The 144,179-nt window shown below is 46.5% G+C and overlaps 1 protein-coding gene across 3 annotated transcripts; it reads left to right on the top strand.

Annotated features, from left to right (window-relative positions):
* The first annotated feature begins 38,509 nt into the window (after positions 1-38,509).
* CCDC190 (coiled-coil domain containing 190) lies at positions 38,510-96,311 on the top strand. 3 transcript variants are annotated; one of them, XM_073642569.1, is made up of 4 exons: positions 38,510-38,817; positions 49,199-49,401; positions 50,186-50,267; positions 95,550-96,309. In XM_073642569.1, exons 2-4 carry the CDS (start codon positions 49,212-49,214, stop codon positions 96,112-96,114), a joined length of 837 nt encoding a protein of 278 aa, XP_073498670.1. In that variant the 5' UTR covers positions 38,510-38,817; positions 49,199-49,211; the 3' UTR covers positions 96,115-96,309. The 3 variants fall into 3 exon arrangements, with proteins under 3 accessions (XP_073498670.1, XP_073498668.1, XP_073498669.1); XM_073642567.1 differs by having other exon boundaries at positions 95,547-96,308; XM_073642568.1 differs by lacking the exon at positions 38,510-38,817 and adding an exon at positions 42,131-42,236 and having other exon boundaries at positions 95,547-96,311.
* Positions 96,312-144,179: the final 47,868 nt, after the last annotated feature.

The raw sequence follows: 144,179 nt of genomic DNA, 5'->3' as shown, positions 1-144,179 counted from the left end.
CAGAAATGCTGCAGAAATTTTCTGCTTCATTTCTGCATCGTGGGCACATAGCCTGAGTGAGGACTTCACCTATCGAAAGGCGGGGCCATGACGGGCCTCAGGAGATGGAAGAGCCAATTGTGGGCTGTAAGTCAAACAAGAAAAAGCTAAAGAATATTGCGGACAGAAGATCTTGAATGGAGTGCACCGGGCTCTCGTTATGGTGTACACAATTGAGGAATAACAGAATGCAGAGACGCAGTGAGTGGTGGAAGCTTATGGCCTTTTTGTAGCAAGAGGTGAGGCCAGGCGGCTTGCTGGAGAAAGTTGCCTGATCCTTAGACTCTGAATCGGAGGCTGAACCCTACATCTTGATTCAGCCTTTGGCTTGACAATGGGCTAAACATCTTAAATCCTTGTTAGCCCAGTGTCCGTGGGTTCCCCACCAATGCCCAGAAGACATTCATCCCTGACCCCCGACATTCATCCCCGACTGGGAACTTGTATCCCTCCAAGTTCTCTGGCACCAACGCCGCCCCTATGTCTGGAAGGAATTCTCTTGCCACAGAGACGGAATGTCATCCGAGACAAAAAGGAGCGAGAAGCTTGGGTACTGGCCCAGCTGGACCAGTTTGCATGGTAAATGACCTGGGTTACCATAATACATTACAATCGTGGATGGGCTTTCGGCTTCGGAATGGAGGAGAATACTTGGCACAAGGTCTATGTTAATGCAGGATACCTCTCTCCAGTTCATAAAAGAGAATTGAGCCCCGGGGCTGGTTCACCATTCTGGTCTCCAGAATCTGGTCAGGGGCCGAAGAAGCACCTTCAACCATTCAGCCTTTCCTGGACATGGCAGCCCCTAAGAGCATTACACCCGGACTGGAAGGGGGACCCCCAAAAAAAATGACGTGGGGCCCCCCCCATTTTAATAGCTAGCAAAGGCTAGGCAGACAGCTGGGGGCTGATATTAATAGCCCAGGAAGGGTGCCATGAATATTGGCCCCCTCCCAGGCTAGAAACACCAGCCGTCAGCCGCCACAGAAATGGCGCATCCATAGGATGCGCCAATTCTGGCACTTAGCCTCGCTCTTCCCACTGCCCTGTAGCGGTGGCAGTGGGGTAATAGGGCTGGGGTTGATGTCAGCTTATAATGCCAGCTGACATCAAGCCCAGGTTAGTAATGGAGAGGCGTCTATAAGACACCCCCATTACTAACCCCATAGTCAAAGTTAAAAAAAAACACAAACACCCAGAATAAAGTCCTTTAATTGAAATAAAGACACATTCCTTTAATGTTCTAAATTAAACCCTACTTACCGTATCGCCCATTCCAGCTGAAGCCAATGTCTTCTGCAATAAAAGTAAAATAATAAACCAACCTCATCCTTACCTTTCCATGGTTCCCAGGACAGCTTTAGCTCTGCTACATTGACATGACAGGCTGGATCGTAGCAGAACGCTGTCATCCAGCTTGCCATGCCACAGACACTGAGAAGCTCCTCAGTGAAGCTCCTCAGTGTCTCGCTGTGATGGCATCCAGACAGATGAGCCGAGTTCATGTCCAATGAACTCAGCTCACCTCATGCACGTCACTGACAGCGTGGGAGAATTCTCCTGCGCTCAGCGCTTGAGCAGGAGAATTCTCCCAAGCTGGGATGGCATTCTCATGACAGGCTGGATCGCAGCTGAACACTTGTTTTTTTTAAATACTTTACTAGAAATTCATGGCGGTCATGTCTAATATTGGCGTGACCCCATGAATTTCGGGCTTAGGGCTAGCTGATAATACCAAGCTGGCCCTGGCCCCTTTATTACCCAGTGAGCCACCGCACCAGGGCCCTGGATGAGTTGGGTTCAGCGCCAGAAGATGGCGCTTCTAAGAACGCGCCATTTTCTGTGGTGGCTGCAGACTGCAATTCGCAGCAGGGGGGCCCAGAAAGCTTGGGCCACCCTGCACTGCAGATTCCAGCCCCCAGCTTCTTAGTTGTACCTGGCTGGACACAAAAATAGGACGAAGCCCCACGTCAATTTTTTTTTAATTATTTTATGAAATTCATGAAATAATTTAAAAAACGGCTTCCCTGTAATTTTGTTTCCAGCCAGGCACAAATAGGCATCTGGGGGTTGGGGGCAGCCCGTTCCTGCCTGCTGTACCTGGCTGGACACAAAAATATGGCGAATGCCACGTCAAATTTTTGGTGAAAAGTTCATTAACTGACCCGAGCTCCCGCCCGAGCATCTTGAAAGTTCACGGCGAGCTCCATGCATCTTGAGTACTGAGATGCTCGGGCGAGTACCGAGCAGTGGCGAGCATGCTTGCTCATCACTAATTGTGATATAAAGTGTGATAAGCATTGTTAGTATAGTATGTAGTAATGTAAGACATTGTGTAATGTATGGTGGTATGAGATGATATATATAGTTGACTAGAGGGTAAGATAGAGTTAATGTTTAAGACAAGGGTTAGGGAGAGTGACTGCTTCCTGTTAGGAAGTCAGATAGGGTCTACAGTGCATAGTGAGAAGAGCTGCATCAGAGGGTGACCCTGAGTGATATGAGACTAAAGAAGGAGGGATAGCGAGATCCTGAGGAAAAGGGACAGAGCGAGACAGAGTGTCATTCCAGAGTCGGGTCCTGGGAGAGACCTTGATCTTGTAACTAGTGATGAGCGAATATGTTCAAAATCTGGTAACATTCAGCGAACAAGTGCGGGAAAATTATTGCAGTGCAACTAAAGTGTTTTTAACAGTTTGGCTAGCACACTGCCTATGTATTATGAGCGGAGGGATGTGTTTGTTGAGGGGAAGAGCTGGGGGGAGAGAAGACACAAGCTGAGATCAGCTTCTAATTTTTAATTTTTTCTCTAACTTTGTGTGCAAATTGCTGCTAGCCAATCAGAGCACAGGAAGCATCCACACTGTCCTAACACAAGGGCTTGTGCCATTGGCTGCTGAAATCATATGTCCTCTGTGAAATCGACCTTTCAGCAGATTTTTTTTCTTGTGCTATTACTGAGGTCCAACAACAGGGCCCATGTCATAGAACTCTGTTGTGCACTGCTTCTATTGTGCTCCATCCACGAGTATCCCTTCAATCTATTTTTTCACTTGCTAATGTGATACAGAAAGCCAGCCCTACTAGCCCACCTTTTCATTTTGTGGGGTTGAAATTCTGCTGTATGCAGAGCACCTGAGTGCAGAGTACAAAAATCAATTTTTTTCATTTGCTAATGCTATATTGCAAGCTATGGTTGCCCACCTTGTCATTTTGGGGGGCGAAATTCAGCTGTATGCACAGTAAAAAATATATATATTTTCTGTTGCGAGCCAGAGTCCAAAAATATTTTTTTTATCACAAATGTGATACAGTCTGCTATAAGCCACATAGTCCTTTTGTGGCGTTGAACTTCAGCTGTTTTCAGAGTAAAAAAATATATTTTTTCTGTTGCTAGCCAGGCGACAAAAAATATATATTTCTGTCACAAACGTGATACAGTGCTATAAGCCACTTAGTCCTTTTGTGGCAATGAAATTAAGCTGTTTTCAGAGTAAAAAATATATTTTTCTGCTGCTAAGAAGAGTAAAAAAATATTTTTTTGTGACAAATGTGATACAGTATGTAATATATCACCTATTCATTTTGTGCATGTGAAATTGAGCTGTATGCAGAGCTTATGCAGAGTAAAAAAAACTATTTTTCTGTTACTAATGTGATACAGCAGGGGACATCTTAGTTTGAAATAGTTTGGAGCATATCTCCTATGTTATCCAGGCCTCATCCACAGTAAAAAAAACTCTCCTGTTACTAACGTGATATAGCAGGGGACATCTCAGTTTTAAGTAGTTTGGAGCATATCTTCTATGTTATACAGGCGTCATCCACAGTTAAAAAATACTTTCTTCTGTTACCAACGTGATACAGCAAGCCATATCTCACCTTGTCATTTAGTGCCACTGAAATTTAGGTGTGTGAAGAATTAGTGCAAAATAAAAAATATAATTTTTTTTGCTAATAGCGAGCTCCTTCCACACTATCTGAGCAACATGAGTGGGAAAAAGAGAGGTCGTAGTGGAAGGGGAAATAGGTTTGGTGTTCAAAGTGTAGGTGGTAATGTTAGTGAAAGCACTAGTGAACCAACACCATCACATTATATCCAAAGACAACTGAGAACTTCTGTTGCTGGACGGGCTACTCCACTCCCTTGCTTTGAAAGCCGCACCGCGATACGCCTTGTTGATAAGGACCAAAAAGAGCAGATGCTCCAGTGGAGGGAAAGCGCTACTTCAAGTTACCTCTCCCCTTACTCCACCACCTCAAAATCACACACAGTGCAGTCCATAGATTTGGCACTCCAATTACCCTGGCTTCCCCCCCGCGTCACAACTGTCCAACTGCCAAACTGACTGTAGGGAACCACAGATGGCTGAGTCTGTAGAACTGTTAACCCATTGTATACCATGGGCATCAGAAGTGTACTCCAAACATTCACAGAGTCAAGAGGAGGAAAGCATCTGCACCGATGTGCAATTTTTTTTTCAGTTGGATTCGGGGCGGGACGAAGTAGGGTCCGAGCAGGTTCCTTACCCTCATCACCAGACAATTATCACAGGGAGATGATCCTGATAACATTCAGATACCTTAAGCTCATGCAGACTGTACTGTGCTGCCAGGGTAACAAGTGGAGAAGGGTCACTCAGGGCGAGGAATGGGATAACACACTGGATAATGACAAGGTTGAAGATCCTACTTGGTGTGAACCCAGAGTCACGCAGCCGAGTAGCTCAATTGAGGATCTGGAGGAGGAAGACATGGAGGTTAAGTTTTGCCCTACAGTGCAGACAAGGAGTGATGCAAGCACAAGGAGCACTGCATTCTTAGCCACAATTGTGGCTGTAGCCAGCCACGGTCACGGGTCTGCAGCTCACAGGGGCGGCAAGAGATGCCTAGCCTGGGCCTTTTTTGACACCGCAACTCACATTATCTGCAAACTTTGCAAGAAAAAACTCAGTAGAGGGAAAAAGTGCAATAATTTGACTACTACATGCATGAATGCATGAACTGTCAAATGCTCAATCAACATGCGTTACACTGGCAATTTCACTGCGATAAAACGCGGACCAGCGGACCACAACAACCATCAGCTGCCCCACCACCTGCATCCTCTGCTTCTTCCTCCTCCTCTGTTATCGTGCCAAGTATTGGCACGTAGGTCTCTGACCACAGAATCTCCGGTTCTTTACCCACTCTAATCAGGCTGAGTGAGAGCTCGTCAGCTGTAATGGACATGCCTGCTCTGTTTGTTTCACCAAGAACACAACATGTTTCTCAATCCATCATAACATCTGCGCCTCCACCTCACTCACGGTCAACCAGTTTGTCCGGTTCACCCTACTCCGCCCTCTCTCAGCACTGCAGCCAGCCCTCGGTCCTGCAGTTGTGGTCACATAAAAGATTGTTTCATCCTACACATGAGAAAACAAAGAGGTTGAACTCCACCATCACCAATCTGTTGACCACGGAAATGCTGCCTTTCTGGCTGGTAGATACAGACGGTTTCTGAAAGCTAATGGCTGTTGCAGTCCCCCAGTACCAGTTGCCCAGTCGCCATTACTTCTCTAAGAAAGCTGTGGAACGTGACGCGCCCCCAGAGCCGTGGGGTACTCGGCAGCCGGGCCTCTGGTTGCCGGGGGATATCACGGTGGCTGGCCCGGTCCGTGACCCTGGGCGGTCAGTAAAAAGGGGGAGATATTTCTATATGGGGTTTTTGGGATTTTTCGTGACGCCACCTGTGGATTGCGGCTAGTCCTCTGGAGCTGGTGTTGCGGCAGCAGGGGTGGTGTGGCTCTCCACAGGTAGAGCAAGCTCCAGGGCAGTGTAAGGTGGGTGTGGGTTGCGCTGGGCGTTGTAATGCAGGGAGGGAACGGAACGATGGTGCAGATCAAAGAATGGACGGAGGCAGTGCGATGCAGTCATCCAAGTTTTTACTCACAGTTCTTATGAGGGTTCCACTGGTGCACTGTACAGGTGTCAGCCTCCCACATCGTGCTGCGTTCACCAGGCAGGGGTTCAGTACTTCCTCAGGTAGATCAGGGGTACCTGGCAGAACCCCACTTTCACGTGTTCCTATCTAGACCATCGTCACGCTGGGTCTTTCCCCCTCCTGCCCTGCGCTTCCCACTCTCAATCCCATTCGGGTGCTCTGAAGTCCCTCCTGTGCGTCGGATCCCTGACCTGCTTGACCCTCCTGGGGATTAGAATGCGGTCTACGATCCCTCTGTCTTCTGACAGATTCAGGGCATACGGGTGCCTTCCTGCACTCACCGTACCCCCTAGGATCCCTTCTTAGAACGGAGCCTACTCCCTGCTCCCCTCCTGGGCCTCTGTTGCTAGGCCCCTGGTTGTGGAGCAGAGCTCCTATTGAGACTCTGCTCCCGGAGTGTTCTTCTGAACTGTCCCGAGCTGTTCTTCTGAACTGCTCTCCTCTACTTGACCTATCACATCTTGTCTACCACCCTAAGATGGCTTCCCTATTTTATACTCCTACCAAAGTGCTCCCCCTAACTACTTCCTCCACCCACACCCACTACTGGTTCCCCCTACCTTTGGGTTCCCCCCACTCCAGCCAGGGTCAGGGCTCAGCAGGAACATACATTGCGTCTTGCCCTTCCAACTGGCCTGGAGCAGTGTAGTGTTGGATGCAGGTGTTGGGGTTCCGGGCAGCACTCCCTCTTTACCTGAGAGAAGGAGACACCACACCTCTGGGTGAGGTGCAGTACCTCTGTGGCGACCGAACCATCAGGGGCGCCACAGCTGTGCCTGCAATACACCAGCATGTCGCAGACAACATCACCCAATCATTGAATAAATCTATGTCTGCCAGGGTGCATTTCACCATAGACACCTGGACGGGTAAGCATGGCTAAGGGCGTAACATCTCCTACTGGGCACTGGGTGACTCTGGTGGCTGTGAGGGCAGGTGGGGAAGGGGCTGCTCCACAAATCTTGGAATCCCCAAGGCTTGCAGAACAAACCTCTATATATCACACTTCCTCCACTTCTTCTGCCTCCTCCACCTCCTCTAGGGCCTCCACCTTTGCACTCAACCTCTGCCTTAATGAGACATGCATTCCAACAGTGCAGAGTGAATCCACAACACCTCCGTACTGTGCAGGCAGGGCTCACCGCAATCACGCAGTGTTAAAATTAATATGTCTTGGAGTTCGCAGGCAAACAGCTGGAGAGTTGTGGACCGTTCTCCAGGCTCAGTTTCAGCAATGACGGTCTCCGCTGAACCTGTAGCCAGGGAAGGCTGTGTGCGATAATGGTGTGAACCTGGTGGCGGCCCTATGCTGAGGCGAACTCACACACATGCCTTGCATGGCTCACGTCCTCAACCTTGTGGTACAGCGATTTTTCTGACACTATCTCGGCCTGGATGAGCTGCTTCAGAAAGCACAGAAGCTATGTGCTTACTTCCGCCGTTCTCACCCCTCAGGTCATCGACTTGCATCGATACAGAAGTTTTTGTCCATGCCAGTTAACAGGTTGATATGCGATGTGCTGACATGTTGGATTTCCACTCTGCACAGGTTGCAGCGACTGTGGCAGTAGCAATGAGCCCTGACTCAGTATGCCATGTCGTATAGCCTGGGTCAACACAGTACGGATGTGGGGCATATAACGTTTACTGAGTGGGCACAGATTAAGGACCTCTACATGCTTCTGCAGTTTTGAAATGGCTACTCAAATGGTTAGTGCTGTCGATGCCATGATCAGCATCACTATTCCGGTCTACATGCTGGAGCAGACTTTGAATAGTCTGCGGCAAGAGGAGGGTTGGTGATACCAGACAAACTTAGTGAAGATGCAAGAGCCGAGGAATAAATGGAGGAGAAGGTGATGCGTGAGCAACAGTCAGAAAATGAAGAGGATATTCATCCCTTCTCTGTTGATCGTGGTTTGTGGGAGGGGATAGAGGAAACAAGCATCAGTGTTACTGAGCCATCAATAAAGCTTGGCCTTGGACCTCCTGGAAGAGCCCGACATATGAGTGCTTTCTTGATTCACTAAAACATGATGCCTGTATAGTTGGATTCAAAATAATGATGACTACTGGGTTGCCACTCTGTTAGATCCACCTTATTGGAGTCAATTTTGCCAGGTTCTTCCCTCCCTGGAAAGGGACCTGCTAATGCTGGAGTATCAAAACAAGCTTTTAAGCAACCTTAAGAGAGGTTTTCCCCAAGATATCAGTGAGGCACACAGTGTGCATGGCAGCTGTAGACTTTCAACCTCTGGCACGTCAATTAATCAACGCCAAAATAATAGCAGCAGCAGAGTAAGAGGCAGAAGCAATTTCTGTGAGTCCTTTCACACAATTTTGACACGTGGTGAATGACTGGAGAGGATGGTGCAGGAGTATCTAGAGCTCAATATGAATACCATCAGGGAGGATTTGGACCCTTTTACATTTTAGTCTTCGAAAATGGATGAATGGCCTTCAGCTCGCCTGTCATGCCTTCTCTCAGAATGTGTCTTCAGGGCTGCTGGTGGTGTCCTGACGGATAAGCACAGCTGGCTGTCCCCTGAAAGTGCAGACCGCCTAACTTTCATCAAGATGAAAAAGTCATGGATCTCCAAGGACTTTTGCACCCCAATCGCAAACTGTACAGACTAAGCGATGTTGTAGTTTTTAGTGAACTGTACTGATCTTGTGTAATTGCAGTCTGTGATATCTTTAGTGTGGCTTCTTTGAATTCTCTTGCTGCTGCTGCTGCAGGTGTTAACACAAATTTTTGGAAATGTGAACACTCCTGATTGTGTCTCCATCTGTTAGTTTGGATGTAGTGAAAGAAGTGTCCGTCCCCATTATACTACTTTTACTCTAGTGAAATTAATGCCACTTCGTTGGTGTCTGCCACAAATTTTTGGAAATGTGGAGAATCCTGATTGGGTCTCCATCTGCTGGGTTGGCTGTAGTGGAAGAGGTTTAGGTCTGAATTATACTACTTCTACTCTAGTGAAATTGATGCCACTTCGGAAGTATTAGACTCTTATTTAAGGAAATGTGAACACTCCAGAAAGGGTCCCCATGTCCTGTGTTGGCTGTAGTGGAAGTGGAAGAGGTGTCAGTCTCCATTTTTCTGGTGTCTGCCACTAATTTTTGGAAATGTGGAGAATCCTGATTGGGTCTTTATCTGCTGGGATGGCTGTAGTGGAAGAGGTTTGGGTCTCCTTTACAATAGTTATCCTCTAGCAAAATTAAATTTTTGGTGCAGATATTGTTCTTCACACAGGGATACACAGACACGATAAACTCAAAATTGGTGTGTAAAGCAGACTACATCTCAGCTTATAATTCTTTGGGGCAAATATTGTTCTCCATACAGGGGAAAAAAAAGGTTGGGTCTGAGCAGCTTCCTGACCCTCGACTGTACTGTGCTGTCAGGGCAAGAAGTGGAGGAGGGTGACTTTCAGGTCAAGGAACAGGATAACACATTGGATGATGATGAGGTTCTAGATCCCACTTGGTGTGAGGAAGACAATGAGGTGATGCAACCGCGATGAGCACTGCATCCTTAGCCACAACAGTGGCAGTGACCAGCACCTGTTGCGGGTCTGCAGTTTGCAGGGGCGGCAGGGGTTGTCTAGCCTTGGCCTTTTTTGACACCACAAAGGATGAGCCAACTCACATTATCTGACAATTTTGCAAGAAAAAACTCAGTAGAGGAAAAAAGTGCAATACTTTGACTACTACATGCATGAACCTTCACATGCGCAATGAACATGCATTACTCTGGCATTCTCACTGTGATAAAATGCAGACCTCAACAACCATCAGCCACCCCATCAATCGCATCAGCTACTTCTTCCTCCTCCTCTGTTACTGTGCCAAGTATTGTCACGCAGGTCTCCCATCGCAGAACCTCCAATTCTTTACCTGCTCCAGTCAGGCTGAGTGAGAGCCCATCAGCTGTAACGGAAGCGGACACGCCTGCTGTTTTTGACCGATATCAGAGAACGAGCACACCATAACTTTATCAATCCATCGTAACATCTCCACCTGCATCTCACTCACGGTCCAGCAGTTTGTCCGGTTCACTGTACTCTGCCCTCTCTCAGCACTGCAGCCAGCTCTCAGTCCCATAGTTGTGGTCACATAAAAGATTGATTCCTCCTACACAGAACATAGCTAAGAGATTGAACTCCACCATTGCTCATTGATCACAATTAAAGAGGAGGCATTGCAGGCAGAGAAAGGAACTATACAGGGTGATGCTACACAGCCCAGACTCATCTCATTTAAATGCGTCATGAAATTGAAGGCATAAAGAATGATCTTTGTGTGTGACTAAACACCACCAAGAAGTGTGAGATGATGTTGGACGGGTTGTCATTGCTTATGGAACAAGTTGATTTAGAGGACTTCCTGGGAGAAATGACAGCCGGAGTAGATATGGTTTCCCTTTATGCCAGTCTTTTCACTGACCTAAAAAATATGGCTGAGGTGTAATAGAACTCTCACCGAGAAGCAATGTCAGACTGAAGAACATTGGGTCCATCAGAGGATTTTATTCTGAGGGCCCACCTTTCTCCCCCACGCACGAGCCCCATAGAAGCTGCAAGGTTTGTGCAATGAACTATTCTGAAGGAGAAGCCAGGGCCCACCGGAGGATTCTCCGGTTCTCTGGTGAGCCCATCCAACCCTACCGAGAAGCAGCCCAGGCTAAGAAAAGCCTGTGAAGGTTCCCGGACAGTCTATGCCTGCTTTTTTACTGAGGAAAAAACTGGAAAACCCAGGGGAAACCCCTGAAAATATGGGGAGAACATACAAACTCCTTGCAGATATTGTCCTTGATGGAATTTGAACCCAGCGCTGCAAGGCTGCAGTGCTAACCACAGACCCACTGTGCTGCTCTCTCTGTTCTCCCTCTGATATCTAACATGTTGGATAAATTTGCATCTACTGCCACTCAGTGTCTTCAGCTCCTTTGTGAGAAACTAATGTTTGGGCAGCCACTCAGTCTACCAAATAAAATTCCTGACAAGGATATTGTGAATGGCTTCACTTCTGGTACTGGGTGCTAATACCAAACCACTACAAATATTCCTGGCTGGTTGGAGCTAAGCTCATTCCCACAGAAAAGTACCAGCAGCAAGCTAAGGATATGGTGGCCTTTATCATCAAGAAGGAGTTAGCTCGTTGTCTAGGAGACCGACCACCGCTGCTGTCTACCTTGTGAACATTGTGTTGAAGTTTGCAAGGTTTCACGGGTTTACCGTCACAGAGAGGAGCCAGAAGACCACAGCGTCTAATTCCTCTCACTCCTGCACTCATTAGAAGCCTTTCGCCTTCAGATTAATTGGGGCAGGCTTCTTTTAGCAGTGCAGGGGTTAATCTGCCCAGTTGTGATCTCCTGGAATCTTATGTTACATGCACGCCGCTAGGTTCAGATAGGGGCGAGACACGTTATATGAATTCTTTGGAATCCTGGGGGAACCGTTACTCAGGGCGATCATAGTCCATGTGCTGCAGCTTCTCTCAGGCACACAGGGGTATTTACCCTCAGGCATAGACACGTAGGTTGTTTCACTTTCTTATCAGACACACTTGACAAGAGTCCTCATAAATGGTAGAACAGTAGCATTTAATAAGAAGCCGCACAGCCAGTGCAAGTTAAGTCTTATGAGCAACAGGCTCCAGTGACAAACAGTTCAGTTTCCTTAGCAGCACAGCAGTTCACAGTCTTCCCAGTAGTACAGGACAGCACAGTTCTAAAGCAAAGGCACATTAATGAACACAACATTCCTTACAGCACAGTGAGATGGAGGAGGGTTTGCTGGGGGAGATGATCCCTATGACACCATTTCTTCCAGTCCTTATCTTTCTGCCTGACAATACTCTGCACTGCTAGTTCAGGAACTTTACCTGACCTGTGCTTAGCTTCACTCCTGACTTGAATCCTTTTCACTTGCAGAGGCGCTTCTGTGAGATACAGAACACACACACCACCTTTCTCTTCGGCTCCAGCCAGACAGTAAACAACTTCCCCACAATCCCCCTGGGGCTCTGCTAAAACACTCCCCTTCTCCTGTGACTGTGTTAACCCCTCTTGTTGCTGGATGTTTCTGGAGCACAACACTTCCTGTCTCATGTGCTTGTGTTACTTCTAATAGATGCTGCATGCTTTTAAAGCAACAGCACTACTTCTGCATGTCACACTCTGCAACAGCACTACTTCTACATGTCACACTCTTCCCTCCTTTTTGAATGTCGTACACGACATTCGTCTTAATTGGTCAATCTAACCAATTCTGAGACAGTGGTGAAAGTTGGATAACTTTATATACAAATGGACATTGTAAAATTGGCATAACATTTATAAACATTGATAACAACCTATTCTTACGACCTTTTTCTTGTAGGACAACTGCAAGAAATAAACAAAACAGTTAAAACAATCAACATCTCTTCAGCTGGAGCTTTTCGTATGTCTTCCACCAGCTCTCTCTCTAGGCTTTAACAGTTCTTTGTTTCTACAAAGGAAAATCAAAGCATGAAAACAAGTCTTTCCAGTAGGCAACATCTTCCATACTGCCTCTCAGGGTTGAATACCACTCAAGTGGGCTTACCTGGTCTGCAGGCAGAGATACAGTACAGACCAAAAATTTGGACACACCTCCTCATTTAAAGATTTTTCTGTATTTTCATGACTATGAACATTGTACATTCACACTGAAGGCACCAAAACTATGAATTAACACATGTGGAATTATATGCTTAACAAAAAAGTGTGAAACAACTAAAAATATGTCTTATATTCTAGGTTCTTCAAAGTAGCCACCTTTTGCTTTGATGACTGCTGTACTGCAGCGACTTGCTGGCATTACGGTAATGGTCCAGGATGTGTTGTACCTTCCCCCTCAGGTGACTGGTCACATGACTGTGACATAGCACAGGTCCTGCGTGCACAGAATGTCTGTCTGATCACATGACTGTGACATCAGCAAGGTCCTGTCAGTGTGTGTGTGTGTGTGCACGGGATGCATATATAAACCCTGCTTGATGGGAGACAGGTGTGTTCGGTGTGAGGCCTGTGCTCCGTGTGTGTGGGACACCGTTTGTGAGAGGCCTAGTGAGGCCGAGTGAAGCCTGGCAGCCTAAAAGGCAAAGACTGGATCCTGTGTGGATACTAGTGGCCTTGTAAGGCAGAGGCTTGCGGAAGAGTCCTGAAAGGCGCAGGCTGGATGTGAGTGAAGACATACAAGTAGCCTTCGAGGGACGACGGCTGGAGACCCCCACCTGGGAAGCCGCAAAGCCACAGTGGTGGCGGATTAAATGGACTGCAGCAGTTAAACCCGGCAAAGGTAATACACTGTGTTATATGGACATTGCTATGTTATTACCTTGCTGAAGGCTGTACCTGGAGCAAGTGGGCCGGTCTGCCACTTGGCTCGTGAACATTATATATATATGTGTGTCGGCGTGCCACTGAGTTGGACCCGGTGAACTGTGGTTTATGAAGTGCAATAAACTGCAGCATTGTGAAATACCGGAAGGACATTGCTGGTGTGCTTTCTGCTGTTCAGACTCCAGGATCAACTGGTCTGAGGACACGTTCCCCAGGTTTTCACATAATTGCTGCACGTCACTCTGACCCTGCTGGCCGATAGGCTTCAGCTCTTGGTCATGACTGGCCGCCTCCTCTTTCAGGGCTGTCAGATCCTTCTGACTCGGTACCGTACCGGAGGTTGCTACTGGCAACGTCACCTCCTCTTCTACCTCTAATGGAGGATCCACACTGGAATCAAAGGCACACAGTACTACATTCTCTTTATTTTCATTTTCAGCCAAGTCTACAGGAGCAACCTTTTTGTGGCCCTTGCGCCGTCTACGAGATGGGGACTTTCTCACCTCATCCAGCCCCTCCTGACTGACCTCTCCTTCTACTTTCGTAGTGTCACCGTCAGCTACGGGGTCTGTGTCACTCCCCATGGTGTTGTGGACTAACAGGTCACCTCCCACTTTGACGTCGCCCCCTTCTACTGGAGCTACCCCGTTATCAACGGTCACATTGTCATTTTTAGGAGGTACCAACCCACCACCAGTAATTTTTTTTTATTTTCTATCCTCCACGCTGTTTTGAACAGCCCCCTTTTTAACAACCACACCAGCAGGGGAATTTTTACAAGAAAAATCAACAATAGTCTTAGGACTCAGTTCACAACAGCTCTTACCACCTCCCCGGGCACTCTGGGACAACACTGGCGCCCTCGGAGAGATCATAGAATGGTCCACTGTCACCATTCCATATGGTGCCCACCGCTCCCGTGGTTCCTGCACCATGTCCAGTTTCATGTCCAGTAGACGTTTCTCAAATACCTGCTCCGCTTTTAACAGGCACTTTAATCGCTCTAATCGCTCAGACTCAGTTGCTGCTCCTTTCACAGCCATTTTTATCTGCTCCTGCATTTCCTCAGGACACTATTCACACACCGCTCTCCCCGGAAAAATTCGTGGCCCCGCCGAGCCACAGCAAAACCGGATTTGAGTGCGATGACAACCTTCGCAACCCCGCCGAGTTGCAGCCAGATGCTTTAAACTTCGTGAGCCCCGCCGAGCCACAGCAAACCAGGTTTGAGTGCGACGCCAATCTTCGCAACCCCACCGAGTTGCAGCCAGATGCTTTAATCCACACTCGTCCTGTGCCGTTGCCCCTAGCAACCAGACTGCAGTTGCCCCTAGCAACCAGACTGCAGCTGCCCCTAGCAACCGGACTGCAGCTGCCCCTAGCAACCGGGTTGTCGTTGCCGCTAGCAACCGGTCTGCAGTTGCCTGCATTCTCGAACCATATGTAAGGCAGCACTAGTCATCATAATGGGGGATACTCGCTGCACCGGGTAAATCAAAGCACACCAGCAATGTCCTTCCGGTATTTCACAATGCTGCAGTTTATTGCACTTCATAAACCACAGTTCACCGGGTCCAACTCAGTGGCACGCCGACACACATATATATATAATGTTCACGAGCCAAGTGGCAGACCGGCCCACTTGCTCCAGGTACAGCCTTCAGCAAGGTAATAACATAGCAATGTCCATATAACACAGTGTATTACCTTTGCCGGGTTTAACTGCTGCAGTCCATTTAATCCGCCACCACTGTGGCTTTGCGGCTTCCCAAGTGGGGGTCTCTAGCCGTCGTCCCTCGAAGGCTACTGGTATGTCTTCACTCACATCCAGCCTGCGCCTTTCAGGACTCTTCCGCAAGCCTCTGCCTTCCAAGGCCACTAGTATCCACACAGGATCCAGTCTTTGCCTTTCAGGCTGCCAGGCTTCACTCGGCCTCACTAGGCCTCTCACAAACGGTGTCCCACACACACGGAGCACAGGCCTCACGCCTCACACCGAACACACCTGTCTCCCATCAAGCAGGGTTTATATATGCATCCCGTGCACACACACACACACACTGACAGGACCTTGCTGATGTCACAGTCATGTGATCAGACAGACATTCTGTGCGCGCAGGACCTGTGCTATGTCACAGTCATGTGACCAGTCACCTGAGGGGGAAGATACATGGTCAGGTAAAACACATCCTGGACCATTACCGTAATGCCAGCAAGTCGCTGCATTACACTGCTTTGAAAACTCTTGGCATTTTCTTGATGAGCTTCAAGAGGTAGTCAACGGAAATGGTTTTCACTTCACAGGTGTGCCCTGTCAGGTTTAATAAGTGGGATTTCTTGCCTTATAAATGAGGTTGGGACCATCAGTTGTGTTGTGCAGAAGTCTGGTGGATACACAGCTGATAGTCCTACTGAATAGACTGTTAGAATTTGTATTATGGCAAGAAAAAAGTAGCTAAGTAAAGAAAAATGAGTGGCCATCATTACTTTAAGAAATGAAGGTCAGTCAGTCCGAAAAATTGGGAAAACTTTAAAAGTGTCCCCAAGTGCAGTTGCAAAAACCATCAAGCGCTACAAAGAAACTGGCTCACATGAGGACCGCCCCAGAAAAGGAAGACCAAGAGTCACCTCTGCTTCTGATGATAAGTTTATCCGAGTCACCAGCCTCAGAAATCGCAGGTTAACAGCAGCTCAGATTAGAGACCAAGTCAATGCCACACAGAGTTCTAGCAGCAGACACATCTCTTCAACAACTGTTAAGAGGAGACTTTGTGCAGCAGGCCTTCAAGGTAAAATAGCTGCTAGGAAACCACTAAGGACAGGCAACAAGCAGAAGAGACTTGTTTGGGCTAAAGAACACAAGGAATGGATATTAGACCAGTGGAAATCTGTGCTTTGGTGTGATGAGTCCAAATTTGAGATCTTTGTTCCCAACCCCCGTGTCTTTGTGCAATGCAGAAAAGGTGAACGGATGGACTCTACATGCCTGGTTCCCACCGTGAAGCATGGAGGAGGAGGTGTGATGGTGTGGGGGTGCTTTGCTGGTGACACTGTTGGGGATTTATTCAAAATTGAAGGCATACTGAACCAGCATGGCTACCACAACTTCTTGCAGCGGCGTGCTATTCCATCCGGTTTGCGTTTAGTTGGACCATCATTTATTTTTCAACAGGACAATGACCCCAAACACACCTCCAGGCTCTGTAAGGGCTATTTGACCAAGAAGAAGCGTGATGGGGTGCTACGCCAGATGACCTGGCCTCCACAGTCACCAGACCTTAACCCAATGGAGATGGTTTGGGGTGAGCTGGACCGCAGAGTGAAGGCAAAAGGGCCAACAAGTGCTAAGCATCTCTGGGAACTCCTTCAAGATTGTTGGAAGACCATTTCCGGTGACTACCTCTTGAAGCTCATCAAGAGAATGCCAAGAGTGTGCAAAGCAGTCATCAAAGCAAAAGGTGGCTACTTTGAAGAACCTAGAATATAAGACATATTTTCAGTTGTTTCACCCTTTTTTGTTAAGTATATAATTCCACATGTGTTAATTCATAGTTTTGATGCCTTCAGTGTGAATGTACAATTTTCATAGTCATGAAAGTACAGAAAAATCTTTAAATGAGAAGGTGTGTCAAAACTTTAGGTCTTTACGGTACCTGTTTCCAGTCAACAGTCCTTGGCACTTGACTTGGTTCGCCAAGTATCTCATTCGTCAGCATCACGGACCTCCTCACTTCTCTAGTCGACAACCTCCCAGGGGGGTTGTTCCTCAGAGACCACGGGTTCTTCGGTCACAGAAGTTTCTTCCGCCACACTCATTTCCCGTGCTTCCTCAGATGCTCTTGGAGCTGCCTCTGTAAGTTCCTGTACTTCTCCTGATTCCGCTCCTCCTGAGTGTCGATCGGTCTCTTCAGTGGCCGGTGTTCGATCATCAGATCTGAATTGGACTTCATCTGTTCTCCTTGGTACGAACTCTGGAGTCTCTGGACTTAGTTCACTCTCCTGAGGATGGTACATCCCTCTCCTTGCCTGTCCAAGAAATACAATTGTGTGTTCTTCTCCATCTGAACTTTTACGGTCACTATCCACCTCCGGAGCTTCATTCTGTGGTGGTCCCTTAGTCGATCTTGGATGATGTCGGTCTACTTCTGGGAAGTCTTGTTGTGGTGGGAGATAATCACAGGGTAGTAGTAAATTCCGATGGACTCTTCTGGTTTTCTTGTCTCCCGTTTCCAATTGGATTTCATACACTGAGCGGTCATCAGCTTTCCTCCTTACGACCACATACACCTTGTCTTCACAGTACGAACAAAGTTTTCCTGGACCACCTTTCTCACGTACATTCTTGACTAGCACCCGGCTTCCTGGTGCCAATTCTGCTCCATAACATTTTTGACAATAGTACTCCTTACTCTTGCACTGTCCTTATGTAACCACTTTGGACGTTATGTTGTATGCCTCTGCCATCCGTTCCTTCCATTTCCGATCGTACTCCGGATATGTTCTGTTAGTCTCTGACCCCGTAGTATCGAACATGATGTCAATTGGCAGTCTTGGCAATCGTCCACACAAAAGGAAAAAGGGTGAGTAACCCGTTGCATTACTCTTTGTACAGTTATAGGCATGTACCACTTTTGATAGGGAATTCTTCCAGTCTTTCTTCTCAGCTGTTAAAGTGCACAATATCGACAATAATGTCCGGTTAAAATGTTCCACTTGTCCATTACCCTCTGGGTGATAGGGCGTTGTGTGGGATCTCTGAATTCTACAGTACTTTCCTAGCTTGGCAAAGATCTGGTTCTCAAATTCTCTTCCTTGGTCGTGATGTAACTAAGTAGGGAAGCCAAACCTCAAAAGCAAAATCATTGAAGATCTTCTCTGTCGCTGTTCGACCTGATTTATTGGTTGTGGCATATGCTTTAGCAAATCGAGTGAAATAGTCCATCACCACCAAGATGTATTCGTAACCACCCTTGCACATCTCGAGATGTAGAAAGTCTATTGAGACCATCTCAAATGGATACGTAGTTTGGATGGTGCCCGGGTTGATGTGTTGGGACGTTTATCTTTCAGACACCCATACTCCCTGGTCACGTAACTTTCAATGTCTCTCTGCATGTACGGCCAGAAGAAACGTTCACGGATCAAGTTGGTTGTCCTTTCCACTCCCAGGTGTCCCATGTTTTCATGAAGTTGTTTGAAGATCAACCTACTCTGGGCAGTACCAACGGCCACTTTTGTCCTCCTTTACAATACAGGATACTGTCTTCACTGAGGTAGAGCTTCGTCCATTCTTTAATTAAAACAGAAACTGCTTGTGACTCATTGTCTCTCTCCCGTTTACTTGGAAACCGATTTTGGTCCACATAAAGTAGTATTCTACCAATTATCTGATCTTCCCGTTGTGCTCTACGGATTTTCCCTTTTGGTAGTTGTTGAATAGACCGGGTGGTGATCTTGTTGTATCACTTTTAAGGTGGTTTCCACCGTCAACGGACACCACAATGATGTGTCTTCCTCCTGATAAGCTTGTACTGCTTGGGTAGTGCTTTCAATTGCTTCCAGACTGACTTCCTCCGGGCGTTCTTGCACGAACTCCTCAGGCTCTAGGGGCATTCTTGACAATCCGTCAGCATCCGCATTGCATTTTCCTGGCCTGTACTTGATGCTGAAATTGACCTATCTCTGACCCGTTGCATTCAGTTTGGCTGTAGTAAGGACATAGGTCAAAGGGTTGTTGTCAGTGTGTACCTCAAACTCTTTGCTGTAGTAGAGATAATCTCTAAATCATTCACAGATAGCACATTTCAATGCCAGGTACTCCAATTTTCCAGAATGTAGATGGTAATTCTTCTCTGCGTCTGTCAACGTTCTCGAACCGTAACCCATGACTCTCATTTTTCCATCTTGATGCTGATACAGGGCAGCTCCCAGTCCAACTTGAGAAGTGTCACAATGAAGAACAAATTGTAAATTGAAATCAGGATATCCCAAGATGTGTGGTTTTACCAGGTAGTCTACTAGTTCTTCCAATACCTCATGGTGGTCTGCTGTCCAGAGAATTGGCTGTTGGGATGAAACGGCGTTGTTTCCCGCATTCTTCTTTTTCTCCATGGGTGTTGTTGTCTCTGTCGTCTCCCCCCAGAGGAGGTATAGTGGGGCGGCAATCCTGGAGAAGTTCCGAACATAAGTACGATAGTAGGAGAGGAACATCTGCCTCAACTCCCCGACGGTATAGGGCAGCTTGTCTTTAAAGGCCAGTACTGGAGCGATTTATGCTGGGTCCATGGTATATCCTTCTCCAAACACAATTTTCCCTAGAAATCAGACTTGTCTTTTGAACAGTTCAAACTTCTTTGGGGTCAACTTAACTCTGTGTTGTTGGTACCATTATAATACGGTCCTCACGTGTTCAACATGCTCCTGGAAGGTTTTGCTGTGTACAACATTGTCATCCAAGTATGGCTGGCAGATATCATCCCTCAATCCTTCTAAACATGTCTCCATGCTCCTTTGGAATTCTGCTGTTGCAAGGTCAATTGACTTTTCATTTCTAGCATACTACGGAGGTTCAGTCCTGGCTGATCGCTTTCACCACCCCCTCAACGATCTCATCTGGCTGGTAGCCTTTCTGTAAGCCTGCATCGATCTGGTGCAACAAGTTCCTATAAGGCTGTGTGCCCACAATGCGTTTTTTAAGCGTTTCCACAGCGGATAAAACGCTGCAGAAACGCTTAAAAAAACGCATGGTAGAAGGCCTGCCATGTTCCCCAATGATAATCCGTATGTGCTGTGCACATGCTGCGGAAATTTCCGCTGCGGATTATCATTGCGGAAAAAAACGCAGCACTACCAATTATTTTGTGGAACTGCTGCGTTTTCGCCGCCATTGACTTGCATTAGAACGCGCAAATACCGCAAGACTGCATCTGTACTTGCGTAATTGGCGCATTCTAATGTGCGGATGGTACCCGGGTGTGGAGGACAGGAGACTCTACTCCACACCCAGGTACCATTAAAAGCTGTAAAAAAGAATAAAATAAAAAATAAAGATTATATTCACCTTCCGACAGGCCCCTGGACTCCTTCCCTGTGCTGGCTGCTGACAGATCGCGCAGGACTGAAGGACCTGCGGTGACGTCACAGTCATGTGACGGCAGGTGTTTCAGTACAGCGTACCGCGATCTGCCGGCAGCCAGCACAGGAGCGCAGCAGGACTGCATGGGCCATCGGAAGGTAAGTATAGGTTTATTTTTTTATTTTTTATCATTCTTTAAGGTCACACTGTATAAATCCATGCTGTCTGCATGGATTTATATAGTGTGACCGAGTTGTCAAGCACTTTCCAAGTGATGCTAAAATCGCTTGGAAATCGCTTGACACCCGCATGCGGAAATTCCAGTGAAGAACGGTTCATTTCCGCATGTCCCTGGCAGGAAAACGCATGTACAATCCGCATGTGTTTTTTTCTGCCAGGGAGATGCAGAAACGCTCAGGAAAAATCCAGAGCATTTCTGCATCTTGGACACATAGCCTAAGACAGTCTCTCTTTCTGTTCACACTCTCCAATCTGTCCCAGGATCTTGAATTCTTTCCTTATGGTGATTTGTGGTGCTAAAGTGGACTGACTCCCTGATTTATCTAACCGGAGTAGGTTAAAGGTCCTGTCTGAGTCTATCATCCTTTCAGAGGTTTTGGTCGATTCCTGCAGGACTGTTGTTAGGGCTTTGAATTGTTCTTTCAATTCCTGTAGTTCAGTCTGTGGACGGAGATTTCCGCTTTTCGTAATTGGTGCCGCCCCTTCATCCTCCAACTTCAACCTGGTTAGAAACTGTGTTAGTTCCTGGAGGACTGTCCCCATGACGTCTTCAGCTTCTTTCTCTCCCAGCTCATCCATTTTTGCATTAATGGCAGCTAACAGTTGCCTGCGGTTGTGTGCTTTGGAAATCTGTTCAACTGACAACTTTATATGTTCTGCTAATATTCTCAATTCTTCACAGGTTAACTGAAGAAGCTCACTAATTCGGTCCATTTGTATTTCCACTTCCATTACTGCTAGTGAGTTTTTCTTTAGGGCTGGCCCTCTTTAACTGGTGTAGCAGAGTTGAGTTGAGGTGCTGTGATTAGTGTTGAGCCACCCCCGTAGTGTTCGAGTTCGGTTCAGTTCGTCGAACACCCGTGTGTTCGCCGAACTGTTCGTCGAACTGTTCGTCGAACACCTTCGAACACCGTTAAAACCAATGGCAGGCAAACAAAAACACATAGAAACACAAAGAAAACACCTTCAAAGGTGTCCAAAAGCTGACAAACTGCTCAGAAGACACAACTAACACATGGAAAAGTGACAAGTACATATAGTCATGCGAAAAAAAAAGAGGTGGAGGAGTAAAAGGAGGGGGAGACACAGATATAGGCATGTCATGCCCTTCTAAAATCCAAAAAGTGAGAAGCCGACACGTTCAGTCCGCTCCTTCCCGTGCCACCTCCGCGTCGCCGGGTTTGTGCCAGAGCCGCGGTGAACCCTGACGGCCAGCCCCCCTCTCCCAATACTGGTGCCTGTCCGCTGGTGGGTCGAGCGAGCCCCCCTGTGATGGAGGCAGCTCTAAGCTTTTTAATTTAAATTGTCTCTCTAATTTGAATGAATACACTTTAAATCCATTTACAAGGATCTATTGGAGGGCAAGTCTCATGCCAGCAGCCGCGTAATTCCAGCTCCAGTAGCGTCCACTAAAGCTGCTGCAGTTAAAAAGCTTTTATAAGGATCGAGCTCGGCTGTCCACCGCAAGGCATCCTACTGCCAGTCCCAGCCCCTATGCCTTGGGGTGCCTCCTGATGCTCTTCACTGAGTATCCCGTGGTCCCGAAGCATTTCCTTTGAAAAAATTAAGTGTCCAAACTACAGGTGGTGTAGCTTGCTTAACAACCGGGATAATCCGCTGACTAGCAGACACTGCTACTAGGCACAAAGTATTTCCTGGGCTAGATGCAGTTAAAAATTTGTAATTAGATACTCTCGTTGGATGCTGAGAAAGCATTCCATAGAGTCTCCTGGCACGCCATATATGATTCTCTTAAAAAGCTTGGGGTAGGGGTCTAGGGGACCCTTTTATAGCCAAAATCACGGCCCTGTATCGCAATACGTCACCTAGGCTGAAGATAAATGGAACTGTAGCACCCTGAGGGCTCGGTTGCTACAGAGGTATTGCACCTCACCCAGAGGTGTGATATCTCACTCTCAGGTAAGGATGTAGTGTGGATCAGGACCCGACACCTGCATGCATTACACCACATTGCCGTGGGGCAGGGCGACCAATATGCCCCTGAGATGGGCACGACAGTCCCTGTCCCTGGCTGGAGTGGGGGGAGGGAACACTGAGGAAGGGGAACCCTGTAGTGCAGGAGCAGGGAGGAAGCAGTTCCTGGGTGCATTGAGAAGGGAGTATAAAAGGTGGGCACCATCTTAGTTCAGTGCAGAGAAGTCTGAGCAGAAGTGGCAGGGAGCAGGGGCTCTGCATGAGCTCTGCTCCGGAGGCGGGCCTAGTAACAGAGGCCCAGGCCTGGAAAAGGGAGAAGGAAGGAAGAGGAGCGGAGAAGGCTCCAGGAACGAGGAACGAAGGGATCCCAGGGGTGCGGACGGGCGAGTCGCCACCGCACGCCCGAATCCACCTGCGTGGAGGGGTCAGGCCAAAGGGGGAGACCGGTCCCCGAAACTAGTGGAGGCAGGAAATGACCCTCAGCTAGAAACAGGAGGCTGTGACATTTTATGTGGCGCAGCCCCTCGCTACACCCACTAGGAAGGCACCACATAGGGTCAGGGAAACTGGCGCCAAGTTTACCAAGAGGAGGCCCGAGGCAGCCGGACAGAAGGGTTGGTAAGAAAGGCCAGACAAAGGACACACAAAGGGGGTCCTGTGAAGCGCTCCAAAGTTATCTGGGAGTTGTCTGAGCCCCTCACCTGGTGAGCACAGTACGACGTGGGCAGCCGTTACCTGCAGACGTGGTCTGGATAATAAGAACTGTGAGTAAAGGCCCTGGACTGCATCACTGACTACATGTCGTTACTGCTGCTGCCCTGCACCATCACCCTCATCCTCCGCATACACTGCCCTGAGGCTATACTCCTCCCGTGGGGAGTTATGCTGCGCTCTGCTGCACCCACAACACCAGCCTCAGCGGTCTGCCCTGGAGCGGCGGTTCACTCTGACCACAATCCACGGGTGGCGTAGTCGGACATTTAAACATCAAAACCACATAAATAGTTCCGCCACTGGTTTGACCGCCCTGAGCCACGGAACCGGGTCGCCGCCACGGAGACTACAACCACCAGCATCCACCAAAAAGGGTCCGGCTCCGGGTGTCCCAAGGCCCAGGGGGCGCGTCAGAACATTTTCATCACCTTTCACAATCACCAATGGGACAAGGCAGGGATGTTCTCTGTCCCCTCTCTTATACATCCTAGTGACGGAGCACCTGCTCTCATCAATTCGCCATAACCCCAATATTAGGTGGATTGAGGTGGGAGGCACCGAGTACAAGTGCTCTCTATTTGCTGATGATGTCCTAGTATATATCACTCAATCACATATATCCATCCATGCTGTTATGGCTGAAATAGATCACTTTGTTACATGGTCAAATTTTAAAATCAATGCAGCGAAGTCTGAGGCCCTCGATGTCTTCCTCCCCAAATCCATATAGGATTCCATCCAGTCCAACTTTCCCTTTGCCTGGCCCTCACAGGGTATCAAATACTTAGGAATTCCTATTCATAGAGACCTCTCCCATCTATGTTATCTTAATTTTGGGCCCTTTATTGAACAACTCCATACAGACCACGGTTGGCAAGTTAGAACTGTAAGATTCACTACGTGAACCACTGGTGTTTTGTGGAAAAGCACATGTACACTGTGTTCCAAATTATTATGCAAAAAGTGTTTAGGAGTGATAAGGGAAGAATTTGTTTGTTTGTCAGTTAAACTCATTGATGGTGATGTGTGTCAGGGCTCTTTATATCACTGTAAGCAATTGCAGACACCTGTGCTAATTAGTTTGGCAGGTGTGTCCAATGAAAGGCAAGACTACTTAAGAAGGCTGTCTCACATTATTAAGCAGCCTACATTTTCTGCCAAAATGGGAAAGAAAAAGGATGTGTCGGCTGCTGAGAAGCAACAAATTGTGGAGTGTTTAGGTCAAGGCATGACTACAATCAACATTGTGCGATGATCAGGATGAAGTGTCTTGGCAATCAAGAAGTATGTAGCTGATTCACAGTACACACGTGTGCGTGCTGATAAGGGCAAATTGAGGACTCTTTCCTACAGGCAATTATGTCAGGTTGAAAGAGCAGCGGCAAAAAAGCCTTGTCATAGCAGCAGACAAGTTTTTGAAGCTGCTGGTGCCTCCAACGTCCCCCGAACAACAAGATGCAGGGTCCTTCAGAGGTTTGCAGCTGTGCATACGCCATCCTGTCGACCTCCTCTATCCACTTCACACGAGCAGAAACGGCTCCAGTGGGCCAAACATTACATGAAGACTGATTTCAAAACTGTTTTGTTCACGGATGAGTGCCGTGCAGCGCTCGATGGTCCAGATGGATGGAGTGGAGGATGGCTGGTTGATGGAAACCCCACTCAAACACGGCTACAGCGCCAACAAGGAGGAGGTGGAGTAATGTTTTGGGCTGGAATCATGGGGAGAGAGATTGTCGGCCCCTTTAGGATCCCTGAAGGCGCTAAAGATGAACTCCATAATGTATGTGGATTTTCTCAAACAGCACTTCCTGCCATGGTTCAAGAAGAAGAACCGTGTATTTCACAGCAAGATCATTTTTTTGCATGATAATGCACCATCTCATGCTGCACATAAAACATCTGCATCTCTGGCTGATATGGGCATAAAAGGGGACAAACTTATGGTGTGACCCCCATGCTCCCCTGACCTCTACCCCATTCAGAACCTTTGGAGCATCATTAAAAGGAGTGTCTATGATGGCGGGAGGCAGTTCACATCTAAGCAACAGCTCTGGGAGGGTATTCTGTCCTCATGCAAAACAATTGAAGCAGAAACCATCCAAAACCTGACAAATTCAATGGACGAGAGAGTTCAGAAGCTCCTTTCGAACAAGGGGTCCTATGTGAAAATGTAACATCACCTAGAATAAAGTTTTGAGTTGAAAACTGTTTGATTTCAGTTTCTAACAACCTGCTAATGCTTATAATTTCAAAAATGACCATTTTTTGGTCTTTATTAAAGTGAAAAGGTTGATCGAAAAGTTTGGGGGATCTAAGAGTGTGGCAACCCAGTAGTCATGATTACTTCGAATTCTGACAATATGAGGGTCATGCTGCAGGTAGTGCAGCAAGAAGGCACTTATGTGTCTTGCACATCTCGGAGCCCCAAAATTATTTTCCGGGCTAGATGCAGCTAAAAATTATTATTAATTTTAAATCTGGTGAAGCTTTAGTATAGATGGCCTAATAGGATCAGTGCTGCACACTGCTACAAAGCCCAAATTATTTTCCAGTCAAGATACAGATAAACATGATTAGTAATTTTAAATCTGGTGGAGCTTATTATAGATGGCCTAATAGAATCAGTGCTGCACACTGCTACAAAGCCCAAATTATTTTCCAGTCAAGATACAGATAAACATGATTAGTAATTTTAAATCTGGTGGAGCTTATTATAGATGGCCTAATAGAATCAGTGCTGCACACTGCTACAAAGCCCAAATTATTTTCCAGCCAAGATACAGATAAACATGATTAGTAATTTGAAAGCTTAAAATGGTTGGTAGGGTGATTTTAACCAATCATCAAGCTTTTACTCTCCCCAGGATGACACAGGGGTAGAAAAGTCGTTTCGGATCCATGATTTGTTCATCTTTATGAACGTGAGTCTGTCTACATTATCAGTGGAGAGCCGCGTGCGCTTATCTGTTAGCACACCACCAGCAGCGCTGAACACACGTTCAGACAGAACGCTGGCTGCGGGGCATGACAAGATCTCCAAGGCGTAAGTGGCTGGCTCCGGCCATTTATCCAGATTGGAAGCCCAAAAAGAGCAAGGGTCCATTGACACAGTCATGGCTTCAATGTTTACTTGGAGATACTCCTGTACCATCGTCTCTAGGCGTTGACTATGTGTCAGACTTCTTGTCTCCTGTGGCCTTGCAAAGGATGGGCTAAAAAAGTGGTGAAATGATTCCGCAAAATTGATGTTACCAGCAGATACTGTGGTTCTGTTACGGTTTGAGTGCTGAACACTTGACGGTCCCACGGTTGGCAAGTTGGAACTGTGAGATTCACTACGTGCACCACTGGTATTTTGTGGAAAAGCACATGTAAGATTCTGCAACAGTCTCTGCTGATACTCCTGCATGCGTGCATCCCTTTCTATGGCAGGAATAATTTCTGCAAATTTACTTTTGTACCGGGGATCTAACAGTGTGGCAACCCAGTAGTCAGGATTATTTCTAATTCTCACAATTCGAGGGTCATGTTGCAGGTAGTGCAGCAAGAAGGCACTCATGTGTGTTGCGCATCCAGGAGCACCAAGTCCCTGTTGTGTTGGTGGCGAGGTAACAATCATGCTTCCTTCCTCTGTCCTCTCCCCCCAACCTCGCACAACAGAAATGTGATCAACGTCTCCCTCATCTGATGAGTCTTCCATCAGTTCGTCCTCCACTTCTTCCTGGGCTCCTGCACCTTCCTCACTAGTTTGGCTGCTACCATGCGCCCTGGTAAAACCATCTCCCCCACCCTCACATGCCTGCCGCCTTAGTGCTGCCAACCGTCTGGACCTTGCAGATGTTAGCCCTTCCGCATACAACTCCTCCTCCTCTCCTTCCTCCACCTCCTCTTGTGCCACCACCTGACTCCGAATTCTGTTTAACATGTGCTCCAGCATGTAAATCACCGGAATAGTCATGCTGATAATGGCATCGTCAGCACTAAACATCTTCGTCGCCATTTCAAAACTGTGCAGAAGGGTGCATAGGTCCCTGATCTGAGACCACTCCTCCAGCGTGATTTGCCCCACCTCTGGATCTCGTTGGCCCAGGCTATACGTCAGAACGTATTGCACCAGGGCTTGTCGGTGCTGCCACAGTCGCTGCAACATGTGCAGAGTTGAATTCCACCGGGTAGGCACATCGCATTTTAGCCGGTGAAGTGGCAGGCCCAACGACTTCTGTAGAGATGTAAGTCGCTGAGCTGCGGGATGCGAACTGCGGAAGTGAGCACACAGCGACCGTGCCCTCTGCAGAAGGCCATCTAGTCTGGGATAGTGGGCTAAAAATTGCTGGACAACCAGGTTCAACACGTGAGCCATACAAGGCACGTGTGTGACATTGCCCCGGCGAAGGGCCGCACCCAGGTTTGCAGCATTGTCGCACACGGCCTTCCCTGGTTTCAGGTCCAGTGGAGACAACCATTCATGAAATTGGTTCTCCAGAGCTGACCACAACTCCTCAGCTGTGTGACTCACATTTCCCAGACATTTCAAAGTAAAAACCGCCTGATGACGTTGAGCCCTACTGCCAGCATAGTAAGGAGGTGTGCAGGATCCCTTCTGCGCAGTTAGAAAGCTTGTGGCATGACCAGACAGGCTTTGGGTGCAGGTGGAAGACCGAGAGGAGGTTGAGGAGGCAGAATCAGTGGAGGAACTTTGACATAAAGAGGATTGACGCACAATTCGTGGGGACGGCAAGACTTGGACAGCAGCCCCTTGTCCTGCTGTCAACATAGTTACCCAGTGCCCAGTCTGCGACATGTAACGCCCCTGTCCATGCCTACTCGTCCAAGTGTCTGTGGTGAAATGCACCCTGTCACACACAGAGTTTCTCAAAGAAGCGGTGATGTTGTGTGCGACATGCTGGTGGAGCGCAGGCACACCTTTCTTTGAGAAGTAGTGCCGACTGGGCATCTGGTACTGGGGCACTGCGACGGACATAAGGTCTCGAAAATCCTCTGTGTCCACCAGGCGGAAAGGCAGCATTTCTGTAGCCAAGAGCTTGCAGATGGTGAAATTCAACCTCTTAGCTTTCTCATGGCTAGGAGGAAATGGTCTTTTACTTGTCCACATCTGAGGGACCGAGGGCTGGCTATTGTGCTTAGACGGGGTTGATAAGGGTGTCCCCGGCAAACTGCCGGTCTGTGAGGAAGATGCAGGCGGACATGTTAGGTTGCCTTGATCCAAAGGTGGTGCTATCGATGTCGGACAGCGCTCAAGACCAGCTGGTGTTACCACCTCCAAAGAAAATGATGACCTGCCAATCACGCTGGCTGTTGCGGGTAAAGAGGTGGCAAGTCTGCGCCCCAAAACAGGTGTGACTGCTGTCCCCCCAGTCACAGAGGATGAAGAGGCCGCGGATGCACAAGATATGGCAGACGGTGGTTGGCCCGGCCGGCTAGGCCGCATTGTAGCACACTGAGCTTCCCACTGCAACTTATGCTTCATGTCCATGTGCCGGTTCATGCATGAAGTACTCAAACTATGTATTTTTTGGCCTCTACTTAGCTTTTGCTGACAAATGTTACAGATAACACGAGTTGGGTCATCTTTATCGATCTGAAAAAATGCCCAGGCTATGCAAGGCTTAGCACCCATGCGACCTTAAGAGCCACCACGACTTGTGGTGAGAGGCAGAGTTGTGTTTGAGGATGCAGTTGTTGACGTGCTTCCAGTACTACGTCTCTGTCCAGGAAGGCGCAACCTGACCTCGTCGTCACTAGCATCTTCCTCCACCTCCTCTGCTGACCTCATCTCTTGGCTGACTGTGGGTTGACAGTAAGTGTGATCTCCAACCTCATCATCATCACCCTGTGCGTTATCACACCCGTCGTCCTCAGAGCCAACCTGTTCCTGCCCTGACAAAAAACTAAAGTTGTCGCTCCAATCAGGTATTTGAGTCTTATCATCGTCTTCCTCATTGTCTCCACCAACAGGAGTTACAGTTTGGGAATGAGGGTCTACATTATGGTCAGAACCTTCTGCGTCTGGTCCTGGATCCGACTCATAAAGATTCTGGGCATCAGTGCAGATCATTTCCTCGTCTGGATTCACAGAAGCGCTGGAGTCGACCTCTGATTCCCAGGCTATAGTATGAGTAAACAGCTCTGCAGACTCAACCATCTGTTCTACCTCATACTCAGACGGGCAGCTGGAGATTTGGGAGCTGTGAGGAAGCAAGTGCGATTGGGGTGACACCTTTGAGGACTGGAGTATTTGTGATGTTGAAGTTGATGTGGAGGAGAGCCCACTTAAAGGAGCACTTGATATCCGTTGAAGCACCTGCTGTTTTTGTGCCTCATCTGGAATTTGTAGCGATTGGCGTGGCCGTAAGAAAGGGATCTTATCACATTGTCCGCTAAAAGAAGTAGACATTTTAGTTTGGCTGGAAGATGGTCTTTCTTCTGCAGATGTTACTGTTGCTTTAACACCTACCCAACGGACACAACCTTTTTTCCCCTTCCCAACACGCCTATTCCCCTTTCCACCAGCAGCAGGCCTTTTTCCACTCATTTTGGTGGTTAACTAATTCACAACTCTGGAGTTGTTTGCACAAAAAAACAATGGATGGGAACCGAGCAGAGCTGAGTGGCCAAACTGCGGTATTAGGCCAAAACTATTGGCTGGGTTAGATGCAGAAAAAAATTACATTCAATTTGCAACCTGATGGAGGTCAGTATAGATGGATTAATAGAACAAGTCCCACACACAGCTAGAAGCCCAAATATTTTTTCAGAGGTAGATGCAGAAAAATTTTTTTTTCAGTTTGCAACCTGATGGAGGTCTGTATAGATGGATTAATAGAACAAGTCCCACACACAGCTACAAGCCCAATATTTTTTCAGAGGTAGATGCAGAAAAAAAATATATATTCAGTTTGCAACCTGATGGAGGTCAGTATAGATGGACTAATAGAGAAAGTCCCACACACTGCTAGAAGGCCAAATATTTTTTCAGAGCTAGATGCAGACAAAAAATTATTTTGAATTTGCAACCTGATGGAGGTCAGTATAGGTGGACTAATAGAACAAGTCCCACACACTGCTAGAAGGCCAAATATTTTTTCAGAGCTAGATGCAGAAAAAAATTATATTCAGTTTGCAACCTGATGGAGGTCTGTATAGATGGATTAATAGAACAAGTCCCACACACAGCTAGAAGCCCAAATATTTTTTCAGAGGTAGATGCAGATAAAAATTATTTTTAATTTGCAACCTGATGGAGGTCAGTATAGATGGACTAATAGAGAAAGTCCCACACACTGCTAGAAGGCCAAATATTTTTTCAGAGCTAGATGCAGATACAAATTATTTTTAATTTGCAACCTGATGGAGGTCAGTGTAGATGGACTAATAGAACAAGTCCCACACACAGCTAGAAGCCCAAATATTTTTTCAGAGGTACTGTAGATGCAGATAAAAATTATTTTTAATTTGCAACCTGATGGAGGTCAGTATAGATGGACTAATAGAGAAAGTCCAACACACTGCTAGAGAGCCAAATATTTTTTCAGAGCTAGATGCAGATAAAAATTATATTCAATTTGCAACCTGATGGAGGTCAGTATAGATGGACTAATAGAGAAAGTCCCACACACTGCTAGAAGGCCAAATATTTTTTCAGAGCTAGATGCAGATAAAAATTATATTCAATTTGCAACCTGATGGAGGTCAGTATAGATGGACTAATAGAACAAGTCCCACACACAGCTAGAAGCCCAAATATTTTTTCAGAGGTACTGTAGATGCAGACAAAAATTATTTTAAATTTGCAACCTGATGGAGGTCAGTATAGATGGACTAATAGAGAAAGTCCCACACACTGCTAGAAGGCCAAATATTTTTTCAGAGCTAAATGCAGATAAAAATTATTTTTAATTTGCAACCTGATGGAGGTCAGTATAGATGGACTAATAGAGAAAGTCCCACACACTGCTAGAAGGCCAAATATTTTTTCAGAGCTAGATGCAGATAAAAATTATATTCAATTTGCAACCTGATGGAGGTCAGTATAGATGGACTAATAGAACAAGTCCCACACACAGCTAGAAGCCCAAATATTTTTTCAGAGGTACTGTAGATGCAGATAAAAATTATTTTTAATTTGCAACCTGATGGAGGTCAGTATAGATGGACTAATACAACAAGTCCCACACACAGCTAGAAGCCCAATATTTTTTCAGAGGTAGATGCAGAAAAAAATATATTCAGTTTGCAACCTGATGGAGGTCAGTATAGATGGAGTAATAGAACAAGTCCCACACACAGCTAGAAGCCCAAATATTTTTTCAGAGGTAGATGCAGATAAAAATTATTTTTAATTTGCAACCTGATGCAGGTCAGTATAGATGGACTAATAGAGAAAGTCCCACACACTGCTAGAAGGCCAAATATTTTTTCAGAGCTAGATGCAGATAAAAATTATATTCAATTTGCAACCTGATGGAGGTCAGTATAGATGGACTAATAGAACAAGTCCCACACACAGCTAGAAGCCCAAATATTTTTTCAGAGGTACTGTAGATGCAGATAAAAATTATTTTTAATTTGCAACCTGATGGAGGTCAGTATAGATGGACTAATACAACAAGTCCCACACACAGCTAGTAGCCCAATATTTTTTCAGAGGTAGATGCAGAAAAAAATATATTCAGTTTGCAACCTGATGGAGGTCAGTATAGATGGAGTAATAGAACAAGTCCCACACACAGCTAGAAGCCCAAATATTTTTGCAGAGGTAGATGCAGATAAAAATTATTTTTAATTTGCAACCTGATGGAGGTCAGTATAGATGGACTAATAGAGAAAGTCCCACACACTGCTAGAAGGCCAAAATTTTTTTCAGAGCTAGATGCAGATAAAAATTATATTCAATTTGCAACCTGATGGAGGTCAGTATAGATGGACTAATAGAGAAAGTCCCACACACTGCTAGAAGGCCAAATATTTTTTCAGAGCTAGATGCAGATAAAAATTATATTCAATTTGCAACCTGATGGAGGTCAGTATAGATGGACTAATAGAACAAGTCCCACACACAGCTAGAAGCCCAAATATTTTTTCAGAGGTACTGTAGATGCAGATAAAAATAATTTTTAATTTGCAACCTGATGGAGGTCAGTATAGATGGACTAATAGAGAAAGTCCCACACACTGCTAGAAGGCCAAATATTTTTTCAGAGCTAGATGCAGACAAAAAATTATTTTGAATTTGCAACCTGATGGAGGTCAGTATAGGTGGACTAATAGAACAAGTCCCACACACTGCTAGAAGGCCAAATATTTTTTCAGAGCTAGATGCAGAAAAAAATTATATTCAGTTTGCAACCTGATGGAGGTCTGTATAGATGGATTAATAGAACAAGTCCCACACACAGCTAGAAGCCCAAATATTTTTTCAGAGGTAGATGCAGATAAAAATTATTTTTAATTTGCAACCTGATGGAGGTCAGTATAGATGGACTAATAGAGAAAGTCCCACACACTGCTAGAAGGCCAAATATTTTTTCAGAGCTAGATGCAGATACAAATTATTTTTAATTTGCAACCTGATGGAGGTCAGTGTAGATGGACTATTAGAACAAGTCCCACACACTGCTAGAAGCCCAAATATTTTTTCAGAGGTACTGTAGATGCAGATAAAAATTATTTTTAATTTGCAACCTGATGGAGGTCAGTATAGATGGACTAATAGAGAAAGTCCCACACACTGCTAGAGGGCCAAATATTTTTTCAGAGCTAGATGCAGATAAAAATTATATTCAATTTGCAACCTGATGGAGGTCAGTATAGATGGACTAATAGAGAAAGTCTCACACACTGCTAGAAGGCCAAATATTTTTTCAGAGCTAGATGCAGATAAAAATTATATTCAATTTGCAACCTGATGGAGGTCAGTATAGATGGACTAATAGAACAAGTCCCACACACAGCTAGAAGCCCAAATATTTTTTCAGAGGTACTGTAGATGCAGATAAAAATTATTTTTAATTTGCAACCTGATGGAGGTCAGTATAGATGGACTAATAGAGAAAGTCCCACACACTGCTAGAAGGCCAAATATTTTTTCAGAGCTAAATGCAGATAAAAATTATTTTTAATTTGCAACCTGATGGAGGTCAGTATAGATGGACTAATAGAGAAAGTCCCACACACTGCTAGAAGGCCAAATATTTTTTCAGAGCTAGATGCAGATAAAAATTATATTCAATTTGCAACCTGATGGAGGTCAGTATAGATGGACTAATAGAACAAGTCCCACACACAGCTAGAAGCCCAAATATTTTTTCAGAGGTACTGTAGATGCAGATAAAAATTATTTTTAATTTGCAACCTGATGGAGGTCAGTATAGATGGACTAATACAACAAGTCCCACACACAGCTAGAAGCCCAATATTTTTTCACAGGTAGATGCAGAAAAAAATATATTCAGTTTGCAACCTGATGGAGGTCAGTATAGATGGAGTAATAGAACAAGTCCCACACACAGCTAGAAGCCCAAATATTTTTTCAGAGGTAGATGCAGATAAAAATTATTTTTAATTTGCAACCTGATGGAGGTCAGTATAGATGGACTAATAGAGAAAGTCCCACACACTGCTAGAAGGCCAAATATTTTTTCAGAGCTAGATGCAGATAAAAATTATATTCAATTTGCAACCTGATGGAGGTCAGTATAGATGGACTAATAGAACAAGTCCCACACACAGCTAGAAGCCCAAATATTTTTTCAGAGGTACTGTAGATGCATATAAAAATTATTTTTAATTTGCAACCTGATGGAGGTCAGTATAGATGGACTAATACAACAAGTCCCACACACAGCTAGAAGCCCAATATTTTTTCAGAGGTAGATGCAGAAAAAAATATATTCAGTTTGCAACCTGATGGAGGTCAGTATAGATGGAGTAATAGAACAAGTCCCACACACAGCTAGAAGCCCAAATATTTTTTCAGAGGTAGATGCAGATAAAAATTATTTTTAATTTGCAACCTGATGGAGGTCAGTATAGATGGACTAATAGAGAAAGTCCCACACACTGCTAGAAGGCCAAAATTTTTTTCAGAGCTAGATGCAGATAAAAATTATATTCAATTTGCAACCTGATGGAGGTCAGTATAGATGGACTAATAGAACAAGTCCCACACACTGCTAGAAGGCCAAATATTTTTTCAGAGCTAGATGCAGACAAAAATTATATTCAATTTGCAACCTGATGGAGGTCAGTATAGATGGACTAATAGAACAAGTCCCACACACAGCTAGAAGCCCAAATATTTTTTCAGAGGTACTGTAGATGCAGATAAAAATAATTTTTAATTTGCAACCTGATGGAGGTCAGTATAGATGGACTAATAGAGAAAGTCCCACACACTGCTAGAAGGCCAAATATTTTTTCAGAGCTAGATGCAGAAAAAAATTTATTCAGTTTGCAACCTGATGGAGGTCTGTATAGATGGATTAATAGAACAAGTCCCATACACAGCTAGAAGCTCAATATTTTTTCAGAGGTAGATGCAGAAAAAAATATATTCAGTTTGCAACCTGATGGAGGTCAGTATAGATGGACTAATACAACAAGTCCCACACACAGCTAGAAGCCCAATATTTTTTCAGAGGTAGATGCAGAAAAAAATATATTCAGTTTGCAACCTGATGGAGGTCTGTATAGATGGATTAATAGAACAAGTCCCACACACAGCTAGAAGCCCAATATTTTTTCAGAGGTAGATGCAGAAAAAAATATATTCAGTTTGCAACCTGATGGAGGTCAGTATAGATGAACTAATACAACAAGTCCCACACACAGCTAGAAGCCCAATATTTTTTCAGATCTAGATGCAGAAAAAAATTATATTCAATTTGCAACCTGATGGAGGTCAGTATAGATGGACTAATAGAATGATGCTATGCCCAAAAGATTTTACTTCACTAGGTGCAGTAAAAAAATTGGTATTCTATACACAGGTGGTATATCTTGCAACACAGATAGGCTACTCCACTGACTAACACACTCTGCAATAGGCCAAAAAGGATTAGCTTTGCTAGATTCAGCCAAATGCTGTGAAAAAAACTTGCACAGCACTGGCACAGACCTGCCTGGCAAAAACTGATAGGAACTGATGTAACCTAGTCCTGAAAAGGACTCCAATTACAATTAGTCTTTACTCCCACAATCTATCTATTTAAGAGCACAGACCTGCCTGATAAAAGTCGTAGGAAATGCTGTAACCTAGTCCTTAAAAGGACTGCAATCACAACTATTCCCTACTCCCAAGCTATCTGTAGATTTGTGCGAAAATTGGCTTGAAATTAACAAGGTATAGCGCACACAGCAACAGCGGTGCCGTCTAACACGCAGCTGCAGCAGTGAGAAAATGGTGGCGACGGGGAAAATGGCTTGGTCTTATAGGGCAAGGACATGTGACATACACTGCCAATGACACATGCCCTTGCTTGTGTGAAAAAAAGCACTTCGCTCCGTGTGTGCGCTGCTGATAGGCTGACAGATTGCACCTCCCCACTGTAAATGCGGGAAAGAGAAAAAAAAAATGGAGATCTTCATTGTTCCTGCAGAGATCCATACCCTGCCCCTCCCCCCGCCCCGCTGTACACTCAAACTGCGTATTAACATTCATTTTCATCATTACTGAGAAAAAATCCAGTTATGATTTTGGTGCACGAACAGTTATCGAACATAACCTCGAACAGCCGAATTTTTCTCAAATTGTTCGTGTTCGCCGAACGGCTCGAACACCGCCCAAAACAGCTCGAATTTGAGATTGGCGAACAGTTCGAGTAGAACAACGCTCATCTCTAGCTGTGATGCTGTGTTTTTCCAGACACTTGTCCTCTTCTCCCTCTACACACTAATTCCCACTGAGGATTCCCCGTATGGGCCACCAATCTTACATGCATGCCGCTAGGTTCAAATAGGGGCTAGACAGGTTACATAAATTCTGTGGAATCCTGGGTGAACCGTTACTCAGGGCGACCATAGTCCATGTGCTGCAGCTTCTCTCAGGCACACAGGGGTATTGACCCTCAGGCACAGACACATAGGTTGTTTCACTTGCTGACCAGACACACTTGACAAGAGTCCTCATAAATAGTAGAACAGTAGCATTTAATAAGAAGCCGCACAGCTAGTGCAAGTTAAGTCTTATGAGTAACAGGCTCCAGTGACAAACAGTACAGTTTCCTTAGCAACACAGCAGTTCACAGTCTTTCCAGTAGTACAGAACAGCACAGTTCTAATGAAAGGCACATTAATGAACACAGCATTCCTTATAGCACAGTGAGATGGAGGATGTGGGGGGGGGTTTGCTGAGGGAGATGATCCCTATGACACCATTTCTTCCAGTCCTTATCTTTCTGCCTGACAATACTCTGCACTGCTAGTTCAGGAACTCTACCTGACCTATGATTAGCTTCACTCTTGACTTGAATCCTTTTCACTTGCAGGGGCACTTCTGTGAGATACAGAACACACAAACCACCTTTTTCTTCGGCTCCAGACAGACAGTAAACAACTTCCCCACAATCCCCCTGGGGCTCTGCTAAAATACCCCCCTTCTCCTGTGACTGTGTTTCTGGAGCACAACACTTCCTGTCTCGTGTGCTTGTGTTACTTCTAATAGTTGCTGAATGCTTTTAAAGCAACAGCACTACTTCTGCATGTCACACTCTGCAACAGCACTACTTCTGTATGTCACACTTACCTTCATTTAGGCTCTCAGCAGATTTGTCCTGTGCATCTCCCCTACTGTGTAACTCTGTACCCCAACACATTAGACTCTCGCCTACCATGGAAACCTTCAAGAAGAAGCAGAAGACCCACTTCTTCTGACAAGCATACAATCCACAGTAGCCCTCGCTCCACCATAACGCTGCATGACCAGCTGTAACCTCACCTACTGTATCCTCACTCATCCCTTGGAGATTGTTTGTGTGCCCTCATGGGCAGGGTCCTCTCTTCTCTTGTACCAGTTGGTGACCCCTTTTCACATGTAAAGCGCCACGGAATAAATGTTGCTCTATTAATAATAATTATAGTACTTGTACTCTGGGTCAATAGATGGCACTTTCCTTGTGTCTGCCCCTAATTTGTGTTTTGTCAGCTTTTGGGCCCGTTTGAAGGTGTTGTGTATGCATTTGTTTTTGCCCCCCATTGAATCCAATGGCATTTGGTAATGTTCAGCAAATATTCAACTAATAAATCGGTGCATATTGCAATTTTGACAATTGGAATCCAAACCGAACATTGAAACATTCGCTCATCTCTACTTGTAACGCAGAAGGTAACGGGCCTTAACAGGACTGAGAGACTGAGACTAGTGAAGAGTCCCGAGGGAGAGATCCAGGGTGTCAGCAGTGGAAGAAATAGTACGCGTAACCACTGAGCAAGTAAAGGAGACATGTTAATCAGGACTGTAGCGTTAAAGTTGGGTTGTGATAAAGTAGGGAGAAACAGTGTGCTTAGAAAGTCCTGGAGTATACTACAGAGCAAGGACACTGTGTGGAAAATGCTTCATCCTGTAAAGGATATGTTCAGAAAACTTTATACCTTCTATCCCTTGTACTATACCCTTACCAAGTTATCATTCAATAAACTGTTTATTTTGGAATGGTGGTCTCCCTCATTGAACTGTGAAACATCTATTTCTGGAAAACCCACACTATCAGTTACATGCGGCCTTGAAGGGGCGTAAGGCCCTCACAGCACAAGTCCACACACCAAGCCAGGATCTCCACTTTCATGTAATGTGCCAGGACGCTGAAGACGAGTCCCTCGCCCATGGCTACTGCCCTGCACCACATTACACTTCTGTATTCTTTTATTCGTATCTATCTGTCCATCATATTATACTGTATATATCCATATCTGAAATTGTATTTAATCTAAATGTATTCCTACTCATGACCTCACAAAATTGGCAGTCATGTGTAGAGCAAATCTAATATAGAGGAGTCCTGACTGAGCGCTGATAGTACTGTATTGTAATAATCCATTGTGAAACCTGGACTGCTTACGTGGCTATTTGCATATCTTTGTTGCCAATACAGTAACTATAGTATCTCCAATGTACCTTCCCTTTATAATGCTGCCTCTCCTGTAAGCTCAGAAAGAATGATTTATTGATCTGACTGTTATCAACTCTGTCAGTAAGCAATTAAGTGAGGAATGCTTAGCATCTTGAGAGGCAGTTACCAGTCTCCATCTCTATGTAGTTTTACAGCACTTGTCCCTATCATTAGGACAGTGAACATTTATTACCAGCCTCATCAAGCAAGAAGAATGGTGATTATTTCGAAGTAAAATCTGTGTCTTTGCTGTATTTCATAAAAGAAAAACTGTATTTCAGTCGCACAGGAAGAAGACCACTTTGAGGGCTTGAAATTCAGTCTTGTGGTAAGAGCTAGTTTGTATGCTTTTTATAGGTTTTCTTGTATTAGTGGAGTATAGTGATCACCACTACTATATTTTCTTGGTAGTTGGTGCACATAATAAACTACATATTGTGTACTCCTATGCCATCAGAAAATTATATAGAATAACAGCAAATGTGTGTTCAGTGTGCTAGGTGAATTTGAGAACCCCCATTGAAGTCTATGTAGATCGCTACACATACATGGCCACTTCTACTCATAGCGGCTATTAGCACCAGGTAGGTCTGGGGTTCAGGATACAAAAATAGTGTGGATCCAGTGCTGCAAGTATTGTCAGCTCATCATTTTTGATGATAGAGTCCCTCCCTTGCATGGAAGCCCTTAGACAGGGCAACAGTGGTGGGTTCCATAAATGTCTATGATGACAATGTAACAGTTAAACTTACCTATTAGGTATCTTTCAATTGCTTTAGTATTAATTAGCAAAAAAAATGTATTCATAACTCCATTCGTATGTAATCTGGTTAGACTAATAGCTAATGTATGACACTGAGGAAGTATCTTATTTATTCCTGAGCATTTGCAATAACTTAGGGTAGACAAATAAAGTATTCCAAGTATAACTCTCTTTGCTAGAATGCAACTTCAGAAAATAGAAGCCTGTCCTGTATATGTTCACTTCAGTGTGCTGCAATGCCAAGTGTAACATCTGGGTGGAAAATCAATAGTCTGTCCAGCACTCAATCTACAGCTAAAAATAGTGAAAATTGTATTAATACATTAAAAAATATGTATAAACACACACACAAGTTTAAAAACAGGACATCCTAAAAAACCTACGCATTTCAAACCTAGATATATGAATGGTTCTTAATCATGGCATAAAGGTGAGTTGATTTTCTGCTCTACATATGTGCCTGAATTCAATAAACTGATAGAAAGTCCAGCCCAGATCAGGCATATGCATGTTCAATTAATAAGCTGGTAATAAACAAATCCACCCCAAAAAAGCGCAGCTACAGTTTGCAATCTAGAGCAATGTAAACAGCAAAGTGGAAGCAGGAATTGCAGGTGCTCCACCCCTTATACCCCTTAATGACCACCAATCCCACTTAAAACTGACCTGCGATATAAGAGACTAGCATCCTCTGACAGGTGACAATCTAGCATCTATCAGCTATACAATATAGCTGACAACTTGCTGCATTAGCCACGGTTAGAGTTAGCACCTACCATAGTTGTTTAACCCCTTAAATACTGCTATCAATAATGACTACAATATCTATATGGTTAACAGAGTGTGGGGGCTCCTTCTTTAACCCCACTGACACCTTGAGATCTCGAGTGTGTGGTCCTGAAGTTTGCCATGGCAATTCATGGCCAAATAACAGCCTTAATAGTGGCTTTTTCAGAAGTTAGAAACATTTATGTGGTAAAAATATTTTTTTTCATGCCTGTCATGTCACTTTTCATGAATTTCTGAAAGCACCTGAAGGGTTAATAAACTACTTGAAAGCAATTTGAATTTTGAGGGGTTTGTTTTTTACAAAAGCATCACTTTTGTGGATTTCCAATATATAGGACCCCCAAAGTCATTTCAAAACTGAATAGGTCCCTAAAAAAATACTTTTTTGTAAATTTCCTTTAAGAAAAATGAAAAATTGTTGCTACATTGTTAAACCTTCTAAAATGTTAACAAAATAAAACACCATTTTGCAAATGGTGCTAATGTATAGCAGATATGATGTAAATGTTACATATTAATGTTTTTGTGTGATGTGACTATCTGGATTGAAGGCATAATACTTCAAAGCTTGAAAATTGCTATTTTTTTTTATTTTTTTGTCACATTTCAGATATTTTTATAAATAAACACAAAAAACATATCAGCCTAAATTTACCATTATCATAAAGTATAATTTGGCACGAAAAAACTGTCTCAAAATCAATGGGATATGTTGGTGGATTTCAGAGTTATTACTACATAAAGTGACATATGTCAGATTTCAAAAACTTGGCCCTGTTATTAAGGGGTTAAACAGCTGCGCCTGGAAACTCCTGAACTAGGACCACCATAAATCTAATGTTAATAGTTTATGATAAAGATAGGACCTCAGTTTTATATCACTGGATAACCCATTGAGATATTAAAAACATGGCCTGGTGGATTTTTATTTTCACATGAATTTGAAAACAAAATGTTGAAGCTTGTTTTTGCAAATGTCTAACAGTCAGCATAAATAAAATATAAAAATATTAGTCATTAAATACTTACAAACATATTTTTGTTTTTGAATATGGTTGTATATACCTATAAAATATATGACTGACATGAACATGCTACTATATAGCACCATTTAAAATATTGAACAGTAAGGGTGCATTTACACTGGTCAATAATTGGGAAGGTTTTACCCTAGAAACGCTCATTTCCCAGTGTAAAAATGCTGCCGATCCCCAAATGAAAGAGAAAAATACTCGTTCATCTGTTGAAATTACTTTTAAGGTTACTTGAAAATCATTGTTCTCGACAGCACATGTCCTGTTTAAACCAAAATGTGCTGCTGAGAACAATCACAGTCTATGAGCACAGAAGGATTATATTACCAATCACACATGGTAGTGTCTAAACAGGCTATTAATCAATGGGTATTTGATTGCTCTGTAGCAAATCAGTGGTCTTTTATCAGCTACCATTGACTATGTCAAAGCACCCTTATGGATGATTCAGTTTTCACATGCTAATATTGACTGTGAAGAATATTCAAGATAATCCCATGTCAGTCATTGTGCCCTGTATGGCGGAGATTATAGAGATCTTCAATGTACAGTGTAATTCGACACTCCTGCAAGGGAGGGGGCCGAGAGGCAGGGAGTGACAAACCTCACAGCAGCTGTGAGCTGCACAGGATGACCCCCTGTGGACCCAGCCATTTGGCTTCCTTTGTGTCAGATGTTCTAATTCAACACCGAGTTATGGGAATATGATACATCCCAATGGTACACCAAGTAGATTTTTGGAAAACCAAGAGAATGGGGAATGTCACCCTGGCTTTCTGCACAGTCCAGCGTGTAGGGAAAGGGAGATACATGGCACAGCCTTGAGAGAGCTCCTAGGGCCCCTGTGCTTGGTATCCACCCAAAGCAGGGGCCCGAATTGATCCGCTGACACCAGAACTGGCTCCCTAAGACTGTCCAATAAGGACATATAGCCCATTTTAGTTTTTGGAGTTTTTAGCTGAGAGAGACCAGGAGTGGAGACTTAGGCTCAACCAGGAGGCAGTAGGGGTGTGACCCAGAGAGGTTAAGAGCCCCTGCAGCTTGAGCCCAGTGTCTTTGTCCCTGGGAGGCCGTGAGGATACATTGTGTGGGCGAAGTCCTGCAACAAAGAGAGAGGGCCCCACAAGCCTCCCACATAGCAGCCCTTCTGCCGAAAGCCAGGTCGTCCATCTGACTAGTAACTGACTCTTAATAACTGCTTTATATCTTTTGTATCCCTACTATTGTGTTTACAATTCTGACCATTGTGTATGTATAACCCTTATGTATATAGTATATTATCTAGTCTGCGCCTAAGGCGATTAAATATATAATTTTGTAACATTCCTGGCAGCGTGCTTGCATGGTGCACCACCTCCCACAATGTAAGACCGCAATCTTAGCTGTCAGTCCATGCTGCACTCTTTGTTTCAGTTCCTGCTGTGTCCATGTCTCTTGTCTGATTGCTTAGGACGTCGGCGCGGCTTTCTGCTTGTTTCTTATAGCTACCGTGTGCACAGTCCTAATGCGTCCCCAGCCTATTGCTGTGAGTCACTGGATACTTAAACCCCCTCCACCCAGTAGGAGGTGCCTGAGCAACACCTTCACTCAGTTTGTTTTTGCAACTGGGTTGCCAGGACCTATCCTGTATCTAGTCTGTTTCTGCCACCCTAGGGGCTGTATATCCAGGCCTGTTACCTGTACTTGTGACTTTAGTCAGTTTCCGCCACCCTGGGAGCTGAGTTCCCAGGCTCGTTCCTGTATCTTCTTCCTGATTCAGATCCTGTCTGAAGAGTGTCCTAGTCCGTTACATGTTTGTCTCTATGTCTGTACCTTTCCCTTTTCCTGCAGTATCTGAACCTGCACCTAACTCCAACTCGTTGTCTCTGTACTTCTGTTTGTGAGTTTTGTGTCCACTCGCTACTTCATTGCAAGTACTTTGTGTGTATCTGGTTCTGCTGGTTCTGTTTCCCTGCCTCTGTATCTAACTCCTGTGTTCCAGCTATCTTCTTGTGTTCTCCAGTCTGTTTCATGTGAACAGAGCTCTATCCTGTCTACCGCATCTGCGGGTTTTGCTTTGCTCTGCTTGCTCAACGCACCTGCGGTTTTGCTGTGCTTTGCTTGTTCACCGCATCTGCGGGTTTTGCTCTGCTTTGCTTGTCTACCGCATCTGCGGGTTTTGCTCTGCTTTGCTTGTTCACTGCATCTGCGGGTTTTGCTCTGCTTTGCTTGTTCACCGCATCTGCGGTTTTGTTCTGCTTTGCTTGTTCACCGCATCTGGGGGTTTTGCTCTGCTTTGCTTGTCTACCGCATCTGCGGGTTTTTCTCTGCTTTGCTTGTTCACCGCATCTGCGAGTTTTGCTCTGCTTTGCTTGTTCACTGCATCTGCGGTTTTGCTCTGCTTTGCTTGTTCACCGCATCTGCGGGATTTGCTCTGCTTTGCTTGTTCACCGCATCTGCGGTTTTGCTCTGCTTTGCTTGTTCACTGCATCTGCGGGTTTTGCTCTGCTTTGCTTGTCTACTGCACATGTGGTTTTGCTCTGCTTTGCTTGTTCACCGCATCTGCGGGTTTTGCTCTGCTTTGCTTGTCTACCGCATCTGCGGGTTTTGCTCTGCTTTGCTTGTTCACCGCACCTGCGGCTTTTGCTCTGATTTGCTTGTTCACTGCATCTGCGGTTTTGCTCTGCTTTGCTTGTTCACCGCATCTGCGGGTTTTCCTCTGCTTTGCTTTTTTACCGCATCTGCAGGTTTTGCTCTGCTTTGCTTGTTCACCGCATCTGCGGTTTTGCTCTGCTTTGCTTGTTCACCGCATCTGCGGGTTTTGCTTTGCTCTGCTTGTCTACCGCACCTGCGGCTCCGTTTCTGTATCCCAGTCTGTACTGGTCCCTGTCCTGCTTGCGTTTCTACCTGCCAGTACCCGCCTCTCTGCATGTCAGCCGTGCCTGCCTGTGTCCACCTGTCTGCATGCCAGCCGTGCCTGCCAGTGCCCACCTGTCTGCATACCAGCTGTGCCTGTCAATATCCACCTGTCTGCATACCAGCCGTGTTTGCCAGTAACTGTACCAATCTGACCTTACTCCTCCTTAAGGGGATGTGGAACGTCACGTTGGTGCAAAGGGCAGATCCATTTTACATGATCCGTCTGACGTAATAGTGATGTCAGGCGGGTGGCGAGGTGTGGATTCATCACAAGTGGTGGCAGCAGTGGGATTCTGCGGGGTCTCTCTGCTGCCCTTTCTTCACATTGGTGGCAGCAGTGGGATTCTGTGTGGTCTGTCTGCTGCCATTTCTTCACATTGGTGGCAGCGGTGGGATTCTGTGGGCTTTCTGCTGCCATTCATCACACTGACTTTAATGAATGTCATTCTGTCTATACTAAGATGTTGTACTGCAGTTCTGATCTTGTTAAAGACTGAAACCTTACCTGATTGTGTAAATAAAGTGGTGTGCTTCCCTAACAGCAGAAGGTATTGTTTTGGTTGTCACGCTAATGTTGCAATACTACATAGTTAAATACACTGCACGTTCAGTGTTCTCACATTTCAGGTTTCTTCACTATTAGGAAAGCCTCTAATTATAGAAATAATTACTCTTGGGCAAAAGTGTCTAAACTTGTCTGTGAAATAAACAATATATTGCAGGGTTCCCCAACTCTAGTCCTCAAGGCCCACCAACAGGCCATGTTTTCAGGATTTCCTTAGTATTGCACAGGCAATAATTCCATCACCTGCACAGGCAATAATTCCATCACCTGGGCAATACTAAGGAAATCCTGAAAACATGATCTGTTGGTGGGGCTTGAGGACTGGAGTTGGAGAACCTTGATAAATTGGATAAAAGTTTATGACTAATTTGCTTTAACATATGAGACATAGTTATTTTTAAACATTAAAAAAGATCATTAATGAAATGAACATGATTATTTAGGTAGAGAACAATGGCCACTACTGTGTTACACCCATTTGGTACAGTCTTAAATTTTTCCATATTAAAGTAATTGGAGTGGCTTAAAAAATCCCTCCCATGAACTTTTTTATCACTAAATCTGGATATGTGTATGTAGTGTAGTATGTACAGTGGGTACGGAAAGTATTCAAACCCCTTTAAATTTTTAACTCTTTGTTTAATCAAAAAGTCCATTTTTTTTTCTCTTACACTCTGCATCCCATCTTGACTGAAAAAAATAGAAATGTAGAAATTTTTGCAAATTTATTTAAAAAGAAAAACTGAAATATCACATGGTCATAAGTATTCAGACCCTTTGCTCAGACACTCATATTTAAGTCTCATGCTGTCCTTTCCTTGTGATCCTTCTTGAGATGGTTCTACTCCTTCATTGGAGTCCATCTGTGTTTAATTAAACTGATAGGACTTGATTTGGAAAGGCACACAACTGTCTATATAAAGCCCCCGTCTCACATAGCGAGATCGCTAGCGAGATCGCTGCTGTGTCACGGTTTTGGTGACGCAACAGCGACCTCACCAGCGATGTCGCTATGTGTGACACTTTGCAACGATCAGGCCCCTGCTGTGAGGTCGCTGATCGCTGCAAAGTGTCCTGGACCATTTTTTGGTCGTTGCTCTCCCGCTGGTCAGCACACAGCGATCAGGCTGGTAACTATGGTAAACATCGGGTTACTAGGGGCACACGCGCACCTAGTAACCCGCTGTTTATCATGGTTACGAGCCTGCTAAAGTGAGCGGTAACCTCCCGCTCACTGTAGCAGAGTGGTAACCATGATAAACAACGGGTTACTAGGAGCGCGTGTGCCCCTAGTAACCCGATGTTTACCATAGTTACCAGCCTGCTCCTGCTTCAGCAGGCTCGTAACCAGGAGCAGGACATCGTGGAAAGATTCTTTCCACGATGTCGCTGCTCCCCTGATCGTTGGTGAGCCTGCCTGTTTGACAGCTCACCAGCAACCACATAGCGACACAGCAACGATCCCTGACAGGTCGTATCGTTGTCGGGATCGTTGCAGCGTCGCTAAGTGTGATGGGGCCTTTAGACTTTACAGCTCACAGTGCATGTCAGTGTAAATGAGAATCATGAGCTCAAACGAATTGCCCAAGGAGCTCAGAGACAGAATTGTGGCAAGGCACAGATCTGGCCAAGGTTAAAAAAGAATTTCTAATTTGCTAAAGGTTCCTAAGAGCACAGTGGCCTCCATAATCCTTAAATGGAAGAAGTTTGGGACCACCAGAAGTCTTCCTAGATCTGGCCGTCCAGAGAAACTGAGCAATCGTGGGAGAAGAGCCTTGATGAGAGAGGTAAAAAAAGAACCCCAAGATCACTGTGGCTGAGCTCCAGTGATGCAGTAGGGAGATGGGAGAAAGTTTCACATAGTCAGCTATCACTGCAGCCCTCCACCAGTCGGGCCTTTATGGCAGAGTGGCCCGACTGAAGCCTCTCCTCAGTGCAAGACATATGAAAGCCTGCATAGAGTTTACTGAAAAACATATGAAGGATTCCCAGACTATGAGAAATAAGATTCTCTGGTCTGATGAGACGAAGATAGAACTTTTTGGTGATAATTCTAAGCGGTATGTGTTGAGTAAACCAGGCACTGATCATCACTTGCCCAATATAATCCCAACAGTGAAACATGGTGGTGGCAGTATCATGCTATGGGGTGTTTTTCAGCTGCAGGGACAGAACGACTGATTGCAATTGAAGGAAAAATGAACTACTACAGAGATATCCTGGATGAAAACCTCTTCCAAAGTGCTCTGGACCTCAGACTTGGCCAAAGGTTCACCTTCCAACAAGACAATGACCCTAAGCACACAGCTAAAATAACAAAGGAGTGGCTTCAGAACAACTCTGTGACCATTCTTGACTGGCCCAGCCAGAGCCCTGACCTAAACCCAATTGAGTATCTCTGGAGAGACCTGAAAATGGCTGTCCACCAACGTTCATCATCCAACCTGACAGAACTGGAGAAGATCTGCAAGGAAGAATAGCAGAGGATCCCCAAATACAGGTGTGAAAAACTTGTTGCATCATTCCCAAGAAGACTCATGGCTGTACTAGCTTAAAAGGGTGCTTCTACTCAATACTGAGCAAAGGGTCTGAATACTTATGACCATGTGATATTTCAGTTTTTCTTTTTTAATAAATTTGCAAATAATTCTACATTTTTTTCAGTCAAGATGGGGTGCAGAGTGTACTTTAATGAGAAAAAAATGAACTTTTTAGAATTTACCAAATGACTCCAAGAAACGGAGAGTGAAAAATTTAAAGGGGTCTGAATACTTTCCGTACTCACTGTATGTGTTAATATACTTGCCTAACATAGCCTTCTGCGGTATCCAGTGCCATTCCACTCTTCAGACTCTCCAACTCAATCTGAGTGAGACGGAAGGCTCTTTCACAATGTAAGCCTAAGGAACCCCGTTCTGACGCATCATAGACTTACATTGTAAGATCCACTTCCGGATCAATCAGCACAGTGTGTTCTGGAGAGTCTGATAGTGGTGACGTCACTGAGAAGAGAAGAGGAACTGCATTGGATTCTAGAGAAAACAGAGTTATGTGAGTGTATTAACACACTCACACTATACTACATACAGATATACACAGATTTAGTGTAATAAAAAGTCCATGGGAGTATTTATTTAAAGTCACAAAAAAATCTGTTAATATAACACTGTGGTATGAGGTAAAAAAAAAAACTACTTACCAGCTGTCTGTCTAAGAGACCATTTAATATCAGCCCTCACTGTAACAAAAACACTTTTTGGTTCTCTCCAACCACGCTATAAAAGAAGTTACATTGTCTAATATGTAAGGCTATGTGCCCACGATGCAGAAATGCTGCATATTTTTTCCGCTTCTCCCTGGCAGGAAAAATGCATGCGGTTTTGAAATGTGCTTTTCCCACCAGGTAGAAGCGTTTGTCAAGCGTTTGTATGCATTTCTGCATGCGGGTTATCAAGCGCTTTTCCAAGCGATTTTAGCATCACTTGGAAAAGTGCTTGACAACTTGTTCACACTATATAAATCCATGCAACCGGCATAGATTTATAGTAGTGTGACCAAGTTAATTAAAAAAAAAAGAATAAGAATGGTAAAAAATAAAAAATAAAGATTATACTTACCTTCCGATGGCCCCCGGTGTTTTCACTGCTGAGTCCGGTGTCTTGTGCGGCTCGCGGTGGTGTGAAGGACCTGTGGTGACGTCATTGAGTCATGTGACAGGTCACATGACTCAATGACGTCATGGCAGGTCCTTCACAACACCGCGACCCATACAGCAGACCAAACGGAGGGGAGAAAATACCGGGAGGACATCAGAAGGTAAGTATAATCTTTATTTTTTATTTTAAATTTTTTTTTTAACAGGTTCTATGGTACCTGGATCTGGAGGAGAGTCTCCTCTTTTCCAGACCTGGGTACCATCCGCACATTGATATCCGCATGTGTAGATGCAGTGATGTGGATGTAACGCGGTCCAATGCAAGTCAATGGCGGCGATTATGCTGCGTGTCCGCAAAATTAATGGACATGCTGCGTATTTTTCCGCAATGATAATCTGCAGCGGAAATTTCCACAGCATGTGCATAGCACATGCGGATTATCATTGGAGACCATGGGGCACGTATTACCAAGCGTTTTTTAGGCGTTTTCGCTGCGGAAATTCCGCTGCAAAAATGCTTTAAAAACGCATAGTGGGCAAGCAGCCTAAGAGACAGTGTTCATTTACTTCACTGTTTTCAACTGAAGTCTTTGGATTTCCAGTACTTTTACTTTGATGACCAATCTTTAGAATAAGTCACTATAAGATCAATGTTGTCTGACACCCAGCACACCTACATCTTGTAGACACTGTAAAGAGCTGCACTATACTGCTCTGTACACTGTTTTCATCCAGCTGCTGCTAGAGGTGATAACAGCTGGTCAGTGATCAGCGGGCGGCAGAAATCGGACCCCAATTGATTTTACTTTTTATAAATATAAAAGTAATGGACAACACCTTTTATACATGAGGCAATACTTCAGGGGCTTCATAAATGACCATAGATAGGTAGATTTTGCCTTGCTGTAAGAATTTTACTGTATAATTGTATCATACAGAATGACATAAAAGATAATATTACCAGACAGACCACTTATATATTGCTCATATGCTGTCTCTTATAAGCTCCTCTGAAGGAATGCAACGTTCGAGACATCTTGGTAAGAGTATGGATAAGCAATGGGAAGCTGAAAGGCGAGGAGCCAAGAGAGCAGAAGCAAAGCTCAACAATGGCATTCAAGAAATTGAGGAAGCTCAGCATTACCATATGAATAGCATGACGAAAGAGCAAAAACGATTACAGAAAGATCTGATCAGGATCAAGCAAGGTATGAAATTCAAATGCATTGATTTTGCTTAGTTTTGCTTTAGATGTGCTTATGAAAGGAAATCTAAAATTTAAAGCCCCAATTCATCAAAGCTTTTATGAGAAAAATGTGGTGGAAAACCTTGAAAAGCTGCAACATTTTGGCGCAAGTTGTAGTTGTGCCAAAATTTTGCAACTTTTAGTAATTTCACGCCATTTTCTCTCAGCTCTGCTAAATTAGGCAGAGCTGGGGAGGGACAGAAATGTGACACCACAGCTCATCTAATTCATGACAAGCTCCTGACTGGAATGAGATTTCTGGTGTAGCACAAGGAGATGCACTCCACTCGTCAGAAGCTCCAGACTCAAAACAGCGTTGGACTCCAGCATGTCCCCTCAAGAAGACCAGTGAGAAAATTGCCACTATGGTGAAATGAGGCCTATATGCTTTAGGAAATATTTTTTCTAGCAGTTAACATAAGAATTTCAGAGAAGTGCTTGAAGTTGGGATAGATGTTTGCCAATGAATTTAATATATTAAAGGGGTTGTGTGATTTCAGAAAACTCTTTGCTATAATGTATGATAGTTAGAAAAAATAAAATGAATATTTCTTGGCTGCAACACTTCAACGTTGTGTCTTTGCTGCAGTCCTGGGCTTTTGCTGTTTGTTTGCATCGGTGACGTCACGCCAACAGCTCAGTTCAGCAGCTCTGCCATATACAGGGCATGAGCTACTGAGCTCACTACATAGAGACTACCCATTTAAGATTTACATTTAATAGTCAATTTATTTATTATGTTCCAGCTACTGCAAAGAAGGCAACATATGTAAAAAACAACAACAAAACAGAAACTCCACAAACACAAGCAACAATTACAGGAAGGAGGTGAGACTACAATTCCTAACATCCATGTTATTTATATGCTGTAAATGCACTAGAAATCCCAAACCAGTTCTTCCACATAATGATTTGTCATTATCAACACTTTCCTTGCTGGGAAAAGCTGCTGCACAGCAATTTGCCTTCCAGTGCCTGTATGTCTCCCCTCTTTTCCTGCGTACTCTTCCTTCAGTGTCTTCTGAGGGTATGTGACCACGATCCATAATAGCAGCGTTTGGGATGCAGCTCACCTGCGCTGCATCCAAAATACTGCTTTGTACAGTAGAAGCACAGTGGATGGGATTTATAGAAATCTCATGCACACTGTGCTTCTATTTGACACTGCGTAAACTCACTGGCGGCGCGGCTTTACGAGGTGCAGCGTGTCAATTTCTGTTGCAGAGATGCTAGTCTCCATGACAGAAATTTTCATAATAGATTGTATAGGGTGCAGTAACTCTGAATGTGTTCAATGAACACATGCAGATTTACCTGCATGATCGGATGTAGCGCTTTGGACGCAGCGAAAAAACTCTGTGTCTAAAGCGCTGCTATAGCCTGATCATGGGCACATAACCTTAGTCTCTCTACATGGGGAGAGGATCAGACCTTGATCTTGTCCACCAGCCCAGCTGGTATTAGCACTGTACATTTTTTCTTTTTTACCATCAAAGGATATGACAGAAATTGTGCATGCTAAGACAGTGTATCCACTTCTTTTGTTGGATATTACTTTGCCAGGACTTAGCACTAGGTAGGTAAAGGACTAGTTCAAGATTTGTGCTTGTGGGAAATTTCAATAGGGAAGACGTCAGAAAGAGTTACAATTGTCTAAGGCTCATATCAAGATGTCAAGTTATGTTTAGTAAGCTGTCACGGCTAGAGATGAGCAAACCTTTGAAGGTTTGTTTCGTTTCAGATCAGAAAAGTTTCCGATGTTCGCCAAACAATTCGTAGAATGGTTGTCAAACATATCCGAACCCCATTGCATTCAGTGGGAGGCAAAACCAAACGGATACACAACACCTTCAAAGGGGCCCAAAAGCTGCCAAAACAGCTCAAATTAGAGGCAGACACCATGAAAATTTTATAATGGCACAGCAGCAGTCAGCCATGGGCCATACATGAGGCATCAGGGTCTGGGCCAGCATTTACAGCTTTGATTTTGCAACAGCAAATTCAACAGCTCAAGCCGCTTTTCAGCTCAGCCACACTCAGGTAGCACAAATATCAGTTTCGTAGACTACTATTGGTACAAAAAATCATGGATAGTAACACAGGTAAATGAGTGAAAAAGCATTTTTCAGCTCACCTGTCCTCTTTGGATTATTCTGGGATGGCAGCCATGCACAATCAGTAGTAAAGAATCCAGCACTAAAAGGTTACACTCCAACGAACTTTATTCCATAATCTTCATTAAAAGCATAGACAACCGACAGTAGAAAAAATGGCATTAATAGCAGAGGTCCCAGACACCGGTTTCAGGGCCAAGTATGCCCCTTAGTGATAACCTAGTGTTATACTGGTGAGTCAGGGTTTTATATTGACCAAGGATTCAAAAAACCGGCCCCCGTCACATGATTCAGATTATTCCTCACCCACAACCATTAAAAATCTTTTACCAGTACAAAAAAATACAAATTTAAAACTAACAATATAATGCTGACATTATACACAGTTAGAAGGTAAGTGAACAGTATTAATAAAGCAAAATTACATCTGTACACTTATTTAAACTGGTGGGATGGACAGTCTCCATCATCAGGATCCATTGGGGTTCTCGACTAAGAAGTTTCTGTCAACAGGCTCTACCCCTTCTGGGCTTTTCTGACCTTTTCCATTCCGAAAAACTGAAAACCGGTCAAATGACCACTGTGCAATTGGTAAAAATGTTTCGATACATTACAAAGATTAGGTACATCTCTTTACACTGAATCCCTTAGATGTTCAGTGTTCACTGATGCGCTGCCGGATTTTCATGTTGTGCAGCCTATATAGGAGAGATCGCAAATATTGCAGGTAACCATATATATAACATATGAACTATTGCAATTTATAAAGTCACGGATAGCGATTGTTTCAGACCTCACTTTCTTTACAAATTACTTAGTGTTAACTGCATATTTGCATGCTCCACATCTGCCACCCCCACAACTAAAGAAACCTTTAGTAGACAACTAGGACGTTTTAACAGGATTATCCATTACCATAGTAGGTGTTAGGAGATTGGAAAGAGTCGGAGCTTTCCTTGTGGAAAATAAAGATGATTATCAATAAATACTTACCAATGCTTAAAAGTGATTCTGCTTTGGAAAATATTCTCCAGGAAGGGTGTTTATTTTCGTACTGGTGTTTTTGTAAATTCATGGTTGAGGAATGTGCGGATCCCAGAGATATTTTGGAGTTGGAATCCGCAGCATGTAGAAAGGGCTTGGATCTGACATTTGAAGTACAGATTAGAGTCAAGTTTGCGCAACTGGGGAGAGTGAGCAGCCATTGACTTTAATGGATAGGTCAGTTGGGAGGGGATGAATGAGATGGTGGAAAGATGAATTCAGCTTTATCCATGTTAAGTTTTACAAATCTAGCAGAGAGGAAAGATGAAATAGCGGACACACATTGTAGGATTCTGGTTAGTAAGGAGGTGATATCAGGTCCAGAGGTGATACTGAAAGCCATGGGACTCTATGAGCTGTCCCAGGCCAAAGGTGTGAATGGAGAAGAGCAGAGGTCCTAGAACTGAACCTTGGGGGACACTGAAACATAGGGGGCGAGATGAGGAGGTGGTGCGTGAGTGTGAGACACTGAATGTCTGGTTGGTTAGGTATGAAGAGATCCAAGATAGGGCCACATCTGCGACGCCGAGACAGCAGTACTCTTTGTAGATAAAGGCCAGAAAGAACATGTGCTCCAGTAGATGACAAGTAACCTCTGCTCCCCTTCCTCCACCTTAACATCACACACAGTACAGTCCCCAGAGGTGGCACCCCAATTACCCTTGTTTTCCCCCGCATCACAACTCTCCAACCGCCCAACTGACTGTGGGGAATCACAGATGGGCGAGTCTGCAGAGCTATTCACACATTCTATTCTGGGGCATCAGAGGTCTGATCCAAAGCTTCACAGACTCTTAAGGGGGAAAGCATGTGCAGGTATACCCAAATTTTTATTCAGTTGATCCAGGACCGGACGAAGTAGGGTCCGAGCAGAATCCAAACCCTCATCACCAGATGTTAATCTGGGGTGGAGGTGATCCTAATGAGACTCAGATACCTGAGGCACACGCGGACTGTTCTGTGCTGTCAGGGAAGGAAAAGGATGAGGGTGACCCTCAGGACAAGGAGTGGGAGAACAGAGAGGATGACAATGAGGTTGTAGATCCCACTTGGTGTGTACCCAGAGGCATGCAGCTGAATAGGAGGAGGAGGTGGAGGAGGAGGAAGATGAGGAGGTTACATTGCAGCTTTCCGCACAGACACAGAGTTATGCAACCACGACAAGCACTGCATCCTCAGCCGTTGGCAGTGGCCAGCAATGTTCGCGGGTCTGCAGTTGCCTATCCTGGGTCTTTTTTGAGACCTCAAAAAATGACACAACTCACATTATCTACCAACTTTGTTAAAAACGACAGAGTAGAGTAAAAAAATGCAATGATTTGACTACTACTTGCATGAACTGGCACATGTGCGATCAACATGTGTTAATCTGGGAATCTTACTGTGCTGAAATGCAGACTAGCGGGCCTTGCCAACCACTGGCTGCTTCTTCACCCGCATCTTCTGCTTCTTCCTCCTCCGTCACCGTGGCAAATGTTATCACATATGTCTCCGGCCACAGAACCTCCACTTGTTTACTCGCTAAATTTTTTCCTCCTTTTCTTCGATTTAGGTGAAATGGACTGAAGTTCATGAATCTAGTATGCGTTACAGGAGGCGTATGCCAGGCACGGTGGAAGAACCTGCTCTAATACCTGATATTTCATTTGGGAGATGTTATGTCCTGCCGTAATGAAATGTAGTGGAATAGGTAATAATTAGTGATGGGTGAGCACTAAAATGCTCGGGTGCTCGATGCTCGGGTCGAGCACATTGGAATACTCGGGTGCTCGACCCGAGCAACGAGCCCAATGTAAGTCTATGGGAAACTCAAGCATTTTTCAGGCGGCTCCCCCCGGCGGTCTGCAGAGGGCCTAAAAATTGCCCAAATCGATGGGAACAGTGCTCAAATTACATGGGAACAGCATGGGGAAGACCCCTGGAAACATTTCTGACTCCCAGGTCACTTCTGTCAACAACGTTGTCAGAGGTATTACGCTACTTTTGCGGACTCACAATAAAGCATACAAAAACGAAACCAAAATGGATTTTCCTGGGAAATATGTTAAGGAACATCCTTTCCAGGGTAATGACTTGTATATAAAGCAAAATAAATAACCAAAAACAAAAATACTCCTCCACATCTTGGGCTATGTTCACACTTAGTGGTTTTGATGCATTTTTGCACTTTTGCATTGCTTTAAACCGTGACAAATGCATTCACCAGGAAATGTCATTTTAACATTTTACAACCTTACCTGGCCATATGGTGTGTGAGATATCATCAGACACACCGTGTTTCATTTATGAAGGAGGTACTCTGAAAGTCACAAAGCCTATTTTTATAGGGCCATCAGGCGGCCTTTACTATTCTTAAAGGGCCAGCGGTCAGCCCTCACTATTCTTAGAGAGCCATCAGCCGCCTATGTTTTATTGTTCCCATTACTAAAGAGTGGGTCTCCAATACTGTTATTGTGTATGCAGTGAATGGCAGGGCTGCCCAGAATTTAGACGCACCCCAATACCACTTTGAAAATTTGGATGCACCCAAATACCCCTTTGAAGAGACTGAGAGGAGGGTCCACTGAAAACAATGTTCCCATTATTAGGAAGTAGGTCTCCCATTGTGTTTGCCTATGCAGTGAATGCAAGGGTTGCCAAAAATTTGGAGGCACTCCAATGCCCCTTGGAAGAGACGTAGAGGAGGGCCTCCTGAAAAAAAATGTTCCCATTATTAGGAAGTGGGTCTCCCATAGTGTTGGCCTATGCAGTCAATGCAAGGGCTGCCAAAGATTAGTAGGCACTCCAATGCCTCATGGAAGAGACGAGGAGGAGGGCCTCATAAAAAATGTTCCCATTAGAAAGGGAGCGGGTCTTCTATACTTGTAATGCCCATGCACTAAGTGTATGGGCTGACAAAAATTTACCCCTGGGGGGTATATATGAACATACTGAATAAAAAATTTTTTTTACGGGCATCATAAACACCCTTTAAAAAAATTATGTGGGTGTTGCATCACGGACCACGGTCACCCTGGTGAAATGGTGGTGGAGGATGAGGTTGAGGAGAAGGAGGAGGACAAGAGCAAATAGCCAAAATCAGGAAGCATATACCCATGTGTGGGTGTGAAGAGGTGCATGGGAATACACCTCCCAAAAAAAGACACTGAATTTGAGTTTGTGTTACGCTGCTATCAATCAGTGGTGTTCAGAAGTCTGGCCCAATCCAGCCCTTGTTCATTTTTATAAGAGTCAGCCTGTCAGCATTTTCAGTTGACAGGTGGATGCGCTTATCAGTTATAATTCCACCAGCGGCACTAAAAACCCGCTCTGATAAAATGCTGGTGGCAGGGCAGGCATGGACCTCCAAGACGTAGAGAGTTCATTCCATGTATCCAGCTTGGATACCCAATAATTATAAGGCACAGAGGAATCATGGAGGATGTTGGTACGGTCAGCAAGGTACTCCCTCAGCATCTTCCCAAACTTTGCACTCCTTGTGAGAGTACCCCACGACTCAGGGCCTGTGCAATGGGAGGGTCTGAGAAAATTCTCCCAGAACTTTGACAGTGTTCCCCTGCCTCTGCTGCATTGGAGTTGTGTCTCTCTCGCCAGTACTCCTTGGTTGTCCAATGAACTGTGACCTCTGCCGCCAGCAGGAATAAGAGATATAAATTTCTCCTTGTAGCGTGGGTCTAGAAGTGTCACCAACCACCCAAAATTTGAGAACGCGAGGGTCATGGAAAAGGCAGATTAACAAACTCAGCCATGTGTGCCAGACTACTAACAGGCAAGACTTCCATGTCCTCACCAAGAGGATGACTGACCATGCTCTCCTCCTCCTCCTCCCTGTCCTCTGACCATCCACGCTGAATAGATGGTATGACAGCTGTGTAGGTAGTACCATCTATAGCTCATGAAACTAGCTCCTGTTCTTCCTCCTCCTCCTCTTCCTCGTTGTCACCCAAACAACGTTGGAATGAGATGAGGCTGGGCTGTGTGTAATCACCCTGTATGGCTCCTAGCTCCATCTCATCGTGCTCCGCCTACAATGCATCCTCTTTGATTGTGAGCAGAGAGCATTTCAGAAGACAGAGAAGCGGGATGGTGATGCTAATTATGGCATCATCACCGCTCACCATCTTGGTGGAGTCCTCAAAGTTTTCGAGGATGGTACATATGTCTGACATCCATGTCCACGCCTGAGGTCTTATGTGTGGAGTCTGAACTGGATACCGACGGCTTTGTTGATGCTGGTACACATCAACTGCCCTCTTCTGCTCAGAAATCCTTCCCAACATCTGAAGTGTAGAGTTCCAACGTGTGGGGACATCACACACCAGTTTGTGAGCCGGAATCTGCAAACGCTGCTGAAACACGGCAAGATCGGCGAAAGCTGTAGGTGACTTTCTAAAATGGGCACACAGGCGGCGTACTTTAACAAGCAGATCTGGCAACTCCGGGTATGATTTGAGAAACCGCTCAACCACGAGGTTAAACACATGGGCTACACATGGTACGTGTGGAAGCTCGCCTCAGAGCCACCACCAGGTTCCGGCCATTGTCACACACGACCATGCGTGGCTGTAGGTTCAGCGGTGTGATACACAGATCTGCCTGCTATTTCAGAGCTGTCCACAACTCTTCAGCATTGTGTGGTTTGTCACCTAAGCATATTAGCTTCAGCACAGCCTGAGGCAGTGCTGCAGTGCTTCCAGCTTGTGACTGATGTGGTCATTTCAGAGATGGAGGCTGAAGAGGAGGAGGAGGCTGAGGAGGATGAGGTGCAGGAGCTGTAAACTGTGGGGGCAACCCTGATTGACCTAGGACCCGCAATCCTTGGCGTCGGGAGGACGTGTTCCATCCCAAGGTCCGACTGGGTCCCAGCTTCCACTATGTTAATCCAGTGTGCCATCAGCAAGATGTACTGTCCCTGCCCACAAGTACTTGTCCACGTGTCAGTGGTTAGGTGGATTTTCCCGGTAACTGCGTTGTTGAGGGCACGGCTAATGTTTTGGGACACGTGCTTGTGTAATGCGGTGACGGCACACCGGGAGAAATAGTGGCGGCTGGGGACTGAGTACCAAGGGAGGGCCGCCGCCATCAGGTTTCAGAATGCTTCCGTCTCCATGAGCCTAAAAGGCAACATTTCGAGCGCAAGCAGTCGTGAAATGTGGGAATTTAGTAGTGTGGCCTGGTGGGCGTTGGCTGCATATTTGCGCTTGCGTTCCAAGGACTGGGTTATGTACAACTGAACGCTACACTGGGACAAGGACGTGGGCGTGCTTCCTGATGCTGCTACTTGAGAGTGTGCAACGACAGGTGCAGAGCAGGAGGCATATTCACATGCACCATGGACAGTGGATTGGCTTGCATGCACAACAGCGGAAGAAGCAATGGTGCCACCCGCAGACACTGTTGCTGGACCCTGGGGTTCAGCCCACAAAGTCGGGTGCTTTGCTGCCATGTGCCTGATCATGCTGGTGGTGGTCAGGCTGCTAGTTTTGCCACCCCTGCTGATGCTGGCCTGGCAGGTGGTGCAAATGGCCTTTTTGGGGTTATCGGCAGAGTCTGTAAAAACAACCAGACTCAGGAAGACCTAACAGTTGTACTGGCAACTTCCTTTGTGATGGTCTTACGGGGAACGGTTGCCTGCTTTCTGTCTGCGGCCACCACACTGCTTCTTGCTTGTTGGGGTGCTTTGCCTCCCTCTCCCTGTGTGCTGCTATCATCACTCTGCATGTCCTCCTGTCAGGTTGGGTCAGTTACTATATCATCCACCACCTCGTCTTCCACTTCCGCACTCTGGTCCTCCTCCTGACTTTCTGGCAATTGTGTCACATCATCGTCCACCTCTTGTGACACTTTCCCACCGTCACCTTCGTGTGACCGTGGCTGCTCAATTATTTGGGCATCACTACATGCGATCTCCTCTTGCCCCACTTCAAGTGGACCGGACGGGAGGCCCAAATCTATAAACTGAAAAGTGAACAGCTCTTCAGAGTGTCCAAGTGTGGGATCAGTTGTCTCCGGGCACTCGGCATGGTGGGAAGAAGGAGGATCAGGGTGGGGAATATGCAGTCCAGACACACGGCTACTGAGACTTGCTCATGTGGAAGACAGGGTGGTGGTGGTGGTGGTGGTGGCTAAGTGACTGGAAGCATTATGCACTATCCAACCAACTACCTTTTGACACTGCTCTGTGTTCAATAGTGATGTGCTGCGGTCCCCTAGGAATAGGGACAGGAAGGTTGGGCGAGAAGATGTGGGTGTTTGTTGTAGCACAATTTCAGCTTGCACACGGCCTCGGCCTCTGCATGCATCATCACCTTCACATCCAGTTCCCCGTCCCTTGCCTTGCGCCTTGCCCATTTTAAATGGAGGACAATATCTTCCACGCTCGCTACAAATAGTTGAATTTGGAGCGAAGTTATATGTAATCAGTGTGATGGAGAAACCACAGTTTTAAATACCTGGCCTGTAGGTAACTATTTTGAACAGCAAACTGGTGCCAAGAACTTTGCTGACACATTGAATAAAATTTGAATGGAGGCCAATAATGGAGTATTTTCAGCACAATTATATATGATCCGTGTGACGGACAAACCACAGTTTGGGCCTTTGTCTAGAAATGTCTAACAGCAGCAGAAGGAAAAACTGGAATGGATTCTCTTTCGTAATGTGCACTGCAGTCTGCTATATACACTGCCTGCCTGATATCTCTGCAGATGGATTAGTCCTCAGAAGGACTTTTTGTTGAGATGGATATTTGTAATGTACTTGTTTTTTCCCTACACTACCTAATACACAACCAAATCTCTCCTTAGCTCAGCAGCACCTCTCCCTACACTGCCTGTATGCTGAGAAGACTGACGAGCACAGCGGCGCCAGGTCTGATATAGACCTAATGATGCTGTGCGGCCAGCCAATCACTGTAATGCCACAACCAACATGGCTGTGGCATTACTGTGGGTGGCAGGCAATCCCTGCATGTTGATTGGCACTCTAAAGAGCGCCAAACATGCAGGGAGGGGATCCAAGCATCCGCCCGAGCATCTCGCAAGTACTCGGCAAGCTCCGAGCTTCTCGAGTACAGAGATGCTCGGGCGAGTACCGAGTACTTGCGAGTGTGCTTGCTTATCACTAGTAATAGTACATTTTTAAAATGTATCGTTGATTTGTGTTTTGAAATCCTCTCTTTTACAGGCTGGGTAGTGTTACCCACATAAATCAGCCCCACACGGAGCTGTCCTAGTCTTGGACGTGAGAATAAATAGAAAAAAAAGAGAGATCCTCCAGCGATGGTGAATAATTAAAAATTTGTCTTTATTGTGGAAAGATTAAAAAGTAGATGCACTGGTCAACTTGGGACATCCAAAAAATACAAAGACCAATGCATTTCAGCTACAAGCCTTAATCATGGTATGTGAATGAGACCTCGGTGCTTCCTTATATGAGTACAAACCCAAAATCCAACAGGGGTCTGGGTAAATTAATTTGTAACACTTGAAAATTAACCCTAAGGGTGATGGTCACAATAAAGTTTCATAAACCCATATTTATGGGAAAATGAAATATATATAAAAACATGTAAAAAATTAACATTACTGTATTTACAATATGCAATACATATAACCAAGGAAAAACAAGAATCCCATTAATCAATTGTCTTGTAAAGTTAAATCCTGGCTGGTATTCATGAGGTACCATGTGGTACTCTAGTATGTAACTTAAAAATCCAAAAAGTTTCTCTATTTAATATCTTCCTTTTTAAATCACCACCCCACACTGGTCTATAGACTTTTTCTATACCTGAAAATCTGATTAAACTGACATCTCCTCCATGAATCTGAGAAAAGTGTTTAGACACCACTGATATATTACATTCTGTGGGATTAGTTGCATCTGATAAATGCCTACGAATACGTTTTTTAAGAGGTTCCATTGTGCAACCAACATATTGAAGCGCACATGTCATACATTCTACCAGGTATATGACACACCTGAAGTGTTGCAATTGATAAAACTGTTAATAGTAAACTCTCCATTTGTAACTATAGATTTCAATTTCTCTTTTTCATTTTTTGCTTGCAAACATGCATTATAGGGATACTGTCCACATATGTAGAATCCCATTAATGAAAGCCATGTGGGTTGAGCTGTCTATTTATGTGTATGGAACAGGCTAGGCGAAAGAATATTTCCTAAAGTTGGAGCCCTTTTTGCTACATATGTCAGAGGTGTGTTAGAGGTGACACAGTCGCCCCGCAGTTGGTTGCAGGAGATCTCTACGTTTGCCATTACAGACATCTTATTAGAGGCTGGCTGTCTCTAGGACCTCCCTCTGGCTAATTAGCTCCCTGGCCTGAGTTTATAAATACCTGATGTGTCCGAGATGGAGGTGCCGACGATATTTATTTCTACTTGTGAGGCTTTAGCAAGAGCAGTACTTCGTCCTCTCTGGAGCTTGAGGCCGTGTGCGCATTTGTCTGGAGTCGTCAAAAGCTAAGCAATCCCCCTCTGTTTGTCTACCCTTGTTGTCTATAGAGTTTAGTGGAGATTGACTAGTGCTCATCTCTTCCCTAGCCTTAACCATACGACAGGGAAAGTCAGGGCGAGGCCTGCGTGCGGCGATTGGTGAACAGCCAGTATAGGAATGGTAGTTGAGACAGCGTGACACTAGACCAGACTAGGAGGTATCCACATTTGCTTGTTGGCACTGCAGAATACAGACAGGTCCTTTCCATATTACAGCGCTAGAAATCCAGCTATTTAAAACTGTGTTTTCTCCGTCACACGGATCACATATAAGTTGTCAGAAAATACTGCCATTTCTGGCCTCCATTAAAAATTTCTTTCAGCGTGTCTGTGAAGCAATTCACACCAGTTTACTGTTCAAACTAGTTACCTACAGGCCAGGTATTTAAAACTCTGTTTTCTCCGTCACATGGATCACATATACATTGTCATAAAATACTGCCATTTCTGGCCTCCATTAAAAAAAAATTTCAGTGTGTCAGTGAAGCAATTCACAGCAGTTTGCTGTTCAAACTAGCTACCTACAGGCCAGGTATTTAAAACTCTGTTTTCTCTGTCACATGGATCACATATATACGTTGTCAGCAAATACTGCCATTTCTGGCCTCCATTAAAAAATTCTTTCTGTGTGTCAGTGAAGCAATTCACATCAGTTTGCTGTTCAAACTACTTACCTACAGGCCAGGTATTTAAAACTGTGTTTTCTCCATCACGCGGATCACATATACGTTGTCAGAAAATACTGCCATTTCTGGCCTCCATTAAAAATGTCTTTTAGTGTGTCAGTGAAGCAATTCACAGCAGTTTGCTGTTGAAACTAGCTACCTACAGGCCAAGTATTTAAAACTCTGTTTTCTCCATCACACAGATAACATATAAGTTCGCTCCAAACTCAGTCATTTGTAGTGAGCGTGGAAGATACTGTCCTCCATTTAAAATTGGCAAGGCACGTGGCAAGGGACGGGGAACTGGACGTGATGGTGATGGTGCATACATAGTAACATAGTAACATAGTTTGTAAAGCCGAATAAAGACTTGCGTCCATCAAGTTCGACCTGTTAGTTCTGTAATTGCTAAAGTTGATCCAGAGGAGGGCAAAAACCCCAAATGATTTAGCCAATCTTCACCTGAGGAAAAATTCCCTCCCGACTCTAAAACCAGCAGTCAGAATAAATCCCTGTATCAACCTACTATTTATTTTATTTTTAAGTATATGCTGAAATCTGCCTGGTATCTAGAAATGCATCCAGTCCCCGCTTGAACTGGTGTAGTGAATCCGACATTACCGTCTCCTCACTCAGTGAATTCCATATTCTCACTGCTCTTACCGTAAAGAACCCCTTCCTATGCTGGTGCTGAAACCTTTTCTCTTCCAGTCTTAGTGAATGCCCTCTTGTTACCGTAATATCCCTCCTTTTGAACAAATCCCGGGCAAGATCTCTATACTGTCCCCTAACATATTTGTACACATTTATTATGTCCCCCGTCAACCTTCTCTTTTCCAGGCTGAATAGTCCTAGTTTTGCCAACCTCTCTGGGTATTGCAGTCCCTCCATTCCCTTTATTAATTTTGTTGCCCTCCTTTGTACCTTTTCAAGCTCATTTATATCCTTTCTATATATTGGGGCCCATAACTGAGCACAGTATTCCAAGTGTGGTCTGACCAGTGCTTTGTACAGTGGAAGAACAATGTTCTCATCCTTTGCAGCTATACCTCTTCTGATACATCCCATTAGCCTGTTTGCCCTTACAGCAGCGGCCTGACTTTGGGCACTCCAATTTAGTTTGCTATCAATCAAGATGCCCAAGTCCTTCTCCATCTCTGAATTCCCCAATGATTTCCCATTCAGTGAGTACTGGTGACTTCCATTTTTCCTTCCCATATGTATAACCTTACATTTCTCCTCATTAAACCTCATTTGCCGTTTAATGCTCCACCTACCCAGCTTATCCAAATCCCTCTGTAGGTCTGCACTGTCCTCTTTTGTATTAATTGTTTTACATAGCTTTGTGTCATCTGCAAATATTGATATTTTACTATTTATCCCGTTGACTATGTGGTTAATAAAGATATTAAATAACATTGGGCCTAGTACAAACCCCTGTGGTACCCCACTAGTGACGCTTACCCAATCTGAGTATATTCCATTTATAACCACCCTCTGCCTTCTATCCCTTAGCCAGTTAGCTACCCACTTGCAAACATTTTCCCCCAGCCACATCATTCTCATTTTGTATACCAATCTATTATGTGGCATGCTATCGAACGCTTTTGAGAAGTCGAGATACACGACATCCACTGGTTCCCCCTGATCTACTCGAGAGCTAACCTCCTCGTAGAAGTCAATCAGGTTTGTTTGGCAGGAGTGATTCCTCATGAATCCATGTTGGCTCGGGATTAAAAGATTATTAGCATCAAGATGCTCCGTAATTGCCTCTTTAATGAAGCTTTCAAAAATTTTGCCCACAACGGACGTCAGACTCACAAGCCGATAGTTTCCGGCGTCACTTTTTGCTCCCTTTTTGAATATTGGCACTACATTCGCCTGTCGCCAATCAAGTGGTACAGACCCAGTCTCAACAGAGTCCTTAAATATAAGATATAACGGTCTGTCTATCACATTACTTAGTTCCCTTAGTACCCGTGGGTGTATGCCATCAGGTCCAGGTGTTTTGTTTATCTTAATGTTACTGAGGCGTTTCTGTACCTCAACTTGGGTTAGATTAGTCATACTTAGTGGAGGATTAAGCTTGTCACTTCTCATTTCTCCTGTTAGTTCTATTTCCTTTGTGAAAGTTGTCGAAAAAAAATTATTTAATAGCAGAGGCCGAGGACAAGGCCGTGGGCAAGCTGAAATTGTGCCACAACAAACACCCACATCTTCTCGCCCAACCTTCCTGTCCCAATTCCTAGGGGACCACAGCACATCACTATTGAACCCAAAGCAGTGTCAAAAGGTTGTTGGTTGGATAGCGTATATTGATTCCAGTCACTTAGCCACCACCACCACCCTGTCTTCCACACGGTCAAGTCTCAGTAGCCGTGAGTCTGGAACGCATATTCTTCAACCTGATCCTCCTTCCTCCCACCATGCTGAGTCCCCGGGGATAACTGATCCCAAACTTGGACACTCGGAAGAGCTGTTCACTTGAAATGGGGCAAGAGGAGATCGCATGTAGCAATGCCCAAATATTTGAGCAGCCACGGTCACACGAAAGCGAGGGTGGGAAAGTGTTACAAGAGGTGGATGATGATGAGACACAATTGCCAGAAAGTCAGGAGGAGGACCAGGGTGCAGAAGTGGAAGACGAGGTGGTGGATGATATAGTGACTGACACAACCAGGCAGGAGGACATGCAGAGCGAGGAGAGAGGCACACAGGGGGAGGGAGGCAGAGCTTCCCAACAGGCAGGAAGAAGCAGTGGGGTGGCCTCAGACAGAAGGAAGGCAACCGTTCCCCGTAGCACCAACACAAAGGAAGTTGCCAGTACAACTATTAGGTCTTCCCGAGTCTGGTTGTTTTTTAAAGACTCTGCCGATAACCCCAAAAAGGCCATTTGAACCACCTGCCAGGCCAGCATCAGCAGCGGTGGCAAAATGACCAGCCTGACCACCACCAGCATGATCAGGCACATGGCAACAAAGCACTCGACTTTGTGGGCTGAACCCCAGGGTCCAGAAAAAGTGTCTGCGGGTGGCACCATTGCTTCTACCGCTGTTGTGCATGCAAGCAAATCCACTGTCCATGGTGCATGCAAAGATGCCTCCTACCCTTCACCTGTCGTTGCACACTCTCAAGTAGCAGCATCAGGAAGCAAGTCCACGTCCTTGTACCAGTGCAGCGTTCAGTTGTCCATAACCCAGTCCTTGGAATGCAAGCGCAAATACGCAGCCAACGCCCCACAGGCCACACTACTAAATTCTCACATTTCGTGAATGCTTGCGCTCGAAATGTTGCCTTTTAGGCTCGTGGAGACGGAAGCATTCCGCAACCTGATGGTGGCGAACGTCCCTCGGTACTTGGTCCCCAGCTACCACTATTTCTCCTGGTGTGCCGTCCCCGCATTACACAAGCACATGTCCCAAAACATTAGCCGTGCCCTCAACAACGCAGTTACCGGGAAAGTCCACCTAACCACTGACACGTGGACAAGTACTTGTGGGCAGGGACGGTACATCTCGCTGACGGAACACTGGGTTAACATAGTGGAAGCCGGGACCCAGTCGGACCTTGGGAAGGAACACATCCTCCCGACGCCAAGGATTGCAGGTCTTAGGTCAATCAGGGTTGCCCCCACAGTGTACAGCTCCTGCACCTCATCCTCCTCAGCCTCCTCCTCTTCAGCTTCCATCTCCAAAATGACCACATCAGTCACAAGCTGGAAACACTGCAGCACTGCCTGGGCCAAGCGGCAACAGGCTGTGCTGAAGCTAATATGCTTAGGTGACAAACCGCAGAATGCTGAAGAGTTGTGGACAGCTCTGAAAGAGCAAGCAGATCTGTGTCTCACACCGATGAACCTACAGCCAGGTTTGGTCGTGTGTGACAATGGCCGGAACCTGGTGGCGGCTCTGAGGCGAGGCGAGCTCACACACGTACCATGCCTGGCGAATGTGCTTAACATCATTATTCAGCGGTTTCTCAAATCCTACCCGGAGCTGCCGGATCTGCTTGTTAAAGTTCGCCACCTGTGTGCCCATTTTAGAAAGTCACCTACAGTTTCCGCCGCCCTTGCCGTGTTTCAGCAGTGTTTGCTGCTTCCGGCTCACAGACTGGTTTGTGATGTCCCCACACGTTGCAACTCTACACTGCAGATGTTGGGAATGATTTGTGAGCAGAACAGGGCAGTTGTTGAGTACCAGCATCAACAAGGACGTCGGTTTTCAGTTCAGACTCCACACATAAGACCTCAGGAGTGGACATGGATATCAGACATATGTACCATCCTCCAAAACTTTGAGGACCCCATCAAGATGGTGAGCGGCGATGACGCCATAATTACCATCACCATCCCACATCTCTGTCTTCTGAAGTGCTCTCTGCTCACAATCAAAGAGGATGCATTGCAGGCGGAGCACGATGAGATGGAGCAAGGAACCATACATGGTGATTACACACAGCCCAGCCTCATCTCATCCCAATGTGGATTGGGTGACAATGAGGAAGAGGAGGAGGAGGAAGGACAGGAGCTAGTTTCATGCGCTATAGACGGTACTACTTGCACAGCTGTCATACCGTTTGTTCAGTGTAGATGGCCAGAGGACAGAGAGGAGGAGGAGGAGGAGAGCATGGTCAGTCATCCTCTTGGTGGGGACACAGAAGTCTTGCCTGTTAAACTCAGTCATGCGTGCCAGACTACTATGTTACACTGCCTTTCCCATGACCCTCGCGTTCTCAAAATTTTGGGTGACAGTCATTTCTGGTTGGTGACACTTCTAGACCCACGCTACAAGGAGAACTTTATATCTATATCAGGTCTACAAAAATGGGGCTGTACCAGAATTCCCTTGTTGCGGAACTATTAAAAAAATTCCCATCTGAAAACGCTGGCAGCAGAGGGCACACTTCGTTGGACAACCAAGGAGTACAGGTGAGAGAGACACAACTTCAATCCAAAAGGGGCAGGGGAATACTGTCAAAGTTCTGGGAGAGTTTTCTCAGCCCCTCCCATCGCACAGGCCCTGAGGCGTGGGGTACTCTCACAAGGAGTGCAAAGTTTGGGAAGATGCTGAGGGAGTACCTTGCCGACTGTACCAGCGTCCTCCGTGATTCCTCTGTGCCTTATAATTATTGGGTATCCAAGCTGGATGCATGGAATGAACTGGCTCTCTATGCCTTGGAGGTCCTGGCCTGCCCTGCCACCAGCATTTTATCAGAGCAGGTTTTTAGTGCCGCTGGTGGAATTATAACTGATAAGCGCATCTGCCTGTCAACTAAAAATGCTGACAGGCTGACTCTTATAAAAATAAGCAAGGGCTGGATTGGGCCGGACTTCTCAACACCACCGAATGATAGCAGCGTAGCATAAACTCAAATCCAGTGTCTTTTCTTGGGAAGTGTATTCCCATGCACGTTTTCACACCCAGACATGGGTATACGCTTCCTGATTTTGGCTATTTGCTCTTGTCCTCCTCCTTCTCCTCATACTCCACCACTCTATCACCAGGGTGACCGTGGTCTGTGATGCAACACCCACATAATTGTTTTAAAGGGTGTTTATGATACAGGTAAGAAAAAATTTTTTATACAGTATATTCATGCATACCCCCAGGGGTAAATGTTTGTCAGCCCATACACCTAGTGCATGGGCATTACATGTATAGGAGGCCCGCTCCTTTCTAATGGGAACATTTTTTTATGAGGCCCTCTTCCACGTCTCTTCCAAGGGGCATTGGAGTGCCTCCCAATTTTTGGCAGCCCTTGCATTCACTGCATAGGCCAACTCAATAGGAGATCCACTTCCTAATAATGAGAATATTTTTTATAAGGCCCTCTACGTCTCTTCCAAGGGGCATTGGAGTGCCTCCAAATTTTTGCCAACCCTTGAATTCACTGCATAGGCAAACAAAATGGGAGACCCACTTCCTAATAATGGGAACATTGTTTTCAGGAAGCCCTCTGACCTCCACGTCTCTTCCAAGGGGCATTGGAGTGCCTCCAAATTTTTGGCAACCCTTGCATTCACTGCATAGGCAAACACAATGGGAGACCTACTTCCTAATAATGCGAATATTGTTTTCAGGAGGCTCTCCTCTAAGTCTCTTCAAAGGGGTATTTGGGTGCATCCAAATTTTCAAAGTGGTATTGGGGTGCGTCCAAATTTTGGGCAGCCCTGGCACTCACTGCATGCGCAATAACAGTATAGGAGATCCACTCTTTAGTAATGGGAACAATAAAACATAGCCGGATGATGGCTCTCTAAGGATAGTGAGGGCCGACTGCTGACCCTTTAAGAATAGTAAAGGCTGCCTGATAGCCCTATAAAAATAGGCTTTGTGGCTCTCAGAGTCCCTCCTTCATAAATGAAACACGATGTGTCTGATGATATCTCACACATCACATGGCCAGAGAAGGTTGTAAAATATTAAAATGACATTTCCTGGTGTATGCATTTGTCACGGTTGAAAGCAATGCAAAAGTGAAAAAATGCATCAAAAACACTACGTGTGAACATAGCCCAAGGTGTGGAGGAGCATTTTTGTTTTTGGTTATTTATTTTGCTTTATATACAAGTCATTACCCTGGAAAGGATGTTCCTTAACATATTTCCCAGGAAAATCCATTTTGGTTTCGTTTTTGTATGCTTTATTGTGAGTCCGTAAAAGTGGCGTAATACCTCTGACAACGTTGTTGACAGAAGTGACTTGGGAGTCAGAAATGCTTCGAGGGGTCTTCCCCATACTCTTCCCATGTAATTTGAGCACTGTTCCCATTGATTTGGCCAATTTTTAGGCCCTCTGCAGACCGCCGGGGGGAGCCACCTGAAAAATGCTCGAGTTTCCCATAGACTTACATTGGGCTCGTTGCTCGGGTCGAGCACCCGAGTATTCCAAAGTGCTCAACCCATGCATCGAGCACCCGAGCATTTTAGTGCTCGCTCATCACTAGTTGGGACCTGTCCTTCAATTCCTAAAGAAAAGGAGACTAGATTAAGTTTTGGTAGTCTGGAGTTGAATAAATGTGACACCCCAGGGGTCTGGTTGCCACAGTGATAGAGATATTACGTCTGAGAGCAGGTGGGAGGTCTCTTGGTCAGGGATCCTATGCATGCCACACCTCCTGCCCAGTCCTGGGAGGGGAAGAACTTCCCCTATATAAACCTAGGGCTGAGGCAGGGTTAGTGAGTAGAGAAGAAGTAGAGACAGAGAAAAGAAGCAAATATAGGAACAGAACATCAGGAGCTCTGTGGGAGCAGTGTTACAAGGAGTCAGGGGCTGGCAGCTGCAGAGCTCGCCCTGACTGAGAAGATTTCTTACCGGACCCGGAGTCCGAGGCTGTGGGGACTAACTCCTACCCAGCAGCAGAATCCGTCAGGCAGGGGATTCCAGGTCCTCTGGCCAAGAAACCCGAAGGCACGGTCACACGCGTGGGACCAGCACCGCCGTCGTGGAGCGGAAGCTACTAGAAGGCCCCGAGTCACCGGCCATACGGGTGAGCACCACACGGTACACTCAGGGACGTGGGCTACTTATACCCGCCTCTAGCAAGGTAGCCAGAAGAGTACAGTTAGTTTGGGAGGCCTACAACTCCGCCTGGCCAGGGGAGATCCCATCTGCTCAAGGACTGACCAGGCCCCAATCGCTAGCCAGTACTCCGGGAGGGTCTATCTTTGTCACCAGTAAAGACCCTGAACTACACCGTACCGTCTCCGAGTGGTTCCTGCTACCCCCATCATCCACGTCGGCTGCCCTGAGGCCATACCCCTCCCGTTGGGGGTTATACTATCACGCTGCACAATCCTACCACCGGCCTCAGCGGTCTGCCCTGCAGCAGCAGCTCCTTAGCTGTACTCAACGGGTGGCGTAGTCGTCCAACATCTACCGCTGATACATCGCCGCTCAGTTTGACTCCCTGGGCACGGACCGGGTCACCGCCACGAGACTACAACCCTCAACAGATCCGGCTCCGGGTAAGCTCCCGCGTGCGCAACGCAGTGCGACACAGGCCCAGGGGCGCGTCAACTTTTGGCGTAGTCGGCAGGATTTCGTGCCCGCAACCACCGGGTACTGCGTGCCTGAAAAAGACTGTTCAAACTTACCTGTGGTGAAGATTCCCGCCATCCGGCGCCATCTTCAGCCTTCTTCCCGCCATCGGTGAAGATTCCCGCCATCCGGCGCCATTTCCAGCCTTCTTCCCGCCTTCCGTGGAGTTTTCCCGCCGTTGGACGCCATCTTGAAGACGTCGCGCGGGAAGAAGAGGGGCGTGGACTCCGAAAGCGCGCGAGAACTGAAGCCCCGCCTCACGTCCGGACGTCGCGTAAGGTCCTGGAAGGAGCCCAGCAGACGCCGACGTCACAGGAGCGCGACGGAAGGTCCTCAACCCTGACGATCTACTGCGGAGCCGCGGCCTACGGAAGAGGATCATCGCAAGGTAGGCCACGGTCCACTAGGGGGGAGGAGGATGTCGGATACGGAGGAGAGCTTCACTGCCTCAACCCCCGCCAGCGCCACCGCTGCTGCAGTCATGCCTTTCACCATGCCCTATATCCCGGGAGCGGCCTGGCTACCCCAGTACTCAGGGGAGTCACATACCCTGCATGACTTTAGAGAAAAGCTGGATAGCCTCTTCCAGGTGTACCCCCTCACAGAAGAGCAAAAAGTGAGCATCCTGGTGGCCCAATTAACTGGGGCAGCCCGAAGGGAGGTAAAGTCCTGGCCACCTGGGGCGAGGACTGTCGCAGGGATACTAACCCGGCTGAGGTACACCTTTGATACCCGCACCTCAGCCGAGATCAAGCTTAGATTCTACGGGTGCAAGCAGCGAGCACACGAGAGTATAAGGGACTATGCCCTGAACCTACAAGAGGCCCTGAGAGCCATTAAGCAGACCGACCCTGACGGCGTGGGAGACGAGGACAGGCTGTTGACTGAACAATTTATAGAGGGTTTATATTGCAATGCCCACCGAACCCAGTTGCGGGCAATGGCCTTACAGGACCCTCATCTGGGATTTGCACAGTTCAAGGACAGAGCCATCCGGGTGCTCCGAGAACCGGCACCAGGTGGCGTTGTGACCCACAGACGCCCCACTACCACTTACCACCAGGAGGCGGCACCCTTGTCGGCAGGGCCTGTGGGAGCTGATGCGCAGGCTTTGAACAATGACCCGGCTCCAGACCTGCACCATCAGGTCCAAGAACTAGCTAAAAGCGTTGCTGCGCTAACCCGAACTGTGCAGTCTTTACAGGTTTCTACTCCAGGGAAGATCCAGCTGGCATCCGGACCGGAGGACATCCCGTGGCGTCGACCAAGGAGGACCCCACCGGCCAGAGGAAGACCCAGCGACCGATACAACGAGGACGGACGACCCATCTGCCGCCGCTGTAATCAACCCGGACATATGGCAAGGTACTGTCCTTTAAACTGGCACAACCTAGGGTAGAGGGCCAACCCCTAGGAAAAAGATCATCAGGCCCATCGAACTGGCGCGACAAATATGTGGGAGGACGTCCAGTCTTGCCTGTGGTACTGGATGGCATTCCTATGAGTGCCCTACTGGACACCGGGTCACAGGTCACCACCATCCCGTACGTGCTCTTCAAGCAGTACTGGAATGACTCGGATATTACCCGCTACCCTGACGACGACTTGAGTATCATCGCCAGCGATGGTCAGCCCGTGCCACAGATCGGATTTAAAGAGGTGACCATTAAAATTGGTAGAGTTGAACTGGCAGCACAGGGACTGATCATTGTAGACATTGACAAACACGAGAGTCACCCAAAGATAACTCTAGGAACTAATGTAATTGAAAATTGTCTTGCAGAGGTGATTTTCCTTTTACAGCAGGTTGCCAAGAACGCCAGCTCCGGCGAGCAGCGAGTGCTCCAAAAAGAGATCCGGGCACTGATGCGACGGCAACAGGTGGAACTCTCCGGCGGTGAGATTGGTAGCGTGAGAATGTGTGACCCTTTCCCTATTGCCATGCCCCCAAAAAGTGAAATGATGATTTGGTGCCGGGCAGCTATTGGTCTGAGAGGTAGAGATTACCAGGCAATGGTAGAACCAGTTTACTCAGACAGTAGGCCCACCATCTTGACAGCACGGGGGGTGGTTAATGTACGCCATGGGAGGGTGCCCGTTCGCATAATCAATATCGGGAAGAGGGAAGTGTACCTGCCCCGGTATGCCACGCTAGCCAAATTATATACCATTAACCAAAATGCTATACAATCTGTGGAACCCTTGCCTCCATCTCACCCGGAGGAAGGTAACGGCTCTAAGAAAACAATGGAGGACTGGTGTCAGCAACTACATTTGGGTACTGACTCCACTCCCTCACACCAGAAACAGGGAGTCTATCGGGTGGTTCAAGAGTACGAGAGAGTGTTTAGTAAACACCCGTTAGACTTCGGGCGAGTCAAGGGGGTAGAACACCACTTCCCCACGGGAGACCATCCTCCCATAAAAGAGAGGTATCGACCCGTACCCCCTGCACACTACCAACACGCCAAGGGGATGCTTAGAGACATGAAGGAGGCTGGGGTGATCAGGGATAGCTGTAGCCCCTGGGCAGCTCCACTAGTCTTAGTCAAAAAGAAAGACAACACCATGAGGATGTGTGTAGATTACCGGAAAATCAACCGTATCACACACAAGGATGCGTACCCCTTACCAAGGATAGAGGAGTCTTTGGCTGCTTTAAGCTCTGCTAATTTCTTCTCTACCTTGGATCTCACTAGTGGGTACTGGCAGGTTCCTGTAGCAGAGGCGGACCGGGAGAAGACCGCATTCACCACCCCGATGGGACTTAGCGAGTTTAACTGTATGCCGTTCGGACTCTGCAACGCACCAGGAACCTTCCAACGATTAATGGAGTGGTGTCTGGGCCACAGAAACTTCGAGACGGTCCTGTTGTACCTGGACGATGTCATCGTATATTCTAAGACTTATGAGGACCACCTGAAACACCTGGCGGAAGTGTTCGAAGCTCTGGCAAGCTACGGCCTAAAGGTGAAACCCTCCAAGTGTCACCTCCTGAAACCAAAGGTGCAGTACCTGGGACACGTGGTGAGCGCTGACGGAGTGGCTCCCGACCCTGATAAGATCACCGCAATTAAGGAATGGCCAAGTCCCTCCAGTGTAAAGGAAGTGCGGCAGTTCCTCGGGTTGGTAGGCTACTACCGCAGGTTCATCCCCGGTTTCACCAAAAAGGCAGCTCCTATGCAGGACCTCCTGATAGGCCAGTCCCGGGAGGCCAAGAACCAGAAGCCGCCCTTCAGATGGGAGAAGTTGGAAGAAGAGTCCTTCCGCCAGCTGAAGATGGCCCTCACGGGGGATGAAATCCTGGCGTACCCGGATTACAGCCAGCCCTTTATCCTCTACACCGACGCAAGTAACATCGGGCTAGGAGCCGTGCTGTCCCAGATCCAGCAGGGGAAAGAGCGAGTAATCGCTTACGCCAGCCGAAAACTGCGACCCACCGAAAGAAACCCTGAGAATTACAGCTCATTTAAGCTAGAGTTCCTGGCAGTGGTGTGGGCAGTCACCGAACGCTTTAAGCACTACCTCGCTTCTTCCCGGTTCGTCGTGTACACAGATAACAACCCGTTGACACACCTGGACACGGCAAGACTCGGTGCCCTAGAGCAGAGATGGCTGGCCCGCCTGTCCAACTACGAGTTCACCATCAAATACCGGGCAGGACGCTCCAATACCAACGCGGACGCCCTGTCCAGGATGCCAAACCTACCGGACGTAGGAGAAGATCCAGAGGGACTGGAAGAAGTCGAACTCCCCGCGTTTCACCGTCATGGGACTATCCAGTATTCCCATCGGGTAAGGAGTAAGCAAGGCGCTACGCTTAACCCCTTACCCCACTACAACTGGGCGGAAACGCAAGACAGTGACCCTGCCGTCCGGCTGGTGAAGGAGATGCTGACTCGGCCAGAGGCTCGCCTTGACCCAGACGCTCCGGAGGAAGCCAAGCAACTGTGGGCAGAAAAGAGTAGACTGTTCCTTTACAAGGGGAAGTTGTGCCGCAGGATGGTTAACTCGCGGACGCATGAACTAATCTGGCAAGTAGTGGTGCCACGACGAGACGCAGCCATGGTGATGGAGGCATTCCACGATGGAGCTGGGCATTTCGGATGGAAGAAGCTGGAGTTCCTGCTGCGCGGGCGGTTCCATTGGGTAGGCATGAGGGGAACCATCGAGAGGTGGTGCAGAGACTGTGGCCCGTGCAACCTGAGGAGGAAGGACCGTGCCAGCCAGAAGACTCCCCTGCAGTCCATCGTCACCTGGCAGCCGTTGGAACTGGTAGCCTTGGATCATGTAAAACTGACCCCAAGCAGAAGTGGCTACGTCTACGCACTAACCATCGTGGATCACTACTCCCGGTTCTTGGTTGTCGTCCCCGTCAAGGACTTAACAGCTCGAACAGCAGCTAAAGCCTTCCATCAGCATTTCTGCCGTCCACACGGGTACCCGGACCAAGTGTTGACAGACCAGGGACCTGCCTTTGAAGCGGAGGTCTTCCAAGAATTCTGCACTCTGTATGGCTGCCGGAAGATAAGGACGACACCCTATCATCCGCAAACTAATGGACTTTGTGAGAAAATGAACCAGGTGGTGATAGATCTTCTGAAAACATTGCCCCTGGAAGAACGCAGTCTGTGGCCTGAGAAGCTGCCCGACCTAGTGGACCTATACAACCACATCCCGGTAGGTTCCACCAACTGTACCCCGGCTTACCTGATGAGGGCAAGACCTGGGAAGCTACCTGTTGACCTGGAGATGGGAGTCCTGACACCCGAGGACACTTCACCAGAAGCAGACTGGGACACAGAGAGGCAGCAGCAGTACCGGAAAGTACAGGAGAGCGTGGAGCGAAGTCTCTGTCAAGCTAGGGAAAGACAAGAGAAAACTTACAACCAGTGTGCTCCCGCTGTTCCCCTGGTACCCGGAGAGCAGGTCTTGAAGAGGAAAAGGCGGCTCCACAAGTTGGACGACCAGTGGGAGAAGGACCCGTACATCGTACTGCCCTCAAGCCACGACAACCCAAAGGTCTGTACCATCAGTAAAGACGGAGGGGAAACCAGAACCATTGTATCCCGGGATCACCTGAAGAAGTGTCCCGAACAGCTACGGAACCCTGAAGAGGAACAAGAAGACCCTCGACCCGTAGAGGAAAGGGAAGATATGGTTAGTACTGTGCTCGGAGACTTCCCTCGGTCTTGGACTCAAGTCAATGGCGCAGTTGTGGTACCCGTACTCACCTTCCTCCAACCAGCATCCCAAGCACCTACGGAGCAACAGCTAGAGCTGGAAGAACAGCCGGTCCAGGAGGCAGAAGACCCCACACCAGCAGACCAGGAGGATCAACCCTCTGCTTATAGTGAACCTGCCATGCCTCTAGTGAGCCAAAGGGCCCGTGGACAGCTGCCCAGTTTACCCTTGACAGCTCCTACACCCTGTAGTTCAGGGCCAGACAGTCAGCTCCGTAGGTCCACTAGGGCCACTAGAGGCCAGTTACCCGCACGTTGGAGGATTTGAAGTGTATAAATTGTTTTATTTGTGGTTACCTGTTTTTCTTGTTGCTTGTGTATAATTATGTGTTTCTAGTTGTTTATAGGAGTCTTTGGTGGATTTACCGGGAATGCTGTGTACATAGTTGGAGCGTAACCCAGGACGGACTAAAGACTGTTAAGGACTCGGGGCAGGACAGACCCCTACCTGGTTACGTCTCCCTGTTTTGGTGAAATGGACACCTTGCTTTCTTCAAAGACTGCACCCGGTTACGGACATGCCGTGACCACCTTTATGTGTTTCTTTATTGTATTGTTATTATTATATCTTGTTATGTTTTTCTAAAATATGTTTAGTCCCGGAGTACTAAATTTCACTAGGGGGGAATGTGACACCCCAGGGGTCTGGTTGCCACAGTGATAGAGATATTACGTCTGAGAGCAGGTGGGAGGTCTCTTGGTCAGGGATCCTATGCATGCCACACCTCCTGCCCAGTCCTGGGAGGGGAAGAACTTCCCCTATATAAACCTAGGGCTGAGGCAGGGTTAGTGAGTAGAGAAGAAGTAGAGACAGAGAAAAGAAGCAAATATAGGAACAGAACATCAGGAGCTCTGTGGGAGCAGTGTTACAAGGAGTCAGGGGCTGGCAGCTGCAGAGCTCGCCCTGACTGAGAAGATTTCTTACCGGACCCGGAGTCCGAGGCTGTGGGGACTAACTCCTACCCAGCAGCAGAATCCGTCAGGCAGGGGATTCCAGGTCCTCTGGCCAAGAAACCCGAAGGCACGGCCACACGCGTGGGACCAGCACCGCCGTCGTGGAGCGGAAGCTACTAGAAGGCCCCGAGTCACCGGCCATACGGGTGAGCACCACACGGTACACTCAGGGACGTGGGCTACTTATACCCGCCTCTAGCAAGGTAGCCAGAAGAGTACAGTTAGTTTGGGAGGCCTACAACTCCGCCTGGCCAGGGGAGATCCCATCTGCTCAAGGACTGACCAGGCCCCAATCGCTAGCCAGTACTCCGGGAGGGTCTATCTTTGTCACCAGTAAAGACCCTGAACTACACCGTACCGTCTCCGAGTGGTTCCTGCTACCCCCATCATCCACGTCGGCTGCCCTGAGGCCATACCCCTCCCGTTGGGGGTTATACTATCACGCTGCACAATCCTACCACCGGCCTCAGCGGTCTGCCCTGCAGCAGCAGCTCCTTAGCTGTACTCAACGGGTGGCGTAGTCGTCCAACATCTACCGCTGATACATCGCCGCTCAGTTTGACTCCCTGGGCACGGACCGGGTCACCGCCACAAGACTACAACCCTCAACAGATCCGGCTCCGGGTAAGCTCCCGCGTGCGCAACGCAGCGCGACACAGGCCCAGGGGCGCGTCATAAACAAGGGGTGCATTTGTGCCTAAACTGCAGTCTCTACTTTGTCCTGACAGCAGAGGTGGTGCTAGAGAGCAAAACCAAGAAAATTTCTGTCTTTGTTGACAGTGGAGCCGGAGTCAGTATGTTTGATGCTGAGTTTGTGAAAACTTGTGGTCTTGCTTGCTGTGCTTTAGCTGAACCTATTTCCATATTTGCCATTGACTCGGCGCCACTTGCACAGAAAGCATTTACTCAGATTGTACATAATGTAAAACTGAGGGTGGGGTCAGTTCATTGTGAAATAATCCCTTGCTATGTTCTGGACAATCTTCCCACACCGATTGTCTTGGGTATTCCTTGGCTTGTTAAACATAATCCGTGGGTGGATTGGCAAGCCAGGGAGATTATTGAATGGGGAGATTACTACCATGAGAGCTGTTTAGATATTTTCCTTGCTACTGTCTAAATATTATCTGCTTTTCTGTCTGGTTTTGAGAAAGTTTTTCTGAGAGGGGGTGTCAGGATTTGCCTCCTCATTGTGCTTATGACTGTCCTATTAACCTGACCCCCGAAGCTAAACTACCGAAGTCCAGACAGTATAATCTTTCTGGCCCTGAGAGACAAGGCATGAAAGATTTCATTGCGGAAAGTCTGGAGAAGGGACATATCAGACCCTCATATTCGCCCGTAGCGGCAGGGTTCTTCTTTGTGAAGAAAAAAGATGGCGGTCTACGTCCCTGTTTAGATTTCCGGGAATTAAATCAAATTGCCATCCGTGATACATACCCTCTTCCTCTGATTCCTGATTTGTTCAGCCAGGTTGTGGGAGCTAAGATATTCTCCAAGTTGGATTTAAGGGGAGCCTACAACCTGGTTAAAATCATAGAATGGAAAACAGCATTCAATACCCTGGAAGGACATTTTGAGAGTCTGTTTATGCCTTTTGGTTTGACCAATGCACCTTGCAGTATTCCAGCATTTCATAAATGATATTTTCCATCATTTGGTGAGGAGGTTTTTGATGGTCTATCTCGACGATCTTTTGGTTTACTCACCTGATTTTGAAACTCATCGGGGGCATGTTAAGGGATAACAAACTTTATGCCAAACTAGAAAAATGTGTTTTCGCTGTTCAGGAGGTGCAGTTTTTGGGGTTCTTGTTGTCATCTTGGGGTTTTCGGATGGATCCGGAGAAGATCCGTGCAGTCCTTGACTGGGAATTTCCTCAGAACCTGAAGGTTCTACAACGTTTTCTGGGCTTTACTAATTTTTACTTGAAATTCATCCAAAATTACTCTGTTATAGTGAAACCCCTTACTGACATGACTAAGAAGCTGTCTGATTTTTCCAAATGATCGGATACTTCCCTCCAGGCTTTTTCTTCCTTAAATAATCATTTTGCCACTGCACCTATGCTCATTCAACCCGATGTTTCTCAACCCTTTATTGTGGATTGATGCGTCAGATGTCGGGGTTGGGGCTGTGTTGTCTCAGGGTTCGTCCCCTGGTATATGGCGTCCATGCACATTCTTTTCTAAAGAATTGTCTTTGGCTGAGAGAAATTATGACGTGGGTAATAGGGAACTTTTGGCGATCAAATTGGCATTGGAGGAATGGCCACATTGGTTGGAGGGGGCTGTCCATCCTATTACTGTTATTACTGATTATAAGAACCTGTCATATCTCCATTCAGCAAAACGTCTCAACCCTAGGCAAGCCAGATGGTCCCTTTTTTTTTTTTACTAGGTTCAATTTTGATATCACTTTTCGTCCAGGGGTCAAAATGTCAATGCTGATGTTTTGTCCCGGAGCTTTCCTGGTGGTGGTAGCCATGAGAACCCTGCCCCGATATTACAGAAAGGGGTAGTCATTTCGGCACTGTATCCTGAACTGGAGGGTGAGATGTTGGAGGCTCAGGGGGACTTCCCTGCCTCCTGCCCTTCAGGAAGGCTATTTTTGCCATCTGATCTGCGCCGCAAAGTAATTAAGGAACATCATAACTCTATGCTTGCTGGGCATCTAGGTGGTAAGGCAACCGCGTACCTCCTATCTTGTCGTCTTTGGTGGCCGGCGTTGTATCGGGATGTAATTGAACACGTAGCTGCTTGTAGTATTTGCTCGTGTTCTAAGGTTTTGCATACCCGTCCATCTGGTACTCTTCTTCCTCTACCTATCTCTAGTAGGCTATGGACACACTTGTCCATGGATTTTATTACTGACCTACCTGTTTCTGCCAGCAAAACAGTGGTTTTGGTGGTAGTAGATAGGTTCAGTAAAATGGTTCATTTTGTCGCATTGCCTGCACTTCCAAATGCGAAGACACTTGCTCAGGTGTTCATAAATGAGATTGTGAAGCTTCACGGAGTTCCCTTCAATGTGGTGTCAGATCGGGGGACCCAGTTTGTTCCAAGTTCCGGAAGGCATTCTGATCTCGACTAATGGGTTCTTCTGTCCTTTTCCTCTGCCTTGCACCCTCAGCCAAATGTACAGTCCGAGCGTGTCAATCAGAAATTGGAGACCTACCTCAGGTGTTTCATTTCCAAAAATCAGAAGGATTGGGCATCCTAGCTACCTCTGGCAGAATTTGCCATTAATAATCCTTGTCAAGAATTCCCTGGCAGGTCACCGTTCTTTGGTGCATACGGTTATCACCCACAGTTTGGTACCTTTAGTGGCAGCTTCAGGAGTTCTTGAGGAGGAACGGTTTGCTTCGTCGGTCTCCTCAGTATGGTGGAGTGTGCTGAGTAATTTAAAGATCATGGGAGACAGGTATAAACTTATTGCTGACAGAGAACGCCTGCCAGGTCGGGACCTGAATGTGAATGACTTTGTGTGGTTGTCTACCAGGAATATAAGATTGAAAGTTTCTTCTTGGAAGCATGGACCTAGGTTTATTGGCCTCTATAAAATAACCGCCGTCTTTAACCCAGCAGCGTTTCGTCTTTAACTTCCTCAGGCCTTTAAGGTCCACAACGTGTTCCACAGGTCCTTACTCAAGAAGTATGTGGAACCTCCTTAGCCATCACTACTACAACCGCCCCCAGTAATAGTTGATGGTAATCTGGAGTTCCAGATTTCGAGGTTTGTAGATTCTTGTTTCCAACGTCGTTCTCTGCAATACTTTGTGCACTAGAAGGGTTATTGTACAGAGGAGAGGATGTGGGTTTCAGCATCAGAGGTGAATGCTCCCAGATTGGTTCTCTCATTTCACACCTCTTTTCCTGAGAAACTCGGTCCTGAGTGTCCGGAGGCCACTCGTAGAGGGGGGTAGTGTCACAGGTGTGTTAGATGTGACAGACAGTCACCCTGCAGTTGGTTGCAGGAGATCTCTACGTTTGGCGTTTCAGACACCTTCTTAGAGTCTGGCTGTCTCTAGGACCCAGCGGCTACCTCCCTCTGGCTAATTATCTCCCTGGCCTGAGTTGATAAATACCTGGTGTGTCAGAGAGGTAGGTGTCGGCATTATTAATTTCTACTTTTAAGGCTTTAGCAAGAGCAGTACTTCATCCTCTCTGGAGCTTGAGGCAGTGTGCACATTTGTCTGGATTAATCTAAAGCTAAGCAATCCCCCCCATTTGTCTACCCTTGTTGTCTATAGAGTTTAGTGGAGATCGACTAGTTCTTATCTCCACCCTTCCCTAGCCTTAGCCATATGCCAGGGAAAGTCAGGGCGAGGCACGTGTGCAGCGATTGGTGAAGAGGCAATGTAACATCCCTGGCGGCATGCTGGCATGGCTTACCATCTCCCACCATGCAAGACCGCCAACTTACCTATCAGTCCAGGCTGCACACTTTGCTCCATTACTTGCTGTGTGCATGTCTCTTATCTGATTGCTTAGGGCGGCGGCCCTGTTACTTCCTGATTCTTAAAGTTAGTTTGTGTAGTCCTAATGCGTCCCCAGCCTATTGCTGTGAGTCACTGGATACTTAAACCCCATGCACCCAGTAGGAGGTGCCTGAGCAACGCTTTGTTTCAGTGTGTTCTGTGCAACTGAGTTGCCAGGTCCTGTATCTTGTCTGTTTCCGCCACCCTGGGTGCCGAGTACCCAGGCCCGTTACCTGTATCTGTGACTTCTAGTCTGTTTCCGCCACCCTGTGGGCTGAGTACCCAGGCTCATTCCTGTATCTTGTTCCAGGTTCAGTTCCTGTCTGAACTGTGTCCTAGCCCATTACCTGTTTGTCTCTATGTCTGATCCTTTCCTTTTCCTGCAGTGTCTGAACTTGCACCTAACTCCAACTCCTTGTCTCTGTACTTCTGTTTGTGAGTTTTGTGTCCACTCGCTACTTCATTGCAAGTACCTTGTGTGTATCTGGTTCTGATTATCCTGTTTCCCTGTCTCTGTATCTACCTTCTGTGTTCTAGCTATCTTACTGTGTTTCCCAGTCTGTTCCATGTGAACAGAGCCTTGTCCTGTCTGCCTGCACCTGCGGTTCCGCTCTGCTCTGCTCCTCTTGTCCTCCGCACCTGCGGTTCCGCTCTGCTCCTCTTGTTCTCAGCACCTGCGGTTCCACTCTGCTCTGCTCCGCTTGTCCTCCGCACCTGCAGTTCCGCTCTGCTCTGCTCCGCTTGTCCTCCACACCTGCGGTTCCGCTCTGCTCTGCTCCGCTTGTCCTCCGCACCTGCAGTTCCGCTCTGCTCTGCTCCACTTGTCCTTCGCGCCTGCGGTTCCGCTCTGCTCCGCTTGTCCTCCGCGCCTGCGGTTCTGCTCTGCTCTGCTTGTCTTCAGTGCCTGCAGTTCTGCTCCGCTTGTCCTCCGCGCCTGCGGTTCTGCTCTGCTACACTTGTCCTCCGCGCCTGCGGTTTTGCTCTGCTCCGCTTGTCCTCCGCGCCTGCGGCTCTGCTCTGCTCCGCTTGTCCTCCACGCCTGCAGTTCTGCTCTGCTCCGCTTGTCCTCTGCACCTGTGGTTCTGCTCTGCTCCGCTTGTCCTCTGCGCATGCGGTTCTGCTCTTCTCCGCTTGTCCTCCGCGCCTGTGGTTCTGCTCTGCTCTGCTCCGCTTGTCCTCCGCACCTGTGGTTCTGTTCTGTTTGTCCTCCGCACCTATGGCTCTGTTCCTGTATCCCAGTCTTTACTGGTCCCTATCCAGCCTGCTTTCCTACCTGCCAGTACCCACCTGTCTGCATACCTGCCGTGCCTGCCAGTACCCACCTGTCTGCATACCAGCTGTGCCTGCTAGTACCCACCTGTCTGCATACATATAGTTACATAGTTACATAGTTACATAGTTTATAAGGCCGAAAAAAGACAAGCGTCCATCCAGTTCAGCCTATTTCTTGTGCACTGCAGCTATTCCGCAGCGTTGATCCAGGGGAACGCAAAAAAAAAACAAAACAAAACAAAAAAAAAAAACATGCGGTATAGGCCAATTGACATCATTGAGGAAAAAATTCACTTCCCGACACCAATCTGGATTAATTAACTATCACTAAGCATAAGATGTAATTTTATTGTTCTCAAGCAAGGCGTCCAGGCCTCTCTTGAACTCTTTAAGTGAGTTGGACATCACCACTTCCTCTCCCAGAGAGTTCCAGAGTCTCACGGCTCTGACCGTAAAGAATCCCCTTCTATGCTGGTGCAGGAACCTCCTTTCCTCCAGACGCATAGTGTGCCCCCTCGTCTTTGTCACCATCCTTGGTATAAACAGGTCATGGGAGAGATCTCTGTACTGCCCCCTGATGTATTTATACATGTTTATGAGGTCTCCCCTAAGCCTTCTCTTTTCCAACGTAAATAGGCCTAATTTTGACAACCTCTCTGGGTATTCTAGTCCCTCCATTCCCTTTATTACCTTAGTCGCCCTCCTTTGTACCCTCTCTAGCTCCAATATGTCTTTCCTGAGCACCGGAGCCCAGAACTGTGCACAATATTCTAAGTGCGGCCTTACCAGCGCTTTATACAGAGGAAGAACAATGTTCTCATCATATGCCCCTATTCCTCTTCTGATGCATGCCATGACTCTATTTGCCTTCGCAGCTGCTGCCTGACACTGGGCACTCCAATTTAATTTGCTATTAACCAAGACGCCCAGGTCCTTCTCCATGTCAGATTTCCCCAACGGTTTCCCATTTAATATGTATGGGTGACTGCTGTTTTTCTTTCCCATGTGCATGACCTTACATTTATCGGCATTGAACCCCATTTGCCATTTTTTGGCCCAACTCCCCAATTTATCTAAATCCTCCTGTAGCTGTGCCCTATCCTCATCTGTGTTAACTACTTAACAAAGTTTAGTATCATCTGCAAATATTGCTATTTTACTATGCAACCCTTCCACTAGATCATTAATAAATATATTAAATAATATAGGGCCCAAGACAGACCCTTGAGGCACCCCGCTAGTAACCCTGACACACCCTGAGCTTACTCCATTGATAACCACCCTCTGCTTTCTATCACTCAGCCAGCTATTTACCCACTTACACACATTATCCCCCAGACCAAGCATTCTCATTTTATATACCAACCTTTTGTGTGGCACGGTATCAAACGCTTTGGAGAAGTCAAGGTATACAACATCCACTGACTCTCCCCGGTCCAGCTGTGAGCTCACCTCCTCGTAGAAGGCGATCAGGTTTGTTTGGCAGGAGCGATCTCTCATGAATCCATGTTGATATGGAGTTAGACAGTTATTATCATTAAGATATTCTACAATAGCATCTCTAAGAAATCCTTCAAACAATTTACCCACAACAGACGTTAAGCTGACTGGTCTCTAGTTCCCAGGGTCACTTTTAGATCCCTTTTTGAATATTGGTACCACATTTGCTTGGCGCCAATCTAGTGGGGCAGTCCCTGTCCATAAAGAGTGCTTGAATATAAGATACAGCGGTCTATCACATTACTTAATTCTTTTAGTACCCGGGGGTGTATGCCATCTGGGCCTGGTGACTTGTCTATTTTTATATTATTTAGGCGTTTCTGAACTTCCTCCTGGGTTAGGTGGAGAAAATTTATCTCCCAAGCTAACTAACTAACTAAATTTACCTTCCCGCGTCTGGAGGAAAAACTGGCCATCAAAAGAAAAATAATTGTGAGAACGTAAAAAAGAAATTGATGAAAGTTAAAATTGTTTAATATCTGTTTTATATGTACTGTGTTTTTTAAGAAAACCCTCTAGGCTAGAAATTGCAATGTTATGAGGAATAGATTGATACAAATTAATCACATCGCAACTAAGCCATTTGAAGTTACAATTCCAAGGATATTTAAGAGAGTTAATCAGCATTTTAGTGTCTCTAATAAATCCTGACAATGATCTAACAAGTGGTTGGAGGTGCAGATCAACCCATTCCCCCAATTTTTCTCCTAACCCCTCAATGCCTGCAATAATGGGTCTAAAAAGGGGTGGGGAAATTAATTTATGAATTTTGTGGAGAGCATGATAAATTGGTACAATAGGATGGTCGGTATACAAATAATCCAAAAGCTTGATTTCAATAGCTCCTGTGAAATTTCCTTCATTCCATAGTTTGGATAACTCCAATAAAAATTCTTTAGTCGGGTCACTGTTAAGTTTAGTATACGAATTGTCGTCATTAAGAATGATCATATTTTCTCTATGGTATTAGGAAGCATTTATTAAGACTATCCCCCCACCCTTCAGTCATCTAATCAAATTTTACAGCTGTTATATCGATGATTTAATCATTATTTGGAAGGGGTCAGATAATGAAATGAATTAATTTATTTCATATATTAATAACAATAAATTTAATTTATCCTTTACACATAAATCATCCACTACAAATATTGACTATCTGGATGTTACTTTACTGGGAAATATTGGTACAGGGATGTATCACCTTACAGAAAAACAATGACAGCAATGCTATTTTACTAGCCAATTCTTACCATTCACCTCATGTTGTACAAAATATCCCAGTGCGAGAACTAATCAGAATGAAGCACAATTGTTCTTCTGATACTAGGTATAGTATTGAATGCAAAAAAGTTTTAAATACACTTAAAAAGGAGGATATATGGATCGTACTTTGTTCAAAGCAATAATTTAATTTTAAAATACAGAAATAAAAATAATAACAGTGAGTCTATTAGATTTACGACCCAGTATAGTCCTCCATATTTGACAATTGTTGATATTATAAAAAAGTACTTACCTATGTTGAATGACGACCCAAAACTTGCGGAGGTCCTGCAAAAATCAAATACTAGATATGTAGCAAAAAGGGCTCCAACTTTAGGAAATATTCTTTCCACTAGTCTGTTCCATACACGTAAACAGACAACTCAACCCACATGGCTTTCATTAACCCCTTAAGGACCAAGCCACTTTGTAGGTTAATAACCGGGCCAATTTTTTCAATTCTGACCAGTGTCACTTTATGAGGTAATTACTCTGGAACACTTCAACGGATCAACCTAATTCTGAGATTTTTTTTCATGACATATTGTACTTCACGATAGTGGTAAAATTTCTTCGATATGACTTGTGTTTATTTGTAAAAAAAACAGAAATTTGGCAAACATTTTGAGAATTTTACAATTTTCAAACTTTGAATTATTATGCCCTGAAATCAGAGAGATACTGTATGTCAAACAAAATAGTTAATAAATAACATTTCCCACATGTCTACTTTATATCAGTGCAATTTTTGAAAAAAAATAAATAAAGTTATTAGGGTTAAAAGTTGACCAGTGATTTCTCATTTTTCCAACAAAATTTACAAAACCATTTTTTTAGGGACCACATCACATTTGAAGTGACTTTGACATGTCTATATGACAGAATATACCCCAAAGTGACACCATTCCAAAAACTGTACCCCTCAAGGTGCTCAAAACCACATTCAAGAAGTTTATTAACCCTTCAGGTGCTTCACAGGAACTGACGCAATGATGAAGAAAAAAATTAACATTTAACTTTTTTCACAAGAAATTAAGTTTAGACCCAATTTTTTTTATTTTCACAAGTTTAACAGATAAAAATGGACCCCAAAATATATTGTGCAATTTCTCTTGAGCATGCTGATACCCAATATGTGGCGGAAAACCACTGTTTGGGCACACGGCAGGGTTCGAAAGGGAAGGAGTGCCATTTGACTTTTTGAATTCAAAATTTGCTGAAATAATCAGTGAATGCCATGTCACATTTGGAGAGCCCCTGATGTGCCTAAACAGCGGAAACCCCCCACAAGTGGCCCAATTTTGGAAACTAGACCCCTCAATGAACTTATTTAGATGTGTGATGAGCACTTTGAAGCCCCAGGTGTTTCACAGAAGTTTATAACGTAGAGCCGTGAAAATAAAAAAATCATAAAAATTTTCTTTTAGCCCTAATTTTGCTATTTTCATAAGGGTAACAGGAGAAAATGGACCCCAAAAGTTGTTGTGTAATTCCTCCTGAGCACGTCGATACCCTATATGTGGATGAAAACCACTGTTTGAGCGCATGGCAGGGTTCGGAAGAGAGGGAGCGCCATTTGACTTTTTGAACGCAAAATTGGCAGGAATTTAGAGCTGACGCCATGTCGCATTTAGAGAGCCCCTGATGTGCCTAAACAGCAGAAACCACCCACAAGTGGCCCCATTTTGGAAACTAGACCCCTCAATGAACTTATTTAGATGTGTTGTGAGCACTTTGAACCCCCAGGTGCTTCACAGAAGTTTATAACGTAGAGCCGTGAAAATAAAAAAATCACAAAAATTTTCTTTTAGCCCCAATTTTTTTATTTTCTCAAGGGTAACAGGAGAAAATGGAACTCTCATTTTGTTGTGCAATAACCCTACATGTAATTGGCAACTACTTTTAAGGCACAGTGCAAAGGTCAGAAATGAAGGAGCAACATATTATAGTGCAGATTTTACTGTTGTGGTTTGCAGGTGACATGACCCACTGGGAGAGCCCCTGAGGTGCCAGAACAGCTGATACCACCATAAATGACCCCATTTTACAAACTACACCTCTCAATGAATTCATCTAGGGGTGCAGTGTTCATATTGACACCACAGGTGTGTCATACAATTTTATACCATTGGGCAGTGAGAAAAAAATAATTACATTTTTACCACAAAAATTTTGTTTTAGTCCCAGATTTTACATTTTCACACTGGATAATGGATAAAAATGGCACCAAAATTTGTCCCATAATTTCTGCTGAATGTGGCAATACCTCATATGGGGCTGTACAGAACTGCTTGGCCACACGGTGACACTCGGGAGGGACGGAGCGCTATTTGCCTCTTGGAGCAAATATTTTCCTACAATATTTTGCGGATTCCATATACAAAGTCCCTAAGTGCTAGAAGAGCAGAATCCTCCCCTCAAGTGACCCCATATTGGAAATTATACTCCTGCCAAATATGTGGACTCTAAATGTGGTTTAGACACACTGCGGTGCTCAGAAGGGAGGGGGATTTGGATTTGGGAGCGCAGAATTTGCTGAATTTCTTTTGGGGACGAGGAGCCATTTTGCTTTTCCAGAGCCTTTGTACTACCAGTAGCCCCTATATTTCCATTAACACATGACAGACCTGAGTGGGGGCTTTTATGTGAAGCTTTTATTGGAAACATTTTACATAACATTTTAGATCACATTTATCTGGCGCTCTATGCTGAGCACTTACTTGGGGGTTTCCATCTAAATCTCCGAATGACGTGATTCAGATGAAACCCCTGAGGGATCCATTCACTATAATGATATGAGGCAGCAGAGTTACTCTGGGCTCCATCTGGCCTCTGTTCAGAGGTGCACAAAGCTGTGGCCAACCGCGCTTTTATCTACGCCTAAAAAGAGGGACACCGCCGGATCATAGGTCAGGCGGGGTCTACATTGCCTCCATCTGCTTCATTACAGGGAATCTTCCATCAGGGGTTCTGTCTGAATCACATATTTCATAGACTTACACGCAAACAGCGGTGTAAGCGCTCAGCGTAGAGCGCAGGATAAATGTGCGCCGAGCCTTACTGCGATCTTTGGGAGGCAGAATAAACAAATCAGCAGCAGGTGAAGAATATATATATTTTTTTATGCCGTTCCTCATGCAGTATAAAAATGATTAGGCGACTTTATTATTCGGGTCGGTACGATTAGTGATACCACATTCATATGGGGTTTTTATGATTGACAGCTGTCACTCACTAAAAGACGCTTTTTTTGCAAAAACTAATGTTTGCATCGCCATATTTAGAGAGCAATAATTTTTCCATATTTTGACCGACAGAGTCATGTAAGGGCTTGGTTTTTGCAGGACAAGTTGATGTTTTTATTGGTACCATTTTCAGGCAAATTACATTTTTTAATCACTTTCTGTTCAGATTTTTTGGAGGCAGAATGAACAAAAACTAACAATTCAGGAATTTTTTTTGTTTGTTGTTACTTGTGTGGCAAAATTGATAAGGCAGCTTTATTCTTCGGGTCAGTGCGTTTACAGCGGTACCACATTTATGTAATTTTTTTATGTTTTTGGGCTTTTACATAATGAAAACTTTTATAGAAAAAATAATTATCTTCGCTGTATGCTGAGAGCTGTAACTTTTTAATTTTTCGTCCGTTGGAGCTGTTTGGTGGCTTGATTTTGCAGGACAAGATGACATTTTCAGTGGTACCATTTTTATTTACATCCGTCTTTTTTATCACGTTTCATCCCACTTTTTTTCCAGTGGTATGATGAAAAGGCATAGATTCCCATGTGGGTTTTTTTTACGCTGTTCACTGAAGGGGTTAACTAGTGTTACATGTTGATAGATTGGGTAGTTCCGGACGCGGCGATACCAAATATGTGTACTTTTTTTTTTTTTTTTTTACATAAAAATCTGTGTTTATTAGTGTAATATATTTTATTATTTTTTGACATTTTTTTTAGATTTTACAATTTTTTTTAAGTTTTTTTAAACTATTTTACTTAGTCCCAATATGGGCTCCCATCCCTCTGCCTACCTCCTGAATGCTGCAATCACACTCGATTGCAGCATTCAGGGGGTTAACAGCCAGGGGTGGCGCTGACACTGCTCCTGGCTGTTTAGTGCCAGAGCTCAGCCACTGGCAGCACTGACCTCCGGCACTGATCGGGCAAGAGAGGTTGAAATTTCAGCTTCTCCTGCGCGATCATGCTGTGATCAATCAGTCAGATTGACTGACCGATCGCAGCGATCTGGGTGCAGGGACCGCCGGCATGGGTCCCTGCACCCCTTCTCGTGCCGCTCAGGTGTCACAAACAGCTGTCGGCACTGAATTATCACTGCGTGTTTACACGCAGTGACAGTTCAAAGTCATGACAGGATAACCTGTCAAGGTGCGCGATCGTGCATACAGCCATGACGGGTTTTCCCCGTCATCGGGCGTTAAGGAATTAAAGGGATTCTACAAATGTGGACACTATCCCTGTAAAGCCTGTTTACACTCAGAAAATAAAAAAACAAAATTTAAATCTATAGTTACAAATGGAGAGTTTACTATTAACAGTTTTATCAATTGCAACACTTCAGGTGTCATATACCTGGTAGAATATATGAAATGTGCGCTTCAATATGTCGATTGCACAATGGGATCTCTTAAAAAATGTATTCGTAGACATATATCAGATGCAACTAATCCCACAGCATGTAATATATCATCGGTGTCTAAACACTTTTCTCAGATTCATGGAGGAGATGTCAGTTTAATGAGATTTTCCAGTATAGAAAAAATCTATAGACCAGAGAAGGGGGGGATTAAAAAAGGAAGATATTAAATAGAGAAACTTTTTGGATTTTTAAGTTACACACTAGAGTGCCCCATGGTATGAATACCCGCCAGGGTTTAACTTTTAAATACAATTGATTAATGGGATTCTTGTTTTTCCTTGTATATACTGTATGTATTGCATATAGTAAATAATGTTAATGTTTTCATGTATTTTTATATGTATTTAGTTTTCACATAATTAATTATGGGTTTATGAGACCTTATTGTGACCATTACCCTTAGGGTTAATTTTCAGGTATTACTAATTGATTTACCCAGACCTCTGTTGGTTCTTGGATTTGTACTCATATAAGGAAGCACTGAGGTCCCATTCACATATCATGATTAAGGCTTCTAGCTGAAATGCATTGGTCTTTGGATTTTTTGGATGTCCCATGGTGACCAGTGCATTTACTTTTTATCTTTCTACAATAAAGACAAATTTTTAATTGTTCGCTATCACTGGAGGATCTATCTTTTTTTCTATCTTCAAAAAGAGGAGTAAGGTGGACCCAAGTAACAACAGGCCTGTGAGCAGGGCCGGCTCCAGGTTTTTGTGGGCCCCGGGCGAAAGGGTCTTTGTGGGCCCCTTTAACACATACCACGCTTCATGATGCACAGATACAGCAGAGAAATATATATATAGTACAAGGCCAAAGATTTCACTTCTTACATTACATGACCAATATCTATTGTAAATTCTACAATAGCTCAGAAACTGGCGAATCGCTCCATACAGAATACTGGCCCCCATAAAATGCTCCATGCAGGATACTGGCCCCCATATTACGCTCTGTACAGGATACTGGCCCCCTTATAATGCTCCATACAGAATACTGGCCCCAAAATAATGCCCCATGCAGGATACTGGCCCACATATTTCTCTCCGTACAGGATACTGGCCCCCTTATAATGCTCCATACAGAATACTGGCCCCAAAATAATGCTCCATGCAGGATACTGGCCCCCATATTATGCTCTGTACAGGATACTGGCCCCCTTATAATGCTCCATACAGAATACTGGCCCCCAAATAATGCTCCATGCAGGATACTGACCCCCATATTACTCTCTGTACAAAATACTGGCCCCCTTATAATGCTCCATACAGAATACTTGCCCCCAAATAATTCTCCATGCAGGATACTGGCCCCCATATTACGCTCTGTTCCCCCCACATAATGCCCCATGGAGTCTGTTCCCCCATATAATGCCCCATGCAGGCTGTTCCCCCCACATAATGCCCCATGCAGGATGTCACCCCCTCTTATAATGTTCCTTGCAGGATGTCACCCCCCCTTATAATTCCCCATGCAGGATGTCACCCCCTCTTATAATGCCCCATGCAGGATGTCTTCCCTCATTTAATGCCCCATGCAGGATGTCACCCCTCATATAATGCCCCATGCAGGATGTCACCCCCCATATAATGCCCCATGCAGGATGTCACCCCCCATATAATGCTCCATGCAGGATGTCACCCCCCATATAATGCCCCACGCAGGATGTCACCCCCTCTTATAATGCCCCACGCAGGATGTCACCCCCTCTTATAATGCCCCATGCAGAATGTCATCTCTCCCCCCTTATAATGCCCCATGCAGGATGTCATCTCTCCCCCCCACTTATATTGCCCCACACCTCCATATATTAAAAAACAAAAAAACAAATACTCACCTCACTTCTCACCTGTGCGGCTGCTCCGGACTCCAGCATAACCGGCGTCTTCCCGCTCTGCGCTGTGACAGCTCAGGGGAGAGCGCGGTGTAAATACATCACCGCACCCTCTGACCTGAGACGTCACAGTGCAGCAGCCGTGGAAGAGACACAGGACCTGCTGCGGAGGCACGGGGAGAGGTAAGTATTGTAGTATTGTGCCGGGGCCCTGAGCAAGCAGGGGGGAGCGGGCACTGGCAACGCACCGCTCACGGGTCTCATAGTACGCAGGGGTCCCCGACAGTGAGCGGGCCCCTCCGCCTGCTCAGGGCACCAGCACTTGCCCGGGTGCGCCGGGTGCTGACGCCGGCCCTGCCTGTGAGCCTTACTTCTATAACAGAAAAGATCTTTGAACAAATTATTAAACAACATGTATGCAAGTACCTTTATGAGAATTAAGTGATTAACCAGAGCCAACATGGGTTGTAAATAACTAATATGTCATGTCAGACTAGCTTAATTTCCCTCAATGACAGAATCACTGACTGGGTGGATCAGGGAAATGCAGTAGATATAGTATATCTTGACTTCAGCAAAGCATTTGCCAAAATATCTCATACCATCCTTATTGAAAAAATTACCAACTATGGAATGGACAAAGCAACGTTTAGGTGGATTTATAACTGGCTTAGTGATCGGACCCAAAGAGTGATAATAAATGGTTGCATATCCAGTTGGCAGAATGTCTCAAGTGGGGTACCACAAGGCTCTGTCTTGGGCCCTGTGTTGTTCAACATGTTTATCAATGATTTAGATTAATGAATTGAGAATAAATTGATTAAATTTGCTGATGACACAAAGCTTTGAGGGATAGCTAATACTAGAGAAGAGAGAGGATTCAAAAAGATCTAAACAAACTGAAACTGTGGGCAGCAGCTAATAGAATGTTTTTTTGAACAGGGAGAACTACAAAGTCCTACAACTGGGCTAGAAAAATGAAACAAGCATATACAGAATGGGAGGAATAGAGCTAAGAAACAGCACATGTGAAAAAGACTTGGGTATACTAATAGATCACAGACTGAAAATGAGTCAACAATGTGATGCAGCAGCAAAAAGGGCAAACACAATTCTGGGTTGCATTAACATAAGCATGCAGACTAGGTTACGTGAAGTAATTATCCCCCTCTACTCCTCTTTGGTCAGACCTCACCTGGAGTACTGTGTCCAGTTCTGGGCACCACATTTTAAAAAAGACTTTGAAAAACTGGAGCAAGTTCAGAGAAGAGCTATCAGGATGGTGATCGGTCTGCAAACAATGTCCTATGAGGAAGGGTTAGAGGATTTGGGAATGTTTAGCTTGCAAAAGAGAAGACTGAGAGGCGACTTAATAGCCGTCAACAAATATCTCAAGGGCTGTCACTCTGTAGAGGGATCAGCTTTATTTTCATTTGCACATGGAAACACAAGAAGCAATGGGAAGAAACTGAAAGGGAGACAATACAGATTAGATTTTAGAAAACACTTTTTGACAGTGAGGCTGATTAACAAGTGGAACAGGCTGCCATGAGAGGTGGGGAGTTCTCCTTCAATAGAAGTCTTCAAACAGAGGCTGGACAGACATTTGTCTGAAATGGTTTAGTGAATCCTGCATTGAGCAGGAGGTTGGACACGATGACCCTGAAGGTTCCTTCCAACTCTAACATTCTATGATTCAATTATTCAATGAAAGAAGCTAAAAAAACTCCTGATAGTACATTCTAAACTTAGCTGGGATTTTTAAGTGGAAAAGACCTGACCTGACCAGGCCACATTTTTTAAATGTGGCCAGTGTCTCGTTGGTAATAACTCTGGAATGCCTCTCCAGTGATTCTGAGATTATTTTTGTGACAGTGTACTTTATATTTGTGGTAAATTTAGGTTGATATGGTTTGTGTTTATAAAAATAACAAATTTTGTGAAAAATTTTATTTTTATGACTTTAAAATAGAAAGACACACCATACAAAATAATTGATAAATAACATTTACAATATGTCTACTTTATATCAGCATTAGTTTTAAAATGTCTTTTCGTTAGGATGTTAGAAAGATAAACATTTTAAAAGCATTTTTTTATTTTTTTTAGCAAAAGTTATAAAACCTATTTTTCAGGAACAGTTCACTTTTGAAGTTACTTTAAGGGGCTTATATATCAAAGAACCCCCAGACAAAATCCAATTGTAAAAATTGCACCCATCATAGTATTCAAATCCACATTTAGGAATTTTATTAACCCTATAAGTGGAAGGAAAACATTAGAATTTAAATTTTTCTACTAAAATATTGTTTTAGCCCTGATTTTTTCATTTTCACAAAGGTAATAGGAGAAAATGTCCCCAAAATTTGTTGTGCAGTTTCTCCTCAGTACACCGATACTCCAAATATTGTCGGAAACTGTTCGGGCACACGGCAGGGCTTGGAAAAGAAGGATTGCGCTTTGACCTTTGGAGCTCAATGTTAGTTAAAATAGATTCAAAGCACCATGCAGCATTTTTAGAGCCTCTGAGATGCCAAAACAACAGAAACCCTCTACAAGTTACCCAATTTTGGAGTCCACACCTCAAACAATATATCTCGAGGTGTAGAACACAAAGGTACTTCACAGAATTTTAGAACATTTTGCAGTGTAAATGAATAATTACGTTTTTATTCCACTAACATATTGGTATATTCCCCAAATTCATTTTCACAAGAGTAATAGGAGAAAAAAAAACACAAAATTTGTTACACAATGTGGCCTTACACTATATGTGGTCAGAAATAACTGCATAGACATACGGCAGGTCTTGGACAAGAGTGAGTGCCATATTTGAGTGCAGATTTTGCTGGAATGGTTTGCTTGAGTCATCTCACATTAGCAGAGCTCTGGAGTGGCCAAAACAGAATAACCCACAAAAAGTAAACCTATTTTAAAAACAATACCCTTCAATGAATTCATCAGAGGGTGTGGTGAGCATTTTAACACCACAGGCATTTCACAAAGTTTTATACCATTGAGCCATGAGGATAAAATTGACATTTTTTTCTGCTAAAATATTGTTTTTGCCACAGATATTTCATTTTCACCCAAGTGTAAGGCAGCGCTAGTCATCATACTGGGGGATACTCGCTGCACCGGGTCAATTAAAGCACACCAGCCACGTTTTCCCGTATTTCACGAACCAGCAGTTTATTATACATCATAACTGCTATAACCGAGTCCAACTCAGTGGCTCGCCGACATATTACATATAATGTCCAGTAGCCTTTCAAGTGGCAGACAGGCCCACTTGGCTCCAGTTACAGCCTCCAGCAAAGTCACTTATATCAATGTCCATATAACACAGTGTTTTATCTTTGCCGGGTTTTAGCTGCTTCCGACTTGTTCTGCCACCACTCTGGCTTTACAGCTTCCCAGATGGGGGTCTCCAGCCCTTGTTCCTTCAAAGGCTACTGGTATGTGGTCTCACATCACATCCAGCCCTTGCCTTCCAGGACTCTTGCCTTCCAAGCCTCTGGGCCTCCAAGGCTACTGGGATCGCTTACACCTAAGGATCCAGCCTCCGCCTTTCAGGCTTCACCAGGCTTCAATAGGCCTCACTAGGCCTCACACTCTAGCGGTGTCCCACACGGGAACAGGCTTCACGCCTTACAAACCCTGTCTCAAAACTACCAGGGTTTATATATCTTCCAACGCACACAGGACCTGTGCTGATGTCACAGTCATGTGATCAGACATTCTGTGTGCACAGGACCTGTGCTATGTCACAGTCATATGACCAGTCACCTGAGGGGGAGGTACATGCTCAGCCAAAACTCATCCTGGACCATTACAGTAATCCCGCAAGCCGCTGCATTACACAAGGTAATAACAGAAAATGGACACCGCAATTATAGTATGGTGGATGTCATTTGCAGAGCCCCTGAGGTACCAGAACAGCAGAACAACCTTACAAGTTATCTTTGTAAATTGCACCACTCAGTGAATTCATCTTCCAATGTAGTAACTATTTTGGCCCAACAGGTGTTTCCAGAAGTAAACATTCAGTGGCTACAACATTGTGAAAATAGTGATGTATTTTAGTGCCAATACATTGTGCCCAGCTTGTGTTTCTGGAGACAAGTAGCCTGTTAATTAAGTAGTCGTTTTCCACGACCGCAATGCCAAACATGTGGATGCTAACTGCTTTCTGGGCAGGGCCATTTAGCTTTGGGAGAGTGGGTTTTGCTGTATTTTTTGTTTCTCTTCCAGAGCTTTTGTGTAACCAGTAATGTGGAAACCCCCTATTTTAACTTTGATGGGTGGCAGACCTACGTGAGGGTTTGTTCTTTGTGAGATGAGTTGACATTTATTATTGATACCAATGCTGAGTAAATAACTTTATTTTGCTTTTATGCTTATAAAATACTATACATTATTTTAAATCTAGTTTATTATATTATGTCTACTACTATCATTCTAGCAAGATACAAGTTACGAATAATATATATTTTGGTTATTTTTGTCTTTTGTATAAGAAGTCAGCTGGCATCTTCTCCTGAAGAACCAGTCATGGCATCTGGCTCATCTATGACTCTACAAACGCGTATAAATGACTTCATGGATGGCGTAAAGAAGAAAAAGGGAGAAAATCTTCAAAGAATTGAATTGCCACTTCCTGGAACCATGATAACAGATACAAAAACTTCTCTGGCTAGGAGACTCAGTATTGTTTCAGTTACTGGAGATGTTGTGTCTAAGGAAGATCTGCTGGGAAAATCATCTGATCTTCTGTTTAATACAAAAGATAAAACATGTGGCTCAGCAAACCCACAGTTTCCTAGACAGAGACGAGGTTCTCTTTTCAAGGAAAGGGCAGTATTTGATGAAGAAATCTATGCCCCAGACGGGCATCTCCGTACATTACACACAATGCCTGACACTATGGCTTCTCTGGAGGAAGCCAAAAATGCCAGATATATTAGACACAGAGTCAAACCAGAGTTTGAAAAAGAACTGACTTTTGGTGAAATATTTATGAAGGAGAATAACAGTGGTTTTCCCAATGAATGTGAAATGGACAATGCTAATAAAACTTTAAACTAGATTTAATTTGTTGTTTGATTACCAGACGTTATAAATCTTTGAACAATGAATGATGCCTTGACAATAAAGAGTCTTGAGGAAATATAACATTGTATGAATATTCCGTAAGTTCTAAAAAGCAATAAGCATCATTGTGTCTCATTTTCAGTAAGCAATTTTATTTTTTTGTGCCCCACATTGCTATTATTTTGTTTGCTTACAACTTCCACTTATTGTACAACTCTACAGAATATGCTGGCTTTATATACATAAAGGTTATTTTAAGTCAACAAAACAAATGTCATACTATTTTATTTACATATTATGTATAAATCTAGGGTATCACTCCATGACTTAAGTGACATGCATGACATTATTGGTTGACCAGGACTCCAGGAAAATTATGAGTGAAGGAGGTGGGGAAAAGGTAGTCAAAAGAGAGTGGTGATATTCAAAGATAAATAACTAAATTATCAACTCTTCCTGATTCCAATCATCAGACTATAGTCATAGTGATTTATACTTTGACTTAAGGACTTAATGTGGCACCCTGCTACACACAGGTACCACAGGACCCAAAAGGGTGCATGGACGGACTTCTCCACAAGAGTCCCTCATTACATAACAGACACCTCCAACCTTCCACCTCATACCACTAGAGGGAGCCCTGTTAAGGATATATATATTGGAGAGTGGAGTTAGGTAGTTAGAGTGTGCTGACACTTCAGATCAGTGAAGAAGCAGCACATGAGCTGCTGTGTGTTGAGGGCCCCGAGTGTGGCTGGAGGCAAGGAGAGAGGAGTTAAGGGGGCAGAGGAGCATCTAAAGCTCACCCCAGGACACAAGCCGGACACCAGGTTCACGCCTACAGGGTCCTCTACACCCAGTAGGGACAACTGGCATACCAGGAGGATTCCAGACCCCTGGTCAACCTGAAGCTATCATCATTTTACAGAACTAGGAACCACGAAGGCCCCAGCGTCCAGGGATAGTGGTAGCCAGAAAAAAGTTCTATTACCAAGCAGACAGGTGAGAGAGTGAAACAGTACGGAAGCTAGGCTTAGTTCCAGGCTGGCCAGAAGCTTTAGAGAGAGTAAGAAACAGACCAGGAGGCCTACTACCCACTCACTGTGGAGAGTCCAGAAGTGCACCCTTTCTACTAGGTACCATACCTGCCGTTACACCAGTAAAGGTACTGAAGCGAATCCCCTGTGTGCGTGTCCGTCATTCCCCCTGACCCGACCGGGCCACTTCTCACCTGAATCCCTTTCATAAATCCTGCCCCGGGGGCCCGCTCCACCTGTGGGGAGCAGAAACATCCCAGCTGCCATCCCATCACCCCCGGAGGTCTGCAGCAGCGCCTGTACTCATTACCGGGAACCACAGGTGGCGTCACGAGATAAACTCTTAGCAAAAGACTTTTAAAGAGTGACCCCAGGGTACGGGCCCGGGAGCCAACTGCTGTGACATCCCAAGAGGGTAAAGGCCCAGGTACCGAGTCCCCCCATATCCCCCTGGGCGAGTCATTAACATATAAAAGTAATTTATTATTGGAATTTTAATGGAGATCCTGAAGCAGGCACTGTATTAAGGGGTTCTCCTGCTGTCTGTATTACGCATGTGATGCGCCCCCTTGGCCATGGGGTACTCGGTGCCGGGCTGGTCGTTGCTGTGGCAGATATCACAGTGGCGGTTACCCGGTCCGTGACCCAGGGCGGTCAGTAAAAAGGGGATATTTACAGGGGATTTTATAGTTTTTATATATAGTTTGTGACGTCACCTGTGGTATGCGGCTATGTGGAGCCGCCGCTGCGGAGCAGGTCCTCTGGAGCTGATGCTAGTGCAGCTAAGCTGGTGTGGCTCTCCACAGGTAGAGCTTAGCTCCAGGGCAGTGTAGATGTAATAGGTGATGCTGGGCATTGTAGTGTAGGGGTGATGGTGCAGGTAAGGCCTGGACGCCTTTCTTGAGAACAATAAAATTACATCTTATGCTTAGTGATAGTTAATTAATCCAGGGATTTAATCTGACTGCCAGATTGGTGTCGGGAAGTGAATTTTTCCTCAATGATGTAAAGTGGCCTATACCGCATGTTTTTTTTTTTTGCCTTCCCCTGGACCAACGCTGCGGAATAGCTGCAGTGCACAAGAAATAGGCTGAACTGGATGGACGCTTGTCTTTTTTTGGCCTTATAAACTATGTAACTATGTAATAATCACAGAGACAGTGGAGTGCAGTCTTCCGAGTTTACTAACATTTAATAAGTTCCTCAGGTTACAGGTTCTGGACTGCAACCTCCCACGTCGTGCTGCGTTCACCAGGCAGGGGTTCAGCAATCCCTCAGGTAATTCAAGAGTGCCTGACAGGACCCCTTTCTATGTGCCTTCCTCAGTCATCTTCCTGCGCTGGCTCTCGCCCTCCTGCCCTGCGCCTCACAATCAGTGTCCCAATCCAGTAGCCTCGGGGCTTGTCGGGCGACCTGCAGTTCCCTGGACCCTCTGTGGCCAACTTTTCAGCGATATAATTGTGGATGTGGCCACTGCACCTTACAAGTACAGCAGCCTCCGGTTTCTAGCTGAGTCTTGTAGTTCTCCACTAGTTTAGGGGCCGGTCCCCTCTGCGGCTCAATCCCTCCACTGCCTGGCAGATTCGGGCGTATGGGTGGCTTCCAGCACTTCCCGTACCCCTGGGATCCCTTCTGTTCCTGGAGCCTTTCTCCTGCTCCCTCTCCTCTCTTATCTCCTTCTCCTGGGCCTCTCACTAGGCCCGCCTCCGGAGCAGAGCTCCTGCATAGCCTCTGCTCCCCTCACTTTCCTCCTCCAACTGATCACACTTCCCAAGATGGCTCCCTATTTTATACAGCTCCTTTCTTGTGCTCCTCTGAGTACGTCCTCCACCCACACCCACTACCTGGTTCCCCCTTACTTGGTTCCCCTTCACTCCAGCCAGGGACCAGGGACTGTGCTCTCCCTTAGGAGCAATCTCGCCCTGCCCTACTGAAGTGGACGTGTTGGATGCAGGTGTTAGAGTCCCGGGCAGCACTCTATCCTTACCTGAGAGTGGGATACCACACCTCTGGTTGAGATGCACCTCTGTGGCGACTGAACCCTCAGGGGCGCCACACATGTACTGAGGATAATTCTGCTAAGGGGTCATGTATGAATGGTACATTGTGTTGCATTGTGCTCATATATAGCGACAATTGAAGCCTTGCAGAGCTTCCAGCCTAATGGCTACATGAATAGTCTAAAGAGCCATGAAAATTATAATACTCACTATATATACTTCATCCAAAAGGTACAAGCGAACATAACACTTTAAAATGGATATATTTCACGATACGAGTAGTTAGACTTCACAATCATGGAGGTTAGTAATATAATCCTCAATGGGAAAAATACATGGCATTGTGTTGTCATGCAAGGTGTGGGAAAGACTTAGTGCAACACAAAGGGAAGAGGGAATGGGAGCCCAGACTCTAGGGAAAGGGGGGAGTGGAGACCTCCTAGGTAGTGTTGAGCCACCCCCGTAGTGTTCGAGTTCGGTTCGGTTCGTCGAACACCCGTGTGTTCGCCGAACTGTTCGTCGAACTGTTCGTCGAACACCTTCGAACACCGTTAAAACCAATGGCAGGCAAACAAAAACACATAGAAACACATAGAAAACACCTTCAAAGTTGTCCAAAAGCTGACAAACTGCTCAGAAGACATAACTAACACATGGAAAAGTGACAAGTACATATAGTCATGCGAAAATAAAAGAGGTGGAGGAGTAAAAGGAGGGGGAGACACAGATATAGGCATGTCATGCCCTTCTAAAATCCAAAAAGTGAGAAGCCGACACGGCCAGTCCGCTCCTGCCCGTGCCACCTCCGTGTCACCGGGTTTGTGCCAGAGCCGCGGTGAACCCTGATGGCCAGCCCCCCTCTCCCAATACTGGTGCCTGTCCGCTGGTGGGTCGAGCGAGCCCCCCTGTGGTGGAGGCAGCTCTAAGCTTTTTAATTTAAATTGTCTCTCTAATTTGAATGAATACACTTTAAATCCATTTACAAGGATCTATTGGAGGGCAAGTCTCATGCCAGCAGCCGCGTAATTCCAGCTCCAGTAGCGTCCACTAAAGCTGCTGCAGTTAAAAAGCTTTTATAAGGATCGAGCTCGGCTGTCCACCGCAAGGCATCCTACTGCCAGTCCCAGCCCCTATGCCTTGGGGTGCCTCCTGATGCTCTTCACTGAGTATCCCATGGTCCCGAAGCATTTCATTTTGAAAAAATTAAGTGTCTAAACTACAGGTGGTGTAGCTTGCTTAACAGCCGGGATAATCCGCTGACTAGCAGACACTGCTACTAGGCACAAAGTATTTCCTGGGCTAGATGCAGTTAAAAATTTGTAATTAGATACTCTCGTTGGATGCTGAGAAAGCATTCCATAGAGTCTCCTGACACGCCATATATGATTCTCTTAAAAAGCTTGGGGTAGGGGTCTAGGGGACCCTTTTATAGCCAAAATCACGGCCCTGTATCACAATACGTCACCTAGGCTGAAGATAAATGGAACTGTAGCACCCTGAGGGCTCGGTTGCTACAGAGGTATTGCACCTCACCCAGAGGTGTGATATCTCACTCTCAGGTAAGGATGGAGTGTGGATCAGGACCCGACACCTGCATGCATTACACCACATTACCGTGGGGCAGGGCGACCAATATGCCTCTGAGATGGGCACGACAGTCCCTGTCCCTGGCTGGAGTGGGGGGAGGGAACACTGAGGAAGGGGAACCCTGTAGTGCAGGAGCAGGGAAGAAGCAGTTCCTGGGTGCATTGAGAAGGGAGTATAAAAGGTGGGCACCATCTTAGTTCAGTGCAGAGAAGTCTGAGCAGAAGTGGCAGGGAGCAGGGGCTCTGCATGAGCTCTGCTCCGGAGGCGGGCCTAGTAACAGAGGCCCAGGCCTGGAAGAGGGAGAAGGAAGGAAGAGGAGCGGAGAAGGCTCCAGGAACGAGGAATGAAGGGATCCCAGGGGTGCAGACGGGCGAGTCGCCACCGCACGCCCGAATCCACCTGCGTGGAGGGGTCAGGCCAAAGGGGGAGACCGGTCCCCGAAACTAGTGGAGGCAGGAAACGACCCTCAGCTTGAAACTGGAGGCTGTGACATTTTATGTGGCGCAGCCCCTCGCTACACCCGCTAGGAAGGCACTACATAGGGTCAGGGAAACTGGCGCCAAGTTTACCAAGAGGAGGCCCGAGGCAGCCGGACAGAAGGGTTGGTAAGAAAGGCCAGACAAAGGACACACAAAGGGGGTCCTGTGAAGTGCTCCAAAGTTATCTGGGAGTTGTCTGAGCCCCTCACCTGGTGAGCACAGTACGACGTGGGCAGCCGTTACCTGCAGACGTGGTCTGGATAATAAGAACTGTGAGTAAAGGCCCTGGACTGCATCACTGACTCCGTGTCGTTACTGCTGCTGCCCTGCACCATCACCCCCATCCTCCGCATACACTGCCCTGAGGCTATACTCCTCCCGTGGGGAGTTATGCTACGCTCTGCTGCACCCACAACACCAGCCTCAGCGGTCTGCCCTGCAGCGGCGGTTCACTCTGACCGCAATCCACGGGTGGCGTAGTCGGACATTTAAACATCAAAACCACATAAATAGTTCCACCACTGGTTTGACCACCCTGAGCCACGGAACCGGGTCGCCGCCACGAAGACTACAACCACCAGCATCCACCAAAAAGGGTCCGGCTCCGGGTGTCCCAAGGCCCAGGGGGTGCATCAGAACATTTTCATCACCTTTCACAATCACCAATGGGACAAGGCAGGGATGTCCTCTGTCCCCTCTCTTATACATCCTAGTGACGGAGCACCTGCTCTCATCAATTCGCCATAACCCCAATATTAGGTGGATTGAGGTGGGAGGCACCAAGTACAAGTGCTCTCTATTTGCTGATGATGTCCTAGTATATATCAATCAATCACATATATCCATCCATGCTATTATGGCTGAAATAGATCACTTTGTTACATGGTCAAATTTTAAAATCAATGCAGCGAAGTCTGAGGCCCTCGATGTCTCCCTCCCCAAATCCATATAGGATTCCATCCAGTCCAACTTTCCCTTTGCCTGGCCCTCACAGGGTATCAAATACTTAGGAATTCCTATTCATAGAGACCTCTCCCATCTATGTTATCTTAATTTTGGGCCCTTTATTGAACAACTCCATACAGACCACGGTTGGCAAGTTAGAACTGTAAGATTCACTACGTGAACCACTGGTGTTTTGTGGAAAAGCACATGTACACTGCGTTCCAAATTATTATGCAAAAAGTGTTTAGGAGTGATAAGGGAAGAATTTGTTTGTTTGTCAGTTAAACTCATTGATGGTGATGTGTGTCAGGGCTCTTTATATCACTGTAAGCAATTGCAGACACCTGTGCTAATTAGTTTGGCAGGTGTGTCCAATGAAAGGCAAGACTACTTAAGAAGGCTGTCTCACATTATTAAGCAGCCTACATTTTCTGCCAAAATGGGAAAGAAAAAGGATGTGTCGGCTGCTGAGAAGCAACAAATTGTGGAGTGTTTAGGTCAAGGCATGACTACAATCAACATTGTGCGATGATCAGGATGAAGTGTCTTGGCAATCAAGAAGTATGTAGCTGATTCACAGTACACACGTGTGCGTGCTGATAAGGGCAAATTGAGGACTCTTTCCTACAGGCAATTACGTCAGGTTGAAAGAGCAGCGGCAAAAAAGCCTTGTCATAGCAGCAGACAAGTTTTTGAAGCTGCTTGTGCCTCCAACGTCCCCCGAACAACAAGATGCAGGGTCCTTCAGAGGTTTGCAGCTGTGCATACGCCATCCTGTCGACCTCCTCTATCCACTTCACACAAGCAGAAACGGCTCTAGTGGGCCAAACATTACATGAAGACTGATTTCAAAACTGTTTTGTTCACGGATGAGTGCCGTGCAGCGCTCGATGGTCCAGATGGATGGAGTGGAGGATGGCTGGTTGATGGACACCCCACGCAAACACGGCTACAGTGTTTTGGGCTGGAATCATGGGGAGAGAGATTGTCGGCCCCTTTAGGATCCCTGAAGGCGCTAAAGATGAACTCCATAATGTATGTGGATTTTCTCAAACAACACTTCCTGCCATGGTTCAAGAAGAAGAACCGTGTATTTCACAGCAAGATCATTTTTCTGCATGATAATGCACCATCTCATGCTGCACATAAAACATCTGCATCTCTGGCTGATATGGGCATAAAAGGGGACAAACTTATGGTGTGACCCCCATGCTCCCCTGACCTGTACCCCATTCAGAACCTTTGGATCATCATTAAAAGGAGTGTCTATGATGGCGGGAGGCAGTTCACATCTAAGCAACAGCTCTGGGAGGGTATTCTGTCCTCATGCAAAACAATTGAAGCAGAAACCATCCAAAACCTGACAAATTCAATGGACGAGAGAGTTCAGAAGCTCCTTTCGAACAAGGGGTCCTATGTGAAAATGTAACATCACCTAGAATAAAGTTTTGAGTTGAAAACTGTTTGATTTCAGTTTCTAACAACCTGCTAATGCTTATAATTTTAAAAATGACCATTTTTTTGGTCTTTATTAAAATGAAAAGGTTGATCGAAAAGTTTGGGGGATCTAAGAGTGTGGCAACCCCGTAGTCATGATTACTTCGAATTCTGACAATATGAGGGTCATGCTGCAGGTAGTGCAGCAAGAAGGCACTTATGTGTCTTGCGCATCTCGGAGCCCCAAAATTATTTTCCGGGCTAGATGCAGCTAAAAATTATTATTAATTTTAAATCTGGTGAAGCTTTAGTATAGATGGCCTAATAGGATCAGTGCTGCACACTGCTACAAAGACCAAATTATTTTCCAGCCAAGATACAGATAAACATGATTAGTAATTTGAAAGCTTAAAACGGTTGGTAGGGTGATTTTAACCAATCATCAAGCTTTTACTCTCCCCAGGATGACACAGGGGTAGAAAAGTCGTTTCGGATCCATGATTTGTTCATCTTTATGAACGTGAGTCTGTCTACATTATCAGTGGAGAGCCGCGTGCGCTTATCTGTCAGCACACCACCAGCAGCGCTGAACACACGTTCAGACAGAACGCTGGCTGCGGGGCATGACAAGATCTCCAAGGCGTAAGTGGCTAGCTCCGGCCATTTATCCAGATTGGAAGCCCAAAAAGAGCAAGGGTCCAGTGACACAGTCGTGGCTTCAATGTTTACTTGGAGATACTCCTGTACCATCATCTCTAGGCGTTGACTATGTGTCAGACTTCTTGTCTCCTGTGGCCTTGCAAAGGATGGGCTAAAAAAGTGGTGAAATGATTCCGCAAAATTGATGTTACCAGCAGATACTGTGGTTCTGTTAAGGTTTGAGTGCTGAACACTTGACGGTCCCACGGTTGGCAAGTTGGAACTGTGAGATTCACTACGTGCACCACTGGTATTTTGTGGAAAAGCACATGTAAGATTCTGCAACAGTCTCTGCTGATACTCCTGCATGCGTGCATCCCTTTCTATGGCAGGAATAATTTCTGCAAATTTACTTTTGTACCGGGGGTCTAACAGTGTGGCAACCCAGTAGTCAGGATTATTTCTAATTCTCACAATTCGAGGGTCATGTTGCAGGTAGTGCAGCAAGAAGGCACTCATGTGTGTTGCGCATCCAGGAGCACCAAGTCCCTGTTGTGTTGGTGGCGAGGTAACAATCATGCTTCCTTCCTCTGTCCTCTCCCCCCAACCTCGCACAACAGAAATGTGATCAAGGTCTCCCTCATCTGATGAGTCTTTCATCAGTTCGTCCTCCACTTCTTCCTGGGCTCCTGCACCTTCCTCACTAGTTTGGCTGCTACCATGCGCCCTGGTAAAACCATCTCCCCCACCCTCACATGCCTGCCGCCTTGGTGCTGCCGACCGTCTGGACCTTGCAGATGTTAGCCCTTCCGCATACAACTCCTCCTCCTCTACTTCCTCCACCTCCTCTTGTGCCACCACCTGACTCCGAATTCTGTTTAACATGTGCTCCAACATGTAAATCACCGGAATAGTCATGCTGATAATGGCATCGTCAGCACTAAACATCTTCGTCGCCATTTCAAAACTGTGCAGAAGGGTGCATAGGTCCCTGATCTGAGACCACTCCTCCAGCGTGATTTGCCCCACCTCTGAATCTCGTTGACCCAGGCTATACGTCAGAACGTATTGCACCAGGGCTTGTCGGTGCTGCCACAGTCGCTGCAACATGTGCAGAGTTGAATTCCACCGGGTAGGCACATCGCATTTTAGCCGGTGAAGTGGCAGGCCCAACGACTTCTGTAGAGATGTAAGTCGCTGAGCTGTGGGATGCGAACGGCGGAAGTGAGCACACAGCGACCGTGCCCTCTGCAGAAGGCCATCTAGTCTGGGATAGTGGGCTAAAAATTTCTGGACAACCAGGTTCAACACGTGAGCCATACAAGGCACGTGTGTGACATTGCCCCGGCGAAGGGCCGCACCCAGGTTTGCAGCATTGTCGCACACGGCCTTCCCTGGTTTCAGGTCCAGTGGAGACAACCATTCATGAAATTGGTTCTCCAGAGCTGACCACAACTCCTCAGCTGTGTGACTCACATTTACCAGACATTTCAATGTAAAAACCGCCTGATGACGTTGAGCCCTACTGCCAGCATAGTAAGGAGGTGTGCAGGATCCCTTCTGCGCAGTTAGAAAGCTTGTGGCATGACCAGACAGGCTTTGGGTGCAGGTGGAAGACCGAGAGGAGGTTGAGGAGGCAGAAGCAGTGGAGGAACTTTGACATAAAGAGGATTGACGCACAACTCGTGGGGACGGCAAGACTTGGACAGCAGCCTCTTGTCCTGCTGTCACCATAGTTACCCAGTGCCCAGTCAGCGACATGTAACGCCCCTGTCCATGCCTACTCGTCCAAGTGTCTGTGGTGAAATGCACCCTGTCACACACAGAGTTTCTCAAAGAAGCGGTGATGTTGTGTGCGACATGCTGGTGGAGCGCAGGCACACCTTTCTTTGAGAAGTAGTGCCGACTGGGCATCTGGTACTGGGGCACTGCGACGGACATAAGGTCTCGAAAATCCTCTGTGTCCACCAGGCGGAAAGGCAGCATTTCTGTAGCCAAGAGCTTGCAGATGGTGAAATTCAACCTCTTAGCTTTCTCATGGCTAGGAGGAAATGGTCTTTTACTTGTCCACATCTGAGGGACCGAGGGCTGGCTATTGTGCTTAGACGGGGTTGATAAGGGTGTCCCCGGCAAACTGCCGGTCTGTGAGGAAGATGCAGGCGGACATGTTAGGTTGCCTTGATCTAAAGGTGGTGCTATCGATGTCGGACAGCGCTCAACACCAGCTGGTGTTACCACCTCCAAAGAAAATGATGACCTGCTAATCACGCTGGCTGTTGCGGGTAAAGAGGTGGCAGGTCTGCGCCCCAAAACAGGTGTGACTGCTGTCCCCCCAGTCACAGAGGATGAAGAGGCCGCGGATGCACAAGATATGGCAGACGGTGGTTGGCCCGGCCGGCTAGGCCGCATTGTAGCACACTGAGCTTCCCACTGCAACTTATGCTTCATGTCCATGTGCCGGTTCATGCATGAAGTACTCAAACTTAGCTTTTTCTGACAAATGTTACAGATAACACGAGTTGGGTCATCTTTATCGATCTGAAAAAATGCCCAGGCTATGCAAGGCTTAGCACCCATGCGACCTGAAGAGCCACCACGACTTGTGGTGAGAGGCAGAGTTGTGTTTGAGGATGCAGTTGTTGACGTGCTTCCAGTACTACGTCTCTGTCCAGGAAGGCGCAACCTGACCTCGTCGTCACTAGCATCTTCCTCCAGCTCCTCTGCTGACCTCATCTCTTGGCTGACTGTGGGTTGACAGTAAGTGGGATCTCCAACCTCATCATCATCACCCTGTGCGTTATCACACCCGTCGTCCTCAGAGCCAACCTGTTCCTGCCCTGACAAAAAACTAAAGTTGTCGCTCCAATCAGGTATTTGAGTCTTATCATCGTCTTCCTCATTGTCTCCACCAACAGGAGTTACAGTTTGGGAATGAGGGTTTACATTATGGTCAGAACCTTCTGCGTCTGGTCCTGGATCCGACTCATAAAGATTCTGGGCATCAGTGCAGATCATTTCCTCGTCTGGATTCACAGAAGCGCTGGAGTCGACCTCTGATTCCCAGGCTATAGTATGAGTAAACAGCTCTGCAGACTCAACCATCTGTTCTACCTCATACTCAGACGGGCAGCTGGAGATTTGGGAGCTGTGAGGAAGCAAGTGTGATTGGGGTGACACCTTTGAGGACTGGAGTATTTGTGATGTTGAAGTTGATGTGGAGGAGAGCCCACTTAAAGGAGCACTTGATATCCGTTGAAGCACCTGCTGTTTTTGTGCCTCATCTGGAATTTGTAGCGATTGGCGTGGCCGTAAGAAAGGGATCTTATCACATTGTCCGCTAAAAGAAGTAGACATTTTAGTTTGGCTGGAAGATGGTCTTTCTTCTGCAGATGTTACTGTTGCTTTAACACCTACCCCACGGACACAACCTTTTTTCCCATTCCCAACACGCCTATTCCCCTTTCCACCAGCAGCAGGCCTTTTTCCACTCATTTTGTGGGTTAACTAATTCACAACTCTGGAGTTGTTTGCACAAAAAAACAATGGATGGGAACCGAGCAGAGCTGAGTGGCCAAACTGTGGTATTAGGCCAAAACTATTGGCTGGGTTAGATGCAGAAAAAAATTATATTCAATTTGCAACCTGATGGAGGTCTGTATAGATGGATTAATAGAACAAGTCCCACACACAGCTAGAAGCCCAATATTTTTTCAGAGGTAGATGCAGAAAAAAATATATTCAGTTTGCAACCTGATGGAGGTCAGTATAGATGGACTAATACAACAAGTCCCACACACAGCTAGAAGCCCAATATTTTTTCAGAGGTAGATGCAGAAAAAAATATATTCAGTTTGCAACCTGATGGAGGTCTGTATAGATGGATTAATAGAACAAGTCCCACACACAGCTAGAAGCCCAATATTTTTTCAGAGGTAGATGCAGAAAAAAATATATTCAGTTTGCAACCTGATGGAGGTCTGTATAGATGGATCAATAGAACAAGTCCCACACACAGCTAGAAGCCCAATATTTTTTCAGAGCTAGATGCAGAAAAAAATATATTCAGTTTGCAACCTGATGGAGGTCTGTATAGATGGATTAATAGAACAAGTCCCACACACAGCTAGAAGCCCAATATTTTTTCAGAGCTAGATGCAGAAAAAAATATATTCAGTTTGCAACCTGATGGAGGTCTGTATAGATGGATTAATAGAACAAGTCTCACACACAGCTAGAAGCCCAATATTTTTTCAGAGGTAGATGCAGAAAAAAATATATTCAGTTTGCAACCTGATGGAGGTCAGTATAGATGGACTAATACAACAAGTCCCACACACAGCTAGAAGCCCAATATTTTTTCAGAGGTAGATGCAGAAAAAAATATATTCAGTTTGCAACCTGATAGAGGTCAGTATAGATGGACTAATACAACAAGTCCCACACACAGCTAGAAGCCCAATATTTTTTCAGAGGTAGATGCAGAAAAAAATATATTCAGTTTGCAACCTGATGGAGGTCTGTATAGATGGATTAATAGAACAAGTCCCACACACAGCTAGAAGCCCAATATTTTTTCAGAGGTAGATGCAGAAAAAAATATATTCAGTTTGCAACCTGATGGAGGTCTGTATAGATGGATTAATAGAACAAGTCCCACACACAGCTAGAAGCCCAATATTTTTTCAGAGGTAGATGCAGAAAAAAATATATTCAGTTTGCAACCTGATGGAGGTCAGTATAGATGGACTAATACAAAAAGTCCCACACACAGCTAGAAGCCCAATATTTTTTCAGAGGTAGATGCAGAAAAAAAATATATTCAGTTTGCAACCTGATGGAGGTCTGTATAGATGGATTAATAGAACAAGTACCACACACAGCTAGAAGCCCAATATTTTTTCAGAGGTAGATGCAGAAAAAAATATATTCAGTTTGCAACCTGATGGAGGTCTGTATAGATGGATTAATAGAACAAGTCCCACACACAGCTAGAAGCCCAATATTTTTCAGAGGTAGATGCAGAAAAAAATATATTCAGTTTGCAACCTGATGGAGGTCTGTATAGATGGATTAATAGAACAAGTCCCACACACAGCTAGAAGCCCAATATTTTTTCAGAGGTAGATGCAGAAAAAAATATATTCAGTTTGCAACCTGATGGAGGTCTGTATAGATGGATTCATAGAACAAGTCCCACACACAGCTAGAAGCCCAATATTTTTTCAGAGCTAGATGCAGAAAAAAATTATATTCAATTTGCAACCTGATGGAGGTCAGTATAGATGGACTAATAGAATGATGCTATGCCCAAAAGATTTTACTTCACTAGGTGCAGTAAAAAAATTGGTATTCTATACACAGGTGGTATATCTTGCAACACAGATAGGCTACTCCACTGACTAACACACTCTGCAATAGGCCAAAAAGGATTAGCTTTGCTAGATTCAGCCAAATGCTGTGAAAAAAACTTGCACAGCACTGGCACAGACCTGCCTGGCAAAAACTGATAGGAACTGATGTAACCTAGTCCTGAAAAGGACTCCAATTACAATTAGTCTTTACTCCCACAATCTATCTATTTAAGAGCACAGACCTGCCTGATTAAAGTCGTAGGAAATGCTGTAACCTAGTCCTTAAAAGGACTGCAATCACAACTATTCCCTACTCCCAAGCTATCTGTAGATTTGTGCGAAAATTGGCTTGAAATTAACAAGGTATAGCGCACACAGCAACAGCGGTGCCGTCTAACACGCAGCTGCAGCAGTGAGAAAATGGTGGCGACGGGGAAAATGGCTTGGTCTTATAGGGCAAGGACATGTGACATACACTGCCAATGACACATGCCCTTGCTTGTGTGAAAAAAAGCACTTCGCTCCGTGTGTGCGCTGCTGATAGGCTGACAGATTGCACCTCCCCACTGCAAATGCGGGAAAGAGAAAAAAAAATGGAGATCTTCATTGTTCCTGCAGAGATCCATCCCCTGCCCCTCCCCCCACCCCGCTGTACACTCAAACTGCGTATTAACATTAATTTTCATCATTACTGAGAAAAAATCCAGTTATGATTTTGGTGCACGAACAGTTATCGAACATAACCTCGAACAGCCGAATTTTTCTCAAATTGTTCGTGTTCGCCGAACGGCTCGAACACCGCCCAAAACAGCTCGAATTTGAGATTGGCGAACAGTTCGAGTAGAACAACGCTCATCTCTACTCCTAGGCTGATCTGATATCACCCTGTCTCCACTGACATCCCTACATTGGTTCTTCACCAATCGCCGCATGCGAACCTCATCCTGTTTTTACCTGATGTTTTACCCTGGCTAGGGAAGGGAGGGGATGAGTGCTAGTCGACCCCCACTGACAACTAAAGACAACAAGGGGGAACAAACAAGGGAATATAGCTTAGATTTTAGTCGACTTCAGAGAGATGAACATGAACACCCGTCCTTGTAGCATCAAAGAGGAGGAAGTAATGCACTTGCTCCAAGCCTTCACAGAGGGTCATGTGAGTATAGCCGGCACCTGCCTCTAGCAAACAGCAGGTATTTATATACACAGGCCAGAGTGTTAATTAGCAAGAGGAAGGTTGCCGCTGGGTCATAGAGAGACAGCTTCTAAGGAGGTGTCTGTAATGCCAAACGAAGAGGTCTCCTGCAACCAACTGCAGAGTGACTGTCTGTCACTTCTGACACACCCGTGACGCTACGAATGGCCTCCGGACCCTCAGGACTGGTTTTATCAGGATAAGAGGTGTGGAATGACCGAGCCAACCTGGGAGCATTCACCTCTGATGCTGAAACCCACATCCTCTCCTCTGGACCGTAACCCTTTCAGTGCACAAAGTATTGTAGAGAACAATGTTAGAGGCAAGAATCTACAATTCTTGAAATATGGAACTCCAGATTACAATCAACCATTACTGTGGGCAGTGGTAGAAGTGAGGGCTCAAGAGGTTCCACATACTTCTTGAGTAAGGACCTGTGGAACACGTTGTGGACCTTAAGGGCCTGAGGAAGTTCAAGACTAAACGCTGCTGGGTTAATGAATGGTGGTTATTTTATAGGGACCAATAAACCTGGGTCCCAGGTTTCAAGAAGGAACTTTCAATCTTATATTCCTGGTAGACAACCACACAAAGTCATTCTCATTCAGGTCTGGACCTGGCAAGCGTTTTCTATCAGCCATACATTTACACCTGTCTCCCATGATCTTTAAATTACTCAGAACACCCCACCACACCTAGGAGAGCGACAAAGCAGACCGTTCCTCCTCAGGACCTCCCGAAGCTCCTCCTCCCCTAAAGGTACCAAACTGTGGGTGGTAACCATATGTAACAAAAAACGGTGACCTGCCAAGTGGATTCTTGTCGATGATTATTAATGGCAAATTCTGCCAGCTGTAAGTAGGATGCCAAATCCTCATGATTTTCGGAGACGAAACACCTGAGGTAGGTCTCCAAATTCTGATTGACACGTTTGGTTTGTCCATCCGGCTGAGGGTGGAAGGCAGAGGAAAAGGACATCTGTACCCCAGTCGAGAACAGAATGCCTTCCAGAACTTGGAAACAAATTTGGTCCCCTGATCTGACACCACAACGCAGAGAAACCTGTGAAGCTTCATGATCTCATTTATGAACACCTGAGCAAGTGTCTTCGCATTTGGAAGTGCAGGTAATGTGACGAAGTGAACCATTTTACTAAGCCTATCTACAGCCACCAAAACCACCGTTTTGCCTGCAGAAACAGGTAGGTCAGTAATAAAATCCATGAACAAGTGTGTCCATGGCCTACTAGGGATAGGTAGCAGAAGAAGAGTACAAGACGGACGGGTATGCGAAACCTTAGAATGCGTGCAAATACTACAAGCAACTACATGTTCAATCACATCCCGAAGCAACCCCGGCCACCAAAAACGACAAGAGAGGAGGTCCGCGGTTGCCTTACCACCTGGATGCCCAGCAAGCAAAGAGTTAGGATGTTCTTTAATCATTCTGAGGCACAGATTAGATGGTCCAAATATCCTTCCTGAAGGGCTGGAGGCAGGGGCGCCCCCCTGAGCCTCCAGCCTCTAGTTCAGGATACAGTGCCGAAATGACTACCCCTTTCTGTAATATCGGGGCAGGGTTCTCATGTTCGTTCACCACCACCAGGGAAGCTCTGGGACAAACCATCAGCCTTAACATTTTGACCCCTAGACGAAAAGTGTCAACAACATTGAACCTAGTAAAAATCAGGGACCATCTGGCTTGCCTAGGGTTGAGACATTTAGATGACTGGAGATATGACAGGTTCTTATGATCAGTAATAACAGTAACAGGATGGACAGCCCCCTCCAACCAATGTTGCCATTCTTCGAATGCCAATTTGATTACCAAAGTTCTCTATTACCCACGTCATAATTTCTCTCAGCCAAAGACAATTTTTTAGAAAAGAAGGCGCATGAACGCCATTTACCAGGTGACAGACCCTGAGACAACACAGCCCCAACCCCCACATCTGACGCATCAACCTCCACAATAAAGTGTCGGGAAACATCGGGTTGACTGAGTATAGGTGCAGTGGCAAAATGATTCTTTAAGGAAGAATTAGCCTGGAGGGAGGCATCTGACCATTTAGAAAAATCAGATCCCTTTTTAGTCATATCAGCAAGGGGTTTCGCAATTACTGAGTAATTTTGATGAATTTCCGGTAAAAATTAGTAAAGTTCAGAAAACGTTGTAGAGCCTTCAGGTTCTCGGGACAGACCCAATCAATGACTGCACGGATCTTCTCCGGATACATCCGAAAACCCGAAGATGACAAGTACTCCAAAAACTGCACCTCCTGAACATTGAAAACACATTTTTCCAGATTGGCATAAAGTTTCTTATCCCTTAATATCTGGAGCAGCTGGTTAACATGCCTACGATGTGTCTCGAAATAAGATGAGTAAACCAAATATAGTCCAGGTAGACCACCACAAACCCCCCCACCAAATGATGGAAAATATAATTTATGAAATGCTGGAATACCGCAGGTGCATTGGTCAAACCAAAAGGCATAACCAGACTCTCGAAATGCCCTTCAGGGGCATTGAACGCTGTTTTCCATTCGTTCCCTTCTCTGATTCTAACCAGATTGTAGGCTCCCCTTAAATCCAACTTGGAGAATATCTTAGCTCCTACAACCTGGCTGAACAAATAAGGAAACAGAGGAAGAGGGTATGAATTACGGATGGCAATTTGATTTAATTCCCGGAAATCAAAACAGGGACGTAGACCGCCATCTTTTTTCTTCAAAAAGAAGAACTCTGCCGCCACGGGTGAAGATGAGAATCTGATATGTCCCATCTCCAGACTTTCCGCAATGAAATCCTTCATGGCTTGTCTTTCAGGTCCAGAAAGATTATGCAGTCTGGACTTCGGTAGTTTAGCTCCGGGAGTCAGGTTAATAGGACAGTCATATGCAAGATGAGGAGGAAAATCCTGACACCCCCTCTGAAAAAAAACGTCCTCAAAACCAGACAGAAAAGCAGGTAATATTTCTGTAGAGACAATAGCAAGAGAAATATCTAAACAGTTCTCATGGCAGTAATCTCCCCATTCAATAATCTCCCTGGTTTGCCAATCCACCAACAGATTATGTTTCACAAGCCAGAGAAGACCCAAAACAATAGGTGTGGGAAGACTGTCAAGGACATAGCAAGGGATTATTCCACAATGAACTGACCCCACCCTCAGTTTTACATTATGTACAATCTTAGTAAATGCTTTCTGTGCAAGTGGCGCTGAGTCAATGGCAAAGATGGAAATAGGTTTAGCTAAAGTGCAGCAAGCAAGACAATGAGTTTTCACAAACTCAGCATCAACCATGCTGACTCCGGCTCCACTGTCAACAAACACAAAATTTTTCTCGGTTTTGCTCTCTAGCACCACCTCTGCTGTCAGGGAAAACCCAGAACTGCAGGTTTGCAACAAATGCAACCCTTGTTTATCCAACTCCAGATTACAAAGAGTTAATTGAGTCTCCTTTTGTTTAGGAATTGAAGGACAGGTCCCAATAAAATATCCTTTTTTCCCACAAAAAAAAACATACACCTTTTTTCTTTTGAATCTCTTGGGAAATGTATGATTCAGAGACACCCCTTAACTGCATAGGTTCCTTCACCTCCCCTACTGGTTCACTGCCAGACTGCTCCCCTGGCAGAGATATGTAACCCTGACAAGAAAGCCCCGGAGAAGGTGGTCTTACCCGCCTATCCTGTATGGCCAATGACACGGCAGCCTCTAAGGACTGAGAGATTTCATATACTGCCAAGGCATCTTTCAACCTTTCAGTAAGACAGTCACAAAATTTACTTCTAAGGGCAGTGTCATTCCATTTGGAATCCGTTGCCCATCTACGAAATTCCGAACTGTACGCCTCTACTGACCGATTGCCCTGCTGAAGGCAACGTAGCCTAGACTCAGCTAAGCTGACTCAATCAGGGTCATCCCAGAGCCCTGAAAAACTCCTCTACAGACTGGACACAAACCGAATCCTGTGGTAAAGAAAACACCCAAGATTGGGGATCTCCCTGCAGTAAAGAGATCACAATTCCAACCCGCTGCTCCTCTTTTCCGGAGGCGTAAGGATGAAGTTTAAAATCTAGTTTGCAGGCCTCCTTGAATACAAAAAACTTGTCCCTACCTCCTGAAAACCTGTCCGGGAGGGCATTCTTGGGTTCAGGCTGGACAGGCCTACCTGCAGAGAACTCCACATTAGCGACCTGTAGCCACTGATGTTGTTGTTGAATCTCACAGCGGAGGTAAATCACCTCCAGAGACAGACTGCGCAGCCATTCTGCGAGCTCTGCAACAGAACCCATGCCAAGGGAGAAAAGAAAAAATTTCAACGCCCAAAAAAATCCCACACAAAGAAAAAAAAACAAAGTGTTAGGTTTTTTTTTCTTTTCAAAATGTGCAGGGCTGGCTATAATGTCAGACAAGGTGTGAGAAAGACTTATTGCAACACAAAGGGAAGAGGGAAAGGGAGTCCAGACTCTAGGGAAAGGGGGAGGTGGAGACCTCCTAGGCTGATCTGATATCACCCTGTCTCCACTAACGTCCCTATATTGGTATTTCACCAATCGCCACACACAAACCTCGCCCTGTCTTTCCCTGGCGTTTGTCCCTGGCTAGGGAAGGGAGGGGATGAGCGCTAGTTGATCCCCACTGACAACTAAAGACAACAAGGGGGAACAAACAAGGGAAGATAGCTTAGCTTTTAGTCAACTTCAGAAAGATGAACACCCGTCCTCATAGCACCAGAGAGGAAGAAGTTATGTACTTGCTCCAAGCCTTCACAGGGGGTCAGGTGAGTATAGCCGGCACCTCCCTCTAGCAAATAGCAGGTATTTATACAACCAGGCCAGGGTGTTAATTAGCAAGAGGAAGGTAGCCACTGGGTCCTAGAGAGACAGCTTCTAAGAAGTTGTCTGTAATACCAAACAAAGAGATCTCCTGCAACCAACTGCAGGGCGACTGTCTGTCACTTCTGATACACCCGTGACATGTGTTTGGAAAAATAGGAATTATATTAATAGATTTCAAAATTACAGAGCAAAGAATAGAAGACTATGCAAACTGTAAAACAACCTTAAAATAGTAGTATACTCTCTTTGCATAAATACAATGTGTTATGCACATGAACCGTGCCTGGCGATAAGCCAAATAAATTGGTCCACAAAGGCTCCAGCATGACATCACTGGCTCAAGACTTGAGCGATTACTAGGAACACCACCAGCTGTGGTTTCCTGGTTATGCACATGAACCGTGCCTGGCGATAAGCCAAATAAATTGGTCCACAAAGGCTCCAGCATGACATCACTGGCTCAAGACTTGAGCGATTACTAGGAACACCACCAGCTGTGGTTTCCTGGTGCTAAATCACAGTGCACATTTGTGACAGACATTGCCTTTGTGGACCGACCTATTTGGCACATCACCAGGCACGTTTCATTTGTGCCATGCCAGTGGTTCCTCCAGATTATATTTCCACTCATTGGACGCCTGCATTCAATACACCTCACATAGTAGGAGCCAGAATTCATCTTCATATATTAGTAAGCCCAGATTTCCATTCCTCATGTACTAGTTGCACCTTGGATACTATTATATGTGCATTGCGTACTACAGTATATTCATACACACACAGTATACTGCTATTTAAGGTTGTTTTATGGTTAGCTTGGTCTTCTACCTGCTCTGCTGGTTGTCTTTAGATAGGGTTTTTTTCCACAGGACCCCTTTTTTGATTACCTTCAGATACTGTAACTTAGGAGTAGTATTATTATAACATTCATCCATATGGAAATTGCAACACCAAGATGGACAAGCCATAAGGTTATGGAAATCATTATGTCACTAAGATCTGCAAATGAATAAATTTACAAGCAGTTAGCTCCAATCCATGGCATATAGGAGGGGTGTAAAAGCCATATTATAAGAAAATTTTCTTTAGCCACATGAAACCCCAAAAGTTTATTCAAATTTTGTGGGATGAATGTGCAATGCCTTCTGTTCGTTAATGTGCTGGTCATCACTACTTGTCGCAAATTGAGAGGGTCAAAATTCTTTAACTTAGAAACCTTGGCTTCTCACTCTAACAGAGCACATTGCGGGTAGGATGATATCTCTGCACTGATAAATGTTGTGTGTCCCAGTGGCTGGGAGAACAATAATGAACTGAAATATTGGAGCCAGACCAAGCCGGAGCAACAGTGGAGGTGACAGGAGCCTGTGGTCCGGAACCGGCTGCTTTCACGGAACTACCAAGGCCCGAACTCTGGCCGCAGCCTTCACCACTGAAGTTTTTGCAGACTGCAGATTAGAGGGCCAGGATCCAGCAACTGGTGACCGCACTGCGGGGCCTAGGCTGGCCAGAAAAGAGAAGGAGATGAGTCACGATGAGGGCTGGAGAAATGCTAGCAGGTTCGCTAGCCGCAAGATACCGAAGTTGGCATCTCGAGAGGAGGTCGTTGTGTACAATCGTCAGCAGTAATGGGGTCCAAAGAAGAGTTTGGGACTAGTGATGAGCGAACCCGAACAGTAAAGTTCGGGGTGCGTACCGAACACCTAGTGTCCTTGTTACTGTTTGGGTTCAGCAGCCCGAACATTGACTGTTTCCCACACTGTCATCTGTGTCACAGCGTGAGAAACACTGGCTCTCATCAGCGGTCAGAGTGCTGCAGTTCCCACGCTGTCATACAGTCAGACAGTGTGTGAGCCAGCAGCAGCTGTGACTGGTGGTAAAAAGGTTACCGCCAGTCACAGGCGTTGGCTGATAAGAGTATTACTCTCATCATCCTACACATGGTCACGCTAATGTGACGCCTCTCAAGCCCTGCCCTGGAAAGATGGGGCACTCGGAGCCGGGTCAGATGTTGAGAAGGGGGATGCAGTCGTGGCCTTGACCCGTTCCGTGCCCAGGGCCGTCACATTAAAAATGATGTTAGGGCTATCCGGGTTGAGTGGTAATTGTCGACTACGCCACCTGTGGTGTCTGGTGATGCGCCACCAGCGCCGCTACAGTCCGCTGTGGCCCGGTGTCATGGCGGCTAAAGTTCTCACTTCCCACAGGCGGAGTGCTGCCTCAGGGCAGGCAAGGCAGGATAAAGGGGGGGTAGTAGTGCGGGAGCGAGGGCACTGCGTCGCGTGGTATGGCGCGTAATGAACAGTCCGGAGGCCATAGGGGTGAATTTCCAAGGCTTTACTCACAGTTCTCATAAGCAGCGCAAGGCTTCTCCCTGCTCCTCGTGGAGTCCTGCGGCCACCAGGGACGGGGGTCCGACTACCTCCGAGGAAGTCCAGTGTTTGGTAGCGTCCCTACACCAGAGTGTTCCTGCACTACAGACTTTACCCCTTCCCGTCTGTGCGTGTGTAGATAGGCCGGGTCTCCCTCTGGGCTCCTCTCAGGTATATGGCTCGGGTGGCAATTCCTCTCCATCCCAAGCCCGGCGGGATCCTCAGGGCCTAACCGGGCTTTCCCGTCCTGGACATAGAGTACGAGGTCGGGTGTCGGGGGCCGGTACCCCTCTTGCAGCCGGAATCCCCCTGAATAGATCAGGTAGAAGAGGACAGGTGGCGTACTCCGCTCCGTCTGCATCCTCCCCGGGACCCATTTGCTAGGGAGCCACACTCTAAAGCTCCCGGGCCTTCTTGATCCTGGTCCTTGGTCGGGTTGAGACATTCCTTGTCTGCAACCTCCCTCTCGTCCCATAGATCAGGGTACGAGGGCTGTGTCCCATGCCGGTGCAGGCCCACACAGGATCTGCGCTCCCGGAGGGAAGTCACTTCACACACAGTTCATGACAGCACAGTACGACCACTTGACAGACACACTGTCCGAGACCAAGAAAAGACCAAGATCAAAGATGGCATTCTATTAAATATGAACTTAGAAGTGTCACTAACGAACTGTTCCTCCACCCACACCCACTAACTGGTTCCTACCACTTTGTGTTCCCCAGTCTCCCTGTAACCAGGGGAGCAGCACCTAGTGCATAATAGCTCCCTCTGGTGGAAATGTGGTGTTGGATGCAAAGAGCTAGGTAACTACCATCACACCGGACTTACCTCAGAGGAGGAACACCACACTCCATTAAAGAAGTGCAGCATTCCTGTGGCGGTCGAACCCTCAGGGGCGCCACATTCCCCCCTGGTAAAACACAGCACGTCGGCGGGCTGCAAAGGAATATCACCCAGGAAAATTCTTTTTATATATAAGCAAGTAGAACTATCATCCCTTTATGGGAGGCACATTTCTTGTAACGTTGCATAACAGTTATGAAAGTACAAAAGTGCAAAGTATAAAATTATAAAAGTACAAAGATATAAAAGTGCAAAATTATAATTTAAGGCAAGAGACTTTCTGATTAAGGCAGCGGACTGGTTTAAATTGACGACGGTCAGTTCAGTAGCAAGAGGGACCTGCCCTAAACCCTCTACGTGGGCCCTGGGGTGGCTGCAGGGCATGAAGATCCGGTGCTGGACCCCCACACATGCCACTCCAGACAGGTTTTGCTTCTGAGGTCTGAGGTAGAAAGTATGCACGGTTTTGTATAAAACCAATAGGGAGAACCTAAATAGGTGCATAACTATTTACAATGCAGTCCGCTGCCTGCCATAGTCCGCAGGGACCAAAGTCTCTGTATAAAGAAAAATACCAGATATAGCAGCAAAAGTTCAAACCAAAATAACAACAACAGCAGCAGCCGGGGGGCTGCTTCAGACTTGGGGCTCACGTGGAGGGAAGGGCTCATTCCTCCCGACAGAGGCTAGCCGGTCACCTGAGGCTGAGGAGGTGGCGGCGTCACTCCCGGACACTTTGTGGATGTCCAGGGTGTACCACCCACGCTCCCCCTGGTGGCGAGCGAAAGTCACAGTATCGCCCGGGAAGAGGTTCCGGCCGGGGTGTCCCTTCTTAAGGCGCGGCTCAACGTCCCGCCTGCTGACAAACACATTGTCTCAGAAGACGGGACACTTGATAAACCCCCACCCCTCCTCATGGTGGAACCGTACGACCTTGCCTTCATATCGGGGGCTAGGACAGATGGCCTCCTCCAGTCACGCCCGAGTCTTTGAAGCCTTGGTCCAGACTTCGAGGCGCTCGCAGCGTTGCTCCCGCCGACATTGCTCCCGTGCCAGCTGAATGACCTGATCGCTACACCATTGGCTCCTCCTGTGCGCTTCAGTTGTGGTCTCCCGCGGGAAACCCATCAGGTCGCCCCCCTGGTTTTCCCAGGCCCTCTCTTTGGCCTCGGGCCAGGTTACCGCCGGGGCAGGTAGCGGGGTCAGGACGGGTTGCTGAAAGTCCTCAAGTAGTGCGGACCAATCCGGGTTGGAGTCGGTAGTCTCCTCCGCAACTCCAGGTACCTCTGTCACGGAGCTCTCATGGCAGTGCAAATCCCCACCGATAGCTGCTGCTTGCAGCTCGGGAGCTAACGCTTGCTTCCAGGTGACAGCTTGGGGATGTATACAATCCGCCATGAGGTCCAGGATCAACTCCAACGGCTCCGCAGCCGGGGCAGGGGTTGCATCCTCACCTGCCGTCAGGTCGGTTTCCACTTCGACCTCCAGGCCGACTGCTTCCGGAGCCTCCACTCCTCGGCGGTGGTCTCGGATCCGCTGCAGCATCTCTGCTTTCCACGCAGCCGTCGCCACCTCCTGGGCCTCTCTCTGCCTCCTAGCAAGCTCTGGGGCCTCCTGGTTGAGAAACTCGAAGTCTCCCGGTGTCAACGCACTGCCGCTAGACTCTCCGCCAGATGAAGGGCCTGGATCGGGTGCAGCAGTCGTATGGCTTCATTCCCCAGGGGCATCCATGACCGCCTCTGTTCACTGCCAAGCTCTGACTGCCATGGCCGCACCTTGTTGCTTTCCTTCTCCTTCCTCCTCTTTCGGGGCGGTTCCTGGGCGGCATGGTGACAGGCCCGCCTTCGTTCAGCCCATCCACTTTGATGGGCATTACCCCGCGGACAGTCTCTGATGGAAGGGGCAGTCCACTTTTTGGCGCCAAGCGGGAGCCCAGCCCACGATGGGAGGTGTGCAAAGTCAGTCTTTTCACAACATTATGGCGCCTGTTCTTCTTGGGCAGGCGCCATTTTAAGTGCAAAACAACAGTCCAAGGTGTAAGGCACACAGTACCCGATAGCAATGGGTACTTTTCTCCGTTGCTGCGGGCACGATATCCTGCCGACTACGCCAGTGATGTGACGCCTCTCAAGCCCTGCCCTGGGAAGATGGGGTACTCGGAGCCGGGTCAGATGTTGAGAAAGGGGGATGCAGTCGTGGCCTTGACCCGTTCCGCGCCCAGGGCCGTCACATTATAAATGATGTTAGGGCTATCCGGGTTGAGTGGTAATTGTCGACTACGCCACCTGTGGTGTCTGGTGATGCGCCACCAGTGCCGCTACAGTCCGCTGAGGCCCGGTGTCATGGTGGCTAAAGTTCTCGCTGCTCCCCACAGGCGGAGCGCGGCCTCCGGGCAGGCATACAGGATAAAGGGGGGGTAGTAGTGCGGGAGTGAGGGCACCGCGTCGCGTGGTATGGCGCGTAATGAACAGTCCGGAGGCCATAGGGATGAATTTCCAAGGCTTTACTCACAGTTCTCATAAGCAGCGCAAGGCTTCTCCCTGCTCCTCGCGGAGTCCTGCGGCCACCAGGGACGGGGGTCCGACTACCTCCGAGGAAGTCCAGTGTTTGGTAGCGTCCCTACACCAGAGTGTTCCTGCACTACAGACTTTACCCCTTCCCATCTGTGCGTGTGTAGATAGGCCGGGTCTCCCTCTGAGCTCCTCTCAGGTGTATGGCTCGGGTGGCAATTCCTCTCCATCCCAAGCCCGGCGGGATCCTCAGGGCCTAACCGGGCTTTCCCGTCCTGGACATAGAGTACGAGGTCGGGTGTCGGGGGCCGGTACCCCTCTTGCAGCCGGAATCCCTCTGAATAGATCGGGTAGAAGAGGACAGGTGGCGTACTCCACTCCGTCTGCATCCTCCCCGGGACCCATTTGCTAGGGAGCCACACTCTAAAGCTCCCGAGCCTTCTTGATCCTGGTCCTTGGTCGGGTTGAGACATTCCTTGTCTGCAACCTCCCTCTCGTCCCATAAATTGGGGTACGAGGGCTGTGTCCCATGCCGGTGCAGGCCCACACAGGATCTGCGCTCCTGGAGGGAAGTCACTTCACACACAGTTCATGACAGCACAGTACGACCACTTGACAGACACACTGTCCGAGACCAAGAAAAGACCAAGATCAAAGATGGCATTCTATTAAATATGAAATTAGAAGTGTCACTAACTAACTGTTCCTCCACCCACACCCACTAACTGGTTCCTACCACTTTGTGTTCCCCAGTCTCCCTGTAACCAGGGGAGCAGCACCTAGTGCATAATAGCTCCCTCTGGTGGAAATGTGGTGTTGGATGTAAAGAACTAGGTAACTACCATCACACCGGACTTACCTCAGAGGAGGAACACCATACTCCATTAAAGAAGTGCAGCATTCCTGAGGCGGTCGAACCCTCAGGGGAGCCACACTAATAGAAGCAAGAGCAGGCGAGGCTGGTGAGAGTATTCATCAGCCTCTCTATTTTTGCTGTCAGCTTTATATGGGCTGGTTATCAAAAATACAGGGATCTCATGTCGTTTTTAAATAAATAATAATAACAACAATTTAAGCACACATAGAGCTGGGCCACAGTAACGACATGTTCCTATTACAAAGGAGAGGGTCTGCTATACAGTTATAGGTTATGCAGTGAGTCTAACCGCTGCCAAAATTTAGGAAAAACCCCACTAAAAATTTAAAGACACATAGAACTGGGTCACAGTAATGACATGTTACCATTAGAAAGGAGAGGGCCTGCTATACAGTTATAGGGTATGCAGTGAGTCCAATGGCTGACAAACTTTAGGAAATACCCTACTAACAATTTAAAGACACATAGAGCTGGACAACAGTAATGAGTACGACATGTTCCCATTAAAAAGGAGTGGGTCTCCCATACTGTTTGCTATTGAGTTAATGCAAAAGCTGCCAAAAATTTGGAGGAACTCCAATGTCCCTTGCAAGAGACATAGAGGTCGGAGGGCCTCCTGAAAACAATGTTCCCTTTATTAGGAAGTGGGTCTACCATACTGTTTGCCTATGCAGAGAAGCAACAGCTGCAAAAAAATTGGAGGAACTCCAATGCCCCTTGCAAGAGACATAGAGGCTGGAGGGCCTCCTGAAAACAATATTCCCATTATTAGGAAGCTGGTTTCTCATACTGTTTGCCTATGCAGTGAATGCAACAGCTGCCAAAAATTTCGAGGAACTCCAATGTCCCTTGCAAGAGACGTACATATGGTGATATGGTAGATATAGTGGTGATCTGGAGGATGAGGATGAGGAGAAGGAGGAGGACAAGAGAAAATAAACAAAATCAGGAGGCGTATACCCATGTCTGGGTGTGAAGACAGAGGTGCATGGGAATAGAGTTAGACCTCCCAAAAAAAAACCCACTGTATTTGAATTTAAAGACACTGATATAATTCGTTGGTGTTAATAATTCTGGCCCAATCCAGCCCTTGTTGTTCATTTTTATAAGAGTCAGCCTGTCAGCATTTTCAGTTGACAGGCGGATGCACCTATCAGTTACAATTCCACCGGCGGAACTGAAAACGCGCTCTGATAAAACGCTAGGCCAGGACCTCCAAGGCGTAGAGAGCCAGTTCATGCCACATGTCTAGCTTGGATAACCAATAATTATAAGGCACAGAGCAGAGAAATCATGGAGGATGTTGGTACCGTCAGCAAGGTACTCCCTCACCATCTTCTGAAACATTTCCCTCCTTGGGAGAGTACCCCGTGCCTCAGGGCCTGTGTGATTGGAGGGTCTGGGAAAACTGTCCCAGAACTTTGATAATAATCTTCTGCCTCTGCTGGATTGCATTTGTGTCTCTCTCGCCTGTACTCCTTGGTTGTCCAACGAACTGTGACCTCTGCCGCCAGCGTTTTCAGATGGGAATTTTTTAAATAATTCCGCAACAAGGGCCTTTTCGTACTGCATAATTTTATTAGGCCTGTCCTGCAAGGGAATAAGAGACCGAGCGTGGGTCTAGAAGTGTCACCAAACAGTAATGACTGTCACCCAAAATTTGGACAGCACAAGGATCATGGGAAAGGCAGCGTAACATAAACTCAGCCATGTGTGCCAAACTGTTAACAGGCAAGACTTCCGTGTCCTCACCAAGAGTACGACTAACCATGCTCTCCTCCTCATCCTCCTACTCCTAACTGTCCTTAGGCCATCCAAGCTGAACAGACAGTATGACAGCTGTACAGGTAGTACCGTCTATAGTGCAGGAAACTAGCTCTTGTTCTTACTCCTCCTCCTCTTCCTCATTGTCACATATCCACGTTGGGATGAGATGAGGCTGGGCTGTGTGGAATCACCCTGTATGGTTCCTGAGAATTTCAGAAGACAGAGAAGCGGGATGGTGACTAGAGATGAGCGGTGTTCGACTCAAACTGTTCGCCAATCTCAAATTCGAGCTGTTTTGGGTGGTGTTCGAGCCGTTCGGCGAACACGAACAATTTGAAAAAAATTCGGCTGTTCGAGGTTATGTTCGATAACTGTTCGTGCACCAAAATCATAACTGGATTTTTTCTCAGTAATGTTGAAAATTAATGTTAATACGCAGTTTTAGTGTACAGCGGGGCGGGGGGAGGGGCAGGGGATGGATCTCTGCAGAAATAATGAAGATCTCCATTTTTTTTTCTCTTTCCCGCATTTACAGTGGGGAGGTGCAATCTGTCAGCCTATCAGCAGCACACACACGGAGCGAACTGATATTTTTCACTCAAGCAAGGGCATGTGTCAGTGGCAGTGTATGTCACATGTCCTTGCCCTATAAGACCCAGCCATTTTCCACGTAGCCACCATTTTCTCACTGCTGCAGCTGCGTGTTAGACGGCACCGCTGTTGCTGTGTGCGCTATACTTTGAGTGTTAATTTCAAGCCAATTTTCGCACAAATCTACAGATAGCTTGGGAGTAGGGAATAGTTGTGATTGCAGTCCTTTTAAGGACTAGGTTACATCATTTTGTACGACTTTTATCAGGCAGGTCTGTGCTCTTAAATAGATAGGTTGGGAGTAAAGACTAATTGTAATTGCAGTCCTTTTGAGGGCTAGGTTACATCAGTTCCTATCACTTTTATCAGGCAGGTCTGTGCTCTTAAATAGATAGGTTGGTAGTAAAGACTAATTGTAATTGCAGTCCTTTTGAGGGCTAGGTTACATCAGTTCCTATCACTTTTATCAGGCAGGTCTGTGCTCTTAAATAGATAGGTTGGGAGTAAAGACTAATTGTAATTGCAGTCCTTTTGAGGGTAAGGTAACATCAGTTCCTATCACTTTTTGCCAGGCAGGTCTGTGCCAGTGCTGTGCAAGTTTTTTTTCACAGCATTTGGCTAAATCTAGCTAAGCTAATCCTTTTTGGCCTCTTGCAGTGTGTGTTAGTCAGTGGAGTAGCCTATCTGTGTTGCAAGCTACACCACCTGTGTATAGAATACAATTTTTTTTACTGCACTTAGCCAAGTAAAACCTTTTGGGCATAGCATCATTCTATTAGTCCATCTATACTAACCTCCACCAGGTTTCAAATTCAAAATAATTTTTATCTGCATCTAGCTCTGAAAAAATATTTGGGCTTGGGCTTGTAGCAGTGTGTGGGACGTGTTCTATTAGTCCATCTATACTAACCTCCACCAGGTTGCAAATTCAAAATAATTTTTATCTGCATCTAGCTCTGAAAAAATATTTGGGCTTCGGCTTGTAGCAGTGTGTGGGACTTGGTCTATTAGTCCATCTATACTAACCTCCATCAGGTTGCAAATTCAAAATAATTTTTATCTGCATCTAGCTCTGAAAAAATATTTGGGCTTGTAGCAGTGTGTGGGACTAGTTCTATTAGTCCATCTATACTAACCTCCACCAGGTTGCAAATTAAACCACCAGGTTAGAAAAAGAACAAGTACATCAAATTTTTTTCAGGTGGAAACAAAAAGAGATCAAAAAGGGGTAATAGGGGGGGGAAACTCGCCAAAAAGAAAACAAAATCCAAGAAGACTAGTGAACCTCAAACCTTAAACGAAGGCATCTTTAATCTGAGCCAACACAAACTAAAAGCGAATGAAATCTCTCTGTTAAATAAAGGCCTCAAATATGCATCATCCTCCAAGTTCAATAAATTTCAAGCATTTATTGGCATAAAACAGTTTATGCGGAAACTCGAAATCAAAAAACACTTTCTAAAAAAGGAACCAATTATAGCAAATGAGGCCATACGGGAACACAATGATCCCTTTGTACACACTAAACTGAAAAATAAATCTAATTTTAATCCCCTCAATGAATATTCGGAGGCCCTTCTTAGTTTTCAGAAAAATACTATTTCTGACATACGCCGTATCAGTGACAGAAAGTGTGCTAAATATAGGAATAATCTTACAGCACCTGAACAAAAAGCCATATGGCAATTACAGAAAAATAAGCAAATTGTCATAAGACCAGCTGACAAAGGAGGTGGTATCGTACTTCTGGACTTGCACCAATATCAGAACGAAGCTTCCAGAATTTTGAATGACATCCGTACATATAAAATCTTAGATCACGACCCTACCACTATGTACGGACTTGAATTAAAGGAACTCACACTAAAAGGCATGCACTCTGGCTATATAAATAAAAATGAGTTTGAATACATTAATATCCTCTATCCAAAGACCGCTGTCTTCTACTATTTACCTAAGATTCATAAATCCCTTTCAAATCCCCCCGGAAGACCTATTATACCTGGCATACAATGCCTTACTTCCAATTTATCCAGACTGATCGACCACCACCTCCAAGAACTTGTCCCTAAACTTCCATCTCATCTTAAGGACAGCAAACATATACTACAACTGCTTAACAAAATAGAATGGAAAGATACCTATATTCTAGGCACTTTAGATATAACTTCACTATATACAGTTATACAGCACGATAAAGGCTGTGATGCATCAGCACATTTCCTAAAGATTTTTAGCCAGACACCACCAGAACAAATTTCCTTTTTAAAAGAATGTATGTATTTCATTTTGACCCATAATTTTTTTCTACATGAGGGCCACTACTACACCCAACAGTGGGGCACAGCTATGGGGACCAGGTTCGCACCCAGCTATGAACACCTCTATGTGGGCAGGTGGGAATAGTCCGCCATCTACCCCGGGGGTGCGCTGAGGACGAACCTGGTCCTATGGCAAAGATTCATAGATGATGTTATATTTATTTGGTCTGGCAACCAGGACTCACTTAATACCTTTCTTGGGGAAATTAATGAAAATGATTTCCACCTAGAATTTACATCTCACACTAGCTCTGAACAAATCAACTTCCTGGACCTAAATATATATATAGATCAAGGACACTTGCATACCCGGACCTACTCGAAACCTACAGATGCAAATAGTTTAATCCCATTGGACAGTTGCCATTTACCACAATGGTTATTAAATATACCCCGCAGCCAATATACCAGACTCTACCGCAATTGCTCACATGCACTCGACTTCGAGGTAGAAGCAGAAAGTCTGACAAAAAAATTCCTAGAGAAGGGTTACCATGCTCAATCCCTAGAATCAGCCAAAACTAAAGTCCAGGAAATTCCTAGGAACCAAATACTGGCCGAAAAAAATCCCAGACGCCACTCTGTGAGTAAGGAAAATAGCGTTGACATCCCAATAATTTTACAATTCAACTCTAACATTCATCTTATTCAAAAAATTGTAAAAAAACATTGGGACATCCTTAAGGATGACAAAATCCTGGGGGGTATACTACCACCAAATCCGAGGTTTATCTTTAGAAAGGCTCAAAATCTGGGTAATTTTATCGCTCCCTCTATAAAAAATCCACCTAACCAGCTTAACGCCTCAAATGCATTTACAAAAAACCTGAGAGGTTTTTTTCCCTGTAAAAAATGTAACGCATGTAAACATTTACTAACCTCCAAACAAAAAACAATTAAAACACAACAGAAAGAATACCCCATCACTGAATTCATAACGTGCTCAACACCAGGTGTTATCTACTGTTTAAAATGCCCTTGTGAAAAAATGTACGTGGGACGCACTAAACGCCCCATGTTTAAACGCATTAACGAACACCTACGCAATATTAAAAATCATTTTACTGGACATCCTTTGTCCGCACACTATCTGGAAAAACATGGGGGTAACACACGGGGCACCCAGATAATGGGGATACAAACTGTATCAAAGAATTGGCGCAATGGTGACTACATAAAAAGTATGTCCCATGCTGAAAGTTTCTGGATATTCGAAATGGACACACTTAAGCCAAAAGGCCTCAATAGTGAGATTGAGATGTTTGCTTTTAATGACTAATGAGGGCCTAATCATCAAACCAATAACAAAGACTGATTCATCAATTGAAATCAACTGACATCTACTATATAAAGGACCATGGGCAGAAGTTACACCATCCCTGATGAAGAAAGCCGTTGCTTTTGAAACGCGTAGGAACTGGTCCTTCTGCCTCACCGTAACTTACTAGATCACGTGCTCCACACGTGACCGTGACATCACGTCAGGTCCTGGAAGACCCGACAGCACATCCGCACTACTACGCAAGGCATAGAGCACGAGTCACCGGCCGGGACTCTGCTCCTCCTCGCTCTATCTCCCGTACTCATCGCCCGCTCTGACCACTCATCACATCCAGCGCAACGCCATAGAGGTAAGCCGCACCGCCCGGACCTCTGCCAGTGACCTCAATATACAAGCCTCCCGCAGCACAGCCGCAGCAGAGTCCTACCATACAAGCTGCGCCTCCCTCTGGGTGCCCTATTCCATAGTCCTCCAGCGCTGTATTTTACACACAACCCTATCACATAAAGGTAATCTCCTTTTGTCCCTTATTTATTACTACCAGGCCTTATGCTTTTATTAAACTGTCCTTCTTTTACTCCGATAGGATCACTGTTGTGACCACTGGGCTCAGCCCTCTGCAGCCCTTTACCAATACCTCATCCCAGGAGCGTAATCCTCTCCCCTTTACACCCTGGTATAATTCCAACTCTTCTATCTGAGCTCTACTGCGACCTCTCTTCTACAGGTAACCCCCCTCCTGGCACTAATAACCACAAGCTGAAAAGGCTACCCCTCTCCCTCTTTACCTTTGTATTTATTTACTATTTATAACCACCCAGGTTCCCAGCAGGAACCATTACCTACCTGTCTCACCTGCTGGCCACACAGGCCTTTTCAGGATATTGGTATACATTCCCAGGATTATGGTATACTATTTTAAATATTTTTAATACCTCTTATTACTTCTATTAATAAATTATTTTAATTCTTTTATTCATTACCCTGTTTTTATTTAGCCCCTCTTCACTAGCCTCAGTGGACCCAGCTATACGTGTGTCTCTATTGTATCACCCCAACCTCCAGGTAATCACTGCTGGTCCTCAAACCTATAGTTTACCTAATAGGCTATTTTGTTTTAGTCACTCCCTCACCTAACCATCTTTCTTCCTTCCCCTCCTTAGTGGCAGCCATCCACCACTGGTATCTTGGACCTCTACTAGGACCCTATATCCAGACCGGTCCCGACTTTTGGCTATCGACCTAATCCACGTTTTATCCTTTTTATACTTATCTTAATAAACTACCTTTTTCCTAAACCCCTTGACTATTGTCCTTTAGTGCAGCGCAAATTAATTTTTATAATACTTTACTCTTGGTACCATTTTTGGCTCCTTTGGACAAGTAGTGGCTTTTGTTCTAATTAGTTGCAGGCCTATTGACAACCTACCAGCGCCTCCGTTATTCATTTTACCTAAAAATAATTTTTATCTGCATCTAGCTCTGAAAAAATATTTGGGCTTGGGCTTGTAGCAGTGTGTGGGACTTGATCTATTAGTCCATCTATACTAACCTCCACCAGGTTGCAAATTAAAAATAATTTTTATTTGCATCTAGCTCTGAAAAAATATTTGGGCTTGGGCTTGTAGCAGTGTGTGGGACTTGTTCTATTAGTCCATCTATACTAACCTCCACCAGGTTGCAAATTCAAAATAATTTTTATCTGCATCTAGCTCTGAAAAAATATTTGGGCTTGGGCTTGTAGCATTGTATAGGACTTGTTCTATTCGTCCATCTATACTAACCTCCACCAGGTTGCAAATTCAAAATAATTTTTATCTGCATCTAGCTCTGAAAAAATATTTGGGCTTGGGCTTGTTTTACTGCATCTAACCCAGCCAATACATTTGGGCTAATACCACAGTTTGGCCACTCAGTTCTGCTCGGTTCCCATCCATTGTTTTTTGTGCAAACAACTCCAGAGTTGTCAATTAGTTAACCACCAAAATGAGTGGAAAAAGGCCTGCTGCTGGTGGAAAGGGGAATAGGCGTGTTGGGAAGGGGAAAAAAGGTTGTGTCCGTGGGGTAGGTGTTAAAGCAACAGTAACATCTGCAGAAGAAAGACCATCTTCCAGCCAAACTAAGATGTCTACTTCTTTTAGCGGACAAAGTGATAAGATCCCTTTCTTACGGCCACGCCAATCGCTACAAATTCCAGATGAGGCACAAAAACAGCAGGTGCTTCAACGGATATCAAGTGCTCCTTTAAGTGGGCTCTCCTCCACCTCAACTTCAACATCACAAATACTCCAGTCCTCAGAGGTGTCACCCCAATCGCATTTGCTTCCTCACAGCTCCCAAGTCTCCAGCTGCCCGTCTGAGTATGGGGTAGAACAGATGATTGAGTCTGCAGAGCTGTTTACTCATACTATAGCCTGGGAATCAGAGGTCGGCTCCAGAGCTTCTGTGAATCCAGATGAGGAAATGATCTGCACTGATGCCCAGAATCTTTATGAGTCGGATCCAGGACCAGACGCAGAAGGTTCTGACCATAATGTAGACCCTCATTCCCAAACTTTAACTCCTGTTGGTGGAGACAATTAGGAAGACGATGATGAGACTCAAATACCTGATTGGAGCGACAACTTTAGTTTTTTGTCAGGGCAGGAACAGGTTGGCTCTGAGGACGACGGGTGTGATAACACACAGAGTGATGATGATGAGGTTGGAGATCCCACTTACTGTCAATCCACAGTCAGCCAGTCGATGAGGTCAGCAGAGGAGGTGGAGGAGGATGCTCGTGACGACGAGGTCAGGGTGCGCCTTCCTGGACAGAGACGTAGTATTGGAAGCATGTCAACAACTGCATCCTCAAACACAACTCTGCCTCTGACCACAAGTCGTGGTGGCTCTTCAGGTCGCATGGGTGCTAAGCCTTGCATAGCCTGGGCATTTTTTCAGATCGATAAAGATGACCCAACTCGTGTTATCTGTAACATTTGTCAGCAAAAACTAAGTAGAGGCCAAAAATTACATAGTTTGAGTACTTCATGCATGAACCGGCACATAAACATGAAGCATAAGTTGCAGTGGGAAGCTCACTGTGCTTCAATGCGGCCTAGCCGGCCGGGCCAACCACCATCTGCCACATCTTGTGCATTCGCGGCCTCTTCATCCTCTGTGACTGGGGGGACAGCAGTCACACCTGTTTTGGGACGCAGACCTGCCACCTCTTTACCTGCAACAGCCAGCGTGATTGGCAGGTCATCATTTTCTTTGGAGGTGGAAACACCAGCTGGTGTTCAGCGCTGTCCGGCACCATCTTTGGATCAAGGCAACCTAACATGTCTGCCTGCATCTTCCTCACAGACCGGCAGTTTGCCGGGGACACCCTTATCAACCCCGTCTAAGCACAACAGCCAGCCCTCGGTCCCTCAGATGTGGACAAGTAAAAGACCATTTCCTCCTAGCCATGAGAAAGCTAAGAGGTTGAATTTCACCATCTGCAAGCTGTTGGCTACAGAAATGCTGCCTTTCCGCCTGGTGGACACAGAGGATTTTTGAGACCTTATGTCCGTCGCAGTGCCCCAGTACCAGATGTTCAGTCGGCACTACTTCTCAAAGAAAGGTGTGCCTGCGCTCCACCAGCATATCGCACACAACATCACAGCTTCTTTGAGAAACTCTGTGTGTGACAGGGTGCATTTCACCACAGACAATTGGACGAGTAGGCATGGACTGGGGCGTTACATGTCGCTGACTGGGCACTGGGTAACTATGGTGACAGCAGGACAAGGGGCTGCTGTCCAAGTCTTGCCGTTCCCACGAGTTGTGCATCAATCCTCTTTATCTCAAAGTTCCTCCACTGCTTCTGCCTCCTCAACCTCCTCTCGGTCCTCCACCTGCACCCAAAGTCTGTCTGGTCATGCCACAAGCTTTCTAACTGCGCAGAAGGGATCCTGCACACCTGCTTACTATGCTGGCAGCAGGGCTCAACGTCATCAGGCGGTTTTTACTTTGAAATGTCTGGGAAATGTGAGTCACACAGCTGAGGAGTTGTGGTCAGCTCTGGAGAACCATGAATGGTTGTCTCCACTGGACCTAAAACCAGGGAAGGCCATTTGCGACAATGCTGCAAACCTGGGTGCGGCCCTACGCCGGGGCAATGTCACACACGTGCCTTGTATGGCTCACGTGTTGAACCTGGTTGTCCAGCAATTTTTAGCCCACTATCCCGGACTAGATGGCCTTCTGTAGAGGGCACAGTCCCTGTGTGCTCACTTCCACCGTTCGCATCCCACAGCTCAGTGACTTACATCTCTACAGAAGTTGTTGGGCCTGCCACTTCACCGGCTAAAATGCGATGTGCCTACCCTGTGGAATTCAACTCTGCACATGTTGCAGCGACTGTGGCAGCACCGACAAGCCCTGGTGCAATATGTTGTGACATATAGCCTGGGCCAATGAGATCCAGAGGTGGGGCAAATCACGCTGGAGGAGTGGTCTCAGATCAGGGACCTATGCACCCTTCTGCACAGTTTTGAAATGGCGACGAAGATGTTTAGTGCTGATGATGCCATTATCAGCATGACTATTCCGGTGATTTACATGCTGGAGCACATGTTAAACAGAATTCGGAGTCAGGTGGTGGCACAAGAGGAGGTGGAGGAAGTAGAGGAGGAAGAGTTGTATGCGGAAGGGCTAACATCTGCAAGGTCCAGACGGTCGGCAGCACCAAGGCGGCAGGCATGTGAGGGTGGGGCAGATGGTTTTACCAGGGCGCACGGTAGCAGCCAAACTAGTGAGGAAGGTGCAGGAGCCCAGGAAGAAGTGGAGGATGAACTGATGGAAGACTCATCAGATGAGGGAGACCTTGATCACATTTCTGTTGTGCGAGGTTGGGGGGAGAGGGCAGAGGAAGGAAGCATGATTGTTACCTCGCCACCAACACAAAAGGGACTTGGTGCTCCTGGATGCGCAAGACACAAGAGTGCCTTTTTGCTGCACTACCTGCAACATGACCCTCGAATTGTGAGAATTAGAAATAATCCTGACTGCTGGGTTGCCACACTGTTAGATCCCCGGTACAAAAGTAAATTTGCAGAAATTATTCCGGCCATAGAAAGAGATGCACGCATGCAGGAGTATCAGCAGAGACTGTTGCAGAATCTTACATGTGCTTTTCCCCAAAACACTAGTGGTGCACGTAGTGAATCTCACAGTTCCAACTTGCCAACCATGGGACCGTCGAGTGTTCAGCACTCAAACTGTAACAGAAACACAGTATCTGCTGGTAACATCAATTTTGCGGAATCATTTCACCACTTTTTTAGCCCATCCTTTGCAAGGCCAAAGGAGACAAGAAGTCTGACACATAGTCAACGCCTAGAGATGATGGTACAGGAGTATCTCCAAGTAAACATTGAAGCCATGACTGTGTCACTGGACCCTTGCTTTTTTTGGGCTTCCAATCTGGATAAATGGCCGGAGCTCGCCACTTACGCCTTGGAGATCTTGTCATGCCCCGCAGCCAGCGTTCTGTCTGTACATGTGTTCAGCGCTGCTGGTGGTGTGCTGACAGATAAGCGCACAAGGCTCTCCACTGATAATGTAGACAGACTCATGTTCATAAAGATGAACAAATCATGGATCCGAAACAACTTTTCTACCCCTGTGTCATCCTGGGGAGAGTAAAAGCTTGATGATTTGTTAAAATCACCTCACCAACCGTTTTAAGCTTTCAAATTACTAATCATGTTTATCTGTATCTTGGCTGGAAAATAATTTGGGCCTTGTAGCAGTGTGCAGTACTGATTCTATTAGGCCATCTATACTAAACTCCACTAGATTTAAAATTACTAATCATGTTTATCTGTATCTTGGCTGGAAAATAATTTGTGCCTTGTAGCAGTGTGCAGTACTGATTATATTAGGCCATCTATACTAAACTCCACCAGTTTTAAAATTACTAATCATATTTATCTGTATCTTGGCTGGAAAATAATTTGGTCTTTGTAGCAGTGTGCAGCACTGATCCTATTAGGCCATCTATACTAAAGCTTCACCAGATTTAAAATTAATAATAATTTTTAGCTGCATCTAGCCCGGAAAATAATTTTGGGGCTCCGAGATGCGCAAGACAGATAAGTGCCTTCTTGCTGCACTACCTGCAGCATGACCCTCAGATTGTCAGAATTCGAAGTAATCATGACTACGGGGTTGCCACACTCTTAGATCCCCCACACTCTTCGATCAACCTTTTCATTTTAATAAAGAACAAAAAAATGGTCATTTTTTCAATTATAAGCATTAGCAGGTTATTAGAAACTGAAATCAAACAGTTTTCAACTCAAAACTTTATTCTAGGTGATGTTACATTTGCACATAGGACCCCTTGTTCGAAAGGAGCTTCTGAACTCTCTCGTCCATTGAATTTGTCAGGTTTTGGATGGTTTCTGCTTCAATTGTTTTGCATGAGGACAGAATACCCTCCCAGAGCTGTTGCTTAGATGTGAACTGCCTCCCGCCATCATAGACACTCCTTTTGATGATGCTCCAGAGGTTCTCAATGGGGTTGAGGTCAGGGGAGCATGGGGGTCACACCATAAGTTTGTCCCTTTTTATGCCCATAGCAGCCAGAGATGCAGATGTGTTATGTGCAGCATGAGACGGGGCATTATCATGCATGAAAATGATCTTGCTGCGAAATGCACGGTTCTTCTTCTTGAACCATGGAAGGAAGTGCTGTTTGAGAAACTCAACATATATTATGGAGTTCATCTTTACCCCTTCAGGGATCCTAAAAGGGCTGACAATCTCTCTCCCCATGATTCCAGCCCAAAACATTACTCCACCTCCTCCTTGTTAGCGCCGTAGCCGTGTTTGCATGGGGTGTCCATCAACCAGCCATCCTCCACTCCATCCATCTGGACCATCGAGATCATTTCATGCATGATAATGCCCCGTCTCATGCTACACATAACACATTGGCATCTCTGGCTGCTATGGGCATAAAAGGGGACAAACTTATGGTGTGGCACCCATGCTCCCCTGACCTCAACCCCATTGAGAACCTCTGGAGCATCATCAAAAGGAGTGTCTATGATGGAGGGAGGCAGTTCACATCTAAGCAACAGCTCTGGGAGGGTATTCTGTCCTCATGCAAAACAATTGAAGCAGAAACCATCCAAAACCTGACAAATTCAATGGACGAGAGAGTTCAGAAGCTCCTTTCGAACAAGCGGTCCTCTGTGCAAATGTAACATCACCTAGAATAAAGTTTTGAGTTGAAAACTGTTTGATTTCAGTTTGTAATAACCTGCTAATGCTTATAATTTCAAAAATGACAAATTTTTTGTTCTTTATTAAAATGAAAAGGTTGAAAACTCTGCTGTGCATAATAATTTGGAACATGCATTTTGAGTGCAGTTTGAGTTTTTTATTTTTTTAAAAATATACTGTTATCATAGGCAGTTTGTACAAATACCTTTCAATTGTACTCTAATAGTTATTTGACTGGAAAATTACAATGACTGCAATTCATATAGGTCATTTTGGAAAATCTGAGAAAATATTATTTGCATAATAATTTGGAACACAGTGTATAACAGCATGATACTATATGCCATACAGCACTTACTCTGTACTATAACTCTGTACTATGTCATGACCACCTACTTACGTTAAGCATTTACTTAAGCCATGGCTCGGTGCTTGCAAGCCCCATACACCTCAATATCCCATGAAAACAAAAATCTACCGGTGAAAGTTGACAGCCCACCACCAGGAGCCGGAGCGACAGACACTTCCCCTGACACATAAGACAAACCTATCCTCCCCTTGCTATCTGAAAACTGTCCCTAAACATAAAAACCTGTCCCTATCTGTCCCTCCCTGCCCCTATCGCCCTATCTGCCTCACCACGTGCCTAAACTACCTATCCCTCCTCTGTCCCTAACTGTCCCTATGGTTATCTCTCCCTACTTTCTTCATACCTACCCCTTCATCTAGAAAACCATAAAAGAAAAAGTTACCTGACCCTTAGGGCACGTCGAAAGAGAGACCCCTCCCGAGGGGGGAGGCCTTCCTCGCGCCCAGCCTGTCGAACTCCAGCGAGCGCACTTTTCCAAGGTCACCCAGAATGTTCCTAACCACCTCATCCATGGGGAGGGTTTTCTGCTGGGTAGACACTAGACAGCATGCATTCCACGTGTAAAACCTAACCACTATGCTGACTAAGAATAACGTGCACCGATCTCGGCCACCAGGGGACCCAAATGCACCATACACCCACTCAGGATAGGAGAGGCGCGCCAGCCTAGGCCAGCGAATAGAAGCACCCACCCCTTTGTAGACCCCTGTATTAAAGGGGCACTGGAGGAGGAAGTGCTCCATGCTTTCCAGCACGTCGCAGCATTCCTCACGGGGGCAACCCCGATCATCGGAATTCCTGTACTTCAGGTTGCCCCTTACATACAGCCTCCCGTGAAAGCAGCGCCAGGCCAAGTCCCAAAACTTCAAGGGGATCCGGGTAGAATTCAGCAACCTTAGCCCCCCCTCCAGATCCCGACCTGGGCAATCTTTGAGGACCAGAGACTTCTGGAAACGGGTCAACAGAACCCTCCTGTCAAGGAATTTCCTCGGCATGGCTCTGATCTCCCACATTCCCAGACCCCACAGGCGGATCACCTTCAAAACCAGGGCAGCATAAGCCGGGAGGTGCCCGTGCAGCGTGCGCAGATCCTTCACTCGCCCCCCTGCCTCCCATTCCTGGAAGAAGGGCTGAAGCCATCCCCTGCAGGAGAATACCCACTGAGGAGCCCTCTCCGGCCAGAGGTTGGCAATGTTGGTCTTAAGGAAGGCATTCACTAGGAATACCACCGAGTTGACCATATCCAACCCGCCTAGTCTCCTCGTACGGTACGTGACCTCCCTCTTGATTAGGTTGAGCCTGTTTCCCCATAACATCTGGAAAAACAGGCCGTAGACCTTTGTCCAAAGAGATTCTGGCAAAATGCAAATGCTGCCCAAATAGCTCAGCAAAGGCAAAAAGTAACCCTTGATCAGGTTCACCCGCTCCCTGAGGGTCAAGGTGCAACCCTTCCACTAGTCCACCTTTTGGGCGGCAATATTCCAATTTTTTAGGGGGTAATCCCCTGGCCCGAACTCGATGCCTAAGATCCTTGCTGTGGCTTGGGGTTCTGGGAGGGTGTCCGGGAGACCAAAACCAGGGTCTCCCCCTCCCAGCCAGAGACTCTCACACTTTTCCTGGTTGATCATTGACCCAGATGCTTCTGAGTAACGGACCACTTCAGACATCACCCAGTCCGCCTCCTCTCTCGAGGATACAAACAGGGAGACATCATCGGCATACGCCACTGCCCTCAAGGTGGCCTCCGGGGCCGCCCGGTCCATCCGGACTCCCGCCAACGGTCCACCCTCGATCCTCCTTAAGAAGGGGTCGATGGCAAACACGTATAACAGCGGGCTCAGCGGACAGCCCTGGCGAACCCCAGATCCCACCTCAAAAGGTCAGCCAGACCAACCATTCACCAGTGGGAATGTCTCAGCCCCTGCGTATAATGCCTTTAACCAATTTACGAACCCCCCAGGCAGACCATACCTCAAAAGGATGGACCAGAGGTAGTCGTGGTTCACCCGGTCAAATGCCTTAGCCTGATCCAGGGACAGCAAGAACCCCTTCCAGAGGCCAGCCCTACCCTGCTCCACTGCCTCTCGGACACCGAGTACAGCACTAAATGTGCTACGGCCTGGAACAGAGCAATGCTGGGACCCCGAAAGGAGCCCGGGTGCAAATTTCACCAACCGATTGAAAAGCACTTTTGCTAGCACCTTCCGGTCCGTATTGAGAAGCGCTATGGGACGCCAGTTCTCAATTCGGGACGAGTCCTTACCCTTTGACAGGATAATCAGGGCCGACCTCCTCATTGAACGGGGAAGAGTACCCGAGGAGAGGCACTCATTAAACACCTCCGCTAAGAGGGGGACCAAAGAGTCCCTAAAAGTCTTATAAAAGTCAGACGTTAAGCCGTCTGGACCTGGCGATTTCTTGAGCCGAAGCCCATCAATGGCCAGTCTCACTTCCTCTTCCCTGATTGCTTCAGTCAAAACACCGAGAGAGGGGTCATCCCCTGGCTCAGGAACGGCTTCAGCCAGGAAAGCCGACGCCACGTCTCGATCTAGCTCCCTCTTTCCCAAGAGGCGTGAGTAGAAGGACCTGACGACTTCCAGGATCCCTGATTTGGATCTGTTCAGGGAACCCGTACCATCAATCAGGCCAGTCACTACTTTTCGATTCATTGACATCTTACAGTTTCTGTAGGGGTCAGGCGAGCGGTACTTCCCGAAATCCCTCTCAAAAACCAAAGATGTGTGCCTATCATACTGACTCCTCTTGAGCAAAGACTTCACTCTGGAGATCTCCTCATGGTCACCTCCAGTCGAAACGAGCTGCTCGAGTTTCCTCCTCAGGCTCTGGTACAGGCAGTACCTGTTCAGGCTCCTGAGGCTGGAGAGCTGGCGGAAGAAACTAGCAACCCGATCTTTGAACATCTCCCACCACTCAGACTTAGCGCTACACAGATCCACTAATGGTACCTGGCTCTGAAGAAAATCCTCAAAAGATTGTCTCACCTCCACCTCCTCCAGCAGGGATGAATTCAGCTTCCACAGTCCTCTCCCCATCCGGGGGGGTTTCTGAAACATTCAAGGAAAAGAAAATTAAACAGTGGTCGGAGAATTCCACCTCGACAGCGGACACTGCTGAGGAGACGGCTTCCTCCTTCAAAAAAAACCTGTCTATTCTAGACCTACAACTTCCCCTATAATAGGTGAAACCACTGTGACCCGGGGTGTACCGGATGTGGACATCCACCAGGCGAGCATCACTAGCTATACTATTCAGGATCACGCTATCGTAAGCCAGCCGGCCATTGGAGCCTCCCCGGTCACGTAATCTTGTGACAGTGTTGAAGTCCCCTCCAAAGACCACCTGCCGACTCGTAAAAAGATAGGGCTTGACCTTCAGGAGGAGACACTTACGGTCCCACTTTGATTGGGGACCATAGATGTTTATGAGCCAAAGCTCCTGTCCCCCCATGAAGACGTCTAGGACCAAGCACCTCCCCATTTCTACTTCAATAACCCTCCGGCATTCTACCGCTGCGGTCTTAAAAAGGACCGCCACCCCACTATACGGCTCGGCCGCAAGAGACCAGTATGAGGGCCCACACCTCCACTCACTTCTTGCCTTGTGAATGGCCCCCATGTCCGTTAGTCTGGTCTCCTTTAAAAATAAAATTTCAGCCTCAAATCGGGTGAGAAAATCAAAGGCCGTGAATCTAGCCACATCTGATTTTATGCTGGCGACATTAATGGACGCCAGCGTCAATGGGGCGGGTGCAGCCATTGGGTGATCGAATTAGATGGCCTTCTTTTTCCCACCACCACCCCCCCACCCTCTGAGGAAAAACCCCTATCCTCCCGCTCCCGGCGCTTGAGGCACACCGATACATCCATAGAGCCCCCTCGGCCCTCCTCACCCCCAAATCCAGGGGCAGCCCCTCCCCCAGAGGAAGACAGTATTCCCCCCGAGGGAGGAACTTTGCCACCCCCCACAGGCCCCTCAGGTGGCACCCCCGGCTCTTTGCCCTTGACCCCGCCACATCAGGGTCCTCAAGGGCTGTGAACCGGGTGGAGGCGGGGACCAGAGGGGAGATCGCGGAGCCCTCCGTCGGCACCACCCTGGTCAGGGGGGGGGGGGCAGATTTTATAACCCCCTTCCCTTTGTTCTTTTTCCTCTTACGCCACTTTACCTGGGTTTTACTGTCACCCTTTGCTGTAGGCTGCGCTTCCTCGTCCTCACCAAAACTTTCATATTGGGAGGAATCCGAAAGCACAGCCGCCTCCACCCTCTCCATCCTCCTGGTCTCCTCGTTCAGTGCTTCCTCCCCCTGGGCCTCAGTGGCCCCTGCTGAGGCACCCGGAGGGGGGACAGTCATCACCCCAGTTGCCTGAGGATCCCCCTGCCCTTTACCCACCAGGTGCCCCACCTGCCTCCGCTGGCAAGAGGGGCCCCGGATCTTACTGTTCTTCACTGGCCCCTCAGCCCCTCCACTTTCACCAGCCTCCGGCTCAGCAGAGCGCGCACTGCCAGGACTTACCCCGACATGGCCACCCTCCGCCTGACCAAAGACGGCATTAGCGAAAGAACGAGGGCAGCGGCTGAACGGATGCCCGACGGCATCACACAGGTGACACCTAACTGTACCACAGGAGGCAGCGAGATGGCCCTCCCCACCACACAAAGTGCATTTCTGCACCCTGCATGCTGCACTAAAGTGCGTGGGGTCACCGCACCTGTGGCACACCTTCGGCTGGCCCTGGTAGAAGACCAGGATCCTATCCCTCCCAAGGAAAGCCGAGGAAGGGATGTGGGTGACAGTGCCGCCAGACCTCTTCAATCGCACCATGAAGGTCCAGCCCCCTGACCAGATGCCCTCGTCCATGATTTTCTTGGGCGGCTCTGTGATCTCACCGTGCCGGCTGAGGCAGGTCATTATGTCGACCCCAGAAAGTGACTCGTTGCACGTCAGCACAGTCACTCTCTTTGGCCCATTCTGGCGGGATATCGCCTCCGCGACGAGACCCCGCCAGTCAGGCTTTTCCTTTGCCAGCTCGTAATTCGACCAGAACAGCTCCATGCCCTCCGGCTGAACGAAACTGACATCGAAAAAAGGGGCACCAAAAGGATGTATCAGGGCAAAGATGTCACCCGCCCTGAAACCCATCTCCAGAAGGAGCTTCACCACCCTAGATCTTGTGGGGCACGCTTCATCGCCCCTCCACCAAAGATGGACCACATTCCTTGTGGACGCCCCTCGCCCAGCTGTAGGGAGAGACCATACGGTCTCACCCCCCCTTTTCTCTTGGAAGGCGGCCTGTCCGTGCTTATCCAGCCAAAAGGACAGGTCCACATTCCTCCCCTCTACATTGATCGACCGTTCCCCATGCCTCAGGGCCTGTACGAAACGGCGGTGGAAATCTCCGCCATCTGAGCCTGGGGGTGAGGAGGGCCCCGACACTGCACCAGAATAATTCATGCCAGCGTTACCAACGCCGGCACCACCTGCGCGGGGCGATGTACTGGGCCCCACACCACCATTCACACCATTGGCCCCACAAGCCTCTCCACTCACACAGCCAGCGTCACCACTCACACTGCCACCTCCCAGAGGTGGCCATTCCTCCATTTCCACACAATCACCATTCTCACTACTTGCTCCTTTTACACCATTCTCACCATTGGCACCATTCACACCCTGGCCCTGCGATTTTCCCCTCCCCCCCTTCACATCCAGTTTTTTCCCTATCACTGACCCTGTAGCACTCACTCCAGACCCCTTTCCATTGCCCCCTCCTTTGCTATTCAGGTTCCCTTTACTTTCACTGACCTGATTGAGGCCAGCTGTAGTTCCTCTATGGAGCCTGGGCTTTGGTGTAGGTGGGATGTGTGCTGTGTTTCAACAGCCCTCACTGCTGCCACTCGAGCCGGACATGCCCCCTCCCGTAGCCTGGCTTGCAGCAACAATGGGAGCTGCTGCAGAGCATTGCTCCTCCATCTCTGCCCGCTGAAAGCTTCCCCTGGGGGGACCAGCCACCTCCAAGGACCCCACTGACCCAGGTGAGACACTGCCAGCAGGAGCCCCCGACGGCGCGACACTACCCCCCCCCCGGCTGGGGGCGGGGCTTCAGATGTTTTTGCTGTTGTTGCTTTAGATGTGGTTACTTTAGATGTTTTTATTGCTTTTATTGCTTTTTTGGGTATGACAACTGGCACCGGAACCCCTGCAGACCCCGGCGGCACTGTGTCCCCTGTTAAGGTGGTAGACTGGGACACGGCCGACTGTATAGCCGCAGTTGCCACCCCCACACACCCGCCCTCACTCACTGCCGGCGCCGAGGCCCCTATAGCCCCCGATGGTGGCAGGCACACAGGGGACCCCGACGTCACCGCCCCCACCGCCGATGGCGTGGTCCGGGATACGGCCAGCTGCACCCCAGCCGCGGCATTCCTTCCGCCCTTTGTCAATATTGGCGCCAAGGCCCCCATAGCCCCAGGAAGCGGGCTCGCAGGGGGCCCCATGGTGCGGGCGGGGGTAGGACGGCGACAGCTATCACAGCTGACCCGTCACTCTTGCGGGGTGGCCCCAGGGCCCCCGCAGACCCTGCAGATAATACATACGCTGGGGGCCCCAAAGGCACACCCCCTCCCACTGAGGTGGGGGTCCGGGTCAGCCGGACCTCTGGCACCATCCTTCTGTTTGGTACTTTGCCCTCCCCCATGCTACCCTCAGCATGGACGATTGCCTTTACCCTGATGACATTACTCGTCCCGCCCCCATGCACTGGGCCCACCTCAGAACCCAGGCCGGGGTGGGAAGCGGGCACACAGTGGGACCGGGGGGACCCAGGAAGGGGGAGATACACGTACTTTTCCTCTGCCAAAATCTTGTTCTTCCCCTTTTTTTTCTTCTTCCTTGATGCCTCATCCGGACAGCCCTCATCCCCAAATGAAAACTGGGAGAAATCCACTCCCGGGGATTCGAGCTGCTGGATCTGGCGCATGAGGCACCCCCCCCCGTCACTGCTATCACTACTCCCATCATCCACCTCCTCCTCCCCACTACTGGCGTCCGATGGGAGCGCAATTTGGTGAGGTTCTAACTCCCCACTGTGTGTGACCTGGTGCTGTTGTGCACTTACCAGGTCCCCAGGCAGGCTGTCCAAGTTCGCCTCCTCCTCCTCCTCCTCCACCACACCAGACTCCTCGGCCTCCTCTTCCTCCTCTGCCTGGGTTGGGTAGCCAGACCCCTCTGGCGCCCCTCTGGCTGCGGCGGTGGTGGTGGTCATGCCCATGAAACGTTCATCATTTCTCAGTTTTTCTTGGAAGGGCCCCGCATTGGCGACAATTTGGCTTTTCCGGTCCTCCAGGATCTTTATCTAGCTTTTCAGCTCCTTCACCCTCGCTGACAGGCCCATCCTTGGGCCACGGGGAGCATTTTTCGCTGCCAGCTGAGCGCACCACAGCTCCTCCCGGAGCCGCTTCAGGGACTTCATTGCCTCCCCGTGCTCACCGAGGTAGAGGCCCAGGCGGGAGCTGTAGGTGGAAATTGGCTCCCCCTCAGCCTGGACTCCCCAGTCCTTATGGACGGCTGCTGGGCCCCGGCAAGCACCGGGCTCCTCTCTGGGAGGAGAGATCTCATCCGCCTGTGGCCCGGCCTTGGCCTTCTGTGCCTGCCTGGCTTGCTTAGCCTTGGCCTCTTTAGCCCGCTTGGCCCTGAGGGAGCTGCCCTTCATGGCCAAGACTTAGTTAAATAAAAGTTCAATAGAGTTCACTGTAAAGTACACACAAAAAAAAAACCAAAGCAGCACTCCCACCCCCGGTATCAACCGAGGGGTGGGAGACGGGGACAAGCCCCTACTGTAGTCCAAAAAAAAAACTCCCTCTCCTGGGTCAAAAAGAGGGGCCCTCTGAGTAAGCAAAAGGCCCTACAGCCCGGGAGCTCCACAGGAACACGTCCTTATTCCTCAGCAGCAATCCTCCCACTGACCAAACAGGAAGTCCCGCAGCTGCTGGCATGAGACTTGCCCTTCAATAGATCCTTGTAAAAGGATTTAAAGTGTACTCATTCAAATTAGAGAGACAATTTAAATTAAAAAGATTAGACCTGCCTCCACCGCAGGGGGGCTCGCTCGACCCACCAGTGGACAGGCACCAGTATTGGGAGAGGGGGGCTGGCCGTCAGGGTCCACCGCGGCTCTGGCACAAACCCGGCGACACGGAGGTCGCACGGGCAGGAACAGACTGGCCAGGTCAGCTTCGCACTTTTTTGGTTTTAGAAGGGCATGACATGTCTATATCTGTGTCTCCCCCTCCTTTTACTCCTCCACCTCTTTTCTTTTCGCATGACTATAT

This window comes from Phyllobates terribilis, unplaced genomic scaffold (genome assembly GCF_046119375.1).
Source record: "Phyllobates terribilis strain yellow unplaced genomic scaffold, ASM4611937v1 Scaffold_8__6_contigs__length_399053987, whole genome shotgun sequence".
NCBI lineage: Eukaryota > Metazoa > Chordata > Amphibia > Anura > Dendrobatidae > Phyllobates > Phyllobates terribilis.
Note: the sequence above shows the minus strand (reverse complement) of the source record. Positions and strands in the feature narration are given on the sequence as shown.

Excerpts from the sequence above, each read along its gene's own strand:
- CCDC190 (XM_073642568.1), top strand. The coding sequence starts at position 49,212 with ATGCAACGTTCGAGACATCTTGGTAAGAGTATGGATAAGCAATGGGAA. Across the intron at positions 49,402-50,185 it reads TCTGATCAGGATCAAGCAAG|CTACTGCAAAGAAGGCAACA; the intron begins GTATGAAATTCA and ends ATTATGTTCCAG. Across the intron at positions 50,268-95,546 it reads GCAACAATTACAGGAAGGAG|AAGTCAGCTGGCATCTTCTC; the intron begins GTGAGACTACAA and ends CTTTTGTATAAG.